This window comes from Dysidea avara, chromosome 1, assembly GCF_963678975.1.
Source record: "Dysidea avara chromosome 1, odDysAvar1.4, whole genome shotgun sequence".
Classification (NCBI taxonomy): Eukaryota; Metazoa; Porifera; class Demospongiae; order Dictyoceratida; family Dysideidae; genus Dysidea; species Dysidea avara.
Window position 1 is genome coordinate 32,564,881 of NC_089272.1, and position 124,643 is coordinate 32,689,523.

The window sequence follows — 124,643 nt, forward strand, 5'->3', positions numbered from 1 at the left end:
CGAAAACCTCAAAAATTTCCCCCATCAAAACAGTTTAGCAATGCGGTATATAGACATCTAAGAGTCCATAATTTTTTTATGCATCACATCAAAATTATCGCACTTGCAATTGTGTGAGAGAGTCATGAATATAATTATGTAAGTGATGATGCAAGATGTAAACAAATTTAAGTAAGTGGCTGCTATATAGACCTATTACTCTGGCATGAACTAAATACACCATGCATGGTTGTGTAAAAAAACTCTGAAATACCAGAATAGACATTGTTGAAAAAATTAGTTGGCAATTGCATATCAATTTTTTTCTGCTGATTGATATAAATTAGATGTTAATTGGGAAATCAGCCTTAATGTCACATTTTACAAGTCAAATATACTTACGAAGTTACGATTAAAATAAGGCATTCTAAACTTGCTTTCAATCACTTTTACAATGATTAGAATCACTAGTCAGCTACAATACCTTGAATTACAATAAATTCTATGAAATATTTTATCTGGCACATAAGTGCTTTAGTGGTAACACATAATGTCACATTACGAATCGTTTTTCAAAATCCGGTCGCATAAAGAATACCAGTCCCAGCAAAATTATAAATCAATGTAATGTTTCCACAAAGAAAGCAAAACACACTGCATGATGACAGGAAAAGGCCAGTCAGTGAAATCACTGTTGTGTGTGCAGAGCCACTGGCTACAAGGCATAATATTACACTGTATTATACAGTGGAACCTCAGTTATCCGGATTCTCGGTTAACCGAACCACGGAAATGACTGCTCTATTAGAGTAGTGACTGTTCTATTAGAGTAGTTGAAAATACAGATATTTTCAAAAAATTATCTTCATGCTATTTTAAGGTTATTTATACACAGTTTCAGAGATACAGACTTTTCAGACTTATGGCCGGACCACCTCTGGTCCCAAGGGGTTCGGATAACTGAGGTTCGACTGTACTGTGTAAAGATCAACTGATCATGAATGAGTGGATTTATCAACTATTGTAATTATGCTTTAAAATATATATATATCACTGTGAAAAAAGAGGGATATAAGATGGTATTTCCAGTGGGCAGTGGCTTATTGAATACAAAAAAGCTTGGTATAACCTGTATTATACTAACAATCTCTTGTAAGACTTCAGTTAATGTGTTAAATATACTGAAACCATATATGTGATGGTATAGTGTGGACATTATATTAGATATAAGCTATTTAAGGTAATGTGGTAAATAAACTGAAACCATATATGCAATAGTATAGTATGGATTATACTAAAGTATAAAATTAGTATAATACAGGATTTATATTAAGGCTTATTTGTATTCAATAAGCCACTGGAAATACCATCTTATATCCCACTTTTTGCACAGTGTATATTATTAATGCTTTACAGCACAAGTGCTGAAGGTTTGTAGGACACCTGGTCCTACAACCTGCTCAAAGACATTAGCTAAGTTTGAAAAGTTTCAGAAAGGAGAAAAAATCCATGACTGGACCAAAGTTACCAAGTAGCCTCGAACCAGCAGCCATCTGATTTATGCTCAAATGCTTACAGGAGTCTACCAGGCAGTCAGAATGTTTTTTTCTTGTTATTTTCATGTAATTATATCCATTAACATAAAAAATATATATTAAATTTCAGTAGTGCTGCTGCAGTTAAAGGAACCAGACACGTGCACCATAATGTTTACTGTTTAGTTACATTTATAACTACTATAATTATAATATGGTACGTATGTGTGGTGACTAAGATAATTAAAGATTTGTTAATCAAGATACTTGGATATTTCTGCAGTCACTCTATATGTAATCAAAATGTGATTCATGAACAGGTCCTTATGTGCTGCATTACAGCATATTTGGTGACAGTTAATTACCAGATGTTTGCTATAATATAGCCCATAACCATAACAAATTATCAGTTGCTGCTGCTGACTTTACATCCTGACATTTAATAGCTATACCTTTCAGTCTCATCATAGTTCAAAAACCATATGCCACAATGACATAATACAATTGGTGACAGGAGAGGGCCAGCTGACATAAGGAAATTTGTAAAGTTTGAGAGACATCAGTGAAAAGGAAGAAGCTAACCTATGTTCTGCGAAGATCAATGAAATGCATGGATTCATCATAAGTGCAGTGGACTAATGTCAGCAGTATTTGATGTCAGTAATGAGAATTTGTTACAGCCACTGTAATATAAATTTTACTTTTATAAACACTTTCCCACCGTTTGCTAATTATTTTACTAGATTTTAGATTTACTTTTGTATAATGTTAATGCATTGATTGGGTATATAAGCTTTGCCCTTACCTGTATTTAATCATAATCATAAATATATAGAGTAGCTCATATAACTCAGAATTCCTTAAGCCTAATCATTTAGCCCAGTAGTCATACAGCTGCTTACTCAGCTGCATATAATCACCACTGATGGTTCTAAACGTTTTGAATACAAAAATTATTTTACACAAAAAAGCAAATTATGGTACTGCAACTTTTGGTTTAACAATGCTATGCAATGTCAAAAGTAATGTAGTATGCAGAACTAAAAATGTATGCATGTGTGACAGCATCATTGTACAGTATGACATCACATACAGTAAATGCACGCAATGACTACTATTTGGAATTTATACATCGATTGAAATTGTTGTGAGAGATTTGTCATCTTTTCAGGTCTAGACTTATACAAACATTAAAAATGCTATAATTGTGCAACTGTTCAAATTTGTATCTCCAGGCTAATTTCTCTGTGAAATAGAAAGGCTGCATGAGTGTGATTACAAACATGTAATCCAGTAGCTACAGTATCTACATAAATGCATGTATAATAAAGTTCAAAATTACTTTCCTATATGCTTTTGTTCTTTCTACCATATTATCTTATGTCAAGGTACAGCATATGCAGGATTTTGAGTCATTTTCACTTTTCTATCAACATTGATATCTTCATAACAGTTAACTCCACTACCAGCTCCTCCTCCTCCTCCTACAGGGTTAGTTGTCATAGTTTGATATGCTGGGTTGTCCTCCATCTTTATCGTACCAACTGTTGACACTGTATAGGCTGGATTGGTGTCCATTTGTACCTTATCAGATGATGGAGGTTGGACATTTTCATATGTTGGAGGAACAGTGTGCATTGCTACTGAATAACCTATCAGGGAAAATGCTATAAGTAATAGGCTCTTGCACAGAGTACCATTACTACAGATCCCAATTCAAAGTTTCTTGATACATACGTATATGTGACCAGGCCTGTGAAAATAGGGCATGTGGGCACATGATTTTTTCCTACTTTTTCAAACTTTCATCACTCATAACATTTTGTACCATTATGCTATGGCAATGCAATTTTGAGCATCTAATTGGCTTTATGATGCAAGTAACAAAATACAAATATTCTGTTCCAGCACTGGGATTGAGTGACATGGTGTAGTTGTGCCCACATGCCCTGTTTTCGCAGGCCCAGTCACATATACAGAGTTGTATTTTACTACATAATAATATAACATACAGTACACTGTGGTAGTTTCATTAAATGCTAATTAATAGTCAAACTTCAGATCACTGGGGTCTACATCCATAATTTAATAACCTAAAAGCTGTATGTTGTGGTGCTTTTGTTTCACTCAGATGCTGCTAGACAGGTCTAGTCTGAAGTCCTACAGAGTGAAATCTCTATAATGATGTTCGCTGGAGCTCAAAAATTGTGTCAAATTAGTAAAGATGATACATAACTGAGGTTACATAAAACAACAATTTAATTAGAGTGACAAACAGAGTCAGATTATATAAATATTCTGGATTATTGAGGTGTCAAATAGATAGGTCAGTAGTTGTTCTTTGACAGCTGCTTGTAATGCAGAAATATAGCTTTGAAAAATAGAAACAAGTCTATTACACCACTTTTTACTGCAGTTACATGCAAGCACTGTAGTATTACTGTAGGAAATAAACATGAAAAGGATTCATAATACACATATTTAGACATTCCCAAATTTAACCACGAAAGGTTATAAATTCCTTTAAGTAATGTCTCAACTAAGCTACCATGTCATATTACTAACTTGAAAGCAATTTAAGGTAATGGCTATATGTGACTGTCTCTGGGAAAACCGGTCTTATTGACCATTTAAAAGTATCGAGAAATGTCGGTTCTAAATATTCAGAGTGTTGTAGCTGGCCATTGGTGGTAGCTACGCATATCAAATTTTCGCACGTTTTACAACAATTTCTTACCTTCCTGACCATCCACTGAAGTAGTCAACAGCTAAGTTTCCCTTTTAGATAGTTTAAAACCAAGGTTTATTGTATCAGGCAAGCTACAAAATGGGTGGGAGGCGAGGGCTCTAGAAGGCGGGCAAGATGGTGTTCAAAAATAGAAAAGGAAAGTGTTGGGATGAACTAGGCCACTTTATGGGACATTCTGGGATCAGAGCTGGCTAAAATGAAAGGAAATTTAGTCATTGTCCAACACCACGGAACTGTACAGTCACACACAGCCATCTCCTGGCTGGCCAGGGCTCCATCAAGACCCCAGACCACTCATACAGCTTGCCACAGTGCTTTTAAAAAGCAGCCAGCAAAAACAGACCACTTTATTCTGGTCGACTGTGACAGTGAAATTTGATAGTGCATTCATTAAGCTTTGCGTTTGTGTGAAAAAATCAAACTTCCTGTCTTGGGCAATAAGAATGGTTTTCGCAGATCCAGTCACTAGAGCTGGGTGATATACCGGTATTGTTAGTAATCTTTGATATTTAAGTCATACTGATTTTGATACCACCTGTTTTTTTAATACCACAATACCATCTGGGCACTATGGCCTCCCTGTGGGCTTGTTTCATCCCATATTTAGAAGGTAACCAGACATGTGACAATGTTTGTAGGCGTGTGCTGATGTAGTCAGCTAACCAAACTATGTAAACAAGTTTGTTTGTGATAATTTGTACCTATGTTTGCTGAGCTACCATGGGTATTCGGTGCTTTTGTTGAGGTAAATGGCAGTTACTTTAATACCAATGGCTTTTACATTTATACCGCGATATTTAGTAATACCGTGATACTTTTTATGGAAGGTATACTGTTTACTATTTTTCAATACCGCTCAGCACTACTAGTCACATATTTATTTTAGTGGTGTAAAGCAGTAATTATACAATATCTAAAACTGTATGAAGTTTCAGAGTTGTAAAATGAACATGCACCTTGTATTTGTTGTGAAATATGCACTCTGGACAGACAATTAACTTAAACTATGATATCTTTGGTGTGTAATTTTATTCATAGGTTGTACTTATTTAGAGATTTAGTTTTTTAGCTATTTTTAGTACATGTAGGCCTAGAACTTTCTCTCTGTAGTACTGTATAAAGAGATGTGTGCTTGTAAAATTTAGTGCAGTTACTTGAATTATTTTTGTGTTGTTTAAACTTTTGAGCCATCCGCTAGCGGTACATGCTAACAGGTTATGGGCCCAGTCCTAGTTGAGTATTAGTTTGAAGTAGAGAGACATTTCCTGGTATTATTTGAACTGTTTTACCTATTTCATTATATGGCTGAGTCTAAGATTGCTACTGCTGTTGTTCCATTAAATGGCACCAACTATCCCACCTGGAAGATACAGTGTAAGATGGCTCTGATGAAAGAAGGCTTGTGGAAAATAGTAACTGGAGAAGAAGTTGCACCTACTGGCAATGCTGCAGAACAATCAAAATTTGCTGCAAGAAAAGATAGAGCTCTGGCTAATATTGTTTTGTCTGTGGATACTTCGCTCTTGTATCTCATAAGTGATCCAACTGATCCTGTTGTTGTTTGGGGAAAGTTAGCAGGACAATTTGAGAAGAAAACTTGGGCAACAAGACTTGACCTACGCCGCAAACTTCACTCCCTTCAATTGAAGGATGGAGAATCAGCACAGACACATATAAAAGTTATGACTGAACTGTTTGACTCACTTTCTGTTGCTGGAGAAACTGTATCAGAGGAGGATCGTGTTGTGTACCTCCTTGCAAGCCTGCCAGAGTCTCACAATGTTTTGGTAACTGCACTAGAAGCAAATGAAGGTGTGCCAAAGTTTGAAGTTGTTACAGAACGTATTCTGCACCAAGAGAGAAAGTCAAAGGATAAACCTCCAGCTACAGATGGTGCATTTGTGTCGCAGAAACATTTTAGAAAAAGACCAATGAGGTGTAACCATTGTGGGCGACTGAGGCACATCAGAAAGTATTGCCGTGACCTAAATAAAGTAGAGAAGGAGCGTCAGAAGGAGAAAGATGAAAAGAAAAAGACTCACAAAGCAGCTCCAGTATCTGTACATGCCAAAAGTCCAGACAGTGAAAGTTCTGGATTGATTGCAAGCCATGCATTGTCAGCATTAAGCCAAAATGAGAAATGTGCCTGGATTGTTGACTCAGGAGCTACATGTCACATGTGTCATGATGAAAAGAGTTTTACAGCCCTCTATCAAATAAAAGAACCTGTCCAATAGATGTGGTTTTGGGAGATGGACATTCTCTCATAGCTACTGGAAAAGGGAAAGTGGTTTTAGAAGTAACATTACCAAATGGTGAGTCAAAGTCTTGCACATTACATGATGTTCTCTATGTGCCAAAACTTGCATATAATTTAATCAGTGTGACCAAAGCCTCTCAGACAGGCAAAGTGGTAAAGTTTACAAAGTCAGCTTGCTATATACTAGACAGAAACCACAAGATTGTTGCCAAGGCTGCCAAAGTAGGAAGTCTTTACCAACTTGACCACAAACCTAACCATGAAAGAGTTAATGTTGCTAAACAACCTGAAACAAAAGAAGATTTATGGCACAAACGTTATGGTCACCTTGGTGTGAGTAGCCTTCAAAAGTTAGCAAACAAAAATCTTGTTGATGGCTTTGATTTTAATTTGTCTCAAGACCTTACCTTTTGTGAAGCCTGTCCTCAAGGCAAACAGCACTGAAACAAGTTTACCCCCAGTAGCAGAAGGGCAGATCAGTTATTAGAGCTTGTTCACAGTGATGTGTGTGGGAAAATGAATGAGAAATCACTAGGTGGTGCAGAATATTTTCTGACATTTATTGCTAATAAGACATGATATGTGTGGGTATCAAGACACACGGTAGTGTGTCGTGTGGCCCAAGAAGCCGAAGCGTAACACCCGTGAGTATATTGACAGGAAGAAAGAAAACACAATTTTCGCACCTCCGTAGCTCTGTGCTTCCTTGATGAAACAAGACGATTTTTGCTGTGGACATGCCCTCCAACTTCAGCACTCCACATTCCAAATTTGAGCGAAATCACTTTACGCGTTCCCGAGATATGCGACTTCAAAAATTGGCCCAGTTTCTTCATTTTTTTCTTCTTATTTTTATTCCTCTTGTCGCACACTTACAAAAACTGCTATAAAACGCGAACGTCATATCCGATTTCCTTGAAATTTGGCACACAGAATGGGGGTATAAAGGCGCATCTCGGTACCACCTTTGGCTGGAATACGATAGACAGGCAAAGAGTTATGAGCGATTATTCACGAAAAATAACACCAGTATGTTGTCACGCCTACAGGGTAAACCGCGTATGGGAAGAAGCTGAAAATCGGTGGGTGAATAGGTTAACTATTGAACCTCAAACCTTTTGTGGTTTGAAAGAAATTGAGCTAAAAACCAGGAAGATACAACGAAAAAACCAACAGTGTGTAACAATTATGCAATCGAGATTAGCTAATAAAAAAACGACTGCTTGCCACGCCTACCAGATAAACCGCTTGGGTTAATGCTTTGAAAATCATTGTACAGATGGAGTAATCATCTTAGAAAGGTTCATCAATGATGTAGAAGTATCAGACTTAAAGCCACGGAGTTATAACATGAAATCCAACTTGGTGCAACAAGTGCGAGATCGAGATACTCTAATAGAGCAGTCATCCTAATAGAGCAGTCACCCTAATAGAGCAGTCACCCTAATAGAGCAGTCACCCTGAAGAGAATTCAAGGGATCAGCTAGAAACAAGAAACCTGCATAGAGATCATCTACACACAAGTCACCCTGTAGAGAGATCAGCTAGAAGAAATTACCTTGTATGGAGTTCATGCAACTATGGAAAGAGATAGTTCAGCTAGAAGAAGTCACTTTGTAGAGTTCAGCTACAAAGAAACCACCATGTAGAGAGTTCAGCTACAAACAAATCTCCCTGTAGAGAGATCAGCTAGAAGAAGTTACCTTGTAGAGAGTTCAGCTACAAAGAAACCATCATGTAGAGAGTTCAGCTGCAAGCAAATCACCTATAGAGAGTTCAGCTACAAACAAACCTCCCTGTAGAGAGATCAGCTAGAAGAAGTTACCTTGTAGAGAGTTCAGCTTCAAACAAATCACCCTGTAGAAAAATCAGCTATAGCTAGAAGAAGTCACCTTGTAGGGAGTTCATGCAACTATGGAAAGAGATTGTTCAGCTAGAAGAAATCACCTTGTAGAGTTCAGCTACAAAGAAACCACCATGTAGAGAGTTCAGCTACAAACAAATCACCCTGTAGAGAGTTCAATAGAGGAAGTTACCTTGCAGAGAGTTCAGCTACAAAGAAACCATCATGTAGAGAGTTCAGCTGCAAACAAATCACCTGTAGAGAGTTCAGCTACAAGCAAATCTCCCTGTAGAGAGATCAGCTAGAAGAAGTCACCTGGTAGAGACTTCAGTTACAAAGAAACCACCATGTAGAGAGCTCAGCTACAAACTAGTGACCTTGTAGAGACATCAGCTAGAAGAAGTCACCTTGTAGAGAGTTCAGTTACAAAGAAACCACCATGTAGAGAGCTCAGCTACAAACTAGTGACCTTGTAGAGACATCAGCTAGAAGAAGTTACCTTGTAGAGAGTTCAGATACAAAGAAACCATTCTTTAAAGAGCTCAGCTGCAAACAAATCACCTGTACAGAATTCAGCTACAAACAAATCACCCTGTAGAAAGATCAGCTAGAAGAAGTTACCTTGTAGAGAGTTCAGTTACAAAGAAACCACCATGTAGAGAATTCTGCTACAAACTAGTGACCCTGTAAAGACATCAGCTAGAAGAAGTTACCTTGTAGAGAGTTCAGCTACAAAGAAACCATTCTGTAAATAGCTCAGCTGCAAACAATCACCTATACAGAATTCAGCTACAACAAATCACCCTGTAGAGAGATCAGCTAGAAGAAGTTAACTTGTAGAGAGTTCAGCTACAAAGAAATCATCGTTTAGAGAGTTCAGCTTCAAACAAATCACCTGTAGAGAGTTCAGTTACAAACAAATCTCCCTGTAGAGAGATCAGCTAGAAGAAGTTACTTTGTAGAGAGTTCAGCTACAAACAAATCTCCCTGTAGAGAGATCAGCTAGAAGAAGTTACTTTGTAGAGAGTTCAGTTACAAACAAATCTCCCTGTAGAGAGATCAGCTAGAAGAAGTTACCTTGTAGAGAGTTCAGCTACAAACAAATCACCTATAGAAAGGTCAGCTAGAAGAAGTCACCTTGTAGAAAGTTCAGTTACAAAGAAACCACCATGTAGAGAGTTCAGCTACAAACTAGTGATCTTGTAGAGACATCAGCTAGAAAAGTTACCTTGTAGAGAGTTCAGCTACAAAGGAACCATTCTGTAAAGAGCTCAGCTGCAAACAAATCACCTGTACAGAATTCAGCTACAAACAAATCACCCTGTAGAAAGATCAGCTAGAAGAAGTTACCTTGTAGAGAGTTCAGTTACAAAGAAACCACCATGTAGAGAATTCAGTTACAAACTAGTGACCCTGTAAAGACATCAGCTAGAAGAAGTTACCTTGTAGAGAGTTCAGCTACAAAGAAACCATTCTGTAAATAGCTCAGCTGCAAACAATCACCTATACAGAATTCAGCTACAACAAATCACCCTGTAGAGAGATCAGCTAGAAGAAGTTAACTTGTAGAGAGTTCAGCTACAAAGAAATCATCGTTTAGAGAGTTCAGCTTCAAACAAATCACCTGTAGAGAGTTCAGCTACAAACAAATCTCCCTGTAGAGAGATCAGCTAGAAGAAGTTACTTTGTAGAGAGTTCAGCTACAAACAAATCTCCCTGTAGAGAGATCAGCTAGAAGAAGTTACCTTGTAGAGAGTTCAGCTACAAACAAATCACCCTATAGAAAGGTCAGCTAGAAGAAGTCACCTTGTAGAAAGTTCAGTTACAAAGAAACCACCATGTAGAGAGTTCAGCTACAACCTAGTGATCTTGTAGAGACATCAGCTAGAAAAGTTACCTTGTAGAGAGTTCAGCTACAAAGGAACCATTCTGTAAAGAGCTCAGCTGCAAACAAATCACCTGTACAGAATTCAGCTACAAACAAATCACCCCGTAGAGAGATCAGCTAGAAGAAATTACCTTGTAGATAGTTCACCTACAAAAATATCTCCCTGTAGAGAGATCAGCTAGAAGAAGTTACCTTGTAGATGGTTCAGCTACAAACAAATCTCCCTGTAGAGAGATCAGCTAGAAGAAATTACCTTGTAGATAGTTCAGCTACAAACAAATCACCCTGTAGAAAGATCAGTTAGAAGAAGTTACCTTGTAGAGAGTTCAGCTACAAAGAAACCATTTTGTAAAGAGCTCAGCTGCAAGCAAATCACCTGTACAGAATTCAGCTACGAACAAATCACCCTGTAGAGAGATCAGCTAGAAGAAGTTACCTTGTAGATAGTTCAGCTACAAACAAATCACCCTGTAGAAAGATCAGTTAGATGAAGTTACCTAGCTTGTAGAGAGTTCAGCTACAAAGAAACCATTTTGTAAAGAGCTCAGCTGCAAACAAATCACCTGTACAGAATTCAGCTACAAACAAATCACCCTGTAGAGAGATCAGCTAGAAGAAGTTACCTTGTAGATAGTTCAGCTACAAACAAATCTCTCTGTAGAGAGATCAGCTAGAAGAAATTACCTTGTAGAGATTTCAGCTACAAAGAAACCACCATGTAGAGAGTTCAGCTGCAAAGAAATTACCCTGTAGAAAATTCTGCCATAAACAAATTGCCCTGTAGAAAGATCAGTTAGAAGAAGTTACCTTTTAGAGAGTTCAGCTACAAAGAAACCATTCTGTAAAGAGCTCAGCTGCAAACAAATCACCTGTACAGAATTCAGCTACAAACACATCACCCTGTAGAGAGATCAGCTAGAAGAAGTTACCTTGTAGATCGTTCAGCTACAAACAATTCACCCTGTAGAGAGAGCATCTAGAAGAAGTCACCTTGTAGAGTGTTCAGTTACAAAGAAACTACCATGGAGATTTCTGTAATCAATATATGTATTATATATATAATTTGTACAGTTACTGATAAAATATTTAAAGTACATCTACTTCATCTTTTCTTCCTCCTGTGGTAAAGAAAAAAAACTTAGGTTAAAAAGTCCCAAAGCTGGCCATAGGCCGGCTTTGGGGTATACAAATACAAAAAGAAATGAAATCTAATCCAAAACAGCCAAGCTGTAAAAAAAGTGTGCAGCCCTCAGAAAGGCTATGGCGAAAAAGATGTGAAATCCAAGGTGGCGGCCAAGAAATGGCTGTGATGGTAGGTTAATGGTAAAAATTTAATAACGACAATTCAGGTGAATTTTTTGTGCCGCTTGGTCTTGGCACAAAATTCACCTGAATTGTTATTATTAAAATTTTTACCATTAACTTACCATCACAGCCATTTCTTGGCTGCCACCTTGGATTTCACATCTTTTATCGTCATAGCCTTTCTGAAGGCCGCACACTTTTTTTACAGCTTGGCTGTTTTGTTGGATTAGACATTGTCTACAGCGAAAAGACCAGGTCTTTGAGAAATTTTGTGAATGGCAAGTAATGGTAGAGAGATCCACTGGTCAAAAGCTGAAAGCTATATGCACAGACAATGGAGAAGAATTTACCTCCACTGAGTTTGAAGCACACCTACGAGCAGAAGGAGTAAAACATGAGCTTACGATACCGAAAAACCCAGAACAAATTGGTGTGGCTGAACGTATGAACAGAACCCTTGTTGAGACTGTTAGGTCAATGCTGTCTTGTGCCAACTTACCACACAAATTCTGGGGTGAAGCTCTCTCAACTGCAGCTTATCTGCGTAACCAAAGCCCTACCAAAGCAGTAAAAGGGATGACCCCATATGAGGCCTGGACTGGGGAAAAACCCAAAGTTGATCACTTGAGAATTTTGGGTGCCAAGCTTTGTACATGTTCCTAAAGATGAGAGAAAGAAACTAGATTCAAAATCTAGGAAGTGTGTTCTGAAGGGTTATGGCACTACTACTAAAGGTTACAGGTTGTATGATCCACTTAAGGAAAAGGTATAGTGTTTAGTCGAGATGTTATTTTCAATGAACAGAAATGTGGACTGGTGTTGAAGATTCAATTCAACATGAGCCTAAGAAATATGTGTGTCTAGAGTACTCAGACGAGCCAACAGATACTTCATCTGAACCTCCACTGCTGAGATGTTCTGAGCGTGAAAGAAAACAGACTGAATTCTACGGACAACAATGCAATGTGACAGATTTCAAGGAGCCCAAATCAGTTAGTGAGGCACAAACAAACCAGAAGTGGCTTGATGCCATGGAAAATGAAATTGGCTTTCTTCATGACAACAATGTATGGGAACTTGTAGAATTACCAGAAGATCGAAAGGCAGTGGGAAGCAAATGGGTGTTTAAAGTGAAGACAAATGCTGATGGGTCTATTGAGAGATGCAAGGCTCGTCTAGTTGCTCAGGGGTATTCTCAACAAGAAGGGCTTGACTATGATGAAACTTTTAGCCCAGTAGTAAGATCTGAATCTGTTCGCTCTGTAATTGCTCTTGCCGCCATGAATAATTTGAGATTGCACCAGATGGATATCACCACTGCATTCCTCCATGGTGACCTACAAGAGGAAGTATATATGAAGCAACCTGAGGGTTTTGTGGCACAAGGTCTGGACTACAAAGCTGTAAACCTGCTGCTACTCTAGTGGCCACAGGAACAAAGCTGTTGAAAGCTACTGAAGATTCATAACTGTTTGACACCACTTTGTATCAATCTGCTGTGGGCATGTTGCTGTATCTTTCAGGATGGACCAGACCAGACATCACATTTGCTGTCAGTAATGTTGCCAGATTCTGCTCCAAGCCAACCAAAGAACATTGGGTGGCAGTTAAGCTTATTCTGAGGTATCTGAAGGGCACAATCACTTAGGGACTAATATATTCAAATAATGATAAAAATGACGATACAATAATTAGATACTCGGATGCTGATTGGGCTGGTGATACAAATGATCGAAAATCTACCTCAGGCTACCTGTTTATGGTGAGTGGAGCACCAGTAAGCTGGAAGAGCAAGAAGCAAACTCGTGTTGCTCTGTCTACAGCTGAAGCTGAGTATGTTGCACTAGCTTATGCAACACAGGAAGTCACTTGGCTAAGAGAACTATTCAAAGATCTCCACAATGAACAAACTAAGCTAACTGTTACCAGGAACTCATGAAGACAATCAAGCAGCCATACGAATAGCAGAGTCACCACAATACCACAGTAAGACCAAGCACATTGATATCAAGTATCACTATGTTCATGAAAAAGTAGTAGACAGCACTATCAAACTGAGCTATTGTCCAACAAATGAGATGTTAGCTGATATGATGACTAAAGGACTGTCTATAGACAAGTTAAAATACTTAAGGAAAATGACTGGAGTTATTGAAATGTCTGCCTGTGAGTGAGAAGGAGTGTTGAGAAATATGCACTCTGGACAGACAATTAACTTAAACTATGATATCTTTGGTGTATAATTTTATTCATAGGTTGCACTTATTTAGAGTTTTAGTTTTTTAGCTATTTTTAGTAGGTCTAGAACTTTCTCTCTGTACTACTATATAAACAGATGTGTGCTTGTAAAATTTAGTGCAGTTATTTGAATTATTTTTGTGTTGTTTAAACTTTTGAGCCATCTGCTAGTGCTACATGCTAACAGTATTGCATACACCTCGTATGTACTGCAAGCTGGTGGACAAATACGTACGCCTAATACATACTTTGCAAAGTGTTATTTTCAAGAGCTGTTTGATAAGTTAAGAGACAGTAAAATATGATATAATGGGGTGGGACGGTGGTTTCCATAACATACGTTTGTGGATAACTTTTATTACATGCCAGCTGCCTGGTAACTTGTTCTTACACAGCCAAACACTAAACCTTTGTACATAAATTATCATGTAGTCTGAGAAGTAGTAAAACACGTTATTATATATGTCTGGATATTTTATTATTGTTGAAAATCACAGGTGGCAGGCTATGCAAATGTTACATTAACTCCGAGGCAGCCTCCCCAGTTCCTTATACATGCAAAATAAGGCTAGCACAAAATACTCAAATACTGTAATGATTTGGTTAGTAAAATTAGCACTCCAGTATTTGTTTAAATCTCTACATTCATGTCTGCTAGTGTATAATGTGATGCTTTTATCATCTAGAAAAGACACCAACCATGAAGGCATTAGAATGAAATTTTGCACTTTGCTTGTCAGGTAAATTAATTTTATATAATAGGTACTTTAATCAGGAACCATGATAATATCATGGTGGGTTCATAATAGGGATCACCCATGTTGCAAAAATCATAATAGAATGCATACCAAAGAAAACCACCTATTTGAAAAGAGTTCTTCAACTCAAAATGATCTTTTGGCCATTCTTTGTAAGGACAATATTCAGAATCAGTCAACTAGTGAATATCAACTGAAAAGAAAATGGCACTTTTAGACAAAAATGATGTTGCAGTGAAACCTTTGTATTAAGGCCACCTTACACACAAAGGATACTTTGGGATCATTACCAACTGTTCAGATTATGCATGTATCATCATTTTCAAGTGTCCTGAGTACAGGTTCCAATATATTCATATTATTATTATTATTATATTACTAGGACCGCGTCACATACAACCAAGTACATACACTAACGCGACAACCACCTAGTGATGTGTACAAAACATAAAGGAGAGAGCTATACATTATAACAGTATTACATGCAGCAATACATTATTAGCAACATCACCGAAGATAAAAGTTATTCAGTTATGCAGCCACTATGCAGCACAGTATCAACATCAACTAGAGTCCATTGGCCGATTTATCAATGGTGTGGCAATGGCAGTGATGGGTACACACTATAATAATATGCATAAACAATATAGATGTGCAATACTGTAGGAGTATGCAAGCCAGGTGAACCAGATAAAGGAAGACAGCCAAGCCAGCCAGAGCCTAGTAAGCTAGGTAAAGGCAAAATGTACAAGAATACAAGAAAACATTTAAAACATGCCACGCTCTTTACAATACATTAGTACAAACGGACAACCAAACCAACCAGAGCCTAGCAAGCCAGAAAAAATATAAAATGCAAGACATATGTACATTACAATACAAACAAACATACCTGTCCTTGTGCAGCTGGCATGTCAAACCTATACAGGTGTCCTGCAGCCATCAATACACGAAGCGCATCCACTGGCAGCTGGCATGGCGACTTGAGACTTAAGTGTGCCAGCTGGCAACACTTTCAAACACAATTGAACAGTAGTTCGCTCGCCATTTGAATCTGCTCGATTGGTAGTGGGTATATCACGTGCTGTTTTGATCGGCATTAAATAGAATTGTCGTACCGTTTCTATCACCTCCACGGAAATATTCACCCATTATACGATTATCTGTTCATACAACATGGATTCTATTCCTGGTGAGTGCGAAGCCATAGGCCTTGTAGTTTTCTCAAACATTATTTATTTATTTATTCATTCATTATTAAAAACGTAATTTTAATCGCATTTCGTATTATTCTTAGTACTTGGTTGTATAATTATTTCATTTCACAGATGTACAACCAAAGCAATCCACTATTTTTGCAATATAAAATCAATGTAGCCATTCTCACAGACTATTATATTAATAAACTAGTATGGCAACTAGCCTCACTTTAATAAACAAATTTCTAAGATCTTGTTGCCATTATTGCCAGAAGTTCCATATAGCCATATTACAATAAACTTACAGTAGTGTGTGCTACTGTAGTTCATGTACAGGGTGTGACTATGTTACAGTACTGTTATTGGATCTACCGTAGATTAAGGCTATAGAGCACTCTTCGTCCTCATTTAGTGTCTCTGGCGAGTCCTATTCTTGTAAGTAATTATTAAGGGAAGCCATCCAAGCATAATAGTTAAGGTGTCCAGCTTGTAGAACACACAGATAAATGATAACATTAATATTTCATTGCTTTGAATTTTGATTTCTGTGTCTAAATCATTTCCTTTTCACAACAAAATCTATTATAAACTTTGGTGAAATGTTTATTACACAGCATTAGAATTAAAACTATATGTGGGTGCCACATAATCTGTCCACATTGTGTACAGAATCCTGCAGGGTCTTGTTTGCCTGGGCCATGCTGTACATGGGTGGCTCCAAGAATTATGGTGACTGGTTTCCAAACTTCCTGCTGTAAACATACTTATAGCATGCTAAATCTAAAGGGGCCTGGAGGTATAAGTATGTCAAGTACTTATTGACTTCCTGTACTGAAACAATATCAGGGGTGATGGTACTATTAAAGAGCTGGAGCAATGTAAGATTTGAAGTATACAGCATGCTATTCTGGGGATCTAGGGGAATGTCCACAGTAAAGATTTTAGATTATAAACACTATGAGATAGGGTTTTACACTAATTTTAATCTGTTTTGACTGCTCTATTGGAGCATCTCAATTTGAACATTTGCCTGAATATACTTGACCAGTTTCTGGAAACCTCAAAACCCCTGTAATGTTGCCCCTGAATGTAGCCACTGCCTCCTTGAACAATAATAAACACAGAATCTGACTTGTGTGTACACACCAAACTTAGGTTTAGCTAATGAGTATGATGAGTACTCAATTGTTAACACTAAAGAGGGTTCATTATCCATCATTCGTCCCTACTATTATATTAAACACCAGTTAATGTCTAAAGTTAATCTCGCAAATTTTAAACTCTAAAATATTTGTAATCAAATTTTAAGATGTCAAGATGATAAGATTCGCTAGTGAACCAAGTTAAGAAAAAATTTCCTGCTAAAAACCTCCCCTCAACATCACATACTGTAGCTATAAATATGCACCATTTTTGAAAGGTAGTGGCAATTCATTCAGTTCTGGACATCCGACTTATACAGGCTATTCATCAGGCACTCACCCATCATAACTCTAGTACATGCATCAAGCATACTAGTGGTATGAAGGTAAGTCTTTGGTGAGTTTGAGGTGAGTAGTTGTTGGAGCGAGCAAAGCGAGCATTCCAGAAAATCCGGGCCAGTCTATCTATTTTATTTATTAAGGCTTTACAGCACAAGTGCTGAAGGTCTCTTGGCTCATCACCAAAATCTTACCTTCATATAGACAGTGAAATACATCTTCAATATGATTAGCAGGCAAACTTAAGGTCAAGTTCAGATTTGGTTTCTTCTTCTTACTATATACAGGTTACTTATTGAATAACATTTATAAGATAGAAAAGTAAGAGATGTGGGTAGCTAGCAGTAGTAACACAGTTGGTACATGTAACACACTGGCCTTTCACACTGCATGGTTGTCAGGTTCGAGCCTCACATTTATTTTATTTTAATTATTTTTGCCAATTCGTTTTTTTATTACACATGGAACTACACAGATAGCCCCGTCCTTTTTGAAAACCACACTGTATAATTGCCATGGACAAGACATGTATTCTTAAATCAGCTATCAATTCAAACACAGTACCATGTGATAATAGTGGAATATTTATGCAGAGAGACATCTCATTTCAGGGGTGTAAAAGTACAAATGGCACAATGAGTTAAACACCTATACAGACCTTTTGGTAGTAATTATTATGTGACACGCTAAGTCAAAGCCTAACTTGTTGGCATGTTTTGAATTTCTTTTATGCTTTCTTTTTTGTCTAGACAGCTAGAGAAACAATTTCAGTAGTAGTTACATACAGCATTACATGGCAGAAACAGCAAAACAATCAATTTGTAAAGCAACTATACTGATAGTACATGCAAGCACTTATTCAATTCAGGTGTACAACTGCTAGCAGAGTTGGGACTTGCCTCATTGCCAGGTTTTGCACTAAATATCCCTGCAACGTTTTGCATAATAAATAGACTAATGATAACGATCAACTTATGCCATCATACAGTAATACAAATGATATTAACACACTATGTTTTCAATAAAAATGTGGAATTTACATGCACATTAGAAGAATACACTGCACATTAATTGTTACTGCAATTCATATAAAAGAAATGTAGGTAATGCAGAAAAGTCAAAATACTATAATAGAGCAGTCACTTACTCTAATGTAACAGTCAGGAAATACTAATATACTCTAATAAAACAGTCAGCCTTTAATAAGCATAATCTTGGGTTTAAAAGCATAATATTGAGCGCAATGAGCTTAACCTTTAAGTATTGCTCAAAAGCAAAATAGGATATTCTTAAAGCATAATTGGCTCAAACCTACTAATTGTGCTTGGTCAATTCATCAAGTGTATTGTGTGTCAGTATAACATTAAGGTTTGTACTATGTCCACCCATGAGTATATACAAGCAAGAAGGAAATTGCGCTTAGAAATAAACAAATAAAAAACAACAACAACACATAACTCATGTGTCATTAATAATGGTACAGAAATGATCTAATCAAAAACAGCCGAGCTGTAAACAAAGGAGTGACAAAATTCACCTGAATTGTTGTTATTAAAATTTTTACCATTAACCTACCATCACAGCCATTTCTTGGCCGCCACCTTGGATTTCACATCTTTTTTCACCATAGCCTTTTCAAGGGCCGCACTCCTTTTTTTACAGCTTGGCTGTTTTTGATTAGATTTCACTTCTTTTTGTATTTGTATACCCCAAAGCCGGTCCATGGCCAGCTTTGAGTCTTTTTAACCTATATTTTTTTCTTTACCACAGGAAAAAGAAAAAGATGCAGCAGATTTTATAAATACTTTAACTCATTCTGATTTTATCAGTAAATGTACAAATTATATATATGTGACCGGATCTTGGAAAACCTACCTTTTGGGCACAAGCTAACTTTTTGGGAAAACTCAAACGAAAATTTCAACAATACTTTTAAATTAATTTTTTTTGCACATTTGGATAAAGCAACTATTAAACCTTCTTGCTGTGACGTTTCACACCCATACCTTCTTTCTCCTAGGAGATATGGATGATTATATCAGACCATGTAGTAATTTCACATGCGAGGGACAACAAGTAACTTACAAATTGGGTGATTTGTTCAAGTGCTGGAATGGCTAAAACTTAATGATACATTGCATTTAATTGCAGAAAAGTACCAAGAATATATTTCATTAAACTATCAGAAATGTCTTTTAAAGTATTTTAGATGGTAAGAATGGAATTATTGGTAAACAAAGTGATTTGTCACCATTTGTCACCCTTAATCACCCACAGGACTCAATACATTACCATAAAAGTTAGTTTGTAATGTACAGGACAGAAAATCGGCCATATCTCAGGAATGCTTAAAGATATTAAGCTGAAATTTTAACACAAGATAGATGAGCACCCAGTACCTCATTTAGGCTATAAAACAGAAAATTGACCCATGTGCCAAAAAGTTAGGTTTTCCAAGATCAGGTCACATATAATGCATATGTTTATTACATGCCAATTAATCCCCACAGGATAATTTGCAGCTGATCTCTCTACTGGGTGACTTGAAATGTAGCTGAACTCTCTACAGGGTGATCTGCTTGTACATAGATGAACTCTTTACAGGATTCTCTCTACAGGGTTACTTGACTCTAGCTGAACTCTCTGCAGGGTTATCTGTTTGTAGTTGAATTCTCTACAGGGTGATTTGTTTGCAGCTGAACTCTCTACAAGGTAACTTCTAGCTGATCTGTCTACGGGGTGACTTATTTCTAGCTGGTCTCTCTACAGGGCGATTTGTTTGTAGCTGAATTCTCTACAGAGTGATGTGTTTGCAGCTGAACTCTCTACATGGTGGTTGCTTTGTAGCTGAACTCTCTAAAAGGTGACTTCTTCTAGCTGAACTCTCTACAGGATGATCTTTTCATAGCTGAACTCTCTACAGGATGATTTGTTTGCAGCTGAACTCTCTACATGATGATTTCTTTGTAGCTGAATTCTCTACAGGGTGATTTGTTTGTAGCTGAAATCCCTACAAGGTAACTTCTTCTAGCTGATCTTTCTACAGGGCGATTTGTTTGTAGCTGAGTTCTCTACAGGGTGTTTGTTTGCAGCTGAATTCTCTACATGGTGGTTTCTTTATAGCTGAACTCTCTACAAGGTGACTTCTTCTAGCTAATCTCTCTACAGGGTGATTTGTTTGTAGCTGAACTCTCTACAAGGTGATACTTCTAGGTGATCTCTCTACAGGATGACTTGTTTCTAACTGAAATCTCAACAGGGTGATCTGTTCATAGCTGAACTTTCTACTGGGTGATTTGTTTGCAGCTGAACTCTCTACATGGTGGTTTCTTTGTAGCTGAACTCTCTACAAGGTAATTTCTTCTAGCTGAACTCTCAACAGGGTGATCTGTTCATAGCTGAACTTTTTACTGGGTGATTTGTTTGCAGCTGAACTCTCTACATGGTGGTTTCTTTGTAGCTGAACTCTCTACAAGGTAATTTCTTCTAGCTGAACTCTCAACAGGGTGATCTGTTCATAGCTGAACTTTCTACTGGGTGATTTGTTTGCAGCTGAACTGTCTACATGGTGGTTTCTTTGTAGCTGAACTCTCTACATGGTGGTTTCTTTGTAGCTGAACTCTCTACAAGGTAATTTCTTCTAGCTGAACTCTCTACAGGGTGACTTGTTTCTAGCTGATCTCTCTATAGGGTGATCTGTTCATAGCTGAACTTTCTACAGGGTGATTTGTTTGCAGCTGAACTCTCTACATGGGAGTTTCATTGTAGCTGAACTCTCTACAATGTGACTTCTTCTAGCTGAACTCTCTACAGGGTGACTTGTTTCTAGCTGATCTCTCTACAGAGGGTGACTTGTTTCTAGCTGAACTCTCTACAGGTGATTTATTTGCAGCTGAACTGTCTATATGGTGGTTTCTTTGTAGCTGAACTCTCTACAAGGTAACTTCTTCTAGCTGATCTTTCTACAGGGTGATTTGTTTGTAGCTGAATTCTCTACAGGGTGATTTATTTGCAGCCGAACTCTCTACAAGGTGACTTCTTCTAGCTGAACTCTCTACAGAGTGATTGATTTTTTTTGCAGCTGAACTCTCTACATGGTGGTTGCTTTGTAGCTAAACTCTCTAAAAGGTGACTTCTTCTAGTTGAACTCTCTACATAGTGATCTTTTCATAGCTGAACTCTCTACAGGATGATTTGTTTGCAGCTGAACTCTCTACATGATGATTTCTTTGTAGCTGAACTCCCTACAAGGTAACTTCTTCTAGCTGATCTATCTACAGGGCGATTTGTTTGTAGCTGAGTTCTCTACAGGGTGTTTGTTTGTAGCTGAACTCTCTACATGGTAGTTTCTTTGTAGCTGAACTCTCTACAATGTGACTTCTTCTACCTGAACTCTCTACAGGGTGACTTGTTTCTAGCTGATCTCTCTACAGGGTGACTTGTTTCTAGCTGAACTCTCTACAGGTGATTTGTTTGCAGCTGAACTCTCTACAAGGTAACTTCTTCTAGCTGATCTTTCTACAGGGTGATTTGTTTGTAGCTGAATTCTCTACAGGGTGATTTATTTGCAGCTGAACTCTCTACAAGGTGACTTCTTCTAGCTGAACTCTCTACAGAGTGATTGATTTTTTTGCAGCTGAACTCTCTACACGGTGGTTTCTTTGTAACTGAACTCTCTACAGGGTGATTTGTTTGTAGCTGAACTCTTTACAGGGTGATCTGTTCGTAGCTGAACTCCCTACAAGGTAACTTCTTCTAGCTGATCTTTCTACAGGGCGATATGTTTGTAGCTGAGTTCTCTACAGGGTGATTTGTTTGCAGCTGAACTCTCTACATGGTAGTTTCTTTGTAGCTGAACTCTCTACAATGTGACTTCTTCTACCTGAACTCTCTACAGGGTGACTTGTTTCTAGCTGATCTCTCTACAGGGCGACTTATTTCTAGCTGAACTCTCTACAGGGGATTTGTTTGCAGCTGAACTCTCTACATGGTGGTTTCTTTATAGCTGAACTCTCTACAAGGTGACTTCTTCTAGCTGATTTCTCTGCAGGGTGATTTGTTTGTAGCTGAACTTTCTACAAGGTGATACTTCTAGCTGATCTCTCTACAGGATGACTTGTTTCTAACTGAACTCTCAACAGGGTGATCTGTTCATAGCTGAACTTTCTACTGGGTGATTTGTATGCAGCTTAACTCTCTACATGGTGGTTTCTTTGTAGCTGAACTCTCTACAAGGTAACTTCTTCTAGCTGATCTTTTTACAGGGCATGTTTGTTTGTAGCTGAGTTCTCTACAGGGTGATTTGTTTGCAGCTGAACTCTCTACATGATGGTTTCTTTGTAGCTGAGCTCTCTACAAGGTGACTTCTTCTAGCTGATACAAGGTGACTTGTCTCTAGATGAACTCTCTACAGGGTGACTTACATGTAGCTGAATTGTCTATCAGATTAACTGTTTGTAGCTGAATTCCGTACAGAATATCCTGCAATGTAATATAATTCTGTAATTCTATAATTCAGTGCTAATAATAAATATTTTAGGTTTAAGGAAGAAAATCCATCCCTCCTGGAGGAAGACTGAGTGTGGCCCCAACTAGACATTGGGTGACCTGCAGTTCGAATCCTGAGTTTGGAGGGATTTTTTTCCTTACTTTGGCCCCTTTTCTGTTACGCCTTATTCAGTCAGTAAGTTAAGTCACTAGGTCTAAGTCCTTGTAGGATAGGTAATCCTAAGGCTGCAGCACATGTTGCTGTCAGACCTTCAGTGCTGGTCACTGTAAAGTGTTAATAATAATAAAATAATAATAATGGAGTAAGTTATAAACGTAGCAGAATGCTCTATTAGGGTGACTGTTCTTTTAGAGTATCTCGATCTCGTATTTGCTACATGTTGTTGCCTTTCGAATCATAACTCAGTGGTTTGTAATCCGATTCTTCTGTACTACTGCAAGGACTTTCTATGATGATCATTCCAGCTACACACTGATTTTCAGCTCATTGCTCTAAGCGGTTTGCCTGGTAGATGTGAAAACTTATAGTTTTTTTATTCATAAAAATCGATCGCGTAATTTTGACACAGGTTGAGTTTTGTGTCATATCTCCATGGTCTTTATCTCAATTCCTTTCAAACCACAAAAAGGCACTCCTACGATGGTTAGTCCATCTACATATAAATTTTCAACTCATTCCTCCAAGGGGTTTACCCTGTAGGTGTGACAGACCTTCGACCTTATTTTACGCACATAATCGGTCATAACTCCGTGTATGCTCATCGGATTCCTACCAAAGTTGGTACTGAGATCCGCTTTAATAAGCCCTTCAAGTATGCCAAATTTCATCCCTATCCGAGTACGCATTCGTGTTTTATGTAAATATTTTAATAACGACAATTCAGGTGAATTTGGTGCCGCTTAGTCTTGGCACAAAATTCACCTGAATTGTCATTATTAAAATTTTTACCATTAACCTACCATCACAGCCATTTCTTGGCCGCCACCTTGGATTTCACATCTTTTTTCACCATAGCCTGTCTTGAGGGCCGCACTTTTTTTACAGCTTGGCTGTTTTGGATTAGATTTCACTTCTTTTTGTATTTGTATGCCCCCAGGCTTTTTTTAACCTATCATATTTTCTTTACCACAGGAAGAAGAAAAGATGAAGCAGGGTGATTTCTTTGTAGCTGACCTCTCTACAAGGTTATCCTTCTAGCTGATCTCTCTACCGGATGACTTGTTTGTAGCTGAACTCTCTACAGGATGGTTTGTTTGTAGCTGAATTTTCTATAGGGCGATTTGTTTGCAGCTGAACTCTCTACATGGTAGTTTCTTTGTAGCTGAACTATCTACAATGTAACTTCTTCTAGCTGAACTCTCTACAGGGTGACTTGTTTCTAGCTGATCTCTCTACAGGGAGATTTGTATGTAGCTGATCTCTTTACAGGGTGATTTATTTGTAGCTGAACTCTCTACAAGGTAACTTCTTCTAGCTGATCTTTCTACAGGGTGATTTGTTTGTAGCTGAATTCTCTACAGGGTGACTTGTTTCTAGCTGAGCTCTGTACAGGGTGACTTGTTCCTAGCTGAACTCTCTACAGGTGATTTGTTTGCAGCTGAACTCTCTTACATGGTGGTGCTGAACTCTCTACAAGGTGACTTCTTCTAAATCTCCCTACAAGATGACTTGTTTCTAACTGAACTCTCTACAGTGTGATCTGTTCATAGCGGAACTTTGTACTGGGTGATTTGTTTGCAGCTGAACTCTTTGCATGATTGTTTCTTTGTAACTGAACTCTCTACAAGGTAACTTCTTCTAGCTGATCTCTCTACAGGGCAATTTGTTTGAGCTGAACTCTCTACATGATGGTTTCATTGTAGCTGAACTCTCTATTAGGTACCTTCTTCTGGCTGATCTGACTACAGGGTGACTTGTTTGTAGTTGAATTCCCTACAGAATAACTTGCAATGTAATATAATTGAGTAAATTTTAAATGCAGCTGAATGCTTTATTAGGGTGACTGTTCTATTAGAGTATCTCGATTTCGTATTTGCTACACGTAGTTGCCTTTCGAATCATAACTCAGTGGTTTGTAATCCGATTCTTCTGTACTACTGCAAGGACTTTCTATGATGATTATTCCAGCTACATACTAATTTTCAGCTCATTGCTCTAAGCGGTTTGCCTGATAGACACGAAAACTAATAGTATTTTTATTCATAAAAATCGATTGCATAATTTTGACACTGGTTGGGTTTTGTGTCATATCTCCGTGGTCTTTATCCCAATTCCTTTCAAACCACAAAAAGGCACTCCTACGATGGTTGCTCCATCTACATAGCAATTTTCAGCTGATTCATCAAAGGGGTTTACCCTGTAGGCGTGACAGACCTTCGACCTTATTTTACGCAAATAATCGGTCATAACTCCGTGAATGTTCATCGGATTCCTACCAAAGTTGGTACAGAGATCCGCCTTAATGAGCCCTTTACGTGTGCTAAATTTCAGCCTGATCCGAGCACGAATACGTGTTTTATGGCGAATTGTGCAAAGTGTGCAAAATGAAGTAGAAGAAAAAAACGAAGAAATTAAAATGAAATTTTGTTCGCTCGTATCTCGGAAATGGCTGGAGCGATTTTCTTCAAATTTTGTGTGTAGACTCCCCTTGCTGGCCGGCACCTCCCTAACAAATTTGGTTCCAATCGGATAAGGGATCACAGAGCTACATAGGTGTGAAAAGTGCGTTTTCTTTCTTCCTGTTAATATACTCACGGGTGGCACGCCGGCTTCTTGGGCCGCACGACACACTACCGTGTGTCTTGATACTAAGATATTTTACTCACCATGAACTATTGTAAATATAAAAATTTTGAGGTACATACTTTTTGTGGATTAATAAATTTCAGGTTATATTTCATGAATTACTGATAAACGTGCTTGTTATATAGCATAGCTAATCTTGATTTTCAATGATAAAATGTTTGTGGACAACTAAACAACCGTGAAAATAACATCCTTTGAAAATTTGTACATATACATGCAGTATTGGTATAGAGTACAGGGTTGAAACAAAACCATTAAGCGTTGCAATTCTTTTTGTAGCACACATTTGTTTCCCTAAATGTACAGTATTTCAACATGTTATATTAAAAAATACAATTATGCAAACAAGACACGTTTTTGCTCAGCAGGTCACACATACTGTATATAGCACAAACAGTTAACTCATCCTACTTTTCTTATTATCCTTTCTGCAGCAGCAACAGTAGATTACTATAATAATCACCACTACTACTACAATAGCTCCACATATTCCTCCAACTATTACTCCTATAATAATTCCAGTGTTGTCATCACTTGATCCTCCTGTAATACAATGACACACACACATATAATTCACAAACTACAATAGTCTCAAGTCTGTAGCATTGTGCAAGTGCCATTTGAACAAGGTAAAGTGTATATTTCATGTTGCAGAAAAATGAACAGCCAAACAATACAGTATCAAAAGTCAACAACAAAGCATAAATCACATAAACAATTATCAACTATCTTTCTTTAAAACTCAAAATTGGCTGTTATGTCTACAAATCATATGTGACCGGATCTGCGAAAACCCGACATAATGGCTCATTTTTCAAATTCTTTATTATTGAATATCTATAATCTACTTAGCCAAGTGTATGCTCGGGCCACGTTTCAGCCTCACATGGCAACAAGTTTTGGAGTTACAGCCGTACAAAGTAGCAACAATAGAAAGATTGATTTGTACAGCAAGTATTGGGAAAATAAATTACATACCCTTACAAAAATGGCTGTAACTTACAAATACAATGCAGTACAAAGTTGAAACTTGCACTGCTGTGTTCGCCATAAATAGGGGTGTCCATTACTGGGTAAGTTGTTTCTTCTATTACCATTCTTCACTGCATACAGAGACGAAATCGGTGAAGAAAAATTGTTCGCGTACGATCATTTTGACATGACATAAACAAACGCTTCTAACTTACGTATCCATTAGTCTACTGCAATGAAACAAAGATTTTTGAACTCCTCTTGAGTAGGCGAATAAGATGATATCCAGGTTTTTGTCATCATAGGACCCTTCCTTCACAAAGAACAAAGCGTTTAAAAAATTTACGAATTTTTTTTTTCGATTACACAAATATTTTACCCATTACAAATCAATGGCTTATACTGAAAATTTAGGCTTGCGCCATTATGTCGAGTTTTCGCAGATCCGGTCACATATGAACATATGTAAGTACGTATAAGGGAAATAATAGATTTAAAGTTCAATTAGAAAAATACAAGGAACCAAGTCCAAGGTAGGTCACCTTCACCTACAATGCCACAGTACTAGTGAACATTTAATCCTTAATTCAGTCTGATGAAGTAGGGATTAAATGTTCACTGGTGCGTATATCAACAGACCTCCTTTGTTTCCTTACCTTTTTTTATGATCCCTAATCAAACTTTAAATGCTCATTTTTTCCTGATAGTTATTTGTTTACTTTTTTGTAACATTAATATGACTACACATACCGCACCAAAAGAAAGGACTGTGCCAGAGTTAGTGTCTAAGGCTGCATGTGTGTCCGCAATTATCAATTACTGGGTTGAAAGTGAAGTGGCTAATTACACTTTGCTTTCAGCTACTGTAGGCTCAGCCTGTTACACAGTGCTACAACCCAAGAACAGTAGGAGAAGTGCCTCTGCAATTAATCCAATCACCAAGGAAAACACACAGGTGATTCCTATTTACAAACATAGGGAAACCATGCACTGCACTACCACGAATCGACACCTTGGACTGTCAGCAAAATGGGACACAAAGGAGGACAAAGATAAGTCCATGATACGTGCATTGTATGTACTGTGTATGCCAAATGGGATGTCTCGGGATGAAGTGACATAGAACAGTGAAAATTCAAGTCAGTAGCCTTATCTGTTATCAAGTTATGCTTGTTTGAAGGAATCAGGCAGACAGTAAGTCAGTAGAAAGTTCCAGTGAATAACAAAATTAAAATTTTGTAACAATCTATTGGAAGCATTTAGGTTCATACTAACGGCACTTTTGGACTTGATTATACTGCCAAAGCTTTAGGATGGTATTGTGAAGCTGGTTTTTGGGTGATGTTTTTGGCTAGAAAAACCCAAATCTCCATGATCCTAATGTACATCTGTACACGGCCATGTATACTGTACATGAATACATGAATATCTGTAATTAGAGGTGCACAAATTTGGAAATTTTCCAATATACCGATAACCAATATATTGGCTACAAAATTTACCAATTGCGATACTGATGCCGATATCTGAAAATAAAAGGTTTCCAGTATGGACACTACAATAAGCATTTAAAAATGTGCCAGAATTCTTAAAAGGTGGTCACTAAACCTACATATGTAAAATGAAAAAGAATTGTGAAAAAGGTAGTGATACAAAGGTGTGTAAAGTGTGACCAACTGAGGATTTGAACCCTGGCCATCATACCAACTTCACACTCACACTTTAACCATTAGTCAACTATACGATACTATACTTTGGACAATTATAGTGTTATGCGTAATATCTACTGCTCACATAGTATGCTAAAATGTCAACTCTTCACCAATACTGATATCGCTATATTGGTACCAATATATACTAATACCAATATCAATATTGGTGCACGTCTATCAAACGGTACAGTCGTACCATTTAAGTAGGGATCCTGGTGAAATTTTCGCGTGCTGCCAAAAATTCCGCCTTAAAAAAGCATCCAAGAGATATCTTACAAAACAAAAATTACCTTTACAGAATAATACTAGTCCATATAATGCATAAAACAGCATTAAATTAAACAAAACACTTACAGATGGCTGGATATAGAATTTTAAAAAATTGCCAAAACTTGAATTTTAGACTGCCTGACTGCCTGACTGACCAGAGTCGCAAGCCTAGAGGCCAAACGAAGCAGTGCACGGCCACCATTTTACGCCACAATAGCAAACTCACCAGTGGGATGTGCCTTTGGAGTTCCAACGAGTGTGTGCCCTCTGCGCTTTGTCTTTTCTTTTATCTTGAATCAGGCTGCTTGTCTTCTTCTTCATCCAACGAAACCATATCAAGGTGTTAACTTTCCATATCAACACTTTCTCTAAGCAGCATAATAGACGCCACAAGATTATTTAAGGCGCTTAGACTACACGCTACTGTACGGAGGTACAGGTACTAGATGGTTTACACTACTTTCACAATGCTTCATACCCGTACTAGATAGCTTTCATGATAGGTCACAAGATCACGCCCATTCTTTACTCTACACACTATCAATCTATCAATTGAGACACACCCCTTTAACACTAGCTGTATTTCCGTGACTACACACCTTCAAGTTGGAAGGCTGACTCGAGATACTCTAATAATCAATCAAAACCATGATGACCACACCCCTTTTGGCAAGCGCACATCTTTGCAGGATGACTTGAGATACTCTAATACAGCAGTCACCCTAATAGAAGAGTCACATGTTTATAGCTAGCTGTATGTCTTAACAAGAAAACTAAACAAACTAGTACATCAAAAATTATAAATTTAAAAATGAAGTAGGGATCAAGCAATAAAAAGTAGTGAAACGAGATGAATGATGGTAGCTATTACTGCATAGCTTGGTGGGAAATCCCTACTTTGGCATTATATAGCAATTATTTTGTGGTTAATGCTAAAGTAGGGATTTCCCACCGAGCTATGCTGTAATAGCTATCATCATTCATCTCTTGTTCCACTACTTTTTATCACTTGGATCCCTACTTCATTTTTAAATTTATAATTCTTAATTTACTATCTGTAATCTAATCTATACACATTTATAAAAGTTAGTTAATATGAAATACACCTTTTTGTGAAAAACAGATCAGAATCCTAAGATGTGTACCCTAAGTCAGTGTTAGCAATTAAGATACACACATATACACACAAACACTTACGTACCAGATAACCACACTTACATACCAGTAGCAGGTGTTATTGTGGGTGTCACTGCCATTCTTACAGTTGGTGCTGCCATAGTGTAAAAAAGAAGCATTTGTATTTGAAAACTTCATTGCATAACTGAATACATGTGAACACATTGCTGTTTATCATGACTTAATGTCGGTCATTTAATAGAGAACCCCAAACAATCAGCCTTTTGTTCCAAGCTGATATTGTTCACTTGTTAACTGCCGTCCAATGATGGTGGTTGTTTTGGTAGTTGTGCAGGGTTCCATGGTTCTCCTATACAATTTTTCAATAGGACCATTGATATAATCAGCCACAAATTGTGGCTCCCAATTGCATGAGGCTTGGGGGCAAAATACCTGGGGGTTCCCAACTTTGAAGCCACAGAGATTTCTAAGGCCATCCTTACAATCCTAATGAAACCCTGCACTATCACACCCCAAGTTAGTCTTGAGATGGAAAAGCTACTCTTGGAATTTGGGAACACTGGACTTGAGTCTACCACACAAGACTCCCTTCAATAACTGAGTCTACCATACAAGACTCCCTTTTAATGTCTGTGCATTTCCTCCCCTGCTAGAATAATCCCATACCATAGTGTTAATTCCCTCTTCTTAATCCTTTATTTAGCAACAGTGGTTGTTTATGTACTAATTCTGATATAGTTTCCTAGTCCTAAGGGTGGGCTATGGAGGGGGAGGGGACTTTTTGTTATACCTGCTTACACATTTGAAGTGACCCATACACGCGGTATTATCCTGCGCATGCATTCGTAGTGTTTTCCAATTAATACCTACTGTTCCATACTACATCTAACATTGTGATGCAGGTGTGCTACGTACCTATCTAACGCTGGCTAGCTGCAATGTGTTGTTACACCGCCGATACAAACACAAATTATCTCCCTCCATTAACTTTGTTTAACAAGTTAAACTTCATTTAATGTCGGTCGTTTAATAGAGAACCCCAAACAATCAGCCTTTTGTTCCAAGCTGATATTGTTCACTTGTCAACTGCCGTCCAATGATGGTGGTTGTTTTGGTAGTTGTGCAGGGTTCCATGGTTCTCCTATACTATTTTTCAATAGGACCATTGATATGATCAGCCACAAATTGTGGCTCCCAATTGCATGAGGCTTGGGGGCAAAATACCTGGGGGTTCCCAACTTTGAAGCCACAGAGATTTCTAAGGCCATATATAGAAAGGCTATATAGCCTTTCCCTCCAAGCCGCACATACATAGGAACCCCACACTGCACCACTAGCCAGAACACTGATCCCTGTATTGATAACAAGGCAGAGATGGGATGTAACCTATAAGAATAAATGATTGTGCAAGATGATGTGATAGAGGATTCAAGAACCTGAGTCCCAGGTAGTAAATGTCCATTCCCCACTAGGCCACCAAGAGTAGGCAATGAAGTATCGATCCTTATTAAGGAGGTGTCATGAACTAGTTAGGCCACAAACAGTAAACAATAGATGGGAGTGTTGCAACTATTCATTTACTGTACATATTGGGGGATAAATAGGATTGATGACGGAGTTAATGAACTGAAGATAGGAAGTCCATGTAATCGTGTGCAATGTGTTGTAAGCACTACACAATGGTGGCCAATATATATTATGTTTAATGCAAGAGTAAATATAACTTGCTGCATGTTTTTTATTTTATTTTTTTATATTGTTACATTTTTTTGTGACTAAAATACTAATATGCACCCTCTTAACCATACCACTTGTTAACCATACCACTTGAAGGCTATGATAATGAAAGTTCATCCAGCCAGCTGAGGCCAAATTCAGCACTGCCAACTAACTGACAGTGTGCACTACTAACCACCAAAAGTGCCATAACAGAGTTCCAGCCTATGGAGCACTAACAATCCCAATGGTGGACAGTCTTTACTGCACATACTAGGGCCGAGCGGTATTATCATTTTAACGATATATCGCAATATTTGAAAGTATTGATATCAAAATATTTTGCAACCAACCATCGTGATACCATGTCTGCACACCACTGTTACTAAAATCCATTTGTTATGCAGTACTAGGTCCAGAATCCTTGTAAGTCATAACCCGCAAAGAGGTGTGAATACCATAACACAACCTCAAAAATGCTTTACAACAACTGCTACCGTAAGCAAGGATGATAGTGATGTTTGGATGCCGAGCAACACCCTACGTAGCACCAGCTATGATTGACCCACCCGCAAGTATCATGAACTATTCGGCATCATGAACAGTGGCCCCAGCATCGATCGCGACGCCAAAAAATGGCAGTATCGCTCAGCCCTAGCACATACTGCATGTGCCTGCATCCCTGTCAATAATCCCAAAAACAAAGACAGGTATAGTTCATTCCTTAAATATGTCGTGTGTCTTTGCATCAATGTGGTACACCCATTAGGACAATATAGTAGCAATGTACACTGACTGCTGAGAAAATATCGGTAGAGGTATAAACCCAGCAATTAGTAACATTATTTAGAGGTATAGTAAGCAGCCAGCTAAAGAGAATATATATGCAGTGGTGACTGTCAACTGAGTTTGTCTGAATAATAATGGAAACTTAAACAACTACACAGTACTCAATAACAATCACTGTGTGCAGCAGTGTTATAAACTATTCCTGTTGGTATTGCATAGTGTTAAACAATAGTGTATAATGTGTCAATTGTTGACCAAATATACTTTACATACTCAATTGCCACCAGAACATTGGGTGTACACACACCAGCTAGGGTGCTTGTCAGTGACACAGATTGGTGATGGTGACAATTATTGAGCATGTATCTGTACTTAAAACATTGTATGTATGTGCATTGTTTGGAGAACATGTTGGACAATTCCTGCCAGTGTCGGATTGCGGGTATCAACATAATAGTGTTAGGTATTTAATATGTAGGTAGATATGAAGTGACCTTTATGCATTAATTATGGTAATCACACTTTGCATGTGCATGCATCCCCTCTGGGTACGCAATGTATGTGTCACACGCGCACAAAGTGTAACCAGTGTTTGAAAGAGAATGCTCACTGACACCAATGGCCAAGTGGGACTTTGGGTGATTGCCTTCATTTCTGAGACATAATAATAGTTGTAGCTGTGCCTCTAGAATTTTTATAGTAATCCTACAAGGCAGCTCCTTATTTTACCTAGGTGGTACTAACAATGATAACCACAAAGGTGAGAGGTTTCTTCAAGTGTGTATGTGTTTGGGACACAGAGTGAAAGAAGGGTGGGTAACATAGCACTAATTTATAATCCGTGTCCCTGGCAGTGTTAGCTGACCAAGTACGAATAGTATGCAATAAGATGATAGTGGATAATGTCATACAGCAGTTATACGTACCCAGTGTTAAGCGATACCTGAAATACTGTAATATTGAGTGATAACTACAGATACTGTTATATATATATATATTTTTTTTTTTTTTTGGCTCACCTGGGCCTTCTAAGTACTACTAGTACTTTACACTGTCGTTATGTCCTTGCAATAATGCCGGTGTTGTATCATGTAGTGCTGGGTGGTATCGCATTTTTGCTCCCTGTATCCAGTATTGAGAAAATAATACCCTGATATCCTGGTAGTCGACTAATGCACCTTTTAAATCAAGCTGGTAATGTTTATTCGTGTTTAAAACAGTCAGCAATTAATCTGTAGCTGAAAGTTACCACAAATGAAAGTTATTTGTATCTAACAGGTTATAAATGTATTTTGCTAATTGCTATAGTAGGCTAGTGCTACATTGTAATCAGTTCACTTTTTGGCAGGGCTTGTGGTCATCAACACATAATTAATTAAATGCAAAAGACCTGATGTCTGGCTTCCCTCATAGCATAATACACATTTGACCAGTTCAGTGATAATATCGTAGTATCCTGGTATGTATCATCCAGCACTAGTGCAATGTACTGTTTTGTGCATAATTGTTGTCCAGTCTTATGGCCTCTATACTGGATATGAGTTATTCAAATACAGTTGACCTACAAACTGGGGAACCATCAAACTGAAAACGGACAAACCAAGTAATATAATAAACCACTCGTTACATGTTAAACTGAGAAACTGTAAATACTGTAGCTAGTAAGGAGAAACTTCAGATGAAGATAGCAGACCCACAGACTGTTGTACACACAGTATCTTTTGAGTCTGCTCGTCATTTATATTAAATCTGGCTCAAGGAATAGACCCATAGATAGCTGAATACATACTACTGTAACAAGCCACCCTTCCAGAACCATATACACTACACTGCTTACGATACTTTATGGGTACAATAACTTATGGATACAATAATTATATTACAATGAAAACCTGAAGGACTTCACCATTGTTGGACCACTGACACTGCTCCACCGGTGGTATTAACGTTTGCCATGCAATCTAAAGACCAAAGCATACGAGCTAGCCAAAAATCACTTTAATACATTCATACAAACTATTTCAACTGACTTCTCTAATAGAACATTCGATTACTGTAACAGAACCTGCGTATAGCTGAACAGTTTGGGTGGAAGGCTGTATTATTCCCACACCGATGGTACAAATGCACATACCAACCCTGTTTTCTGCACCATTGTTTATGTTTGGTATGACACTGTACACATAGAAAATTGTAATTATACGGTGGATCGTATACAATGTAACCAGGTGGAGAAGGAGGGGAGGGATATATATATATTTTTTTTTTTGAGGAAGGAGAGGAGTAGGGGTAGGCTGCTTCATGACAAAAGGAATTAAAATGAGGCCCCTGGAACACACACTGCTTGCTTAATATTCTTTACTAACCCTTGTTAATATATATATATATATATATAAATATACATTATTTACTCTGTGAACCAACTCACTGGCGCCTGTACTACACAAAAATAAAAGGAAGCTCATGCCAGTGCCAGACTGGAACAGCATTGTGCCACACACTATTTAATGCTATGAAGACACACACGGGGTGCCACAAAGATGCATGGTGGACCATCACAATGTACATCCCAGGGGTCCCCAAGACCAAGGTAGTGGTAACGTGTCAATGGGCCCTTTGGTCACCTAAGGTCGAGTACCATTGTATTACTCACAGTATCTTTAGAGTCTACTGGTTGATATCATTTATATCGAACTCAGCTCAAGTTATACCCCCATAGATAGCTGAATACATACCACTGTAGCAAGCCACACTTCATAATATACGCTACACTGTTATACAAGAAGTACTATAATGGTATTACAATGAAACCTAGTACCCTCCCATTATTAGACCATTAACCACACTCCGCCAGAGGCATTAACATTTTCCAGCACACACTGACCCCATTGTCTGTACCTTAATACAAATGACTATAGTTTATATGTATTATGATACTGTACATATAGAAAATATGTAGTGATTCAGTGGTGGATCGTATACAATCAATGTAGCCGGTTGGAAGTATGGGAATTTTTTTTAATTTAATTTTTTTTTTTTGGTGGAAGGGGAGAAGAACTGATCTGAAAATTAAAATGAGGGGCCTTGTCAATGTCAGCCAACTACTGGAGTACCCACCACTTCCTTAATATTCTTTACTAACCAACATTTTTGTCCTTCAGTGAATCAACTCACCGTCATCTGTACTACATAGAAATAAAAAATAGGGCCATGTCAGTGCCGGCCAACTACTGGAGCACTTAATATTCTTTACTATCCAACATTTCCCCTCAGTGAACCAACTCACTGGCACCTGTACTACACACAAATAAAAGAGAGCAATTCCAGTGCCAGCTAACTACTAGAACACATAACACTTGCTTAATATTCGTTGCTAACCAACATTTTTGCCCCTCAGTGAGCCAAATCACTGGCACCTGTACTACACACTATTTAATGCTATGAAGGCACACACAGGATGCTACAAAGGTGCACGTGACCATCACAATGCAAACCCCAGGGGGCCCCAGAGGCCAAGGAGCGTTAACTCACCAATAGACCCTTTGGGTACCTACGTAAAGTAAAGTGGTAATTACCTACAGCACAAATGATTCCTGGGTATACCCATTAACACACCTGCTGGTCTGCTAGACTTATGCTGTCAAAACATATATAGCTTGATCATTTGTACTGCACATAGTAAATTCCGGCAGTTTATTTTATGATGGTGTTCAGTATTATACCACCACAATACAGTGGACACTATGTCGATTGCTAGCAAGTGTTATATTGCTAAAGATACCCATGTTCCCTAATTCCAGCTGCCATACTGGGTGGGAAACAATTACTTCCAATATCAGTGTGACTGCTCTATTAAAAATCAGTGCTTGTCATGCAATATTAACTTTGCTCACCCAGCCCAATCATGATTTGTGTATTAACCACAAAAGGCACATCCAGCTTAGTACCCTGTACCTTAACTAAATGACAGCGTAATTTTTGCATCTGGCCACGCCCCCCACTCGATCCGGTTCGGCGACGAACTCGTAGACTAAATCGTTTATGGTAATTATTGTCGAAGATTAATTTATTTAACGCCTAGTACATGAGTCAAGACAAATAAATCTACCCTCTGCATGCCTACATTGAGTATCCCCAAATGCGCGGAGGTTTTGTGGCTTTTACAACTGAGAAGAATAACACATTGGCTTGCTGGCATACATACAAGTCGCTCACAGCAAATCATGGAAAGAACTCACCAGGCAAACATTAAGGCAATTGGTTAATCCACCGTCTGAATAATGAATTACTTCATCGCCCACCGGCCCCGTGTCTCGCTACTCAGGCTCATTCCCACTACGCCGGTAGTGGCACAACTTCCGAACCGGACTCTCCAGTGCGCTCGTGACTTGCCCACATCACTGGTTCTTTTCTTCTCTTTCAGCATCCTCAATGAGATTGACTTTTTGTTCCACCTACTTACACATTTGAAGTGACCCATACACGTGGTATTTTCCTGAGCATGCGTTCGTAGAGTTTCCAATTAATACCTACTGTTCCATACTACATCCAGCATTGTGATGTAGGTGTGCTACGTACCTATCTAACGCTGGCTAGCTGCAATGTGTTGCTACACCGCCAATACAAACACAAATTATCTCCCTCCATTAACTTTGTTTAACAAGTTAAACTTCATAAAAAATAGCACTGTTACCATTAATTTCCAATCAAGAACAATGCCTGGGCATCTAATAGAGTGTATTAATAGTATCTTTATGGATTGCCACCTTAAGCTTTGGATGCATGTGTGTTAATTTCAAGGTAAGCTAAAAATCGGCTATAATTTGTAGGTGCATACTAAAAAGTGGCCAGTATTAGCTCAGCAAGCATGCATGGTTGTGTAACTTACTGTATAATTGAAATATTACACTTAAAAGTGAAATTCTATTACTTACTCCTGTCCAATCAAATAATTATATCATCAACATTATCAAGAATTTATAATTTTTAATGTACCACTTTCACACCTCAGATCAAAAGAAAGCCAGTGCACACATATCACATATTGCACTGGCTCAAAATGTTAACGAGATATATACACACTGCCTTAACAAGCATATATTTTGTTAAGGTAGTGCATATATCTCGTTAACTTGAGACATTGCACACCTAATAGGAGTGCACACTATATCCAGAAATCATCAGATTGCTTTGATGTTATACTGTCATCTCTCTTCTCTTACATAGGGAATCAAACAAATAAGCCTTTTCCATAATGATGACACATCGGTTTGCTATTTGGGGTATTCTTATATTTTCGAGTATTGCATCCTATGACGACAAGTTTTTCATGAACCATTTAGTTGTTAATAAAGGGTAATATTGAAGCGAAGTTACCAGGTACGTTTACAACGTATATACAGGATTGTTATTTCTACTCAACCTTCAAAACTACCCAAAATTTTCAAAACCCACATAAACGATTTTATTCCGCTGTGTTATACCCATACCTGTTAGTTTTAGCTCAATATCTTCTCCCTAGATCACACCAACGATTGATCTTCATTTGTCGCCCAATATCACCTGTACTTGAAAACAATAGAGTATCCCAAATAGAGGTCGCCATTTTTAAACCAGGCGCGCGCCCACAGCCGGCTGAAGCCGGCTATGGGCACGCGCCTGGTTTACTGAAATTGTTTTCGTAAAAAACATGTGTGTGTACCTATCTACCTATCTGCCTATCTATGTTTGTCCATACGCACCCACGTGAGCAAAATTGTTAAATAATGGCAACCACAGCTTTTGCGTAAGGAGTAAAAGCGAAATGAAGTCTGTATTAAACTTCTGCACAAGTCAACTTTGCTCTGAGGTGGTTTCTTTTCGACAGACTGAAATACGGGTGTGGCGACTTTCCTCAGACTTTATAAACTACTTTCTCTTTGAGGTTTTCAGGCATTTAACAACTGAAAAACAATGGTGCAGGCCTCGTACACTACCAGGAATAGCCTATCGCTTCGAGTTGAAAGGGGGCGTATCCCTTACGTACACGAACGAAAATGAAGAGCAGCTTTGAGGCTTTGTCAAGAGAATTTGTGGGAAAAACACAATAGTCAAACTATGAAACAGTTTAGAAGATACTTCTGTGTGTAATATGTTGGTAAAAGCGGTTTGTTTAACAAGCGCTTCCTTAGCAATGCATAGCAACGTAATTGAACGAATTATGGAAATTTCGTGAATTACGAAATATGAGAATTAGCTAATAATATTATTGCACAACACAAAATTACTCTATTGTAAAATAGTAATACATAGTTGGTTAATTCACAGTAGCATATACTATCTATGGTTAATCCCAGATGAGTTAGCTAGCTGCATGGCGCCTGGTTTTAGAAGTAGCACAACATCAACTTACTGTATTTCTTCTGACATCATTATGGAAAAGGCTTATTGTGGGATTGAATTTTGCATACAACCTGTGATTGTGGGATTCAATTTTAATACATCAACAGTAGTTTGCCTTTTACTTTTGTAAATGTAGTAATTAAAGTAACATGATTAATACTAGTCTCTTAAAATTACTATATTAGCAAAAGTAAAATCAAAAAACTACTGTTTGATGTATTAAAATTGAACTCACAACCACAGTTTGTTTGGCAAAATTCAATCCCACAATCACAGCTTATTTGGTTCCCAGAAGGGTATAGTAACTACAGATTTTGTGAATTGGGTGAGTCTGCATGCTAAAGTAGAACACATTAGCTGTACCACGAGCACTTGTACTTTGCCTGTATATAAGCATTCGCATTCAGGCCTGCGGCCATAGTGCTTGTGCGTATATATCAGGCAAAGCACTCTTGCCCGTGGTATAGCTATTACATATATGACCTTATCTGCCCCATGTGATGTGTAAAAGTTGTCTGGGAGTCAGTATAGTACTTTTAAAATGTAATGGTGTCTGGGAAAAACTGGTCGTAGTGCCTATGACCACTTAGTGGTCTGCTTTTGATGGCTGCTTTTCCCAAGCATAGTGGTGATTTGAACAAGCAGCTTGGAGCCCTAATGGAGCTTTAGCCAGCCTGGGGTTGGCTGTATGTATGTGGTGGTACAGCACTGTGGTGTTGAATAAAGACCTGTGCCGTAAATGTATATTCATTTAGGCCAATTTTGAAACTTGAATGGCTTATAATTTTGCCTAATTCATCTCTAAGCCTTCCTCTCAAATTTTGTTTTTTAAACAGCCCTTTGGCCTCCTCCAGCTCCCACCTCTCACCCCTTTTGGAGCTTGCCTGATACAGTCAACCTCAGTTTAAATTTGGTAAACATACAGTAGCTTCATCCATTGGCAAGCTACAACACACTGAATATTTAAAACTGGCATTTCTCGATATTTTTAAATAGGCGATTCCCAGACTGGGTCACAAAGGTATCCACCAAACATATCAAACAAAAAATCAGTACAGCTATAGTGATAAATAACTCTCTTACCAGTTGTAGTTGTTATAACTACCGGACAAGCTGAGGCAAGAATAGTTTCTGTATGAAATCTGGGCCCATCTAATGTTCGGTCAATCATTACATCATTTGTGATTATCCCGCCAGCTATGATTGAGTATGTCTCCTCACATACTAGACCAGTAACTGTCACTGTAGCCATATGATTCATAATAATGGCTGAAGCTGAGGAAGTGATAATGTACATTTAGTAACAGTACACTGTAGGTCATACATGTACCAGACATGAGGTGAAATACATATGTATCTAATACTAAAATATATGAACGGCACACTTCTGAGGGAACTTTACTGTAAAAGTTACATCACCCCAAGCCCAGTATGTACACTGTGGGTAGGATAGAGACCTAGGACAAATTTTAACATGAGTATGGAAGACTGAACATGTTTTCATTAAAGAACTGAAGAGAAATGGTCGAAGTTCACACTTTACCATTGCTTCCTGAGACTGATGCTAGTGAAGATAACCATGTCGACAAGGAAACTGACCAGTTACTGCCATTGCATGTGTCATGGCATCACAGCAGTATGAAGTATAAAACAGGTGTATGAATTATAAAACAGTTTAAAGACACAGCATGAGCAATTACAATGGCAACGAGTTGTCAAAAATTGTTTATGGTGTACCAGGCACAGTTTTGCATACGAAACGCACCCACAATACAGATAATGCAAAATAGCCATTCTGCCAGGAAGCTTACCCATCTATGTGGGTATTTGGTAAAGTCCAATTGCAGTTTATTTGAAGACAAAATATGTTTGAAATACTTGGGAAAACAGATGAGTGCTAAACGAGGTATGTTCTGGTACCAATGCTTGTAGAAGTTGCCAATTTTGGCAACTCTTGGGAGTAGTCACCTTAAAGTTTCCACCAATGGAAATTTCTGACACACAAGTAAAATGTCTAATTATTATCACCAATGCATGCAATATCAAGCATAGCAACTTTCAGTTTTAAAAATGCTCTACAGAGATACCAATTTGGTTAGTTTGAGCAATCCTTTTTATAGTAGCTCATAAACTGTTTGCTTGTGATTTAATACACCATAGTTGCCAAACCTGGAAGAATATGTTTGCCAATCTAGGTTCTGTCAACCAGATAAAGTTTCAAATTTGGCAAATATTGTTTTGCATAAGTTACCGAAATGACAACTTTAGCCCTAAGAATCAAGAGAAAGATGGTGGATAAGAACCTTACAAACCTAAAGTCCTCAATTCTAACTAATTCTAAATTTGACATACTGTAGATTAAACTATTGCCTAATTCTAGCCCTATTTTTAACTCTAATTCCTGTACCCAATCCCTAATCCGTAGACCCTGATTCCCTAGTCCAATCTCCTAATAGGATACCAAATCCCACAAGCAAAACATTTATAACAAGGGTTTGAGTGATATTACCAAAATTGGCAATAATGAAATTGAAATAAAATCACAGGTAATAAATTTTTTGCTAAAATTGGCACTTCCTCAAAACTGGTAATATAATGATTTTGCCAAAACTGTATAAAGCTGGGTTTTCTGGAAATAGCCAATTGTGTGTTTGAACATACCCGAAACAGATATTTTCTAGACTTTAACATTAAACTGTACCTCTCATAATCGAAATGCTTTAGGCATGTATATAAAATGAATGGAGTAGCAAAACTCATGTTACCTTAGGTGACTTTAGGCTATTATATTAGCCTGCAATATGTTTAGGAGAGCATAACAAATCAATGACCGAAAGTGAGAATTGCAATTTCTGAGATATTTCTGCTGGCAGGATTTAAAAATTTTAAGAGCCACAAGCAAGTCTTTTAGTGAATTTAAAGGCCTCATTATCTTCCAAAGATCAAATCATTTATGCATATGTACATTTAAATATACGAGATATGTACAAGATTTAGGGAATCAAAAATACGCTGTATAGACCTTGTGCATGCCAAGGCATGGTCTGGAAAAAACTGGGAAATAGTTGCTACAGCATCAAGTTTTACGATAAAAGTATCAAACGTTCTATTGCAAAACCTTTCCTAGGCAAAATAACTCACCATGCAGCAAATATGTTATCAAGACACACAGTAGTGTGTCGTGCAGCCAAAAACGCCGGCGACTACACCATGAGTATATTTACAGGAAGAAAGAAAACAAGCTTATTCATGCATGCATAGCTCCATAGCCCCTACTCCAAAGCACACCATTTTTGCATTATAGCTGTCCCCCAGGTAGGGTACACAACACAGCAAATTTGATTAAATATGCAACAGCCATTTGCGAGATATGAGCATTCAAAGTTTCATTTAAATTTCTTCGTTTTTTCCTTATCCCGTATGGAGGCTATGGGGGCTTCGATTTCTTTTCGCACACTTTGCAAAACTTGCTATAAAATGCAAACGTGTAACTCAACTGCCTCGATCTTTGGTACAAATGAAGAGCGTGTAATGGTGGATTCACATACTAAGTTTGTTGTGAATCTGAGGAATTTTCAAGGAGTTACGAGTGTTTATTCATGTAAAAAAGATTAAACTTCTGTCACGGCTACAGGGTAAACCGAGTTACATACAACTTTAAAATTGTTGGTGTGTAGATGGGCTGATCATTGTAGCAGTGTCTTTTGATAGTTTGAATAGCAATAGTGTTACAGTGACAAGGTTATAAAGCAAAAACCAAGCAAGTGTAAAATTGCGAGATCAAAATACTCTAATAGAGCAGTCAGCGCATGGTAAAAAAGGTGTGCAAAAAATGTCAAAAAAAACTTACCAGAATTCAAACCAGGGACCTCCATACCTAACACCTGCATCTTTAACCACTGAACCACTGCTACCTTGGCTGATCACCTCACTTAATTTCTACTTTATAAATGAAATTTCTAGTTGAAATCTGCTTATAATCAAATGTTTTGTAATTTCATATATCTACCAATAGAAGTACTAGATTGTTCTAGAACATTCTATGCCTGTTCTATTAGAAGTCCTCAAAAAAAATCTGCACTCTATTAGAGTATTGCAATAATATTATCAAATATTGAATTAAATCATGCAATGAAATACGTTTATAAGTCTGTCTTCAATAATCATCATTGTATTTACATAGAAAAGAAGATGAGGGAGTAAAAACAAACCTCAAAGTCAGCCATAGGCTGGTTTTGGGGCCTTGTAACTGAAAATACAAAAAGAAGTGAAATCCACACAAAAACAGCCAAGCTGTGAAAAAATGGTGCAGCCTTAAAAATCATGCGTAAAAAAGTTGTGAAATCAAAGGCGGCAGTCAAGAAATGGCTGAAATGATGTTAGTGCTAATAAATTTTAACAATTGCTATGTGAAAAAAATGGTGCAGCCTTAAAAAGCCTGGGTGAAAAAGTTGTGAAATCGAGGGTGGCGGCTAAGAAATGGCTGCAATGATGTTAATGCTAATAAATTTTAACAATGCACAGTTTAACAGCTTGGCTGTTTTTGTGTGGATTTATACTTTTACCTAGTAACTTACTTTATACCAGTGCTACTCTATCTTTTAGCATGATTCCTTCATATCAACATTAAAAAAAATTTGTAGACATAGAATGTGTACATTTTTTGCCCTTAAAATATGGCAGATACGTTATTTTGATGATGTAATAAAGTGCCACATCTTAGCACACACATGGTCTATACACATACATACTTAAGTAGCACAAACAGTAGTTGTGTTTGGAATTAATATTTAAACATATAAAGCTCATATGTATGTATCCATGCTGTGTAACATATACATATGGTAGAAAAACTGTTGTATATAAGTATAACTTGACTTTAGATCACACACACTATACATGCCACATATACACGTATTGTACTTCAACACTTGTTAGTGATTGTAGACACATGTACATACTGCAAGTACTGCATATACCTGTATACCTTGTAAATACAATGTATAAACATTACCTGAAACAGTACTGTCATCATTACGAGCAATCACTTCACAATAATCAGCTGTACTACTAGGGCTAATATCACATTCAATTTCTACACTATATGTCTCTGCTGGAGTATCTCCTTCAAGCACCGTTGATGTGGTCGCTTCTACTACAGGGGATACTGTGGAAAAAATAGACATTCAGTGTGCATGTGTACAGTACATGTGTGATTCTGTGTAATGGAAGCATTTGATTTTCCTTAAATTCCCCTTAAATGATTTTTACCCCTATTAGGAAAGTCACATGTGTTAAGAGTCATCATTCGCCCTTTAAGACAATTATGAATGAGATATACATTATACCTTAATTCAAAGTCATTTGCATTATTAAGATGGATACAAAATTACACGTACATAGCATGCTCCAATCTGAAGGTCCTAAACATGTACATACAATACATATACAGTGTAGAGGTGATATAATTGCATTTATGCCAAAAATATTCTGTCATGGTAAACCAGCATGAATTACTAATCTGCATGGTAATAAGGGGTCATTAATTTCTAACATCACCGTTACACAACCCATGATACAAATACTCAAAGGGTCATTGTACATATTTCTCTTTGTACACAGGTTCTAATAGTTCTTGTACATCAACAAATTAAAAAGCGGAAGTTTTGTACAACAACAATAACAAGTGAAATCACATGCACAAGATTTCAACCTATCAAATTCATCCATTTTTTAACTTTAAAGCTCCTATAGCTTAAAACTACACATTCATTGAAAGTGTGTTCACTGGGCTAGTGGAGCTTAAATTAAATGAGCACTGTAACTACAGAAGCTTACTTACTGTATTACGAAGTGATGAACAATAGTGACTTGCATTTCTGTGTTTCAAAATTCTTGCCATCTGTTTAATTTTGATTGTGGTCTACGTGAGTCATATGTGATGTGATAGAAATTTATGGAAGTTTTTGAAGCGAATGGAACTTGTTGCAAGTTGATAGGAGCAACCACCATCGAGTTATATAAAGGTAGAGTGTATGTAAAGGGTTTGTGTGTTTCCTTATCAAAAAGTTATTTATATTGCCTCACCATTTAGCATTAGGGTAAAACCTTAGGTATCATCAAGGGTAAACCCTAGATGTCATTGTTACATCATTGAGTACAATGACATAAATTGTGTAGCCATAGGATGCATGCTTTGACAGTTAAAATGTTTGTGTAAGACATGCATACATTATTAAGTTCAAATCCAGTTTTTTAGACAATGTGGGTTAAGAATAAGTTACAAGTTTTCTCATAGTACACAAGCTCCAAGCTACATAGACTACAGTATGCATGTTTGTGACTTACTAATAGTATCTTGAACTCCCAGACTAGTTCCTCCTGATCCAAAGTCATTGTAAGCTGTTACACTAACAATAACAGAACCATCCACTGCCAGTAGTGTAAACACATGGGGACTAGACATAACAGTATCACTACCAGCTGTTATGTTTATTCCAGAATATGAAACCAGATAAAGTATAGGTAGTGGTACTGCATTAGGACCATAGGCTAGATCCTGGGAAATGAAACAAGTGTATACAGCCGTTTTTAATTATAAACAGAAGTGTAGATTATGTATGCACATACAGACATGATTAGTAAACAAATGAAATAAATTCTGCACATAACAAGTGTAAGAAATTAGGAATTTTAAGAAAAAATAATTATAATACCTCAATAAAAAGTATTAAAACAAGCTATTAGTACGTAACATTACTGTAAAACAATAATAAGTGACTATCCCTACTGTACTGCAGAGATTTTACAAATGCTGAGTAGGGACATTTGTTCTTACTGTCATACTATTTTGATAAAGCTTGCTAAAGTGCTTTTTGTTGGGTATAAATATTGTCTCTACTCTAGTTTAAAATTCCTGATACTGACATCTTATACACTTGTATACCACAATCATGCAACAAATAAATGGTTAGTATTGGTCTCAGCAAAAAATGGGTTAAGTAGAATTCTAGGAAAACAGGTGCGGAAAGAAAGAACAGGAATGACCAATGGAAAATGCCTGATTAAGGTCAGCATGCCAATGTAAAGACTGGATTTTACAGCACAATGCTTCTTTGCAGCATTGTTGTATCGTTTCACTAAAACAAATGAAACACTCTAATAGAGTAGTCAAGAATGTTTTGTTAACTATCCCACAAGGGACCCGTATGCATTTGAATATACGTAGCTAGGTATACTAACTAGCTAGCTACAGTAAGCCATCAGCACTGAAAACTAGCTATTCTCTTAAATATTTTGAAAGATTCCACCACTGCAGTACATGAAGAGGTTTCTATAGATATTATAATCTAATCAAAAACAGCCAAGCTGTAAAAAAAGGAGTGCGGCCCTTGAAAAGGCTATGGTGAAAAAAGATGTGAAATCCAAGGTGGTGGCCAAGAAATGGCTGTGATGGTAGGTTAATGGTAAAAATTTTAATAACAACAATTCAGGTGAATTTGGTGCCGCTTGGTCAATTGGCACAAAATTCACCTGAATTGTCGTTATTAAAATTTTTACCATTAACCTACCATCACAGCCATTTCTTGGCCGCCACCTTGGATTTCACATCTTTTTTCACCATAGCCTTTTCAAGGGCCGCACTCCTTTTTTCACAGCTTGGCTGTTTTTGATTAGATTTCACTTCTTTTTGTATTTGTATACCCCAAAGCCGGCCTATGGCCAGCTTTGGGGCTTTTTAACCTATATATTTTCCACAGGAAAAAGAAAAAGATGAAGCAGATTTTATAAATACTTTAACTCATTCTGATTTTATCAGTAAATGTACAAATTATGTATATAATGCATATATCAAGAGTTAATTATATTATGAACTCTTGCATATATTTATTACATGTCAATTAATCCCCACAGGATAATTTGCAGCTGATCTCTCTACTGGGTGACTTGAAATGTAACTGAACTTTCTACAGGGTGATCTGCTTGTACGTAGATGAACTCTTTACAGGATTCTCTCTACAGGGTGACTTGACTCTAGCTGAACTCTCTGTAGGGTTATCTGTTTGTAGTTGAATTCTCTACAGGGTGATTTGTTTGCAGCTGAACTCTCTACAAGGTAACTTCTTCTAGCTGATCTGTCTACAGGGTAGCTGGTCTCTCTACAGGGAGATTTGTTTGTAGCTGAATTCTCTACAGGGTGATTTGTTTGCAGCTGAACTCTCTACATGGTGGTTGCTTTGTAGCTGAACTCTCTAAAAGGTGACTTCTTATAGCTGAACTCTCTACAGGGTGATCTTTTCATAGCTGAACTCTATAGACTTCTTCCATGTATAACAGAATCGCCGGAATTTTCGGAAATTGGTCACGTTGGTAAGCAACGCAATGGAGGGAACCGCAGATCTGGAAGTTGAAGAAGCATTGTTACGTGGTAAAAACCTATAAAGGGATGAAGTTATGAACTTAAGAGAATGTTTAAACAGAATGAAAGTAAAGGATATAAAGTCTCTAGCGAAAAACTTGTCTGTATGCGTTTCTGCAGCCACTAGGAAGACGGAGCTTATTGACAGACTCATGGCGATGGCACAGATTGGTGCTATCCAGAAGCAGCATTCCGGTGAAGAAGAAGTGTTCAGTATCTCGTACTTGACTCCCGAAGTCAAGGAGGTCCTTCGAAGTCTTCCATCGTTCTCTAATGTTACTGATTGGAGCAAGAAGTTGGATGGTGTGCTAGTAGATTATACTTTTATGAACCTCTTCGTGTATTTGGTTCATGAACGAGATAAATCATTTGATATGCAGTAGTTGAACACGTTTAAGAGTCTGTAAGCATTTAAATTTTTCTACGATGGATTTGTCAAGAATGTTTGGGTTTATGAATGCCCTTCTACAAATCAATTGGATTTAAGAGTTTTATATTTCCGTGCATTTGTATATCACTCTTTATCATGTGAGGATCCATTGGAAGTGTTTGTGTCATTAAATGGAGACACTGGAGATACATATGCTGCTCAGTGTTCATGTGTATCTGGGTAAGTAGCTATATACAATGTATTGTGTCTCATGCTATTGCTTCTGTTATTTAATTAGGCTAGGACAGGCATGTAATCACATTGCAGCATTACTGTTCTACATACACTATCATGCAAGTGAGCAGAAATTACCAGAAGAAGTGTCTAAGACTTCCATGCCAATGAAGTGGCATCAACCTCCCAAGAAAACTGTATCTCCAGCTCTAGCTAGTGGGATGAAGTTTGTGAAGCCATGCTATGGTGACAATATCCAGTCATGTAGTCAGTCTGTGCAGCATAGTTCCTTTGATCCTCGTCGTTCATATCATCGGCAGTTAGAGCCCACATCTGTGGACAAACTCTTGACCCATATAGAACGAACTGTTCCCAATACTGGGTTGCAACAATTCTGGAGAGATAATCCTAAATTTAATAATGCAATGATGGTACATGCTGACGAGTTATCCTTACTAAGAAATCATGTTATTTTTTCACATGATATGGTTGCCAGAATTGTTCCCAGTAAGTTTTTTGTGCCTACCATTTCAGAAGGTTATAAGTATTTGCAAGAGATATCTTTGTCATTTGAAACAGTGCAAAAGATTGAGATTGCCACTCGTGACCAATCAGAATGTGACCTTTGGCATTCATTACATAATGGAAGACTTACCAGTTCAAAGTTTAGTGAAATTCTCCACCGCAGGCCATCTACTGATCCGAGACGACTAGTAAGGGACATTATGGGGTATGGTGGGCATATGCAACATGTACCACCTCAGATTCGGTGGGGTAAGGAGAACGAGAATAAGGCTCGTCAGTTGTATATTGAAAATAGGCTAGCTGTTGGAGAGGTCATGGAAGTTACTCCAAGTGGGCTACACTTGATGGTTGAGAAGCCGTTTCTGGGTGCGTCATCTGATGGCAAAGTCCATTGTTCTTCTGTTGACAATTGTTGCTTTGGGTGTATTGAAATCAAATGTCCCTACAGCATTGATAAGTCTGTAACAATTGAACTATCTCCAGATGAAATTGAAGAAAAGTTTGGTCAGAAATTTTTCATGAAGAGGGGGAAAGATGGAAGCCTTCATTTACCATCTGATCACTTGTACTATGCTCAAGTTCAGGGTGAAATGGCCATTATTGGAGTGGAATGGTGTGACTTTATAGTCTACAGTAATGACAGTGTGATTGTTGATCGGATTATAGCTGATGCAGATTATTGGAACATCTTTCAGAAAGGCTGGAGCAGTTTTATGTTACTCATGTAATACCTGAAATACTTTCTGGAAAGATCTTAATGGAAGAGTTTGAGCTATCTACATGAACATACACTATTTTGTCTCGGTGTAAATTATGTCCTACATGTTTATAGTTGTGAATGTACTTACAAAATTCCTTCTTAAACTTCATGTATTTCATGTAACATACAACTATTGCACTAATGGAATATCAAAATTAGTAAGATACATACACAGGTAGTTAATATCACTAACTAAGCCATGCATTACATTAGGGAATTTGCCATTCAGAATTTCAAACTTTCGTCCCCTGCCAATAATCCTTTCAATATGGATGCGGAACTCGGCAATTCTCCGTGTTTTCTCTACATCTATTGCTGGCATCTGCTTCTTCTTTGACTCTAGCTTAGGAGGAATATTCACTAGAATTCCTTTTGTAGCAGCAGCTTCTTGTATATTAAAGCCTTTATCAGCCATAATCATGTCACCTCGATCTAACAAATCTAGGAGACCACATCTCATAGTCAATTCCTGGTCTGAAATTCATCCTCCCCACGCTTCCAACACAAAGCTGACTAAGCCTGATGGTGTACATCCTACTAAAAATTTCCATGTATTTCTGCTTTTGTATTGAGAAAAGGTTATGGATGAATTCATTAGGCTTGATGGCCTTTGACATTCCATTTCATAACAGTCAATAATAATCCTGGTGTTAGGAAAATGCTTTCTGAATGATGGTGGCATCCACTGTAAAACTTGTTGCCTTGATGGAAATGGAAATAATAACCTTAACTCCTTTGACAAAAAAATTACCCATGCAGCAAACATGCAACTATAAGTTGATTCACTTATTCCAAATCTAATGCAAACATCAATGGCTTCTAGGCCACGTCTTAAGCGAATAAGGACTGCAAACAGTTTATCATAGATGGCCAAGCACAAGAATCCTTTATTACGGTGCAACTCATCATCATCTTTTATAGCTGTAGTATAAGTGCCATTCCAAGGTATCATCTTCTGAGCTTTCGGCTGTAGGTAGTCGGCAAATACCATAAAAGAATCATAAGTTGGAAGCCCTGTGTAGTATCTTGTCAATTTGTCATTTCCTTTTAAAAGAGTCTCAACATTGAATTCAGGTCTACTTAACAAAGCTGATCTTAAGGCAGCAACTTCATTTTGTAAATTGGCAATAACAGAGCTATCAACATAATCCGTCTGACACTCTAAAAACACATAAAAGATGCTATACACAATTTTGACAATATATAGCTAGCTATACTTACCAATTTCGCTGAGAACTCCTGAACTGCGAGATTCATTCATACGCTCCCTTCGCTGCCATTCTATTTCAGTTAGAACCAATTCTGATGTTACTGGAGCATTAGCTCTGCCTGTGCAGTACGAATGGTCATGCGTGATAGCTCGAATCGTCCGCTTTCGAGCGTCTTCTTCTAGCCTACACTTCTTTTCCAACGTTACTTGGATTACATGTCAACGTTTCCCCCGGTTGTAACGAGCCAAGTCCTTATCCTCTCCCTCGTCCTCGCTCTCATCTGACTTCTCGCACTTTATTGAGGGCACATAATCGGGATTTAAGGGGTCGTCTGATTTCTCCCCTGAAATAAAATGGTCCGAACAAACTCTGTGGCCTGGTCCAGGTTTCCAAGGAGAACCGTCCTCGTTTATTCGACCGATGAATGCCAGCCACTCTCTTCGCCTATCGGTATCTGCTGGAATTCTGTAAATGCTACGTTGAGCATTCTTGGTTTGACGACTGTGACAACCAAAAGCCGCACAAGTGGTTGGCATCTTGCCTACCAACGTAACCGTTTCCGCAATATGTCGAATAACTCCGTCACACGTAGAAGAAGTCTATACAGGATGATTTGTTTGCAGCTGAACTCTCTACATGATGATTTCTTTGTAGCTGAACTCTCTACAGGGTGATACTTCTAGGTGATCTCTCTACAGGATGACTTGTTTCTAACTGAACTCTCAACAGGGTGGTCTGTTCATAGCTGAACTTTCTACTGGGTGATTTGTTTGCAGCTGAACTCTCTACATGGTGGTTTCTTTGTAGCTGAACTCTCTACAAGGTAACTTCTTCTAGCTGCATTGATCTCTCTACAGGATGACTTGTTTGTAGCTGAACTCTCTACAAGGTAATACTTTTAGGTGATCTCTCTACAGGATGACTTGAACTCTCAACAGGGTGATCTGTTCATAGCTGAACTTTCTACTGGGTGATTTGTTTGCAGCTGAACTCTCTACATGGTGGTTTCTTTGTAGCTGAATTCTCTACAAGGTAACTTCTTCTAGCTGAATTCTCTACAGGGTGACTTGTTTCTAACTGAACTCACTACATGGTGGTTTCTTTGTAGCTGAACTCTCTACAAGGTAACTTCTTCTAGCTGATATTTTTACAGGGCATATTTGTTTGTAGCTGAGTTCTCTACAGGGTGATTTGTTTGCAGCTGAACTCTCTACATGGTGGTTTCTTTGTAGCTGAACTCTCTACAAGGTAACTTCTTCTAGCTGATATTTTTACAGGGCATATTTGTTTGTAGCTGAGTTCTCTACAGGGTGATTTGTTTGCAGCTGAACTCTCTACATGGGAGTTTCATTGTAGCTGAACTCTCTACAATGTGACTTCTTCTAGCTGAACTCTCTACAGGGTGACTTGTTTCTAGCTGAACTCTCTACAGGTGATTTGTTTGCAGCTGAACTCTCTACATGGTGGTTTCTTTGTAGCTGAACTCTCTACAAGGTAACTTCTTCTAGCTGATCTTTCTACAGGGTGATTTGTTTGTAGCTGGATTCTCTACAGGGTGATTTATTTGCAGCTTAACTCTCTACAAGGTGGCTTCTTCTAGCTGAACTCTCTACAGAGTGATTGATTTTTTTTTGCAGCTGAACTCTCTACATGGTGGTTGCTTTCTAGCTGAACTCTCTAAAGGGTGACATCTTCTAGCTGAACTCTCTACGGGGTGATCTTTTCATAACTGAACTCTCTACAGGATGATTTGTTTGCAGCTGAACTCTCTACATGATGATTTCTTTGTAGCTGAACTCTCTACAGGGTGATTTGTTTGTAGCTGAACTCCCTACAAGGTAACTTCTTCTAGCTAATCTTTCTACAGGCGATTTGTTTGTAGCTGAGTTCTCTACAGGGTGTTTGTTTGCAGCTGAACTCTCTACATGGTAGTTTCTTTATAGCTGAACTCTCTACAATGTGACTTCTTCTAGCTGAACTCTCTACAGGGTGACTTGTTTCTAGCTGAACTCTCTACAGGGTGATTTGTTTGTAGCTGAACTCTCCACATGATGGTTTCTTTGTAGCTGAACTCTCTACAAGGTGACCTCTTCTAGCTGATCTCTCTACAGGGTGATTTGTTTGTAGCTGAACTCTCTACAGGTGATTTGTTTGCAGCTGAACTCTCTACATGGTGGTTTCTTTGTAGCTGAACTCTATACAAGGTAACTTCTTCTAGCTGATCTTTCTACAGGGTGATTTGTTTGTAGCTGAACTTCCTACAAGGTAACTTCTTCTAGCTAATCTTTCTACAGGCGATTTGTTTGTAGCTGAGTTCTCTACAGGGTGTTTGTTTGCAGCTGAACTTTCTACATGGTAGTTTCTTTGTAGCTGAACTCTCTACAATGTGACTTCTTCTAGCTGAACTCTCTACAGGGTGACTTGTTTCTAGCTGATCTCTCTACAGGGTGACTTGTTTCTAGCTGAACTCTCTACAAGTGATTTGTTTGCAGTTGAACTCTCTACATGGTGGTTTCTTTGTAGCTGAACTCTATACAAGGTAACTTCTTCTAGCTGATCTTTCTACAGGGTGATTTGTTTGTAGCTGAATTCTCTACAAGGTGATTTATTTGCAGCTGAACTCTCTACAAGGTGACTTCTTCAAGGTGACTTCTTCTAGCTGAACTCTCTACAGAGTGATTGATTTTTTGCAGCTGAACTCTCTACATGGTGGTTTCTTTGTAACTGAACTCTCTACAGGGTGATTTTTTTGTAGCTGAACTCTCTACAGGGTGATCAGTTCGTAGCTGAACTCCCTACAAGGTAACTTCTTCTAGCTGATCTTTCTACAGGGCATATTTGTTTGTAGCTGAGTTCTCTACAATGTGACTTCTTCTAGCTGAACTCTCTACAGGGTGACTTTTTTCTAGCTGATCTCTCTACAGGATGACTTGTTTCTCTACAAGTGATTTGTTTGCAGCTGAACTCTCTACATGGTAGTTTCTTTGTAGCTGAACTCTCTACAATGTGACTTCTTCTAGCTGAACTCTCTACAGGGTGACTTTTTTCTAGCTGATCTCTCTACAGGATGACTTGTTTCTCTACAAGTGATTTGTTTGCAGCTGAACTCTCTACATGGTGGTTTCTTTGTAGCTGAATTCTCTACAAGATAACTTCTTCTGGCTGATCTTTCTACAGGGTGATTTGTTTGTAGCTGAATTCTCTACAAGGTGATTTATTTGCAGCTGAACTCTCTACAAGGTGACTTCTTCTAGCTGAACTCTCTACAGAGTGATTGATTTTTTGCAGCTGAACTCTCTACATGGTGGTTTCTTTGTAACTGAACTCTCTACAGGGTGATTTGTTTGTAGCTGAACTCTCTACAGGGTGATCAGTTCGTAGCTGAACTCCCTACAAGGTAACTTCTTCTAGCTGATCTTTCTACAGGGCATATTTGTTTGTAGCTGAGTTCTCTACAGGGTGATTTGTTTGCAGCTGAACTCTCTACATGGTAGTTTCTTTGTAGCTGAACTCTCTACAATGTGACTTCTTCTAGCTGAACTCTCTACAGGGTGACTTTTTTCTAGCTGATCTCTCTACAGGATGACTTGTTTCTTTACAAGTGATTTGTTTGCAGCTGAACTCTCTACATGGTGGTTTCTTTGTAGCTGAATTCTCTACAAGATAACTTCTTCTGGCTGATCTTTCTACAGGGTGATTTGTTTGTAGCTGAATTCTCTACAAGGTGATTTATTTGTAGCTGAACTCTCTACAAGGTGACTTCTTCTAGCTGAACTCTCTACAGAGTGATTGATTTTTTTCACCTGAACTCTCTACATGGTGGTTTCTTTGTATCTGAACTCTCTACAGGGTGATCTGTTCATAGCTGAACCCCCTACAAGGTAACTTCTTCTAGCTGGTCTTTCTACAGGGCATATTTGTTTGTAGCTGAGTTCTCTACAGGGTGATTTGTTTGCAGCTGAACTCTCTACATGGTAGTTTCTTTGTAGCTGAACTCTCTACAATGTGACTTCTTCTAGTTGATCTCTCTACAAGATGACTTGTTTCTAACTGAACTCTCTACAAGGTAACTTCTTCTAGCTGATCTCTCTACAGGGCAATTTGTTTGAGCTGAACTCTCTACATGATGGTTTCTTTGTAGCTGAACTCTCTATTAGGTACCTTCTTCTGGCTGATCTGACTACAGGGTGACTTGTTTGTAGCTGAATTCCCTACAGAATAACTTGCAATGTAATATAATTGAGTAAATTATAAATGCAGTAGAATACTTTATTAGGGTGACTGTTCTATTAGAGTATCTCGATCTCGCATTTGTTACACGTAGTTGTCTTTCGAATCATAACTCAGTGGTTTGTAATCCGATTCTTCTGTACTACTGCAAGGACTTTCTATGATGATTATTCCAGCTACATACTGATTTTCAGCTCATTGCTCTAAGCGGTTTACCTGGTAGACACGAAAACTAATAGTTTTTTATTCATAAAAATCGATTGTGTAATTTTGACACAGGTCGGGTTTTGTGTCATATCTCCATGGTCTTTATCCCGATTCCTTTCAAACCACAAAAAGGCACTCCTACGATGGTTGCTCCATCTACATATCAATTTTCAACTGATTCCTCAAAGGAGTTTACCCTGTAGGCGTGACAGACCTTCGACCTTATTTTACGCAAGTAATCGGTCATAACTCCGTGAATATTCATCGCATTCCTACCAAAGTTGGTACAGAGATCCGCCTTAATGAGCCCTTTAAGTGTACCAAATTTCAGCCCGATCCAAGCACGCATTCGTGTTTTATGGTGGATTTTGCGAAGTGTGCAAAATAAAGAAGAAGTAGAAGAAGAAAAAAACGAAGAAATTAAAACGAAATTTTGTTCGCTCGTATCTTGGAAATGGCTGGAGCGATTTTCTTCAAATTTGGTGTGTAGACACCCCTAGCTGGCCGACACATCTGTAGCAAATTTGGTTCCAATCGGATAAGGGATCACAGAGCTACATAAGTGTGAAAATTGCGTTTTCTTTCTTCCTGTTAATATACTCACGGTGTGGCGCGCCGGCTTCTTGGGCCGCACGCCACTAAACTGACAGTGTCTGCATATAAAGTGGGAAGTTGTACTGTCTCAGGATAAAACAAGGGCGTAGGTAGGGGGTTCAGATGGTTTGTACAAACCCCCCTTTCAGAGGCAGAATTCTTAAAAATTAAAAATCACACCAAATCTTACAGCCCAGGAGCTGTCCGGTAACTAATTGTCCACTGGTGCTCCTCTTGAGGATCACATCACATTAATACTGAACCATTGCAAACCATATCTATTGCATCATGTGATCAATTGCACACGTAATGCATGGTTGAAATGGCATGAGTGAAATGGCAAAGGACTGGTTGGTTGAAACATATTACAAGGCAGCAGCTGCTAAACTTAAGTGGTCGTGTTATACCTGTGTCTGGTTATTGAATATTGTTGATACATATTTACCTGATGAATGGTTTGTTTATTTGTTACATGTTGTGGGCACATGATGTCTCGAACATATTTGAGTGCAAGCCAAGTCTGAAGTTATTGACCATCAACAGAAGGACCAGCCGAGAATAATGTATAGCAGGAAAGAAGTATTACTAACTAAGGGACTTGTAGTGTGGAGGGCTTCCGTGTGCTAGGAAACTGAAGTTGGCAGTTGCTGACTGTACATGAAGATTAGTCAGTTTTACAATAGGTTTATAGTTTCTATAAGCTGCATAAACAGCAGTGTGTAGGTTTTAGCTACAGTAGTTAGATGCACAAACAGCATGTTTTAATGTTACTGCCTAAGGGCACATTTTTATATATGCATCATTTTCGTTTAAACATGGTCTAGGAGAGGCACCCAGGCCTTCCCCTTAAGACATTCCACTTTAAATCTGAACCCCTTTCAAAAAAATCCTGGCTACGACCCTGTAAAAGTCATATGTATGTGAGATAGTATGTGTCAAGCTGAGGTGGCTTCAATAAGGAGACTAAGGACAATATAAACAGTCATGGGGAGAGCTGCTTCAGCCTGGCAAGCAACTGTTGCATATATCCCATCTTGTCTGGAAGCAGCAGAAACAGTTTACAAGGTTTGTAATAGGCACTATCAATTAACTAGAAACTGGAATGCTTTGAGAACCTCTTCATGTTAATGTTTTGGTTTAAGGAGTAACTAACTTTCAGTGTTGATGAGTTAGCTAGTCTGTATACCTAATCCATTCCAGCTATATAGTCCATCAATTCACAGGCTTTTGATACAGGTTCCTGATGAGATAGTTAACCAACATTCTTGACTGCTCTGTTTGAGTGTTTTAATGCAGGTGATTGCTCTAACAGATTGTTTCGATTGTTTCGATTGTTTTAGTGGAAGGATACAGTAGTTTCAAACAATGCTGCATAGAAACAGTGTGCTGTAAAACCAAGCCTGTATATTGACATGATGACCTTTTCTGTTGCTTGTTCTCATTCCCATTTTCCATTCTCATCCTGTTCCCGTTTTTCTAGAATTCTACTTACCCCAAAAACTGTGTCTAGAAAATGCAAGCAGTCATTGACTAACAAGTGTTTAATGGCACATACAGTAGCTACAAATCACTAAACTACATGAGTTTGCCACATCCTAGTTGACAGTACTTCAAGCATAAGTTTTTGTGCATACTATTCTTTAAGCAGCCCATTTCCTGGTGGCAGGGGATATCAATGGAAACACGTGTACTCTAATTTGTTGGTGCAAAAATGTTTTGTAATATGTACACCTGTTACTGGAAGCCATACCATGCTTGACATTGTAAAGGAAATTGTGCATGTATGCATGTATTGGATGCTTATCGATAAGTCAAATATTTCTTCTCACGTAACTGAATTGGAAACATTTCTGTGAGACAGGTAGGGTTGTACAGTAGCTGTAGCCAGTTTTCTACTATGGATGACTGAATATATCAGTTGGGCAAGCAGGCAGGCAGGCAGGCAGGCAGTAGAAAATTCCATTAAACAATCTTTTACAAAATTTTGCATCAACTTATGTAAGTGCAATCCTCATTGAAATTTCCAACAATTGTGTACGCTATACACTGTTACAGTGTAGATTATACAGGGGTACAGCGTACTTACAGTTTTATTCCATATAAGTATTCTATTTTAAAGAAACATATGCATACAGTCAACTTGTCGTGTTCGTAATACTGTATGTAAACCATGACTATGAGGTCACACTTACATATGTACACCCTGAAGTCAAAGAAAGTTTACAGCTGATAAACCCCAAGTTGAAGGTGAAGAGCTAATCAAAAGTAAAAATCCGAAGACTGAGGAGGAGGTGCATATAAGTGCAATACATCAACGTAGACATTGTTCATATAATACAGAATGCCTTGAAATTTACACTCACTACGCAAAACACATCAACTAACTTAACAAATGAACTTAAATGTAATTCATCATAGTTTGGCATAATAGAGTTAATTGTTTGTAGGCTTCTAGTGATTGAATTTGATAGTAATGGACAATCAATTATGGGAATTATTAAACATACTTCCATATTTAGGACTTGTCTGTTCATATCAACAAATGTAGGAGCATTGTTACCGATAATTGAAGTCGTGAGGCATGTCTATAAAATGAATCCAGTGGGTGAACCCATCCTGGCTGGGGTGAATGGTCATCCAGCATGGCACAAGCCATTAGCCTGCACTGGCTAATCATACTGGTACCCGCTGTGGGCTGTTTGCCTTCAAATAGTGTAACACACATCAAAGGTGAGTACATTCATTTAATACTTGCATAACTAACCGCAATATGTATATGTGGTGGTTGTCTTTATATACTCACCGGTTCAGGTAGTGTGAGGTCTTAATGTACACCCAGTGGCCCATTCAAAGTTTCATTTGATTATGGTATATGTACAGATGGTATATAGTGTATGTACATATTCCAGTATATACACAAAGTTACTCACATTCCAGGTCACAGTACATTCATTGTCCAGGTCCACAGGAGCACACATGACACTGACATTTTGGACTTGGTTGGGTGCTGTAACAGAATATAACATGAGAAAATTTAAGTTGACGTGTCATTTCAAAACTCACATGCCCAGTTAATAATATCCCTAGATCAAGACACACGATAGTGTGTCGTGCGGCCCAAGAAGCCGGCGCGCCACACCGTGAGTATATTGACAGGAAGAAAGAAAATGTCATATTCACACTTTTGTATCTCGGTGATACCTCATCCGATTGGAACCAATTTTGCTGCAGAGTTGCCCGCCAGCTAGGGGAGTCTACATTCCAAATGTGAAGGAAATCACTCAAGCCATTTCCGAGATACGAGTGGCCAAAATTTCGTTTTTTTTCTTCTTCGTCTTTTCACACACTTGCAAAAATTGCTATAAAACGCAAACGCGTACTCCGATCGCCTTGAAATTTGGCACACAGAAGGGGAGTACAAAGGCGAATCCTAGCATCAAATTTGGTGCAAATCCGGTGAATGATTCAGGAGTTATGACCGATTAGTCGCGTAAAACAAGATGGATTTGTTGTCACGCCTACAGGGTAAACTGCTTCATGGAATGAGTTGAAAATTGCTATGTAGATGGAGTAACCATCGTAGGAGTGCCTTTTCGTGGTTTGAAAGGAATCGAGATAAAGACCACGGAGATATGACACAAAACCCAACCTGTGTCACAATTACGCAATCGATTTTTAGGAATAAAAAAATATTAGTTTTCACGCCTACTAGGCAAACCGCTTAGAGCAATGAGCTGAAAATCGGTGTATAGCTGGAATAATCTTCATTGAAAGTCCTTGCAGTAGTATAGAAGAATTGGATTACAAACCACTGAGTTATGATTCGAAAGCCAACTCCGTGTAGCAAATGCGAGATCGAGATACTCTAATAGAACAGTCACCCTAATAGAGCATTCAGCTAATTTATTTACTCCATTATAGAATTCTATTACCATATTCTGTAGGGAGTTCAGCTGCAAACAGTTAATCTTATAGACAGTTCAGCAAGAAGCAAGTCACCCTATAGACAGTTCAGCTACAAATATATCGCTGTAGTGATTCATAACATTGCAAGTCACACTGAAGAGAGTTCAGCTATAAACAAGTCATGCACCCTGTAGAGAGTTCGGCTATACTCTCTAGAGAATTCAGCTACAAACAAGTCACTGTGAAGAGAGTTCAGCTACAAAGAAACTATCCTGTAAAGAGTTCATCTATACAAACAAGTTACCCTATATAGATCACCTGCAAAAAAGTAACCCTTAAGAGAGTTCAGCTACAGACAAGTCACTTTATAGTTTATACAGTGTTCAGCTACAAGTAAGTCACTCTGTAGAGAATTCAGCTACAAATAAGTCACTCTGTAGAGAATTCAGCTACCACCAAGTCACTCTGTAAAGAAATTTGCTACAAACAAGTCACCGTGTAGAGAGTTCAGCAACCAAAATACTACTCTGTAAAGAGTTCAGCTATACAAACAAGTTACTCTGTAGAGAGATCAGCTAGAAACAAGAGAGAGTTCAGCTAGAAGAAGTCACCCTGTAGAGAACTCAGCTCCAAAGAAACCCTGTAGAGAGATCAACTACAAACAAATCATCCTGCAGAGCATTCAGCTATAAACAAATCACCCTGTAGAAAGTTCAGGTACAAACAAATCACCCTATATAAAGTTCAGCTACAAAAAAAAATCACTCTGTAGAGATTTCAGCTACAAAGAAGTTATGCTACAGTGAGATCAGTTTGAAACAAGAGGTTTCAGCTACAAACAAATTAGCCTGTAGAGAGTTCAACTATGAACAGATCATCCTGTAGATAGTTCAGCTAGATACAAGTCACCCTATAGAGAGATCAGCTAGAGGAAGTCACCTTGTAGAGAGATCAGCTAGAAAAAGTTGCCTTGTAGAAAGTTCAGTAACAAAGAAACCATCCTGTAGAGAGTTCAGCTGCAAACAAATCACCCTGTAGAGAATTCAACTACAACAAATCACCCTGTAGAGAAGAAGTTACCTTGTAGAGGGATCAGCTAGAAACAAGTCACCTTGTAGAGAGTTCAGGTACAAAGAAACCACCATGTAGACAGTTCAGCTGCAAACATATCGCCTGTAGAGAGTTCACACAGCTAGAAACAAATCACCCTGTAGAGAGATCAGCTAGAAGAGGTCACCTTGTAGAGGGTTCAGCTACAAAGAAACCATCATGTAGAGAGTTCAGCTGTAAACAAATCACCCTGTAGAGAGTTCAGCTACAAAAAGATCACCCTGTAGAGAGATCAGCTAGAAGAGGTCACCTTGTAGAGAGTTCAGCTACAAAGAAACCATCATGTAGAGAGTTCAGCTGCAAACAAATCACCCTGTAGAGCGTTCAGCTACAAAAAGATCACCCTGTAGAGAGATCAGCTAAAAGAGGTTACCTTGTAGAGAATCCAGCTACAAAGAAACCATCATGTAGAGAATTCAGCTGCAAACAAATCACCTTGTAGAGAGTTCAGCTACAAAGAAACCATCATGTAGAGAGTTCAGCTACAAAGAAACCATCATGTAGAGAGTTCAGCTACAAAGAAACCACCATGTAGAGAGATTAGCTGCAAACAAATCACCTATAGAGAGTTCAGCTAGAAACAAATCACCCTGTAGAGAGATCAGCTAGAAGAAGTCACCTTGTAGAGAGTTCAGCTACAAAGAAACCATCGTGTAGAGAGTTTAGCTACAACGAAACCACCATGTAGAGAGTTTAGCTGCAAACAAATAACCTGTAGAGAGTTCAGCTAGAAACAAATCACCCTATAGAGAGATCAGCTAGAAGAGGTCACCTTGTAGAGAGTTCAGCTACAAAGAAACCATCATGTAGAGAGTTCAGCTGCAATCAAATCACCCTGTAGAGAGTTCAGCTACAAAAAGATCACCCTGTAGAGAGTTCAGCTAGAAGAAGTCGCTTTGTAGAGAGTTCAGCTAGAAAGAAACCATCATGTAGAGAGATCAGCTAGAAGAGGTCACCTTGTAGAGAGTTCAGCTATAAAGAAACCGCCATGTAGAGAGTTCAGTCTCAAACAAATCACCGTGTAGAGAATTCAACTACAAACAAATTGCCCTGTAGAGGGATCAGCTAGAAGAAGTTACCTTGTAGAGAGTTAAGCTACAAAGAAACCGCCATGTAGAGAGTTCAGCCTCAAACAAATCACCATGTAGAGAATTCAACTACAAACAAATCGCCCTGTAGAAGGATCAGCTAGAAGAGGTCACCTTGTAGAGAGTTCAGCTACAAAGAAACCATCATGTAGAGAGTTCAGTTACAAAGAAATCACCTTGTAGAGAGTTCAGCTAGAAGAAGTCACCTTGTAAAGAGTTCAGCTACAAAGAAACCACTATGTAGAGAGTTTAACTGCAACAAATCACCAGTAGAGAGTTCAGCTAGAAACACATCACCCTGGAGAGAGATCAGCTAGAAGAGGTCATCTTGTAGTGAGTTCAGCTACAAAGAAACCACCACATAAAGAGGTCAGCTGCAAATAAATCACTTGTTGAGAGTTCAACTACAAACAAATCCCCCTATAGAGGGATCAGCTAGAAGAAGTCACCTTGTAGAGAGTTCAGCTACAAAGAAACCATCATATAGAGAGTTCAGCTACAAAGAAATCACCCTGTAGAGAGTTTCAGCTACAGAAAGACCACCCTGTAGAGAGTTCAGCTAGAAGAAGTCACCTTGTAAAGAGTTCAGCTAAAAAGAAACCATCATATAGAGAGTTCAGCTACAAAGAAAGCACCCTGTAGAAAGATCAGCTAGAAGAAGTCACCTTGTGGAGTGTTCAGTTACAAAGAAACCATCATATAGAGAGTTCAGCTGCAAACAAATCACCCTGTAGAGAGTTCAGCTACAAAAAGATCACCCTGTAGAGAGTTCAGCTAGAAGAAGTCACCTTGTAGAGAGTTCAACTACAAAGAAACCATCATGTAGACTCTGAGAGTTAAGCTGCAAACAAATCACTCTGTAGAGAGTTCAGCTAGAAGAAGTCACCTTGTAGAGAGTTCAGCTACAAAGAAACCATTGTGTAGAGAGTTCAGCTACAAAGAAACCACCATGTAGAGAGTTTAGCTGCAAACAAATCACCTGTAGAGAGTTCATCTAGAAACAAATCACCCTGTAGAGATATCAGCTAGAAGAGGTCACCTATAGATAGTTCAGCTACATTTCAAGTCACCCAGTAGAGAGATCAGCTGCAAAATAATATCCTGTGGGGAATAATGGGCATGTAATAAATATATGTATATAATTTGTATAATTACTAATAAAATCGAAAACAATTGAAGTATTAAAAATCTTCTTTAAGTTCTTTTCTTCTTCCTGTGGTAAAGAAAAAACCCCCAAAGCCAGCCATTGGCCGGCTTTGCAGTATACAAATACAAAAAGAAGTGATATCTAATCAAAAACAGTTAAGCTGTAAAAAAAGGTGCGGCCCCCAAAAAGGCCATGGTGAAAAAAGATGTGAAATCCAAGGTGGCGGCCAAGAAATGGCTGTGATGGTATGTTAATGGTAAAAATTTTAATAACGACAATTCAGATGAATTTTGTGCCACTTAGTCTTGGCACCAAATTCACCTGAATTGTCGTTATTAAAATTTTTACCATTAACCTACCATCACAACCATTTCTTGGCCGCCACCTTGGATTTCACATCTTTTTTCACCATGGCCTTTTTGGGGGCCGCACCTTTTTTTACAGCTTGGCTGTTTTTGATTAGATACAATATAACCAAGAATTTAATCAACAACCTATAAATTACATGTGGCATAATAATGTTTAATTAGCTAAATCTGGCTTCATTATTTACAGTGTTCATCAATCATTTGTAATCAAACAATTACCATTATTTAATTTAGTATTAAAGCACAAATAAAACATTGTCTATGATGAAGATTCACTAGAGCATTACTTTAGTTCTTTACATACACTGTAATGTACGTAGATAAAAAAACACACATATTAAAAGGAAATTGCAAATCTGGCAACTATACAAAAAGGTAAGTGTTAACAAGTCGGCAGTATAGACTGCTTATTTCAACCTGAAACTTATCTCACAGAAAATGGAAGTAAAGTTACAATGCGGGCATACAAGCTTTGTACAGCCTTCATTTACTGGCTGGCCTTTTAACATAACAACTTCTCATTTTCATGAGTGCAGACAAGAAATACATCTGTGTAGGCACTTATACACACAAACACCAGACTAATATATAGTAATGTTGGATTTCTAAAGTGTGGTTGCAATCGGCTTTACAAAATTCTTCCTAAAACCATTATAAATGCCTTTGTATGCTATGTACTGAACCAGAAATAACAAATCACTTTCAATTTAATGAAGGGGTTTCCTTAATTACTCATGAATGTGAAACTAAAGAATAAAGCTTCCGGGAAATCTTTAAAGAAAATATCTTGTATGTACAGAGTTACCTTTATTTGCATGTAAATGGTATGGAATATGCAAATCAGTAAAATTGTTACAGTTCATATCTTGCGGTAAAATTTAATACTCACAAATTACTGGATTGCACTGAGTATACTCACCAGCAAGTATTCTCATCACAGGATCTGATGACCCAACAGTATTATTAGCGGTTATTGATATAGTATAGTTAACAGTGATGATGGGTAAAGTGTAGCTGATATCAAGTGTGGTAACATCACTACAAGTAACATGTGTCACTGGACACACTGTGTTATCACTACAACTTGTAATGATAGTATAGTTCAGTATGGGATCAAAGTTAGCAAATGGTACACCCCAGTTGAGTGTGAAGTCAAACTGTGTAGGTTGTGCTGGGAACTGTGGTGTGGCACTGATAGAAGACATATCCAACATCACACCAGGAACCATATTAGGAACATCTGTGAAGAATGCAAAGATGAACAAAGGTCATACAATATTATATTAATGTAAGTAATATTTTTAAGTGTTCTATCAACAAACAGTTTGACACATTTTATGTACACTAGTGTTTCTGGGATCTGAGAACTGCTGTAGTTTTGAAGCTTTGCACTTTAGTTTCTATATTTCTCAGGATAGTTACACAGTACTGGCTATCAGCTGGTCCAAGCTGGAAAACACCAAATATGACACACAGAGGACCGATGTCCCCTAAAGCACATGATGGCAGACCTTAACAGTGAAAAGAAAAGCCTATACCTCAACAAAAACAAGCTTCAATATAATGTATGCAACATTTGTTTGTTAACATGGAACCTAAACTGTAATAGCAAATGGACTCAGATTGCAGGAGAAAAGCAACTCAATCACCCTCTCATCATAAACACGCCACTACATAGCACCACACAGAAAGGCGAATTGAACCTTGTAAAGGAGGTGGACATCCCAATGTTAAACGTACATTGCCTATTCTTCAACATTAACAGAATTAACAACTACATACAGTATTATTCAGAGTTACCTTTACCCAGATTTGGAATTCCAATTAACCAAATGTCTAAATAGTCATTCTGCTAGGTTTACATATTATGCACAGCTCAAAGATCCCACACTAATAATAATAATAGCTACCTAAAAGAATACAGTGAAACCTCATTAATAGGGCCACCTTCCGGACCCACAATAAGTGGCCCTATTAACGAGGTGGCCCTATTACTGAAAACCTCGGCCTTATAAGGTAGTGGCCCTATTAACAAGGTAATTAAGTTTAATAAGCTTGCAAACAATTGGTGACTCTGATGATTGATGAAGCTTTATACCTTCACTGCGAGCCCGACAACCCTAAGGATTCGCTCGTAGTAGCCATCGTGACTGGAGAAGACGTGATTATTGGCCATGTTCCTGAGTTGTTTAATAGACAGTTATTCTACTTTCTTCAAAGGGATGGCCATTACGGCTACTGTGAAGTCACCGGTGAGAGAATAAATCGTGGAATTGGTGTAGGATTGGAAATTCCATGCAAATACCATCTTCGCGGCATGAACATTTATGTGAAGAAACTTTCGTCAATAATAAATAACCTTATTGTTAAAGTGTATAAACTGTGTGTACAATGACATGACATACTAGCTAATCAAGTCGTAGCTACTGAGCCTAGTACAGCTTACCAGTTTCAGAGTCAATGGCTCATGTGATCCTGGTTGCTTTATCGAGGGCCTGTTGTACACCAGTTAAACAGTTTGGTCCTGTCATATGTGGCCGCTGGCCTTATTATTGAGGTGGCCGTATTAACGGAAAGTGAATCAATGAAAAGTATTGGAAAATTTATTGGGACTTTCTACACCTGGTCGTTATAACAAGGTGGTCTCATTAATGAGGTGGCCGCTAGGTGAGGTTTCACTGTACTAATCTTCTACAAAATGGTGGTGATCACAAGAGGGCTAGGCTAATGAGATGTTGTGTTCAAGACTGACACCACCATCAAACAGTTTTAAAATGCATAAATCAGACCCTATAAGAGCATACAGTGTATACTCCACAAACTTTGCTTGTGGTCACTGTTTGGAGAAACTCATCTAAGATGCAAGCAAGAATTTTACTCCTAATAACTGTGCTTTATTGTATTTAGGTAGGCTAAAGTACTGTGTCACCATATGCACACACTTGCACTGGAGAGCTGAGGATACCTGACAGTTCAGTGATTTGGTACACCAGACAACATGTTGGTGTGAATACATTAAAATTGATTATTCCTGACCTTAGTAAGCAGTCTCAGTTACATAAAATTTCATTGCATCACTAAAGCTATTAATTACTGAAACACGGAGTGGCCATTACACTTCCATTTCAGTTATGTTCAATTATGTATTATAGCATTACAAACATAGAACAGTATGGGAAGCACCTCTGCAATCAATCCAGTCATCCAAAATACAAGTGAGCAGTGCTCCAACTATGAAGTACTGAAACACAAAGTGGCTATTTCACTTCAGTTTCGTCTTTGTTCCATGTAGCTTACCTTTATACAGTATCACAACAAAGAACAGTAAAAGAAGTGCTTTGTAATTGGTCCAGACACACTACAGAAAATAAAATACTAACTACACAGTAGTGTAGGACATAAATGAGGACAAAGATAGGATCATAATACAACCTGCATCGTAGCTGCTGTGGTTGGAAAAAGGGCACATCTTAGGCAAAAGTGACATATTGAACAGTGAAGAACTCAAACCTGCAGCCTTATCAATTGTGGAGATGTGCACGGCTAACAGCAACAACAGTTAGTTAGTCAACAATCAATTAGTAGAAAATTCAATTTAATAAAAAAAATTAAAATTTCGTAGGAACTTGTTGGAAAGGTTTGGACTTGCTACAAAGACATTTATGGGCTTGGTTGTGTCTAACCAATACTGCCAAGCTGTCATGAAGAAAAAGTGAGGCTGGTTTTTGGGTGATCTATTTGAGCAACGAAGCACAACCTCCATGATCCCTACCAAACAGTACTACCAAACTGTAAGATACTAATATTGCAGGCAACCTTCCTTGTTTCATTACTTCTTCTACATGTATGATCTTTACCCATATATTTCATTTCCTTGCACTATTACTAGCATTACGCTTACAGCACATGTACAGTATAGACTGAAACCTCTCTATAATTTGACACCTCTGTAATACAGAATACGTCTATAACCTGGCATTGTTTTGTATACCAAAGAGACTTTTTTACTACTTCAATATCCAATAATTTTCTTATCCCAATGAGCATCAGATTATAGAGGTTTCACTGTATTGAGAAATACTGTATGTACAGTACCTGCCAAATATACTATTCCAGTATCAATAATAGGATTAGGATCAATAACTACTCCACATCCATAAAGTGTATCATTAGCAGATTCAGTAACAATTAACATTTCTCCATCAGCCATTAATCCATCTGGTAGTTCACCACTGGATTTACGAGTTGCAGTATCATTAACGAGCCACACTCTCCCAATTGTGATGTTACAAGTGAAAGTCACATTACCACCAGGATATAGTACTGCAATGTCAGGTGTAAAGGAGATTATTATGTCTATGTAAATAAAATTGTGTTGAGTAATGCAGTACAGTATATACAGTATCTACAGTAGGTATAATTTCATGCAGTCCAGTTTTGAAAAAAAATGGAGATTTTATCTGCTGAATAGATATTGCAACCTCAGAAATAGTTTTCCAAAGTTGGAATTAGCTACTTTGGCATGCATAGAACAGTACATTCAAGAGTTCATAGTACAGTAGTTGTAGGGGCCTGCTTCACTGTACTGTTGCAGATTTTATTCTTTAGGATTTCCTATTTCAATGGCAAAATTGACATAAGTAACCATCTAACAGCCTGAAACATCTAGCAATTGTAGCCACTTCTAGCTACAAGTTTTTATATGTACATAACCTAAAATTTGTACTGTATATGTACTTTGATTGTGGGTGTGCAATAAAGCACAGAAAAGCAAAACTTGAGCTCATAATGTTGCTTTCTACGTAAGTGTATTAAAGTAGTTACTTTACTAGCATAAACTAAAGAGTGAGTATTAATTTTTTTCAATGCTAATTGCTAAATCACATTATGTGCTTTTGGGAAAATCACAGACATCTGATGATTTCTGGGAATTCCTGGAATGCATTAATGACAAATGGAGATAGTATATCAAACATATACATATTCCATCCTAGGTTATTTAAAATTTCGATATAAATTATTTCCAATTACATACTTATAGTCTAGTGTTAGTGATTCTGAGTGTTTTCAAGGTAATGACTTTAAACATATATACATGATTACAGCTCCTATACAATTACATAGTTTCATTGAGATGTGCCATTTTATCACAGTTTATTAAAAATTATCTTCCACAGTTATTGCGGTATTGAATATTACAAGCATAGTCTCAAAACTATTAATGTACCACTTTCATACTTCACCTCAAAGGGAAACAAAGGTGTACGTGCAATGCTATACATTAACAAGATGTTTTCAAAAACATATTCCCCCTGGGAGGGAGTAAAGGAGAAATACACATGTCAAGCAATTTAATATTGATATTGATAAGAGCAGTGTCTGTCGATACTTGCGTATCCAATCCTTTTTATCAAGAATCAATAGTTTGATACTTTCTGAGATCACATAAAAATTTATTCATATTACTGTAAGTTATTTACCTGCCAAAAACATGCATGTGTAGTGTCAACACATGATGAATGGCAGACTACAAATTGATAGTGTAAGAAGGGATTCTGAATGAGGAAGGACAATGAGATGATAATGACTGAAATCATCACAGGACCATAGTAGTACCTCGAGTAGCACAGATAGACCCACCACGAAAAGCCATAAAAGTTTTGCTTGGTGTGATTAAGAATTCAGACGATAGAAGTAAAATGATGTTACAGTGTATGTGAGAATTGAAGATATTAAAAATTGATTGTGGAAATCAATTTATTCAGGTAAACACACCCAGTAGGAAAATACTGTTGAGCTGCAAATATGAAGTAAATTAACATAATATTCTAAAGGTTTTGGTACAGGTTAATTATGTGTCCCTTACAAAAGACATGTGGACATCGACGACCACAAAAATATTAACCATGACAACAAATTTCATTTACTTTTTGAAGATACAGTAGAAAACGTGATTCTTGCAGCAGTGAAGTTCAGTGTGGAACACACTGTAGAACATATTTCTGATAGACTTCAAACGGTCACTGTTGAGTGGAGAATAATGAACAAGGTGGAAACAATGTAACAGATAATGCAGTAAACATGGTGGCAGCTATAAGAATTACTGGGTGAACACATATTCACAGCTTTGCCAACAGATTGTACAGTATCAAGGGCATCAGGGTAGGTGCAACCAGTGAGGTCAGAGCCTCACCACTTTTTGGCTCAGTGAAATAAAAAAAATTAAACTTGATGAAGCCAAACTAAACATAGTTAATATGTAATACTTGGCATTAATTTAATAGCAATAATGGACAGAAAAAACACTAATCTAACTTGTCTTTCACTCAAAACAGCTTCATGTCCACTTCGTCCATACTAAGCACCTCTAAAAATAATTACTGTTACACTTGCTTTGGCTTTGTTTCTCTTTGTAGCTGCTTTGGAAACACTTATTAATAGACTCAAATAATAAGGTTAGGAGTTAAACAGTATTATGGAGGTGCTTTTTGGTCAGTCTCCATTGAACACTTGCACACAGTACTAAAACCAAAGAGTGCCTCCAAATGGCATCTAATGTAAAATTTTAAAAATTTCCTGGGGGCATGCCCCCAGACTGAGCCTTACCACTTTTACTATTATCCTGACGCTCCTGAGTATTCAGCTTTGCTTTTGGTTAAATGTAAAGATTATTGTATCACTATAATGTTAATGGTGCAGAAAAAAGAGAAATTCAAAGTAAAATTGGTTTGAACAAAAACAAGATAATCCAAGAGGCTGAAAACAAGGTAGAATTCAACATTTTGTATGCCTGAAAGTGTGAAGGAGCAACATCAGGCAATAACAACTACACTTCACCTTTTGAATTGAATTGCCATGTGTATTACAACTGTTGAAATACAACAACTGAAGAATGCTGTCACTGTACTGCAGCCCTTTGAAACTGCAACTAGAGAAACATCTCCTGAGAAAAAATTTTCAGTCATGTACTTATTTTGTTAGCTATGTTCATTTTATCACCCGCTGTGATAATCTTATACCATTGGCTAAGAAGTTGCAGGCAGGTTTTGTACAATGCAATTTAATTGCCACTCTGAATGATCCAAGTTTAAAGAAAATTAGTTTCAGAGACTGGACAGCTACTCAACAAGGCTTGCAGCAGCTTATGGAGGAGATGTCGTGAAAGTGGAGTCTGAAACAGCTACTACAGCTTCTTCTGTTGAACATGTCAGTACCAGTAACAAAATAATACAACTTATGAGAATCATCGGATTTAAGAATCTCAAACTATTTGGGGAGTTACTCTCCAAGGAAGGTGTTATTATGTAGAGGAGACCATCTTTCCGAAGCATGATGATCCTTTGAAATGATGGAGAGATCAAGAGAAGCACTACACACTCAGTATTAGCACTGAAGTACAGTACTTGTCAATACCAGGCACTTCTGTGTTCTCAGAATGCCTCTTTTCAAAAGCAAAGGAGTTTGTAACAGTAATTTCAAATCACATCGACATGTTTGTTTCTGAAAAAAATACTGATAATAATGTTTTATCAGTCTGGACATTTAACATGCCAAGAGGTTGAAACACTTATCATTCCTATCTTGTCTACAACATTAAATACTGTAGCTTCAACCTTTATTTCAGAGGATTCCAAGATGATGACAGATACCGTACATTGAAAATCAGACTAGTTATGCTTTGCAGCTATTTAAATTTGTCGTTAAAATTTGTATTGTATATTACAGTAGCTTATAAAGCATGTCAAATTTCAGAGCAATATACTGTATTCTACTGTACAACTGTCCTTACAAAATATGATGTACCTCAATAAGATTTCCCAATTGTTTAGTCTCTAGAACATGCGATACCATTGTAAAATTTTTCTTCAAGCTTCTAAAAATTAGTAAGAGGTTATAAGCACCCTCCCTGGAAAAGGTTTTGTTCTGGAAATTGAAAAGTAACAAGTTGTGGACCTTTGATTGACATTCTAATGTGTATTCAAAGTGCATTTCTTTGTCATGCTTAACAATTTCACCACTTATTAGTAGGCCTGCACTGATTATTCCATGACAATTACAGGAGTATTATGTAAGTGGTATAGTAGGCACAATTTTTAGACATAAAACATCTGCAACTCTGCATGTACATAAAGCAAACAGATTGCAATACTCGAGAAGCACAAATGGAACACTTAATAGTTGTAGCATCTTCTTATGTCAGAGTCAGCGTTGAAACGGGTCAGGTCATCCGGGTCAGACCAGCTTTAAAATTGTCTGGGTCTGACCTGGATTAGATCACGTCTGAAGCAAATTGTTTAGTTGGATGGTACAGAAGTGTATAAACGTGTCATAGTCAAGTCCTGATGCAACTCAGCTTCTTTCATGAGCTATGCCCACTTATGAGAATCGTCGGATTTAAGAATATCAAACTATTAGGGTAGCTACTCTCCAAGGAAGGTGTTATTATGTTACGATTGTCTGTAACCATACGTGCAGCCACGCCCATTTATCGGTGATATTAAAGTCTGCAGGTATGCACAAAACCATGCTCATAGCTGCCTGTTAGCTTATGTGGACTCATGCCCACTAATCGATTGCTATTGTACCAGATAGGTCAAGGCCAGTTTCGTTCGTGAGCCACACCCACTTTATATCAGGAATGTGTTATACTTTTTTAAAATTATGGTGTGTTAGGTATGCGGAAAGCCACCCCTACTTGCAGGAAATGTATCTTGCTTTTTGCAAACTTAAATGGATTCATGCTCACTAACTACCATCTTTAAGTATAAACACCCTTGTGCTTAACGTGCTTGTTGGCACTCAAAATGTAGCAGTTGGTGCACGCCTCACTTTAAATTAATCTGGGTCAAATCTGGGTCAAATCTGGGTCTAATCCGGATTTCTATCCAGGTCAGCGGGTCAGCGGGTCAACAGTAGTGACCCAGTTTCAACGCTGGTCAGAGTGACCGACATACTCCAGTAAATGGGAAAATGTTAGAGTATCACTCAAAAGAACAAAATAGGCTCAGGCCTACCCATTAGGCTACTCCAAATAGACCTAGATAATGCAAGAATGGATCATACTAACTACATGAATCAATACTGGGAGTACACGAGATCAAGATATCCTATTAGAGCAGTCATCTACAGTAACTACTCAAATTAAACATTCAGTGGAAAAACATAAAGTTGATTCTATAAATCAGTTTATTACTCTGTTTCCATAAGCGTACAGTATAATCAAGTGTATGAGTCTAATGCCTTTATCTACTGATGTACCCACTTGTACAGATTACCATAATATTATAAGAGTGTCCTATTCAAGTACATACTGTATGAGCCACTGAAAATGCTCTCAGATTCAATCTCAAAGCATTCATTTTTCTAAATTTTCCTGTTGGACACCCCCGACCCCCTAATATTGGTATGCTTTGTGTACTACAGTGAACCCTCGGTTGTCTGAATCCCTTTGTTCTCAGGCAATGATAAAAGTGTTCAGATAAGTGAACTGTTCAGATAACTGAAGCACATACATTTATACAGTAACAGAGCTTTGTTGAATTGCTCTAATAGAACATACACCTATTTCTTAAAATACTCTAATAGAACAGTCATTTCTAATTTTGGATAAACAATGGTATGGGTCAGATAACTGAGGGTCTACTATATTAATGATTTTTAAACTGACAGCCATCCTACACGACCTCCCCCTCCCCCACTTACAGTAGTGTTCATGCAGCTTTTCTACTTAACCAATCATAGGCAGTGGAAGTGGGGGGGGGGGGAGTAGGGGAGCCATGGCCCCCCACTTGGACAATCCTTGAAGAAAAGATTGAGACACTTTAAAAGAGCAGTCAGTTACTCTAATAAAACAGTCACCTTTACATTTCCTTTAAAAACTGTAAGTAGCTAGCTTCTTAAGTCTGAAGTAGTAGCTAAAAGTATAGTAAGTACGTAAATAGGCTCTCTGAACTTCTAAACTATGAAAATCCAGACCCCAAGAACAACATAACTTTCGTATGCTTCAAATTACATCAACCTAATGTATTTCGCGGACTGGACTCACGCACTGGACTCATGCACTGAGCTAGAAACAGCTTTTAAGCAATAATCCAGACATTATCCATTTCTTGCAACACTGGAGACCCCACTATCAAGCTACAACTGCTAATACTGCTCTTCTTTACAAGTCAACAAACTAGCACATGCACTAATTAATTAGAATACACTTACTATACGCAGTGATAAAGCGTCATAGAGGCTATTGTTGTAGTATAGATGTTTTCTTTCATTGTTTTGGCACTAGTGCTAGGGTTGTAGAGATGAGCCAATAACAATTCTTAGCAGGGTAGCTGTAGATGGCTCCGCCCAGCGAACTAGGTGATGGGACTATGCAAATAAACTGGCTCATCATTACAGCCCTAACACTAGTGCTAAGTAATGGAGCAACAAAGGAAAACATCTAAGCTACAACAATGGCCTCTATCACGCTTTATCACTGCTAGTACTTGTGTATCGTAAGTGTATTCTAATTAATTTCAGCATGCACTAGTTTGTTGACTTGTAAGGAAGAGCAGTATCAGCAGTTGTAGCTCAATATTGGTGTCTCCATTGTTGCAAGAGATGGATAATGTCTGAATTATTGTTTAAAAACTGTTTCCAGCTCAGTGCGTGAGTCCAGTCCGTGAAATACATTAGGCCAATTACATCGGAACTAAAATTTCAGTGTCAGAGTTGGCCCCCTCACCCTTTGGCCTGCTCCACTGCCTCTGTATCCAATGATACATCGTGTATCACTATCAGACCAACATATCAAATAGAGATTTCCATGTGACAATTTCAAATATTAATTTAATACGGGTTTGATATGTAACCCTAAAATGGTTTAACATGTTGATTTGTTTAACTCTTTTGTTTTCCCATATTATACATTTTACACTATTTGTTATTATGGTAAAGGTAAAGAGGCAAAAACTTCTAAAATCTGATCTAAATAATTACACTATACTGATAACAATCATTAGGATTTCCTCTCAAAATATGGCAGTGCCTCTTCATTGTTTCTGCCAATTTTCACAGAATGACTATTTTTAGCAACAAATGTAAATATCCAAACAGTGGTTATATCACCAAAATCCCCATTCATGTCTATATTCTTCTGAGCACCCACCAAATAACACATATCAAAACATATGTATGGGATTTGTCAAATCAAGCATTTTCAGGTGGTCAACACTAAAAGTTTTCAAACACTGGGTTAAACCTTTAAAAATTAAGAATTATGTATTAAATAGATCTAATATCTGTTTAATATCTTTTTTGAAACCTCAACTTGGTAAAACAGGCTGATCATAAAATCTCATCATTCCTTGTCATTTGTTGTCCAATACAAAATACATGTATTTTACACTACACACAAAACACTAATTTACAACCTTTAACTCACAAAATTTCTACAGCACACCATACAATAAAAGAAGGCCCTTGAATTTCTCTATCCAATTCCGACCGTACAAATGGGAAAATGTCGCCATAGCAACAGTTATTTACTGCTGATGATGACATAATACGCGCTCCATACATTAACCTGTTGGAAAATTTAATTGCCTCGCCGGGAAAATCCCAATTTACAAGTTGTTATCCTCAACCAAATTCGCTAAATTTGGTATCATTCTATGCAGCGAAGGATGCTTAATAAGACTCCGACCGTACAAATTGTTAAACAGGTTAGTTTATAGAAATATGTTTAAAAACACGTGTTTTTACAAGCATTCTGAACACGTAAATTTCGTGGTACAAGGCTCCTTTTTAGCTTCCTTTGTTACTACACAAAGACCTTACACATGAATCGAATCGCCTTTCATCAAGGAATCTGATAAACCAAACTTCGTGTCTGTCAACCAAAGTACGCGGAAGTTATGGCGCCTTGTTTAGAGGACGATTTTATACGAAACGGGCGTAACCCATTCGGAAATCCGGAATATCTTACACAAGTTTTGATATGAAGTGTTTACTCTCTATTAATGGTTCAGTACTAGGACAAGCATACATCTTTGCGTTTGAATCATCCATAGAATCATCCATAGAGGATATTAAGCCTCACAACTTACTTGTGCTTCCTTGTATCATAGCACTTATTAATAAACAGTTGGGCACTTAAAGGGCTTCGCAGAGTGCTACTAAATGTTTCACATGGATGTGTGGTTTTCCAATGTAACTAATATTGGATAGGATTTTTGGTAACAAGACCACTTTTTATTTTTATGCTTGTAATGCTAATATCATAATTATGCTAAAACACAGTTATTATCCTAGTGTGTGAAAATCGTTTCAAACAATGTAAAGTGGCACTTCTGAAGTCTATTGTGAATGAAAACCCTGTGGTATACAACATTAATCATAATTATGATTCAATCTAGTGGGCAGTAACTGTAGAATTGACTGGCACAGATGATTTAACCGTCATCTCCTTAATCAGTGCTGTAACTTAGGCCTTTTGTAATAGAGAGCTGGCCTGACCTCCGGCGGCCACACAAAAAAAAACTTGTGGCCAGGCCGGACTTGTATTGAAGTGTTTTTCTAGATCACTAGGTGCATGACTGTAGCTACATGTTTACTACTGTGGCCAGTTTTCGCCCAACATTAAACCTATTTATATGTCACTACCGTACCTTGTGAAGCGCTAAGTTTGGTGCTTAATAAACAGATTAAAACGATCAGCCATGCGGGTCCGCGTAGTTTAGCGTAGACTCCGGAAAGTTCCATCTCACTGTATTATGACGAGTATCTTTCACAAATCATCCTTCCAATCATTAAGACACCCCCACTTGGATTGGAAACTCCCTTACGCGCCTATCAATATAAATTCCATATAATTACTTTTGTCACTCAACATTGTTGGATCTTCGCAAGCGAGTTAGCTATCAGGCGGTAATATACCTAGGCTTATTTGAGGTAGTTAACGGGCGGTAGTAGGCCTACCTGCGTCACATGTTTACGTAAGTCACTGTCGGTACCGAGTGAAAGCACTATGCTAGATCAGTCTGCACACCGGATGGGTTGGGGATGATTATCCAATCGAGGGTGATATACAGTACCAGGGAAGTTTGATAAAGCTATTTATTATTTATTTATTTATTGATTAGCAAACACCCAACAGGGTTTTTACGCTAATGTACAAGGTACGTACACATAAGTGCCTAGTTTGAATTACAATAACATAAGTGCCTATAATTTAAGTTACAATAATGATTAGTACTAAGTTACAATAAGTGTTAAGTTACAATAGGTGCTAGGTTACAACTAGTACTAAATTACAGTAAGTGGTAAGTTACAATAAGTGCTAGAATTACAATGAGTACTAAATTACAGTGAGTGCTAAGTTACAATAAATACAATAAGTGCTAAGGTACAGTTATAAAGTAGGAGTAGTTGATTGTTTAAATGTTTCAAGATCAATGGTAGATAGATTTGGGATACATAGATCATTCCAATGGGGAATAGTTCTGGGTAGGAATGAATAGAGATACGTGTTTACTGAAGATTGCATATGATTAAATTTCTGATCATGATGGGCTCTGGTAGCAGTTTGATTTAATGATGGCAGGCAGCGATTTGGGACCAATAATAAATGATTAACTATCTTGTACAATAGGATGAGGCGTGCTTGCTTTCTGCGTTCTTGTAAAGGTGGCCAATTTAGTTCATTTAACATGTCTGTGATACTGTCACGGTGGTGTCTGTTCCAAGACTTATTTAAGACGAAACGAGCAGCTCGATGTTGAATCATTTCAAGTTTAGAAATGTCATTTTGGTGGTGTGGGTCCCAGATGGCACAACAATATTCGATAGATGGTAGCAGAAATTGTTTGTAGACATATTCTTTGAAGTGTTTATGACAGGAATGTAAATTTTGCTTTAGGAAACCAAGTAATCGATTTGCTTTGTTGCATATGTAGTCAATGTGATCGTGCCATGAAAGTTTATTGTTCAAGTAAACTCCAAGATATTTAATCTTTTCTACTGATTTCAAGGGCACTCCATTCATTTGATATGTAAATGTTTTGGTGGTATGGTGTGTGGTAACTTGTAAGATGTTGCATTTAGATACATTAAAGTCCATCTGCCATTCATTTGCCCATTTTATAAGAGTAGTTAAGTCATCCTGCAGAATCTTCTGATCACTTGGTGAGTGTATAGGCCTATAAATTAAAATGTCATCTGCAAACAGTCGCAACTCACTATGCATGTTTGTACTTATGTCGTTGATATATATTAGGAAAAGGGCAGGTCCAAGAACTGAGCCTTGGGGGACACCAGATGTTATGTCACAAGATATGGAATAACGGCCTTCTATTACTACTTGCTGTGTTCTGTTGTGTAGAAATGATTCAAACCATTCCAGCAAACTTCCTCTCACTACATAATACTCTAGAAGTCGAGCATGTGCAACCTTGTCAAAGGCCTTGGAGAAGTCTAGTACTGCCAAATCTACCTGTAGTTTATTGTTTATTGCTTTGGCTATATCATTGACAGTCACAAGCAGTTGTGATTCACAGGAGTGATGTTCTCTGAAGCCGAATTGATTTTCTGCTAAGATGTTGGTTGACTCTAGATGTTTCATTAATTGGCTGACAATGATGTGCTCCATGGTTTTGCAGATTACTGAAGTTAGTGATATTGGATGGTAGTTTTTGGGATCTGATTTGTCTCCTTTTTTATAAACTGGTGTGACATATGCATGCTTCCATTGAGTTGGTAATCTACTGTAGCTGAGAGACTGTTGGAAGATGTGGGTAAGCATAGGTGATATCTCTGCTGCTGTGGCTCTTAGGGCATAAGGGTGTAACTTGTCAGGACCTGGAGATTTGTTTGAATTACCTTCATTTAGTATATTGTAAACTCCTTGTGTGGTAATCTCAAAATGTGGCATAGATGGATACGGAGAATTGGACTTAGAAGGAAAGTTATCAAATTGTTCTGTGGTAAATGTAGATTTAAAATGTTCATTTAAGATATTTGCTTTATCTATTGACTCTGTTATAGCTTCACCTCCAGGACCTTTTAAGGTAGTAATTCCTGTAGTATCTTGTTGTTTAGCTTTAATATATCTCCAGAACAATTTGTTATCATTTGAGGATGAAATAATGTTAGTAATATAAGCCCTGTGCTTATGTTTTAACATTTGACGTACTTTACGTTGTAAATTTTTGTATTCTGACCAATTTGAGTCTCGCTTGTGAAGTTTAGCCCTCTTATATACTCGTTTCTTTTTTCTTATTAGGCGTGCGAGTTCGGCTGTCATCCAGGGGAGACAAGTATTTTTACGTAGTGTTTTAAAAGGGACATGATCATCTATAATGCTCTGGAAGTTTTCTTGAAAAGGGGACCAGTTTTCATCGACAGTTCTGACTGAGGTGCTGTTTAAATTAAAATATTCATGTGACAGATCAGATAGTCTACTTTGTATTATGTCCCAATTTGCTTTTTTGTAAAGAGGTACTCTGTGTGGCTCTTGCTTTTGTTGATAAAATGAGACAGATAGACTGACCAATATGGCATCGTGGTCGCTAAACCCAGGTATGGAGTTACAAGTGGAGATGATATTAGGGTGAGATGTAAAACACAGGTCTAGGATGTTTATGCCACGGGTTGGAAAGTTGACAATCTGGTTGAGATGAAAGTCTTGTAAAAATGTTAGAAGTTTTTCTCGGAGTAATCTAGATGTGTATGACTCTGCTGATAAGAAACCATGTTCCCAGTCTATTCCAGGACAATTGAAATCACCTCCAATAATAATCTTGGTGTGAGGATGTTTCTCCTTGATTTCACTAAAATTTTGCACTAAATCATCAAATGTGACCAGATTTTACAGAACCGAACCAAATTGCACATCAGGCAAAATCAAACTAACACCACCAGTGGATAGCTACACTATCGTACTACAAGTTTTGACCCTCAGCACTACTCAAACTACACGAGGCTGGTTTTAATAGATGTCTTTTCTGGATGGTGTGGAGTGCCCAAATGGCGGTTTCATGCCTTGTGAAGGACCTGGCTTGGCAAGAATCAGTGGTTTACTGGTGGACAGCCTTATAATGTTGGCCAGACGTGTTCTCTGTAGATTTTGCTACATATCAGCCACTAAGGAGCCAGCACAGCCCTGTAATCTCGTGTCTGGACTCCAATCGTGGCCTGCCTCCATTTTGAGGCCTATCTTTTACCCTCCTCACCACCCCCCAGCCTCCACCCCTTTGTGAGCACTCGTGATACTACTTCGCTCGTCCAACTGCTCAGAGTTTCTATCTTATTTGGCGGGAAACTGTACAAGCAGCTACAAGTACTGGAAGTGGCTTGAAAGGTAACAGATTGATGCATCTTTTGTGTAAATTTCATACGCGTGCTTGCTATCCTTGGAGAGTTATGCTGGCTTCAATTCTTTAAAACCTTTTATCTCGAAACTTCTAATGTACGATTTGGATCGTTTTTCCAAAATCCAGTCACAAATACTGTTGGTGGAGAGTTTGGTGGACAGTAAAACGATCCAATTATAAGGTCATCGTAGTTTTTAATATGCACTTTGATCCAAACAATTTCCAAAGGCGACTCTAAAGTTATTTCTGAAGTTGAAAAAGTGTCTCTGATCAAGATAAATACACCACCACCATGCCTATTTCTATCCTTTCTGTATATATTGTAAGAATTTGGAAATATTTCACTATTTAGTGTGGTGTTTTCAAGATGAGATTCTGATCCAAGCAGTATGTCAATATTATGTGTTGATAGGAAGGCTTCCAGTTCTGCCTGCTTATTGTAAACACTACAAACGTTTGCAATCACTAGAGATATTTCATTACGATTTGAATGTTCTTGATTTGTTGCATTACAGTTGTAGTTAAGGTTAGTAGGTGCAGGATAATGATTTGGATTTGCTAGTCATGAGGTTGTTCCATTTTGATCCATTTCAGTTTCAACAGAAATGGATGATGCTGAGCTATTTTCAGTAGTGTTGACCTGTGGTCCATATCTTACAAAGTTTTGGTCAATGACTTTTCCATGAAGTAGTTTGCCCACAAAGATTTCATTTTTTCGGATAGTAATATATTTGCGATTTGTGCCTTGTTGTATAAGTCTCCAGCGTTCCTGTAAAAGCATGGATTCGATCTTTCTCTCATCCTTAGACATATCAGCTTTGATGATGACAGGTTTTTTAACTAGGTTTCTGTTTGATAAAATAGTACTAACATCAATCCTGCGAAGAAACTTCACTAAAATGGGTCTTGGTCGAGTTTGGCTTGGGTCAAATTTCCCCAGTCGATATAGATCTTTAATTGATGCATTCTGGATTGAAGAATCCACAGCATTTAGTACAGGAAGTAAGTTGAGTAGGTCATTTTTAGTTCTATCAGGCTTAGCGGTTTTAGGGGGAGATTCATTGATACCATACACAACAATATTCATGCTTCTGTCATCTACAGTTCTCTTTACTGGTATGTTAGTAGTGGCATCTGCTTCCTGAACAGATGTAGGAGTATATTTTGTGACAGAAGACTTTAATGATGTTATGGTTTCTGTCAGTGAAATGATGGCAGAGTTGAGATCCTTTATTATATTTGCGAGTTTGGATATTTCATTGTTCTGACTTACCATCATACAGTACGAACATAAGTATTGTGTGTTTGGCTCACCCAATTTCTCGAAAGCGGGACGAGTCAATCCAGCACATTTTCTGTGTAACCAGCCCTGACAATTTCCTTCACAAAACACAGCATTGTCACCCACACAGTGTTCGCCAGCTTCCAAAATCGGCTCTTCGCAGATTAGACAATCAGCTTCGCTGTTTTTTCCACCTTTAGTCTTCCTTTTGTGTGGAGATGTCCCTTGAAGCTTCCTTTTAGCCCTTCGGCCCATATTCGCCACGACGGTCTACGATAAGGAGTGTCTTAGCGTCTAAAAGGAGCCTCAAAGATGAAAAGTCTCAGAGGAGTTAACAACAACCATTCCCACAATCGTAAATTTCACGTGCTATATCGTAACCTTTAGCAGGGAAGGGACTCAGCCTGTCAGCAGGGGCGTAGCCAGACTTTTGGTGATACCAGGGCCTAGCTGTAAGCTGAATACCAAAAAGTAAAGTGGAATGTTCGTGGGGGAAGGCCTGGGTGCTTCCCCCTAGACCGCGTCTAAACGAAAATCATGCATACACAAAAAAATGTACCCTAAGGCAGTAACATTAAAAGGTGTTGTTTGTGCATCTAACTACTGTAGCTAAAACCTACACACTGCTGTTTATGCAGCTTATAGAAACTACAAACCTATTGTAGCTAATACCAGCGGCGGAGGAAGTAGTTGATATGAGGGGGGGGGCTGGGCTGACCCAGACTTATTTCTACAGTTTGGTAAGGTGAGACCAAAAAAAAAAAAAAAAAAAAAAAAAGGTCGCAACCACCTGACAAGAGCTTTCCACCTCACCAGCTACCATTTCTAGCTGATAAACTACATAAAAATCCTTTCATAGCTCGCTACACACTGACTACTTTATTAGAGTGACTGCTCTATTAGAGTATCTCGATCTTTATCACGGTTTTCAGCCCCACTCAAAGAAAGATCATTTCGGTGAGATATCACTCTGAGGGGGGCTTTAGCCCCCTAGCCCCCCCCCCCCTTTCCGCCGCCTATGGCTAATACTAACTTAAAAAATCTTCACTTCCAGACAGCCAACTTCCTTCTGGGTATATTATTCTCGGTCGGTCCTCCTGTTGATGGTCAGTAACTTCAGACTTGGCTTGTACTTCAGACTTGGCTTGTATTCGAGACATCACGTGCCAGCAACATGTGACAAATAAACAAACCGTTCATCAGATCAAGACACACGATAGTGAGTCGTGCGGCCCAAGAAGCCGGCGCGCCACACCGTGAGTATATTGACAGGAAGAAAGAAAACGTCATTTTCACACTTTTGTATCTCGGTGATAGCTTATCCGATTGAAACCAAATTTGCTGCAGAGTTTCCCGCCAGCTAGGGAAGTCTACATTTCAAATGTGAAGGAAATCACTCAAGCCATTTCCGAGATATGAGCGGCCAAAGTTTGGTTTTTTTTCTTCGTTTTTTTTTCTTCTTCTTCGTCTTTTCGCACACTTGCAAAAATTGCTATAAAACCCAAACGCGTGCTCCGATCGCCTTGAAATTTGGCACACAGAAAGGGAGTCCAAAGGCGCATCCTAGCATCAAATTTGGTGCAAATCCGATGAATGGTTCAGGCGTTATGACCGATTATTCGCGTAAAACAAGATCGATTTGTTGTCACGCCTACAGGGTAAATCACTTCATGGAATGAGCTGAAAATTGCTATGTAGATGGAGTAACCATCGTAGGAGTGCCTTTTGGTGGTTTGAAAGGAATCGAGATTAAGACCACGGAGATATGACACAAAACCCAACCTGTGTCACAATTACGCGATCGATTTTTAGTAATAAAAAAGTATTACTTTTTACGCCTACTAGGCAAACCGCTAAGAGCAATGAGCTGAAAATCGGTGTATAGCTGGAATAATCTTCATAGAAAGTCCTTGCAGTAGTATAGAAGAATTGGATTACAAACCACTGAGTTATGATTCGAATACTAACTCTGTGTAGCAAATGCGAGATCGAGATACTCTAATAGAACAGTCACCCTAATAGAGCATTCAGCTAATTTATTTACTCCATTATAGAATTCTATTACATCACAAGTTATTCTGTAGGGACTTCAGCTGCAAACAGTTAATCTTATAGACAGTTCAGCAAGAAGCAAGTCACCCTGTGGAGAATTAAGCTACAATTATATCACTGTAGAGATTCAGAACATTACAAGTCACACTGAAGAGAGTTCAGCTATGAACAAGTCATGCACCCTGTAGAGAGTTCACCTACAATTAAATCACTCTCTAGAGAATTCAGCTACACACAAATCGCTGTGCAGAGAGTTCAGCTACAAACAAATTATCCTGTAGAGAGATCAGCTACAAACAAAACACTTTGCAGAGAGTTCAGCTACAAACAAATCAATCTTTAGAGTGATCAGCAACAAACAAATCAACTTGTAGAGAGTTCAGCTATAAACAAGTCATGCACCCTGTAGAGAGTTCACCTACAATTAAATCACTCTCTAGAGAATTCAGCTACACACAAATCACTGTGCAGAGAGTTCAGCTACAAACAAATTATCCTGTAGAGAGATCAGCTACAAACAAAACACCTTGCAGAGAGTTCAGCTACAAACAAATCAATCTTTAGAGTGATCAGCAACAAACAAATCAACTAGTAGAGAGATCAGCTAGAAACAAATCAACCTGCAGAGACATCAGCTACAAACAAATCAGCTTGTAGAGAGATCAGTTACACACAAATCAACCTGCAGAGAGATCAGCTACAAACATATCACCTTATAGACAGTTCAGCTACAAACAAATTACCCTGCAGAGAGATTGACTACAAACAAATCAACTTGCAGAGAGATCAGCTACACAGAGATCAACTTGTAGAGAGATCAGCTAGAAACAAATCACCCTGTAGAGAGTTCAGCTAAAACAAATCAACCTGCAGAGAGATCAGCTACAAACATATCACCTTATAGACAGTTCAGCTACAAACAAATTACCCTGTAGAGAGATCGACTACAAACAAATCAACTTGCAGAGAGATCAGCTACACATAAATCAACTTGTAGAGAGATCAGCTACAAACAAATCACCCTGTAGAGAGTTCAGCTACAAAAAAAATCAATGTGCAGAGAGATCAACTACAAACAAATCACCCTGTAGAGAGATCATCTAGGAACTAGACACAATGTAAGGAGTTCAGCTACAGGCAATACACCCTGTTGAGATTTCAGCTACAAACAAATCAACCTGTAGAGCGATCAGCTAGAAACAGATCACCCTGAAGAGAGGTCAGCTACAAAAAATCACCCTGTAGAGAGATCAGCTAGAAACAAATCACCCTGTAGAGACTTCAGCTACAAATAAATCAACCTGCAGAGAGATCAGCTACAAACAAATCACCCTGTAGAGAGATCAGCTAGAGACTAGACACAATGTAAGGAGTTCAGCTACAAGCAAATCACCCTGTAGAGATTTCAGCTGCAAACAAATCACCCTATAGAGAGATCAGCTAGAAACTAGACACCATGTAAAGAGTTCAGCTATAGAAGAGGTCACCTTATAGAGAGTTCAGCTACAAAGAAACCATCATGTAGAGAGTTCAGCTGCAAACAAATTACTCTGTATAGAGTTCAGCTAGAAAAAGTCACCTTGTAGAGAGTTCAGCTACAAAGAAACTGCCATGTAGAGAGTTCAGCCTCAAACAAATTACCGTGTAGAGAATTCAACAACAAACAAATCGCCCTGTAGAGGGATCAGCTAGAAGAAGTTACCTTGTAGAGAGTTCAGCTACAAAGAAACCATCAGGTGGAGAGTTCAGCTACAAAGAAATCATCCTGTAGAGAGTTCAGCTAGAAGAAGTCACCTTGTAGAGAGTTCAGCTACAAAGAAACCATCATATAGAGAGTTCAGCTACAAAGAAACCACCATGGATGCAGAGAGTTTAGCTGCAAACAAATCATCGGTAGAGAGTTCAGCTAGAAGAAGTCACTTTGTAGAGAGTTCAGCTACAAATAAACCATCATGTAGAGAGTTTAGCTGCAAACAAATCACCTGTAGAGAGTTCAGCTAGAAACAAATCACCCTGTAGAGAGATCAGCTAGAAGAGGTCACCTTGTAGAGAGTTCAGCTACAAAGAAACCATCATGTGGAGAGTTCAGCTACAAACAAATCACCCTGTAGAGAGTTCAGCTAGAAGAAGTCACCTTGTAGAGAGTTCAGCTACAAAGAAACCATCATGTAGAGAGTTCAGCTAAAAAGAAACCACCATGGATGTAGAAAGTTTAGCTGCAAACAAATCACCTGTAGAGAGTTCAGCTAGAAACAAATCATCCTGTAGAGAAATTAGCTAGAAGAATTTATCTTGTAGAGAGTTCAGCTACAAAGAAACCATCCTGTATATAGTTCAGCTATATTTTAAGTCACCCAGTAGAGAGATCAGCTGCTAAAAAAATATCCTGTGGGGAATAATGGGCATGTAATAAATATATGTATATAATTTGTATAATTACTAATAAAATCAAAAAATAATTGAAGTATTAAAAATCTTCTATAAGTTCTTTTCTTCTTCCTGTGGTAAATAGAAAAACATATGGGTTAAAAAAGCCCAGAAGCCAGCCATAGGCTGGCTTTGCAGTATACAAATACAAAAAGAAGTGATATCTAATCAAAAACAGCCAAGCTGTAAAAAAAGGTGCGGCCCCCAAAAAGGCCATGGTGAAAAAAGATGTGAAATCCAAGGTGGCGGCCAAGAATGGCTGTGATGGTAGGTTAATGGTAAAAATTTTAATAACGACAATTCAGGTGAATTTTGTGCCACTTGGTCTTGGCATCAAATTCACCTGAATTGTCGCTATTAAAATTTTTACCATTAACCTACCATCACAGCCATTCTTGGCCGCCACCTTGGATTTCACATCTTTTTTCACCATGGCCTTTTTGGGGGCCGCACCTTTTTTTACAGCTTGGCTGTTTTTGATTAGATAAATATACATCGACTATTTACAGTTTGTGCTCACCTGACACATATATAACACCACAAGTTTATCGCAGCTGCTGCCTTGTAATATGTCAGCCTCAACCACTCAACACTCTTTCGCCATTTCCACCATGCAACACATGCGCTACTGATCATGTGATGCAAAAGATCTCGATGATTTACATTAGTTTAGCATTAATTCAATGCGACCCTCAAGAGTAGTACAGAGGAGCGCTAGTCTGCAAGTAGTTGCCGGAGAGCTCCAGGGCTGTAAGACTTGTTGTGATTTTTTGTTGTAAAATATTCTGCTTCTGAAAGGGGGTTCATCCGAACTCCTCCCCTTTCCCTTCCTGGCTGCGCCCTTTGATCTCCCCTCCACCAACTACACCTACTTATTTATAACTGCATACGTAGCTTGCCGCTACACTGCTTCTCTGAATACTGAAACTGATACATCATAATCTCGATTAGTCTGGCGCGGCCACCCCTTCGCAAACAGGAAGGGTCTGGAGACTCAAACATTGTGTACTTGTGAGAATGGAATGTAATTAGTGGGAGAGACGTGGTTTTCCGTAATTAGATTGCATCATTATCGTTAGTCATTACGATATTCATATCCAGTGGAACACTCACCGCTTATAACTTAGGCCATACCTATTTGATCTTAGGTTGCGCGGGAAAAATTATTTTAAATTTGGGTAGCTAGGTAGGTCGGTTTGAAAATGAAAATGATAAAACTTTTAAACACAAGCATACAAAATGCAAATAATGAATGTGGCTATAATAGTACATACACGGTTAAAAATCTAGGTTTCATACTCTTCTAGTAGCATCAGATATCTCCAAAAGAGCTTTCCCATCATATTCTACAATTTTAGAACATTGGAAGATCTTCAATGGTTAGGGACCAGTCTATTTTGCTTTTTTTTCACCTATTTTTCTTTCCAGCAATTCTTTTATTTTTCACCTATTATGCTCCATATTTTGCTCAAGAATTATAAATTTTGCTCAGCACTGATCTTTGTTAATTGAATATTTCCAATTGCAAAGCTACAGTTTCGCCTTAAAGTGACTGTTCTATTAGAGTATCACGATCAGCAATTACAACATGTAAAGCAAGGAGCTAGCTAATATTGCTTAACATGTGTGACTGTTTTATTAGAGTATCTCGATTGTCACTTGTTGTTCCTGTAACAATTAGCTATGCATTGTCGATATTTTAGCGCGTCTGACTGTTCTATTAGAGTATCTCGATCTTTTGTGCAATTTTTATGTCCACTTCACAAAAATTGCACCTATAATGCCAGCATTTTGCTCATTGCTTTTACCCACCCATTTAGCCAAAAATTTTGCTGGCGAAATCGACGGGTCCCTATCAATGGTCCCTTTTGGACTATACTGTATCACGAAGGTGCTGATGATGTGTTGTCTTTAATTAAGTACACGTGATCCACACACGTGATTTTCACAATTATTTCATTTGAAGAAAAATGTAGTCGTCCGGCCCTGTCATGCTACAACCGGTCCCCCCAAAATCGGTCCCCTCGGACCAGTTGCAGCAACCATACTTGGTCCCCCCGGCAGGGCCGCCCACAGGGGGGGGGGGGGGCAACTGAGGCATTTTGCCCCGGGCCCCAGCCTGAAAGGGGCCCCAGGAGGCCCCACGAAGGGCCCCCTGAATACCTGTTTAAAAGATCGATATACTCTAATAGAGCAGTCAGATCTAAATACTCTAATAGAGCAGTCACAGTATTCTTCAGAGGAGCAGTGTAGCAAGCTTATAGATAAGGAGATATGGTTGGTGATGGGTAGTTATTGTCTTTGCCAGCAGGTTGTGACCTTTTTTTTTTTTTTTTCTTTTCTTTTTTTTTTTTTTTTTTTTTGGTCTTATGATTATGATTAGATACTGGAAAGACAGCACTCAGTGCTGGTTACATCCAGGAGGGGGGGGGACCCTCAAAACAAAAAGGGGGTTAATTACAACAAATCTAGTCCAAAAATACAATTATTAAACTGTTCTAGTGACTCTGTATCGATGATGTGATTAGGGAGGTTATTCCATTGCTTGATAGTTCTTGGAAAGTAACTCTGTTGGTAAGCAAGTGTTCTAGTTGGAGGAATTATATATCTGTATTGGTGATGCAATCTAGTTGGATATGAAGTAGGCTTGAAATACTCAGGGAGCTGGATAGATGGCAAAGCGTGATGTAATACTCTATATAGTAAGTTCAAACGATCAATACATCTTCTGCTCTGTAGGCTCTTCCAATGCAGTTGATCCAACAGGTAAGTGACACTACTCATTGGATTGTAATCCGATGCTACCCATCTTGCAGCACGACGTTGTACCTTCTCTAAAGTATTAATTAAGTATAGCTGGTGAGGGTCCCAGACACAACTAGCATATTCCAGCAGAGGACGTATTGATGTTAAATAGGCTGTTATCTTAACTTCTTTGGAGCATTTACTTATATTACGTTTAAGAAAGTTGAGACTTTTAGTTGCTTTGCCGCAAAGATGATCGATGTGGTGGGACCAAGACATTGATTGGTGGAATATGACCCCTAGATATGGATGCTGACTCTTCAGTTCCAGAGCTTTATTGTCAATGCTGTAGGTGGTGAGCATGGGAGTTTTGCTTCTTGAACAACGTAGAAAAACACACTTTTCAACATTTAGTTTCATTTGCCAAGTTTTAGCCCAGTGGAAGACTTTATTTAGATCTTGTTGTAGGATGCTATTGTCTTCTTCTGAATCAATAATTCTGTAAATAATACAGTCATCGGCAAAGAGGTCTTCACCTTACAACTTGGGTCAAGGGCCCCACTTTAACTCTTTGCCCTGGGCCCCTTAATTTCTCTGGGCGGCCCTGCCCCCCGGACTACTTGCAGCACTGCAACTTGTCCCCCCCGGACAACTTACACCGCCACAGTTTGTCCCCCTCTGCCATAAGTGGTCCCCCACTGGCTTTATCATAGACTCGATCATAGATCTTTGAGAAGGCGTATAGGGCTAGGCACAAAGTGCCCCACTGTGCCGACCTAGTTTCCCGTTCCACTGTGGCCTTCGAGGTAGCCTTATAATTATAGTATGCGTACGTGTTATAAAAGATCGAGATACTCTAATAGAGCGGTCAGTCAATACTCTAATAGAACAGTCACTTGACATCTACAGTTTCATTGCCTGCTAAGGATATATTGCTAATGAAATGCATGCGATGCCATTCTTTAGGTCTATAATAATCTGCTAGCATGATTGTCACTTTAATGTCCCTATATACAACTCTTGATCAATGTAGTCCACAAAAAAAAGCAGTATGATCTAAACCATTCAAGATTATTTTGTCCTGAAAAAAAGCTTTAGCTTCTGGGGATACAGATCCCTACTCCATATACTGGTGCATCCCCTTTGATAAACCCTGCTGGGATCAGCTGCTGTAAACATTAGGGGTAAAAACATTATAGGTAGCTATAGCACATGCGTGCATGCAGTGGAACCTCTCTTAACAAACTCCCTGAATTAAGGACACAATAGAAAAACCTCCATAATAAGGACAAATTCTTTGGTCCCAACTGGTCTAGGAAATACATTTTATACCTTTAAAAGGAAAACCTCTATATTACAGCAAAAAGTGGTAAAAAATTCTGGGTCCCACAATATCTGTAATATAGAGAGGTCCCACTGTACAATTAAACCTGCAACTTAATGCTGACAAGATAAATTACATATAAATGACATAATAACAAAACTTTAGCTGATACTATTATTACTATTATTAGTAACTAACTATTATAGTGTTCACAGTATTGAAGACTGGCACTATCTACTGGCACAGTAAGAGGCTACTGGAAGTTTATTGGCTGTGATGCCTGAGCATATAATAATGTACCCACATCCACGCATTACAGCTACAGTGCTATCTAAATGATGATGAAAAGTATAATGGCTTAATACACATCACATAAACGAAATTATAAGAGGTTCTTGGAAGGTAATCTTATGTTGTTGACATGAAGCATGATTAAATTAGGAGCCAGATTTTCATGCAAGTACAGTAACACCACTGGTCTCATGTACAACACTATTATGCAGTCCTCAATAAGCTGATATTGTAGTCATGCATTAAGTCACTAGGAAGGTCAGTGCCATCTGAAGCAATAGCTATGTAGCAGTTGTTAACTGGAACTGCAATTTCACCATCTATAATTAAAGTACTTGAGCTCTTTACAGCTATTGACCATATCCTGCACTGTCAAGGAGTATAATGCACAAGAAGTGAATGTCATAATATCAACCAATAGAGATACCAGATATCATTTTCAAGGATAATTGTTTGTAATGATCATGTGATCAATAACTAACTTACTCACACTTAATTAATAATATTATTTTATATTGCATGTATACTCTTTTAGAGTCCTGCAGTGCAACTTTGAGTGTCCAGTACAATCTTCGCGATGAATTGTGTGCCAGTGCTTTAGTGAAGTGTTGTTGTGAACATGGTGAAACCTTTCTTATATAACCATGTGACAACCATGACCCTGTGTAAAATGGTGAAATAGTAACTTAAACAGTTGCATGGACATCAAGTGGAGCTTTCAGATTTGGCAATTATTACTTGATTGGTAATCATCCTAACCTACCATATATAGCACTAGCCAACAGTGCGGGTGGTCTGGTAATAACACTGATGCTTTCACACATTTATGGGTAAAACAGTGGATATTATAGTCTTTTTGAGAATCCACTAGATGCAAATTTTTCCATGCTGGTATGATATGAATCTCAAGGATTCAAGAAATGGAAAGTGTGAAACTACACAGCACTGACTCATTATCACAATAGTTTGAAATAAAATAAAATTCCACCTTTTCATCCCAAAAATTTCTTGTACAACTCATTCAGCTTGTTTTGTTTTTATCTTCAGTGACTTCTACTGACTCCACACACACACACACACACACACACACACACACACACACACACACACACACACACACACACACACACACACACAGATACAAAGTCTGCTGACAACTGCTAAGTAACATTACTGAGTATACAGCATTTGCTGTAATTGTTCCTGATTTTCTACATAAGTATAAGTCCTAAAATGTTAATCCTTGCCGTTTGTCACAATCAGTTGCTCCAAGTTACTGAAAAGCACATCAAGTTAAATTAAACTGGATAACAGATTTTAAAATGGAGAATCTACATAACTGAACAAATGATCTCTTATTTTCAACTAGCCAAGTTATGTTTATACGTGCATACTGCTTATATTAGGCTCATTGCCAGAAAGACAGCCTTTTTGCATTAGCTTTGGTTATTCTCTGCTATAGGTTTGAGTTAATTATGCTTTAAAAAAAGCCTATTATGATGTTGAGCTGTGCTCAAAAGTCCAGCCAATTATGCTCAAAATTCAAAATTTAAACATTGTTTGTGAACATTGAGAGGTGGTCAAGTTTGAATAGCCACCACATCGATTTTTGAAACTTAGGTAAAAATGCTGCAGTGTTTAGCGAAGTAAATAAGGTATAAGTTATGGCTGGTATAGAACAATAAAACCATTGTGTGCGGTGACTCAATTAAACTATTCCTTGTCACACTTTAGTTTACTAACTTATTGGCCCGTAAGAACCACTTAATGTCACCATACTGCAGTAGTTGTAGTATCATTAAAGGAGAATTTCAAGTTTACATGCTAAGACTAGAATAGAACCCTTCAGCTATAGCCTGCCTGTATAATATGCCATTTTTGACGAAAGTGACATTTTAGTGGAGATTGTAAATTGAACATTGCAAGTTACACTGAAGTGATGGAGGTTCCCAGAAGCTTTGTAGCCTCTTCTGGAGATGCATCTTAGTGTTATTCTGTCACATACTTCTGGAAACTGCATGTGGATGACTACATGACACTAAGACATGTTATAGTGGTGACTGGTTTATTTGACTGACTGCTCTATTAGAGTATGTTTTGTTAGTATACGTCATCTTTCCATTCCTCTGATAACTTTAACTTCCGATCATCTTTAACTGAAAGGCATACTTTTCACACAGCTGTACAGGTTTTTAAAATTCTCAACAAGATTTCCCCTCCTTATTTACATGGGATTTTTTCATATGCTGTGGATGTTACTAGTCGCTCTGGTAGAAATTTATACCGTTTATTTGTTCCAAGTGTTAGAACTAATTATGGAAAACAGTCTTTGGCGTGCAGGGGTACGGCCATATGGAACAGATTACCTAAAGCACTATACAGTGCTAAAACCGTTTAAAACATTATTTTGTACAATCAGAATGTAATTCTGTTTTGTTGTGTATGTATGTACTTATATTGTATTGTATTTTTTTTGTTGTGCTCTCAGAGCATAGCTGAAAAACAGCCTTCTTTGGCTGACGCTATTTTCCCTGATTAAATATCATTTAAATTATTAGTACTGATTGATTTTTGGAAGGGGGAATCGAAAGGGGCACCAGTGCCCACAACGCGCCGTTACACGACTCATAAGAACCACGTGCAAATGCAAAACGATGCAATGTTCAGAATTATATGTTTAAGAATAGGTCATGCATTGCTCAAATTTCGCTTCACTGCTGCAGGACTCGTATTTCGTGAGGGCAGTGCGTTTTGATCAAGACGTTGAGCTAGTACTGACTGGGAAGCTGATAGTGGAGATTTCATTGGGGGGGACCAGTTGCAGAAGGGCGGACCATCTGCAGTAACTTTACATGGTCCACCGGACTACTTGAAGCACGGTAGTTGGTCCGGCCGGACCACTTGCGGCGGGGAACCACCTGCAGCGTGACAGCCCGCGCAACATAAGATCAAATAGGTATGGTCTTACAAGGCTACTTAACGTACTCTTTATACTTTTTAAAATATGCCATCCTTATTTCTTCACGATAATGCACCTATCAATGTTAAGCCCCGCTACCCCCCCTCAGGCCCGGGCTTACTAAGGGATTAGTGGAGGATTTTCGTCGATTTGATCAGAAATTTTTTGACCGTTCGAAATTTTAGGCGTTTGCTTTAGCTTGCGAGCTATGAAAATTAATCTGTTTCCTAAAGTTTATTCCAGCGATACTACATGGAGATCTGACCACTAGTTGTTCCCCAGTGGGTGGAGAATGATTTTTCAAAAAGTCAAATCCCCACCATTTCCCCCACTAAGCCCGTGAGGGGGGAGGTGGGGATAACATTGATAGGTGCATAAGTCGTTCTAACTGGATAAGACTCGAGGAAAACAAAACAGAAGCCATAGTTTTCCGCCTATCAAGTTAGGATATCCACGTCACTAAATGAGCAGGCAAGCGATTTGATTGGACGCACCAGTTTTCGGTAAGTTCGCACAAGTACACAATGCTACAGTCCCCAGACCCTTCCTGTTTGCGAAGGGGCGGCCGCGCCAGGCTAAATCTCTATCTGACTGCTCTATCAAGACACACGGTAGTGTGTCGTGCGGCCCAAGAAGCCGGCGCGCCACACCGTGAGTATATTGACAGGAAGAACGAAAACGTCATTTTCACACTTTGTATCTCGGTGATCACTTATCTGATTGGAACCAAATTTGCTACACAGTTGCCCGCCAGCCAAGGGAGTCTACATTCCAAATTTGAAGGAAATCGCTCCAGCCATTTCCGAGATACGAGCTGCCAAAGTTTCGTTTTTTTTTCTTCTTCTTCTTCGTCTTTTCGCACACTTGCTAAAATTGCTATAACAAGCAAACGCGTACTCCGATCGCCTTGAAATTTCGCACACAGAAAGGGAGTCCAAAGGCGAATCCTAGCACCAAATTTGGTACACATCCGATGAATGGTTCAGGAGTTATTACCGATTATTCGCGTAAAATAAGATCGATTTGTTGTCACGCCTACAGGGTAAACCGCTTCATGGAATGAGTTGAAAATTGCTATGTAAATGGAGTAACCATCGTAGGAGTGCCTTTTGGTAGTTTGAAAGAAATCGAGATAAAGACCACGGAGATATGACACAAAACCCAACCTGTGTCACAATTACGCGACCGATTTTTATGAATAAAAAAGTATAAGTTTTCACGCCTACTAGGCAAACCGCTTTAAGCAATGAGCTGAAAATCGGTGTATAGCTGGAATAATCTTCATAGAAAGTCCTTGCAGTAGTACAGAAGAATCGGATTTCAAACCACTGAGTTATGATTTGAAAGCCAACTCCGTGTAGCAAATGCGAGATCGAGATACTCTAATAGAACAGTCACCCTAATAGAGCATTCGGCTAATTTATTTACTCCATTATAGAATTTTATTACATCACAAGTTATTCTGTAGGGAGTTCAGCTGCAAACAGTTAATCTTATAGACAGTTCAGCAAGAAGACAGTCACCATGTGGAGAGTTAAGCAAATATATCACTATAGAGATTCAGAACATTACAAGTCACACTGAAGAAAGTTCAGCTATAAACAAGTCATGCACTATGTAGAGAATTCAGCTACAATTAAGTCACTCTCTAGAGAATTCAGTTACACAGAATTCAGCTACAATTAAGTCACTCTCTAGAGAATTCAGTTACACAGAATTCAGCTACACACAAGTCACTGTGGAGAGAGTTCAGCTACAAACAAATTACCCTTTAGAGTGATCAGCTACAAACAAAACACTTTGCAGGGTGTTCAGCTGCAACAAATCAACCTTTAGAGCGATCAGCAATGAACAAATCAACACAAATCTACCTGTAGAGAGATCAGTTAGAAACAAATCACCCTGAAGAGAGTTCAGCTACAAAAAATCACCCTGTAGAGACATCAACTAGAAACTAGACACAATGTAAGGAGTTCAGCTACAAGCAATCACCCTGTAGAGAGTTCAGCTAAAACAAATCAACCTGCAGAGAGATCAGCTACAAACAAATCACCTTATAGAGAGTTCAGCTACAAACAGATTACCTGTAGAGAGATCGGCTACAAACAAATCAACCTGCAGAGAGATCAGCTACACACAAATCAACTTGTAGAGAGATCAGCTACAAACAAATCACCCTGTAGAGAGATCAGCTAGAAACTACACACAATGTAAGGAGTTCAGCTACAAACAAAATCACCCTGTAGAGAGATCAGCTACAAACTAGACACAAAGTAAGGAGTTCAGCTACAAGTAAATTACCCTGTAGAGAGTTCATCTACAAACAAATCAACCTGTAGAGCAATCAGCTAGAAACAAATCACCCTGAAGAGAGGTCAGCTACAAAAAATCACCCTTTAGAGAGATCAGCTAGAAACAAATCACCCTGAAGAGAGGTCAGCTACAAAAAAATCACCCTGTAGAGAGATCAGCTACAAACAAAACATCCTGTAGAGAGTTCAGCAACAAAGAAACCACCATGTAGAGAGTTCAGCTACAAACAAATTACCCTGTAGAGAGATCGGCTACAAACAAATCAGCCTGTAGAGAGTTCAGCTAAAACAAATCAACCTGCAGAGAGATCAACTACAAACAAATCACCTTATAGAGAGTTCAGCTACAAACAAATTACCCTATAGAGAGATCGGCTACAAACAAATCAACCTGCAGAGAGATCAGCTACACACAAATCAACTTGTAGAGAGATCAACTACAAACAAATCACCCTGTAGAGAGATCAGCTAGACACTACACACAATGTAAGGAGTTCAGCTACAAATAAATCACCCTGTAGAGAGTTATGCTAAAACAAATCAACCTGCAGAGAGATCAGCTACAAACAAATCACCTTTTAGACAGTTCAGCTACAAATAAATTACCTTGTAGAGAGATCGGCTACAAACAAATCAACCTGCAGAGAGATCAGCTACACACAATTCAACTTGTAGAGAGATCAGCTACACACAATTCAACCTGTAGAGCGATCAGCTAGAAACAAATCACCCTGAAGAGAGGTCAGCTACAAGAGAGGTCAGTTACAAACAAAACACTTTGAAGAGAATTCAGCTACAAACAAATCAGCTTGTAGAGAGATCAGTTACACACAAATCAACCTGTAGAGAGATAAGCTAGAAACAAATCACCCTGTAAAGAGTAGCTACAAGCAAAACACCCTGTAGAGAGTTCAGCAACAAAGAAACCACCATGTAGAGAGTTCAGCTGCAAACAAATCACCTTATAGAGAGTTCTGCTACAATCAAATCACCCTGTAGAGAGATCAGCTAGAAACTAGACACAATGTAAGGAGTTCAGCTACAAGTAAATCACCCTTTAGTGAGTTCAGCTACAAACAAATCAACCTGCAGTGAGATCACCTACAAAAAAGCACCTTGTACAGAGTTCAGCTACTAACAAATTACCCAGTAGAGAGATCGGCTACAAACAAATCAACCAGTAGAAAGATCAGCTACACACAAATCAACTTGTAGAGAGATCAGTTACAAACAAATCACCCTGTAGAGAGATCAGCTAGAAACTAGACACAATGTAAGGAGTTCAGCTACAAGTAAATCACCCTTTAGTGAGTTCAGCTACAAACAAATCAACCTGCAGTGAGATCACCTACAAAAAAGCACCTTGTACAGAGTTCAGCTACAAACAAATTACCCAGTAGAGAGATCGGCTACAAACAAATCAACCAGTAGAAAGATCAGCTACACACAAATCAACTTGTAGAGAGATCAGTTACAAACAAATCACCCTGTAGAGAGATCAGCTAGAAACTAGACACAATGTAAGGAGTTCAGCTACAAGTAAATCACCCTGTAGAGAGTTCAACTAAAACAAATCAACCTGCAGAGAGATCAGCTACAAATAAATCACTTTACAGACAGTTCAGCTACAAATAAATTACCTTGTAGAGAGATCGGCTGCAAATTAATCAACCTGCAGAGAGATCAGCTACACACAAATCAACTTGTAGAGAGATCAGTTACAAGCAAATCACCCTGTAGAGAGATCAGCTAGAAACTAGATACAATGCAAGGAGTTCAGCTACAAGCAAAATCACCCTTTAGTGAGTTCAGCTACAAACAAATCAACCTGCAGTGAGATCACCCACAAAAACGCACTTGTACAGAGTTCAGTTACAAACAAATCACCCTGTAGAGAGATCAGGTAGAAGAATTCACCTTGTAGAGAGTTTAGCAAAAAAAGAAACCACCATGTAGAGAGTTCAGCTGCAAACAAATCACCCAGTAGAAAGATCAGCTAGAAGAAGTTACCTTGTAGAGAGTTCAGTTACAAAGAAACCATCATATAGAGAGTTCAGCTATAAAGAAATTACCCCGTAGAGAGTTCAGATAGAAGAAGTCACCTTGTAAAGAGTTCAGCTACAAAGAAACCATCATGTACAGAGTTCAGCTACAAAGAAACCACCTGTACAGAATTCAACTACAAACAAATTACCCTGTATAGAGATCAGCTAGAAGAAGTTACCTTGTAGATAGTTCAGCTACAACAATTCACCCTGTAGAAAGATCAGCTAGAAGAAGTCACCTTGTAGAGAGTTCAGCTACAAAGAAACCATCATGTAGAGAGTTCAGCTGCAAACAAATCACTCTGTAGAGAGTTCAGCTACAAAGAAACCGCCATGTAGAGAGTTCAGCCTCATACATACCACCTTGTAGAGAATTCAACTACAATAAATCACGCTGTAGAGAAGAAGTTACCTTGTAGAGAGTTCAGCTACAAAGAAACCATCATGTAGGGAGTTCAGCTACAAAGAAACCACCATGTAGAGAGTTTAGCTGCAAACAAATCACCTGTAGAGAGTTCAGCTAGAAACAAATCACCCCGTAGAGAGATCAGCTGGACGAAGTCACCTTGTAGAGAGTTCAGCTACAAAGAAACCATCATGTAGAGAGTTCAGCTGCAAACAGATCACCCTGCAGAGAGTTCAGCTACAAAAAATCACCCTGTAGAGAGTTCAGCTAGACGAAGTCACCTTATAGAGAGTTCAGCTACAAAGAAACCATCATGTAGAGAGTTCGGCTACAAAGACACCACCATGTAGAGAGTTTAGCTGCAAACAAATCACCTGTAGAAAGTTCAGCTAGAAACAAATCACCCTGTAGAGAGACCAGCTAGAAGAGGTTACCTTGTAGAGAGTTCAGCTACAAAGAAACCATCCTGTATATAGTTCAGCTACATTTCAAGTCACCCAGTAGAGAGATCAGCTGCAAAAAAATATCCTGTGGGGAATAATGGGCATGTAATAAATATATGTATATAATTTGTATAATTACTAATAAAATCAAAAATAATTGAAGTACTAAAATTATTCTTGAAGTTCTTTTCTTCTTCCTGTAGTAAAGAAAAAACACATGGGTTAAAAAAGCCCCAAAGCCAGCCATAGGCCGGCTTTGCAGTATGCAAATACAAAAAGAAGTGATATCTAATCAAAAACAGCCAAGCTCTAAAAAATGGTGCGGCCCCCAAAAAGGCCATGGTGAAAAAAGATGTGAAATCCAAGGTGGCAGCCAAGAAATGGCTGTGATGGTAGGTTAATGGTTACAATTTAATAACGACAATTCAGGTGAATTTTGTGCCGCTTGGTCTTGGCACCAAATTCACCTGAATTGTTGTTATTAAAATGTAACCATTAACCTACCATCACAGCCATTTCTTGGCCGCCACCTTGGATTTCACATCTTTTTTCACCATGGCCTTTTTGGGGGCCGCACCTTTTTTTACAGCTTGGCTGTTTTTGATTAGATTATAGTATCTCGAATTATTGATGCTTACACCCTTGCAGCCTGTCAGCAGATGAAATTGACTGCGAGGAGACTTTTTAAAGGTATAGTCTTTAACTGTCAATCGGTGTGTATGCTGATTGGTTCATGACAAAGATTTGTGGTAAGACATTATTGATCATTTCTCGATTAACTACACACTGTTTTAGACAATTTATCATGTGATCTTTTATTATTATTTTATAGTTACTACTTTTGGCTGTAGGCACAAGCCTACAGACCTTTAGTACACTATGTGTATTGTCAATTCTTGTATCTGTGTGTGTACATAAGCTCATGCTTGTATGTGTGTACTATAAAGCATTAATAAATAAATAATTATGTTTCTCACTTAATGGCAGTGTTTTGAAGTACAAGTTTCATCCAATAGCTTACAGGGGTGTAGCCAGCCAATATTTGATGGTTGCATGGGTAGGGACCCGCCGATTATGCTCATAATTTTACCTATTATGCTATGCTGCACTGCTCAAAAATTTACCTATTATGCTTAAATTTATGCTCAATACTTACCCATTATGCTCAAATTATGCCCAATTATTTATGCCTCAGTTCTCATGCTCTGCTAATAATTTCCAATTTATGGATAAATAATAAGTGGCTGAAGCACAAACTTACTTATCAAAATGCATATCACAGAAAAGATTGATATACTCTAATAGAACAGTCAGTTATGTGATTGTTCTATTAGAGTTACTGACTGTTCTATTAGAGTATATCGATCTTTCTGTGATAACTATTTTTATAAGCAAGAATTCATACTATTACACAAATATTCTACCTATTATGCTAGCATTATGCTCAATGCTTTCAGACACCTATTATGTTCATAATTATGCCAGCATCATCGGCGGGTCCCTATGCATGGGTATATTTAAACATCAATTTAACTATATATACACACACACACAAGAAACATATGTGCACGCTCACTTTCATGCGAGACATTATCAAAGAAATATAAAAAGTGTATGCACACAAGGCCTACGGCTACCTATGCTATAGCAAAAACAAATGCTGTTTGCATGTATGCAAACATTTACTAGCTATTATTCCATTCTATTAAACCTGTAGGACAGACATCCACTGATGATCGTCGTAGCCAAGCATCACGTGACATCAAACTGCTGAACCTGCAATAACCAACAATTAACCAGTTCATCATAAAAAAAATTATATTTACTACAATCAACTTGCAGTATAGCTTACAGACCAACCGCCGCAGTGATATGTAATGTTTTTTTTCAAGTAGACGCCACACAGCCCCAAATGAAGGGCGGGGGCACTAATTTATGAACTATAGTGAGTCCTATCGCAAATATCAACATGCCAAGAAAGCTTTGTCCCAGACTTAGCTGTAGCAGCCCATGTATACTCTGGTGTAAACCACAACTCGGTTAATCAGTACAAATTGCGCATGTGACACTTTATAAAATATTAATTAACCCGGCAAGTATCCCTATTTTCCAAGGGAAGTGCTAGAAATCTTTTGTTCCAGATGGCCAGTGCCTCAATTTCTGCTTCACAGAGAATATTTTATGGTAGGAACTCTAAAGAATGGACAATCAACCCGGACTGTTTTTAATCTGTATATAATTTAAGCTGTAACTTTAGTTTTGTACCTAAATTTATAATTTTTTTTTCCTTGCCATGCCCACTGCTGTCCACTGTTGGTCAGACATGTGGTCGCATGTTGTCCGAGGACACATATATAATTTGTTTGTAATCATGCATGTTTTCTCATCAATTATTAATGATGGTTCTCTCTCTATGTAATGTACAGGACTCGACAAGCAAGTGTAAACGTACATAAAGGTGTAGTGTGTGTGCAAATATTATTAACAGTTAATTAGATCTTTAAAGTTTCGTAATGTTGTACAATTAATTATAGTATCTGGTAATTTATTCCACAGTTTAATTGCATCAGGATAGAAGGAATAACTAAATGAATTAACTCTGGTAAATGGCAGCCTGAATCTATTTGAATGTCCTCGGGTGGGTAAACTGTTCTTAATAAGTGAGTTCCCTGTTTCAATTTCAACAAGGTTATTAACAATTTGTAGATCATTATCAGTCTTAGGTTTTCCCTTCTAACTTGAAGTGTTGTCCAGTGCATCCTATTTAACATGTTAGTGACACTAGAGTGCATTGAGTAATTATTAGAGGTGTGCGATGACAAAGTTAGACATATCTCGATATTTATTTTAAATTTATCTCGATTATCTAACATATCTCGATAATCGAAAAACATTATTCGTTGTAGTTTACTGTCAATATTTAACCAGTAAAGTGAGCAACTTGCAATTTAAAGAGTACAAAAAAGTGAAAAACGTTAGTTTTAACAATGTTTCCAAGTGGTAGGAGAGTTGAAGCCCCCAGGAGGTATCTACATTATCAGATATTCTTTGGTATACAAGTAATTTACGGACATTTACTATTATCTAGATAAATAAACTTATCATCCTTATCTCGATAAGTCTTACGATATCTCGATAATCGGATATATCTAGATAATCGCACACCTCTAGTAATCATTACATACAAATCTTGCTGTTTTCCTTTGTAATCTTTCTAGTTTATCAGTATTAGTCATAGCATAGGGTGACCAAACTACACAAGCATACTCTAATATGGGTTGCACTAAAGAAAGATAACATCTTTCCCTTACATTATTTTGCTGGACACTGTCTTAAATTACACTGTGAAAAAAGAGGGATATAAGATGGTATTTCCAGTGGCTTATTGAATACAAAAAAGCTTGATATAACCTGTAGTATACTAACAGTCTCAAGTAAGGCTTTAGTTAGTGTGTTAAACATACTGAAACCATATATGTGATGGTATAGTGTGGGCATTATATTAGATATAAGCTATTTCAGGTATTGTGGTAAATAAACTGAAACCATATATGTAATAGTATAGTATGCATTATACTAAAGTATAACATGAGTATAATACAGGGCTTATATTAAGGCTTATTTGTATTCAATAAGCCACTGGAAATACCATAATTATATCCCACCTTTTTCACAGTGTTACGCTGCAGAAATGCCCGGATGTTATTTGCTTTGTTGCATACAAAATTAACGTGGAAGTTCCAAGAAAGTATTTCGTCAATATGAACTCCCAAATATTTTGCTTGCAAAACTTGCTGAATCTTATTATTGTTTATGAGATATTGTGTAGCAAAAAGTGAAGATTTATTAGTTACAAGGGCGTAGGCAGGGGGGGGGGGTTCGGATGGTTCGGACGAACATTTGTTCGCCCCATTCTAGAATATGCCAGTACAGTGTGGTCCCCATACCATGAACATAACATCTATAAATTAGAAATGGTACAGAGAAGAGCAGCAAGGTTTGTGAAGAATAACTATAATAGAACAGCTAGTGTGACAGAAATGTTGAACAGTTTACAATGGCACACATTGGAGAAGCGAAGAAATAATTTGAGAGCCTCACTAATATATAAAATAATTAATGACATGGTAGATATTAATGTGCACCAACAGTTTAGACCAAGCAACACCACAACTAGAGGTCACCCATCAAAGATTTCTGCAGTTGCCAACAAGGGTAGATGCTTATATGAACTCCTTCTTTCCTTTTACAATAAAATTATGGAACCAACTAGATGATCATATTATCCAAGCTCCATCTCTTGATTTATTTAACAATTATATAAATTTGTAAATAAGTAGCTAACTACATATGTACGAATATACTCGTGATTGAGTTTGTACATTAACAAATATATATATATATAACCCCCCTTTCAGAGGCAGAATTTTTTAAAATTAAAAATCACACCAAATCTTACAGCCCTGGATCTCTCAGGTAGCTACTTGCCCACTGGCGCTCAACTGTACTACTCCTGAGGGTCACATCACATTACTGCTGAGCCATTGAAAAGCATGTCTATCGAATCACGTGATCAATTGCGCACGTGATGCATGGTTGAAATGGCGCGAGTAAAATGTCGAATGACTGTTCAATGGTCGGTTGAGACATATTACAAGGCAGCAGCTGCTAAATTTGAGTGGTCATGTTATACATGTGTCAGGTTAGCACAAACTGTAAATTGTTGATGTATATTATTTTACTTGATGAATGGTTTGTTTATTTGTTACATGTTGTGGGCATGTGATGTCTCAAATATATTGGAGTACAAGCCAAGTCTGAAGTTGCTGACCATCAACAGGAGGACCAGCCGAGAATAATGTATCTGGAAAGAAGTATTGCCAACTAAGGGACTCGAGTGTGGAGGGTTTCAGTGTGCAGGAAATTGAAGTTGGCTGTCAGTATGCTGTCTGGAAGTGAAGTGTAGTTAGTTTTACAATAGGTTTATAGTTTCTGTAAGCTGCATAAACGGCAGTGTGTAGGTTTTAGCTAGTTAGATGCACAAACAGCACCTTTTAATGTTACTGCCTAAAGGCACATTTTGTGTATGCATCATTTTTGTCCAAACATGGTCTAGGGGAAGCACCCAGGCCTTCCCCTCAAGACATTCCACTTTTAATCCGAACCCTCTTCAAAATAATCCTGGTTATGCCCCTGAGTTATTCTTAAGTATTCACATTTTACGGGATTAAATTTCATCATCCAGCATTCAGCCCATTGCTGTAGCATGTTGATATCCTCTTGTAGGATTTTACTGTCCTCTGGAGAATGAATCTCTCTGTACAAAAGAGCATCATCTGTGTACAACTTTAAAGTGGACTTAATTTTATCAGGTATGTCATTCACACAACAAATAAATAATAAAGGACCCAATACTGAACCTTGGGAGACTCCTGGGCTGTGCTGCTTAGCTGACCATTTACTGTAACCTGCTGAGATTTGTTCATAAGGAAGGACTCGATCCATCGCAGTAATTGGCCATTAATACCATATGAACTTAGTTTGTGAACCAATCTAGTGTGTGGTACAGTGTCAAATCCCTTAGCAAGATCCAAGATTATTACATCAACCTGAGTCTCTTATTTAGGGCTTCTACCAAGTCGCAAAAAGTTGAGTCTCACATGACCTTGTTAGTATAGTAGCGTACCGTAGAGCAATACAACGACAACGTATTCACATTATTCTTATAGACGCACTACATACACGTGAGCGATATTAGACTACAAAACCCACAATACATAGTAAATGTTACATACTAAGTCATGTCTTCAGGACATCCTCCGGGGGGGCATGTAGAGGGTCAATCCATGCTCTAATTTTGTGTTGTCCTCTCTTGGCTTCCTCACAAGTTATAATGGCTGTAGTTGTTACAGACATCCTTGGTTCATGGCTCCTCCTTCCAGCTTTAGTAGTGGTCTCCAGAATGTCAAACTGCTTACAAAGATCAGCATCCTCCAACACAAGATGGATAGTGTTTGTTTTGGGAATCTGTTCAAGCTGGAATAGGCTTTCTGGAGAAGAGCTGGATAGTGTAGGATTGTAGCCACCTACTGGTAGATTGTAAGGGCTTGGGCTAAGAACTTCTGTCGGCAATTGGGAGGACAGTAAGCTTCACTAGATCCCTCACTTAGCATGCAACTGCAATTCCGGTTATCTTCATTACTATTTACAGCACTGGTGGTAATCAAGGTTGTTGGAAACCTTGATACTGGTAGCTGTTTAACGTCATTCTTCATACAAGTTGCCACAGAGTAGACATCACAGGCTATTGCAGGTGTCTCATTCTTGGAAAAACTTCTGAGTTGCAAAATGGAGTGTCAATTGGGCTGCTATCTCTAGCATTCTCTGTAGTGCAGGAAAGGATTGAAATATGAAGGCTAGTTGTAGAAGTTGGTTGGGGTAGAGGAAGTGGGCCTGAGAGCAAGTACCCCAATCTGGAATGAACAGCTGTTGGTCCATCACCGCGGACTACATGGTCCTGAATGAACTGCCAATAGTAGTCCGCCCCTATGAGAACTGATATGGAAAAATTCTCATCACTAGTCACTGCATGAGCCAGTGTTAGTCCTTGTAAGTAAGAGAACTGATTGAGATGAGTTCTGATAGAGTTTCGAACTGGTTCAGCTAGCTTGGGTACAATCAGGACAGAAATAGGGATCTGTCTTCCATTCAATGTATGAATGGAGATTGTTGTGACAGCAAACCTTGTTGGCGTAGAAATTTGCTCACCAAAGGAGGACACTGTGATGAGTTCGTGTCAGATTGGTTGCAGTTGTAGAGTGTCGGCCAGCTGTTGGGTAATGAATGAACGTTGGGCCCCTTCATCGAATAGGATATGGCCCTCAACAGTTGTTGAGTTAACCGATACATCCGCAATGGCAGTTTTGAGGAGGCAGACACTAGTGTAAAATGCAGACAATGGTGCAGGGGTCATGGTGGTAAATGAACTAGTGGCAGTAGAATTTGTAGATGTCATGATTGAATTTGTGGAAGATAAAGTAAATTCTGTAGGAGTTGGTACAGGTTCAGGTTGTGACTGATTAGGTGGAGGTACCTCTACATTGGTGGTGAAGGCGTGACAGAGGCTAGTACGATGTTTCTTATGACACTCATGGCAACTGAACTTAGAGGTGCATTGAGATACTTTATGCCGTGCCAGAAAGTTGAAGCACAAACCAGCACTCTTCACAATGTCAAGTCTTTCTTGGGGGAATGTAACTGAGGAACATGAACTGGTTTTGTGCATACCCTTACAGAATACGCACACTGGATATCTCTTTGGCATATCATGGGTCTGTGGTGTCTTGTAGGTGTCTGTATAGAAGGATGCTGTGGTTGGAGTAGCATAGCCTCGAGTGTCGGAGTGGTTGTGTCCAGTAGGTAGACCAGCCTCAAGGATGTGTACTTCTTTTTAACACTCTAGTTAATAATTCGTCAATTGTCCACTTGGTATTGTAGTGATCACGGACCATATTTATCTTAACACTAGGAGGTAGTTTTCTCAGAACAGAAGTGGTTAAAAGGGCTCCATATGATTGGGATGACTCACCTAATGCTGATAGTGCTCTGATGTGGCTTTGCAAAGTGTCATAAAATGTCTGTAAGCTCTCTAAATTGTTAGATGGTGGCAGCACATTCAGCAATGCATCCATATGAGCCTCTACCAACTTGTGACTCTGACCAAACCTTTCCTTCAACAATTCCACTGAATGTGAGTAGTTGTTATTAGATAGTGGGAAGCCACTAATAACACGTGATGCATCTCCCTTTAGCTGGGCACGAAGGTAATTGAATTTCTGTATGCCTGTGAGGCACGGGTTAGAGTCTACTGCTGCAGAGAAAGAATTCCTAAAGGTCTGCCATTGTAAGGGATTCCCATCAAAGGTTGGCAGTGGCAGCTTGGGAAGCCTAGTATAGGTCTGATGCATACCTCTTGTCTGTTCATTTACATCTGATGTGTGACTACTCACTTGTGCTGCTGAAGATGTGTCGGAGTGAAATGTCTTCTTGACTACTTCAGTCTCTGGAAGGGTAGCTGCTGTCACTTCAGGTTCTGTAGTTGTTGTCAATTCTATCGAAATTAAACGTGGTGCATCATTCACTGAGGATGGGGGGGTGGGAGGTCGTGTTGTTGGCGATTGACTGGCTTTCCTAATGAATTCAGTTAGGACAGCTATTTGTTGTTCTAGAGTGGTCTGGTAGGTATCTGCATCACATATCTCTAATTCAAGCTCATCTTCCTTCTGAATCATCTCTGCAATAGTGCTGTCAAGTTTGGTTATCAGTTCATGTTTCACTCTGAGCTGTTCGACTGTAGTGGCTACTAATATTCTCCGCGATTCCGGCGTGGATTCAACGCTCACTCTCTCCAATTCGGCGGTAAGTGCTTCGTCTACTTTAGCCAATAATTTCGTTATGCTGCCCTTGAGGCCACGTCGCTTAACACGAAGTCGCTGAATCTCTTCCATTTGATTTAGTGTCAATAAACTGCTTAGTCCGGTCGGTTTCGGTCACAGCACCAATGTTAGTATAGTAGCGTACCGTAGAGCAATTTTAACGACAACGTATTCACATTATTCTTATAGACGCACTACATACTCGTGAGCAATATTAGATTACAAAACCCACAATACATAGTAAATGTTACATACTAAGTCATGTCTTCAGGACAGACCTGTACTGTCTAAACCCATGTTGTTCATTACATAATATGTTGTGTTTGTTAAGGCATAGGGCACAGGAAATCGCAAACAAGAATACGTTGCGTTCAATCGATCGTGAACGCTCGTGTTGTTTAAGCAAACGCGCTCTTACACTCACTCTTACAGGTTTCGTTCGCTTAATAGAACAACTTTGTCTTTCGCTCGTTGTAAGACAAATTTTATACGCGCTTACTCGTTCATCCATGTACAATTCCTCGTATCATTGATGTATAACGCGTATTCTCGGTCGTCCCACCATAATATCCGACAGTGATGCCCGTACGTAGCTTGATATCCGCTTTTGTAATTATTGCCGCACGGCGTATTTAATTATTCTGAGCAATAAACGCACGGCGTAATTAATTATTCTGAGCAATAAACGCACGGCGTAATTAATTATTCTGAGCAATAAATTTTTTTTCTTCAACCATTAAAAAAAGCACACACACACACACACAAGTTCAAATCCGTTTCTCCATCAAGCCACACGTCCAATCCATTTTAATAGCAGTATCCAACAAAATTCTGCAGCAAGTGTTTGTAGGCCTAGGGTTGACACAAGTCCTGGCACAGCCACGTCACCTCTACACTCTCAATCCACACAGTCTTAAGACTTTTCTCAGTTGCCCTGTTGCCTAAACTACCCTTGTCATTCACAGTAGTTCTGTCTCGAGTCTTCTATTCTATAACGAACAGTAAATAAGCACACAAACAATACAGTCTACTAACATTATGAAGAAATGTCTCGTCATATAAACTACTGGTGTTGTCCACGGTAGTCTTGACGTCTTAGTCTTCTCTCCTGTAAACAATAGTAAATAAACACGCAAACAAATAGAGTCTACTTACGTTATTGAAGAAGTGTCTCATCATATAAACTACTGGTGTTGTCCACAGTAGTCTTGACATCTTAGTCTTCTCTTCTGTAAACAATAGTAAATAAACACACAAATAGTCTATATACTTACCGGTACATTATTTGAAGATTTCCATTGTACCAGCACAGTTGTCTTGTTGTCTAAGTTGAGAGCAGCCTTTTCTCCAACTTCCCTCAGCCATCTTGCTGTCTAAAGTATCCTTGTTGCTGACAGTAGTCTTGATACCTCAGCCTTATCTCCTATAACCAATAGTAAATAAACACACAAACAAATATTATAATCTACTTACATTATTTGAAGAAGTGTCTCGTCGTATAAACTACTGGTGTTGTCCACGGCAGTCTTGACGTCTTAGTCTTTTCTTCTGTAAACAAATAGTAAATAAACGCACAAACAAATATAGTCTACTTACATTATTTGAAGAAGTGTCTCATTGTATAAACTACTGGTGTTGTCCACAGTAGTCTTGACATCTTAGTCTTCTCTTCTGTAAACAATAGTAAACAAACACACAAACCAAATATAGTCTATTTACTTACATTATTTGAAGATTTCCACTGTATCAGCACAGTTGTTTTGTTGTCTAAGTTGACAGCCGCCTTTTCTCCAACTTCTCTCAGCCGTCTTGCTGTCTAAAGTACCCTTGTCGCTGACAGTAGTCTTGATATCTCAGTCTTATCTCCTGTAAACAATAGTAAATAAACACACAAACAAATATAGTCTACTTACATTATTTGACGATGCATCTCGTCGTAAACTACTGGTGTTGTCCACAATAGTCTTGATGCCTCAGTCTTGTCTTCTGTAAACAATAGTAAATAAACACACAAACAAATATTATAGTCTACTTACATTATTTGAAGAAGTGTTTCGTCGTATAAACTACTGGTGTTGTCCACAGCAGTCTTGAAATTTTAAGTCTTCCCTTCTGTAAACAATAGTAAATAAACACACAAACCAAATATAGTCTACTTACATTATTTGAAGATTTCCACTGTACCAGCACAGTTGTCTTGTTGTCTAAGTTGATAGCAGCCTTTTCTCCAATTTCCCTCAGCCGTCTTGCTGTCTAAAGTACCCTTGTTGCTGACAGGATTCTTCATATCTCAGCCTTATCTCCTGTAAACAATAGTAAATAAACACACAAACAAATATAGTCTACTTACATTATTTGACGATGCATCTCGTCATAAACCACTGGTGTTGTCTACAATAGTCTTGATGTCTCAGTCTCATCTTCTGTAAACAATAGTAAATAAACACACAAACCAAATTATATTATAGTCTACTTACATTATTTGAAGATTTCCACTGTATCAGCACAGTTGCCTTGTTGTCTAAGTCGACAGCAGCCTTTTCTCCAACTTCTCTAGTCTGTCTCTGACTTCTCTCAGCCATCTTGCTGTCTTAAGTACCCTTGCTGACAGTAGTCTTGATATCTCAGTCTTATCTCCTATAAACAACAGCAAATATAAACACACAAACAAACATAGTCTACTTACATTATTTGAAGAAGTGTTTCGTTGTATAAACTACTGGTGTTGTCCACGGCAGTCTTGAAATTTAAGTCTTCTCTTCTGTAAACAATAGTAAATAAACACACAAACAAATATAGTCTACTTACATTATTTGAAGATACATCTCATTGTAAACTACTGGTGTTGTCCACAATAGTCTTGATGTCTCAGTCTTGTCTTCTGTAAACAATAGTAAATAAACACACAAACCAAATATAGTCTACATACTTACATTATTTGAAGATTCCCACTGTACCAGCACAGTTGTCTTGTTGTCTAAGTTGATAGCAGCCTTTTCTCCAACTTCTCTAGTTTGTCTCCAACTTCCCTCAGCCATGTTGCTGTCTAAAGTACCCTTGTTGCTGAAAGTCGTCTTGACATCTCAGTCTTATCTTCTGTAAACAATAGTAAATAAACACATACTAACAAGAGTTTACTTACATCTGAAGATGTGCACTGTATCAGCACAGTTTTCTTGTCATCCAAACTACTGGTGTTGACAGCAGTCCCCTCCAACTTCTCTAGCATTGTCTCAGATTTCTATTCCAAAAACAAATGTATATAAGTACATTAACAAATACAGTCCACTTACTTTAATAATGATGTACACACAAGTCCTGCCTTAGTGTTATCTTCTAAAGAAAAGCAGACAAAAATATTAAACAAAGCTGTATTAAACTTATACAGCATCAAAGATTTCACACAGCAATATTCATATTGCCATTGTTCTGACTAGAACCCACCAAGGCTTACTGCTTTCAACCAGCAACGTGGCGATCAGTCTTAATCACGTGAGGTAGCAATTCTAATAAGTGCGCGATATTCTATTCAAATTCACGACCCAGGCACATAAATCCGAATATTTGATCAGATGATGATGGGATCATAGATGTGACCAAATTACCTGGCTCAGTCAAGTTCTTCAGAACGATTGAAGCTAGTAGTCCAAGGTACGTTGTAGTGAGTATAGCGAGGTTCATGTTAAATAATGTGGTACAGGGTGCGAATTGGCTCAGATCGATGGATGGCAATGGTTTACTCAGCCATACGGCCTTCTAGGAAGATGAAACTCACTGTGGAGTTTTCCTATAGGCTGATCAATCAGAAATCTTATGCACCTATCAACCCACCTATACCCCAGGTCGGGCAGAGGTTGGGATTTGCAAATGTTAGATGACAAATTCCCCACCCCTGGGGACAACTTCGAATTACAAATCCCCTACTAATTCGTATTATTTATCCCAGGAATCACTAATGCACCTATTAAAGTTTTGCCCCACCTACCCCCATGCGGGCAAATGAGAGGCATAACAAGGGGATTGGACAAAAATTTCAGCCCCAGGGGTGGAGGCTTTGATCTATACACTTGTAATAAAAGATTGAGAAATCTGATGGATGGTGGCCACATAGGAGGGGGATTAGACCTCCAAATTTGCCCCAGGGTGGGGGGATTAGACTTAGAACTTTGTCAAATCCCCTCCTGTGTCCCCTCCTTGCCCGCATGGGGGTAGGTGGGGCAAAACTTTGATAAGTGCATAACGACATGGCCAATGGCTATTTGTGTTGCAAATGCCCCTATCCTGGGGACGAGGTTGGGTGACAAATCCCCACCCGCTGCTGCCCAACTTGGAGTAGGTGGGGCGTGACATTGATAGGTACATTAGTTTTATTGCGTGCGTTAAGTTTAAGTGAGTTTTGTGTCATTTTGTAATCTTTTTTTCAGACCTGTGTGTATGTAGAATACTTTTAAAACTTTTCAAAAACATGATGTCAGACGGAAGGCATTCACTAGTGCTTACTTTGAATTACACTGTTGCTTTAAGTTAGCAATTTTCAGCTACACAACAATTTTTTTAATGGATTTGTCACCAGCTTAAAACTATCAACCACTTCAAAGTCAGCCAAAACAAAGACATAATTGAAACCACAACTCCACCTTAGATATTTTGCATCATTGTGACACCTCCACTTTAGTTGTTTACCATTTCTAGTTGCTAGCATTGGTACATAAACAGTTTATTTATTTAATTTATTTAATAATGCTTTACAGCACAAGTGCTGAAGGTCTATAGGACACCTGCCTGCTCAAAGACTTTAGCTACTTAAGGTGTGTTTGAAAAGTTGGAGAAAGGAGAAAAAATCCATGACTGGACCTAGGTGGCCTCGAACCTGCAGCCATCCATTTACGCTCGAACGCTGAGTTGTCAAACTAATTTCAGCCACTGATCCTGACACAGGTGAGTATTGTATCATGGAGTACAAGTGCTTCATTGATCTTGTAGATAAGGACAAGTTGCTTGTTCTTGGTACATTGTTGGACAATGCTAGGCAGGGCCTTTGCTCCAATTCTGAGGTAGGTGCCATGCAGTGTATCATGCTAGTAATGTTACATGTTTCTGTTGCAGTCAACTCATCATGAGTTTATAGCCATATTGGCACTCTTGGTAAAAACTTATCCATATATCATTTAAATTTGCTGACATGCACCAACTATTGAATGTGGACCCAAAGCAGGAACATCAGGTAATAAGGGATGGCATTTCTTTTGCTTTTAGTTGTGGTGTCTTCTCTATAGCTTCATCGTTGAACACAAGCTCTCCACCACTTGCCAAACTGTGCTTTTCTGGGACGTTCAGTCAGTCCACTATACTGAACTTCTTGTTGCCGATAGGATCTCTTTGCCTCCATGGAGAGAGAACAGAAACTGATATTAGGGGCTATCAATGTCTTCACTGCTATTGCTGCACACCTGAAATGAACCAAATGCTATTTTCTACTGAAGAGCTACCTACAGCTAATCCCAAAGAGGAAACACATTGAAAAGAACTTGATCAAGTACGAATACTGTTTATACTGTATCTATCCATCCATAGTGTAATGATTTATTTGTAGGGCAGCAGTTGGAATTCTTAGTGGATTTCACTTTGATTTGAAATCACAAGCAGAAGCTAGTCACTGACAATGGAGGTGAAGGTGTACCAGAGTTGGCCAAGATGGATGTGGCAGAAGAAGACTTGAAAACACAAGAGGAAGGTGAGCAGTTTTACAAGAAATACGACATAGACATCATCATTTCTGATTTAGAAAAGGCCAATTCACTTATAATCCACACAAAAACAGCTAAACTGTGAAAAAATGGTGCGGCCTTAAAAAGCCTGGGTGAAAAAGTTGTGAAATCAAAGGTGGCGGCCAAGAAATGGCTGCAATGATGTTAATGCTAATAAATTTTAACAATGCACACAGCCATTATTAAAATTTTTAGCATTAACATCATTGCAGCCATTTCTTGGCCGCCACCTTTGATTTCACAACTTTTTCACCCAGGCTTTTTAAGGCCGCACCATTTTTTCACAGCTTGGCTGTTTTTGTGTGGATTTCACTCCTTTTTGTACTTTACAAGGCCCCAAAACCAGCCTATGGCTGACTTTGAGGTTTGTCTTTACTCACATTTTTTCTTTTCTATGTAGATACAATGATGATTATTGAAGATAGACTTATAAATGTATTTCATTGCATGATTTAATTCAATATTTGATAATATTATTGTAATACTCTAATAGAGCGCACATTTTTTGAGGAGTTCTAATAGAACATACATAGAATGTTCTAGAACAGTCTAGAACTTCTATTGGTAGATTTATGAAATTACAAACGTTTGACTATAAGCAGATTTCAACTAGAAATTTCATTTATAAAGCAGAAATTAAGTGAGGTGATCAGTCAAGGTAGCAGTGGTTCAGTGGTTAAGGATACAGGTGTTAGGTATGGAGGTCCCTGGTTCGAACTCTGGTAAGTTTTTTTCCGACATTTTTTGCACACCTTTTTTACTCCGTGGTGACTGCTCTATTAGAGTATCTCGTTCCTCGATTTTACACTTGCTTAGATTTTGCTTTATAATTTTGTCGCTGTAACTCTATTGCTATTCAAACTATCAAAAGGCACTGCTACGATGATCAGCCTATCTACACACCAATTTTCAAGTTATTTCTATGCTTGGTTTACCCTGTAGCCGTGACAGAAGTTTGATCTGTTTTTACGTGAATAAACGTCCATAACTCCTTGAATACTACTCAGACTTACAACAAACTTGGTATGTGAATCCACCGTTACACGTTCTTAATTTGTGCCAAAGATCGAGGCAATCAAGTTACACGTTTGCATTTTATAGCAATTTTTGCAAAGTGTGCCCCCCCCCCCCCCCCCCCCCCCCCGTACGGCATAAGAAGAAAAAAACGAAGAAATTAAAACGAAATTTTGGACGCCCATATCTCGCAAATGGCAGTTGCGAATTTAATCTAATTTGCTGTGTGGCGTACCCTACCTGGGGGACAGCTATAATGCAAAAATAGTGTGCTTTGGAGAAGGGGCCATGGAGCTATGCATGCGTGAAAAAGCTGTTTTCTTTCTTCCTGTAAATATACTCACGGTGTGGTCGCCGGCTTTCTTGGCCGCACGACACACTACCGTGTGTCTTGATTCACACCTCTGTTACCAAAGCTATTTTACCAGAGTTGCAGTCTTGTCTGACGAAGCGGGTATGATAATATAAAGGTCATACAGTAGTGACCATCATGTAATGGATCCACAGTCGAATCAAAGTGGTTACGGACTCAGTCCCCACAAACATGACAAAGACACACTTCAAGTACATATCACTCTAGCCATAACTCAACTATTACTATAACTACCAGAGGACACGCTTAATTCTAACCTTTCTGGGTGAGTAGTTGTGTTAATGATATTGCAATTGTTCCCATCCTTACTGTCTCTATGCTGTTTAGCTTACTACTGAAGGTTTGTCACACAGTAAGAAGCTACCAAATGAGATGTTTGAGAGGTGGCCAGAAATACATTTATAAAGATGGTATCACTTTTGGTCCCAAATATGTCCACTTCATATTAAAAGAGATGAAGGAGGTGCTAACAAAAGGATACAAGGTATGACTACATTTTAGGATTTCTTGAGAGTTTTTTCTTGGACCAGGTGCAGGTGCTTAGTTACAGTATCCATGTTTTATTGAATAGAGTTAAGGACCAATTGACTGCTGGAAATTTAGATGTCACCATTAGCGAGGTAACAATGGTGGTATAAGTGTTGGTTTGGTGTGGCGGCAGAAGAGAGAAGAGAAGGAGAAATTACATCATCAAAACTTCCTGAATCACGTGCCAGCTAGAGTATTAAGAATTACAAAATGTTAGCCGTGTTACTCTGTAATTTTTAACCGTGTGTGTGTGTTCATGATTGATTGATCGGTAGACAAGTTTGGAATTCACAAATATTAAAAACTCTTGTTTATATTCATTAGATCTTATGGACTTCGCTGAAAAGAGGAAAAGTTGATAGCAAAGACAATGAGTATCTTAAAATGATGGATCTTTATGTTGAGCTGTTAACAAATCTTCAAACACAACTGTAAGTGTATTGTTGATGTGCTGAGAAACTATGCTAGAGCTGGGGATTCTTTTGCCAGTGGTTCAAACCAAAAGCTATTAACATCAGCGTTCAAGGTTTGCACCATTGTGTTTCAGTAAGTAGTGTAGTATGTGTTATGCTGACGTAGGTGCAGTACTTGTAAGGGACTGCATCAGTCAACAGATTAGTGAAGCACAGCTTAAGGTGTGTGCATGAGTGTGAAAGAAGTGTTTTATGTTGCATCTTCTTAGCTATTGTTCATGTCCATTGAAGAAGACGTATACGACTATCAACACCAAACAACAGCCTTTCCACTGCTAGGGGTGTGTCTCCATAGTTCATGTTAATGTGCGATGTAACCTGTGATGTGTTAGGCTTTCTTGGAACAGTCTGGTTTAATTGATAACTGCACCACTTTATTCATTACATATGAATTTGAGTGGTTAATTTTTTTTCAGGAAGGTTGGTCATCATCACTGTTACCTAAGTGACATGCTGTGTGCTACCTATGCTGTGCTACAGTTTCTCCCAGACTATAAACTGAAGAAGCTTTAGTCTTACTTTGATTTGTTCATATAGGTACGTAAAATACTTCTTTATATTTACATACTTATATTTTGTGACTAGCTTTGAGGTGCAGGGTGGCAGAGAGCCGGTATTGGAAACGTCTGTAATATTTGCTAAACTCCCAAAGGTAAAAAATTGTGGTCTGTTTACTAAGCTCATATTTGCTTTCACCAGACAACTCACTGCAAAATGGCAACATACTTTTTCATCCCAGTGGCCAGTCGTCTTGTTAATGATGACTCACCAATAGGTAGGTCTATGGTGGCTGAAGTAATGAAAGATTTAATCACTAATGTGAGGAAGTATGTAGTACTATGAAACTTTAATGAGACTACATGTTGTGATAGTAGCAATGCTAAGATGTGTGTCACCTCATTAAAATTGGTCCCTTCATTGTTGGACATTTCACTACATGTTGTCGTACTAACAAGGTGGTTGTTATTGCCCTATATTAATCGATCCCCACAATATAACCAATTTTGGACTTAGTGTCTATATAATCACTGCCTAGTTATAGCTGGGGCTACTTACGTACACCTGTATGTGAAATATAGTCTGGGTAGTTCTTGTTCTGAGATGTGAAAGTGTTACATGATAGACTACCGAAGCCCACAAATCAATATAGCATGTATGCAGCATGCCTTCCACCATGCTACTGTTATTCTGCAGCAGTTCTTTCTGACCACCCTGCCACAGGAATGATCCTAGTCAGTGTATCAACATTGTTATTTGCTATTGATATATTGACAGGCATGTAGAAGATTGGTAACAGGACTAATTATTGTATGACTTGGAGCACACATTATTGTGTATTTAGTTTAGGTTTAGTATGATCCTATATTCCAAGTAGAAAGCTAGAGGTTCAATTAATCTGTATTGTTTATAAGTTTGTAATGGCGTGTTGTGTCTTTCAGATTGGGCTCATGACCTACCCTGGAAGTCATATGTGTCTGATTGTGGCTGCTGGATTCTCCAGGTTATTCACTCTGCATCCTTGCCAACGTGGATTGTGGGTTGACTTTCTGTGAGGCCAATCACATTGTTACTGGTACATACAGTATGAAACAGTCTTCTGAGCGGCAGGTTTATGGATATTATGGAGATGATGATGACATTGTACGCGTTCTGCAAAGGCTGTGATGTCATTCATTAAGTTTGGTCATGGTGAGTTCTTTCCAATTGTAGAGCAATTTTCTATTTCTCTTACTTGTAGCATATTCAGATACATGAAGAGTTCGCTATGTAGCCTGGACGTTGTGATGTGAAAAAACTATTATGATTGATGACTATTATGATTGACGAATGGTTAATCAAATTATTTATGTGTGTTAAGTGCTGTTCATGTTTTTATATTTATTCTTACTTTTATGATGTCAGTGATGTCACACAAATCTGATGTATAACTTGAAGCTATGATAGGTACTTGCATAAGCTTGAATTATAAATTAAGTGTTGTGACAGTACGTCATATGCAATCCACCTGTGTACAGCAGCATGTTTTTGTGCCACCATTATCTCTCCAATGTACATTGCTAATGTTGCTATGAGTTACCACCACTGATCTCAAAAATAATATTATTACCATGCACTTATAGAGAACATTAATTTCCTCCTACATGGGTTCATTGGCAAGCGTGGTCTGCTCAGTTACCATGGTAACCATTTGCTTTCTTTACAGCTTCCACTTAAAATTTATATCTACATTTTATTGATGAAAACAATTGGCAATTATAAAGCTTACATATACACTACTTGACAAGCCAGTTACCACATTGGCAATCATATATAGTCTGGTCAGTTTCTATGGTAACTGCATTGCCTTCTCTTCATAAACATAGCTAGCAAAGTGTACATCATGTCCTCTTATATAAGATGGATGACCTTGATCAGATCATGCATGCATGACATACATAAAGGAGCCTTTTGTGATTCTGTTTGCCTTTAAGGTTGACAGCCCCACCCTCCTCCCTGCTTTAATTTCTACCCAGCTTGAGCGCTGAGAGCTTCGGGGGTCATGATAAGAAGATGGCCCTTTTGATCTAAAAATAGGTAATTAAGTTTTTGGCCCCTTTTTTATGCCTCCTCCCGTTTAGCCCAATGCTACCATCAAGCTGAATTGGATAAGAAGAGAATGCAAGTATGTACTTTTGTAAGTACTCTCTCTACTTTCTCTCCATTCATGTTCCCTGCTTTAATTTGGCAAGCTAGGGAGTGTATAAACAGTGGAATAGACTACTGGAATGGTGGAATGATTTTTGTTAAAGTTCTTTGCATCCAACTCCTCACTACTAATCTCTGGCAGAATAATTGCCATGCACATTATTGCATTTTAGAGCATTATAATTGCCTAGCTACCTCATTGGCACGCGTAATATCATCATGATCAGTTTCCATTGTAACCACATTGTTTTATCCCAAAAGTTATCTAAGTGTACATCATTACAGTGTAGACCTCCATTAATAAGATACTAATATCATACAATTAAAAGGATGACGTCCAGATCATGGATACACACCTTACATAAAAGGAGCATGTTGTGATGCTCTTTGCCTTTGATATGGTTGGCAAAACTTCTTAACTTGCTTTCAAGTTGTGTTTGTGGGAAAGCCAATGACTGTTGAGCATGCCTTTAACCAATCTATTGAGCAGGTGGTTTCCTTAATGTAGCTAATGAATTGTTGGGTGATATCACTAGTACTGCTGCCTTGTTGCCAGGCATGTCATAATGTATCCACTGAACCACCATTACAGCGGCAATACAGCTAGGCATGAGGCTATTATGCTCCAAAAATCGAGCATTATGCTTTTGAGCAGTGCTCAAAAAATCACCTATTATGCTTTTGAGAATTGCCCATTATTCCCAAAATTATGCCACCATAATTGGCTAAAAATGCCAGTTTATTGCTGTATTAGACCATTTTCATTGATGTTTAAGCTTCCAATAGTCTTGAACTCTTTAGCTGGTTGCTGTATTAGAGTATTTCATTTCAATGTGACTGCTTTATTAGAGTAAATAATAATAATATTCAGTGACTGCTCTATTAGAGTATCGCGATCTTTTTTAACGGAATTGTGCAATCTGCAGATTTTCCTACTGTTAAAGCTTTATAATCACCTCAAAATGCTAGCATAATTCCTGATTCCCACACATGCCTATTATGCCCGAAATTATGCCGGCATAATCGCCGCATCCCTAAATACAGCCTTTGTTGGGATCATTTCCACTATATCTGCTAATGTGTTGAAGATAGTGCCTAGCTTGATGAGTCTTTGGAAACGAGATAAGAATAATTTTATGGCATTTTTGACGTAAAAGTATTTTACCCTTGGACTACTTCTTATGTTTCCTCCCTTTTGGCCCAATGTTATTATATTTATTATATTGTTGAGCTGAACTGGATAATAAGAGAATGTACAGTATACGATGAACCAGTAGCTATAGAGAGTCTGTTTTCATACTCTGGGTCCTGCTGCAATGCAACCATTGTTTATAAAAGGCTTGCAACACTAGCGGTCAGGACATCACACAGTCCTTATAGAAAAAATTAGTCATGAGTGATGTATATAAGAAGATCAAGATCAAGATCAAGCCATCAACGATGCAATGGGCCACTGACTTGGCCTGTTCCCATAGTTTGGAACTGGAGTTATTTAATTGTAATTCATGATAGTGTGTATGTATATATTATGTAGCTGTTACAATTCTTTGCGTGTCCATTAAAAGAATATACCATGTATAGTTTAACAGGTATGCATTTGCCATAATCAATTTGTACATGCTGTTTTAACCTAAGATCAAACTGTATTTCTGTTGTGTGTAAAAGGAATGGTATATACATAGAATTGTTGACACTTTTTAAAAGGACATGCATAATTATAGCTAGGTTGCAAGCATATAGTTATGGTATGCATCGGGACCTCATTAACAAGGCCACCTCAAATGGTAGGTTACATATATGTGTACTAGCTAAGTGCCAAACAAAACTATAGGGGGTGTGTGCTATTCCACTTCAAATGCATGAATTGCACATTAATAAGCAGTCACTTAGATGTGCTAATCCTGCGGATCATGATTTACATATATTATACGTAGTTACAAGAACCAATATTGATGTCCTGACTTATGCCTGAATCAGTATTATTTTTAGAAGTGGTTGAAATATCATAGTATCTTAACAGCACTGCATGAGCTGGTCCTCTTTCAGGCATTAGACTCCTGGCGGCTCTAGATCAAGTGGCTAGCTGGCCATATAGCCTCCCCTAAACAGTCAACACTTCCAACATAGCTACTCTGCGCGCGAATCAGTGTAGGCTACTGTCATGTTGTGTGTGTGTACACAATAATAGCAGTAATGACAAATGACATTCAATCCGGCAGTTTGCAAGGAAGGCTGGCAATTAACTAGCCACCGCTAGGCATGCGCCGATTATGCTGGCATAATTTTAGGCATAATAGGCATGCCAAAGCATCGAGCATAATGCCGGCATAATGGGCCAGCTTTGAGCATAATGGGCCAGCTTTGAGCATAATGCGAGCATAATAGGGAAAATTTTCAACAGTTTATACTAGAAAACGTTACAGCATACCTTTGGGTTTAGTAAAGTCCAAAAACGCTATGTCTCTGACTCTCTGCTTGTTGTCTTGCATTGTTTCCCTGTTGTAGCTAAAGCTCCATCAAAAATAATTATCTGGAATTAAGCGCGGTGCTAATTTTCGTACTAATAGAGGACTTGCACGCGTGAAGCAACTGTTGCTAGGCAGACATGTTTCGGGACAACTTTCTATGGCGCATATAGACACATTCCAAAATTACGTCAGTGTCATAGCAACAGTCTTCCGCCATTTTGAGTGGGGCCACTGACAATAATCATGATTGCGCTACGTTGAAATACGATGATGAAAACAGCTCGAAAAAAGTGGTATTATTGAACAACAGGCTATGGAAGCCTTCAAGGTTGCAAATTAATGTTTCTGGTTAGCCGCAAATGGTTATCAGGGTTGAACAGGTGCGAAGCGTTGACAACAGTAATTGCCTTGTTTGCCAGTACAAGGAGGCGTCTGGATGGCCAGCCGCTATTGCTGTCACTTTCACTAACACAGCAGTAATGACTACTAGACAAAAACGCTATCCTTGTACTGGCAAACAAGGCAATTACTGTTGTCAACGCTTCGCACCTGTTCAACCCTGATAACCACTTGCGTCTAGCCAGAAACATTAATTTGCAACCTTGAAGGTTTCCATAGCCTGTTGTTCAATAATACCACTTTTTTCGAGCTGTTTTCATCATCGTATTTCAACGTAGCGTAATCATGATTATTGTCAGTGGCCCCATTCAAAATGGCGGAAGGCTGTTGCTATGACAGTGACGTAATTTTGGAATGTGTCTATTGGGTCAGAATGAAGGTAACGAGATTTATTCACTAAGCGCTGGGTATAGCGGCACTGGGAAGCGGGGCTGGTTTCGAAATAGAAGATCTTATCATTGGCTTCGTGAAATAGGTGGCTAATTAAATTTCGATACATTACTCACCAATTCTAACTTCGTCGCCTTTTTTAACGAGCTGTGTGGTATTTACAACACAACTCAACACTGATTCGCTTCATTACAGCCTGTACCAAATCCTGAGAAAGCGCTTTTCAGCCAAAACACTGTCCCGAAACATGGCCGACAGCTACGGTTGCTTAGCAATTACGATGATTTACGTCACGCTGCAAGTCCTCTATTTGAGTGCTAATTGTGAAGTTCAGTACTGTTGACTGCTCTTAAATGGATGTAGTTAGAGAAATAGATTTATCCTCTGACTCTGATGTCAGCGAATCAAGTGACGTTGAGATACATGACAGCAGTAGCGACGTTTGCGGTGAATTGGCATCGAGTAGCAGCTGTACTTTGCTACAAACACACCAGAGGGAAGAGACTGAGAACGCAAGTGAAAGCGATATAAGTACCACACAGAAGAAAGCCCAGTCACTCTTGGATGTGCTGAAGTGCCCACAGCCATCTACTTTGGCGAGGAAAGGAGTGATTACCACAAACAATCCTCCAGCTGGTAAACGTTCTTGTAAGAGCACAAACCAACGTAAAGCTGCAGCTAGCATTAAGCCAAAACAGCGGATTGATGAATTCAAAGGCGAACACCTGTGTGTATCTAGTGGGAAACTATTTTGCAATGCTTGCAGGGAGGAAGTTAATCTGAAAAAGAGCAGTTTAAAGAATCATATTCGATCTGTCAAACATAAGAATGGTAAGGATGCATTAAACACCAAGAATAAAAGAGAAAAAACCATTGCTGAAGCAATACAGCAACATAACAGTGAAGTACACCCTAGAGGGGAAACACTGCCAATGGAACAACAAGTACACCGTGTTAAAGTGGTAGAATCTTTTCTCAGAGCTGCAGTTCCGTTGAGCAAACTACAGCACTTCAGAAAACTGCTTGAAGAAACTGGATATCGTCTTACTGACAGGCACCACATGTCGGATTTGATCCCAGTAGTTTTGAAGCAAGAGAAAAGTAGAATACAAGGTGAGATTTCTGAACAAGATGTTTCAGTAATATTTGATGGCACTAGTCGATTGGGTGAAGCTCTTGCTATGGTAGTGCATTTTGTTACTTGTGAGTGGAACATTGAACAGCGTCTTATCAAAGTGCAGCTGTTGTCGAAGAGCCTCAAAGGAGAAGAAATTGCTCGAGAGCTTATACACACTTTGTCTACACAGTACAGTATTGGTACTGATAACCTCTTAGCAGCCATGAGAGATCGAGCAGCATCTAACGGTGTTGCTATGAGAACAGTTAAGGTGCTGTATCCTAATCTAGGATGCTTTTCACACACAATTGACAGAGTGGGAGAAAATTTTCATACTCCAATACTTCATGAGTTTGGAATAGCTTGGGTGAGTATGTTTTCACACAGCCCTAAAACCAAACTGCTTTGGAAGGAACTAACAGGAAAGCAAATGATTTCCTACAGTCCTACAAGATGGTGGAGTCGGTGGGAAGTTTACTATCAGGTTATGGTACATTTTGGGGATGTGGAGCCATTTCTTAAGAATAATGAAGATCTTCCTTCTGCTACAAGAACCAAGCTGCTCTCGTTCTTCACTGATGACAAAAAGGACAAGCTTCAAGTTGAGTTAGCAGCTGTAATCGACTATGGTGAGGAGTTTGTTAAAACCACTTACAAGCTGGAAGGAGATGGTCCCTTGGTTTTTACATGCTATGAAATAATAGATGCTTTGCAAATCGCCATCAAAAGAATAGAAACCCGTGCTCCTAACACTGAGGCTGTGATCAACTCTGTATCAAAAGGGTCTCACACAGTTAAGGAAAGACTGAAACAGCATGCCAAAAACTGCATGCAGCCTGGTATTGCATACTTTAATAGACAGCTAAGTACCAGTTTGAAAATCCCACTGCAAGCTTTCAAGGCAGCACGTTTGTTTTCTCCCCATAAAGCTTATACTATGAAACCTGATGATAAAATGGTGGATTCATTACAAATATTTCCATTTCTTGTACATGTCATACCATCATTAAAAAGTGAAATGCCACAATACATAGCAAAAACTGCTGATGTCAGTGAAGATTTGAATCCGCTTGACTGGTGGAAACTGAATGCTGGTGCGCTGCCATATTGGTCATCTGCTGCTCGCAAAGTGCTTGTTTTGCAACCGTCTTCTGCAGCTACAGAAAGGGTTTTCTCACTTTTGAATGCTTCATTCAGTGACCAACAAGAAAACAGCCTACAAGATTACATAGAGACATCACTTATGCTTCAATATAATAACCGTTGACATTATAAATTATTATGCAAACCAAACATTAGAACAAAGTTGTTTCCTGTAGCTACCCATGTGTGTTTAAATAAAAATAAGACTTATGGAGCATAATTGGGTACAATGGAGCATAATTGGGGCATAATAGGGAAAATTTTTGGAGCATTGCTCAAAAGCATAATAGGCAATTTGAAAAGCATAATAGGCCTAAGCCTAGCCACCGCTCAGTTAAACAGACAAGGCTTTGCTGAATTGCTAAAGGTAAGCTGGCTTGACTCAGTCCTCCCAGCTCAGCAGATTTACTAGTAGCTTTCCCTCACTGAGTCACAAGGCTTTAGCTAATTGTAAACTGGCTTGACTCACTAGCTGCATACAATATGTACCATAGAAATAGATCCTTATGATGTGACTTCGTCGTGGTGCAAACGTTAGACGTTGTGTTTATCGCGGGAGGTCAGATCACGTACCGAGTTCGATTCCCAGCTGTGGCTATTTTAGTTGAATTTTTTTTCACCCTGCAGCTACCAACTTTTCATTTAAATAGCTCTTAAATTTGCTTGCTTTCCGAGCGTGTCGCTAGTGTCTAGTGTCGAGGCAAGCTGGCTGTGAAAGCAGTCAGTGTGGTGCTGGCAGGGTTCAAACCCTGGCTAGGAACGGGCCAGTCCCCTCCCCCAACTCCTCAAAAAGTACACAAGACAATGAACTAGTGGTGAAGTTTCACTATAATTCCTCTCATTATTGAAGGTCTTTGAAGCGGTGGAGGGATACTCCTGCACGCTCTTTTTAGTTAACTTTTTCACACTAGTGACTGAGTAGCTGAGTTTTTTTTTTTTTTTCTCAAGCTGATTAGAACAGACTCGAAGTATGAACTAGACTACTAGTTAACCGACTTCTCTTTCTTGCCATACCATGATGCAAAGTATTATTTATAGCTTAATGTTTTCAGTTAATAATCCCATAGCTGCAACGGCTATGTATAGTTCATTTTGTGACTATAGGCCACTCATACGTAACTTGTGCAATGGCAATGCAATCTTCAGGCAGCTAATGAATACTTTACTGAGATGATATAACCTGTAGCATGACAGGGTGTGGTTTGTTCCCACATACCCTGTTTTGTATTGTATTTTTTTGTATTGTATTAATGCTTTACAGTGACCAGCACTGAAGGTCTGCAGCAACTTGTGCTGCAGCCTTAGGATTACCTAACCTAATTTCAAGGACTTAGACTTAGTGACTTATAGCTGAAAAGGTGTAACAGAAAAGGGGCCAAAGTAAGGAATTTCACAGGCCCTGTCACCAACATGCACTTCTTCTTTAGAATTAGCTATAGACTCACAGAATTATAGACTGAGGACAAACACATCAACAAGCTCCCGCAAGCTCTTACTTCATTAATTAGTGCTGAAAGCTGCTGACATCTGCTTTGAGTTTCAACCTCGGCCAAATGCATATTTCTTCATTTTAATGGCCATCGTGTCGTGCCCACTACAGAGTTCTCAATGTCTAATGGTAATGACTATCAATATCTGTAGTATTAACTGTACGAAATTTCTAGGCAAGACAATTGGTATTTCTCCCACTGCTACTCGTAAGCTGGCCTCTGACAACATCAAACAGCAAATCTTATTGTATCTCCAGCGTATTGACAACTTCCTGACCCCTTGTAATTACATGTATTTGTTCATGTAATTGTCAATTATTATGACGTTTATCTCTCTCTTGAGCACAGGCAAAGCTACACTACACTGACACAATAACTATTACAACTGTAGTAAAATAACATTCAAGCCATTGAAATGTCGACCACACTGTAGCCTGGTGCTGAAAGAAGTGCTGACTATATGTATACTAAAAAAGTCTCCAAACCATGTCCAGTATTGTTTAATGTTTACGACCAGTCTATTGGTGGCTGAAGCAAAAATTTAATACCCTCACCAGACCAAAATAATTATATAATGTTTATACCAAACATGATGTAAATTCAACATCAATATAATTTATTGTGTATAATTAAATAGCTGAGCTTTAGCATATATTCAAGCAATGGTATTAATTCTGTTAATAAACTGACTGTCAACGTATAGTACATGACCTACAGATGAGTAAAATTCGATCAAGGTAAAAATTAATTAGTTGATCAATCAATCAATGTACAGAATAACTCAATCAGAGCAATCAAGGAAGTGGTGATGTTATCAACAAAATAATAATAAGGTCAGGCCGATGAGGAGTCACCATCACAACTGATGGAATGTACTGTAGCTGAAGTAACTCATTGATCATGAGCCACTGGATGCATGGTAAGTGAAGCAGGTCACAAGTTGGTTATATAGAATCATTACTAAAAAGCCACTGAACAGCCAATCAAATCATGGGTGGTGGTGAAATAATGTTATTGTACACTGTTC

General features: G+C 38.4%; 5 protein-coding genes and 3 long non-coding RNA genes across 23 annotated transcripts; 4 read left to right on the plus strand and 4 right to left on the minus strand.

Moving 5' to 3' along the window:
* Positions 1-2,625: 2,625 nt before the first annotated feature.
* On the minus strand, positions 2,626-75,511 carry LOC136249758 (uncharacterized). Of its 3 annotated transcripts, none has more exons than XM_066041885.1 (10): positions 75,346-75,511; positions 66,791-67,018; positions 63,615-63,935; positions 58,007-58,083; positions 44,875-45,085; positions 43,541-43,693; positions 39,610-39,801; positions 29,726-29,776; positions 25,961-26,092; positions 2,626-3,166 (listed from the first exon to the last, which is right to left on the minus strand). In XM_066041885.1, the coding sequence occupies exons 1-10, from the start codon at positions 75,437-75,439 to the stop codon at positions 2,898-2,900; spliced, it is 1,728 nt and encodes a 575-aa protein (XP_065897957.1). In that variant the 5' UTR covers positions 75,440-75,511; the 3' UTR covers positions 2,626-2,897. The 3 variants fall into 3 exon arrangements, with proteins under 3 accessions (XP_065897957.1, XP_065897949.1, XP_065897941.1); XM_066041877.1 differs by having other exon boundaries at positions 29,726-29,773; positions 66,791-67,051; XM_066041869.1 differs by having other exon boundaries at positions 66,791-67,051.
* LOC136241809 (uncharacterized) lies at positions 47,098-49,364 on the plus strand. Its single transcript, XM_066033136.1, has 3 exons — positions 47,098-47,248; positions 47,354-47,555; positions 47,614-49,364. Exons 1-3 carry the CDS (start codon positions 47,098-47,100, stop codon positions 48,800-48,802), a joined length of 1,542 nt encoding a protein of 513 aa, XP_065889208.1. The 3' UTR covers positions 48,803-49,364.
* A 1,437-nt stretch (positions 75,512-76,948) lies between the features above and the next one.
* Positions 76,949-80,584, minus strand: LOC136245199 (uncharacterized). Its single transcript, XM_066036721.1, has 3 exons — positions 79,915-80,584; positions 77,037-78,517; positions 76,949-76,978 (listed from the first exon to the last, which is right to left on the minus strand). The coding sequence occupies exons 1-3, from the start codon at positions 80,582-80,584 to the stop codon at positions 76,949-76,951; spliced, it is 2,181 nt and encodes a 726-aa protein (XP_065892793.1).
* Positions 80,585-104,763: 24,179 nt separating this feature from the next.
* On the minus strand, positions 104,764-105,840 carry LOC136245281 (uncharacterized). Its single transcript, XM_066036796.1, has one exon. It carries the CDS (start codon positions 105,838-105,840, stop codon positions 104,764-104,766), a length of 1,077 nt encoding a protein of 358 aa, XP_065892868.1.
* A 639-nt stretch (positions 105,841-106,479) lies between these two features.
* Positions 106,480-109,302, minus strand: LOC136262037 (uncharacterized). 11 transcript variants are annotated; one of them, XR_010704102.1, is made up of 17 exons: positions 109,213-109,301; positions 109,062-109,104; positions 108,911-109,009; positions 108,702-108,864; positions 108,577-108,649; positions 108,455-108,529; positions 108,246-108,405; positions 108,119-108,191; positions 107,929-108,071; positions 107,805-107,880; positions 107,682-107,754; positions 107,492-107,634; positions 107,365-107,439; positions 107,242-107,316; positions 107,049-107,191; positions 106,804-106,876; positions 106,480-106,757 (listed from the first exon to the last, which is right to left on the minus strand). XR_010704102.1 is itself a non-coding variant. In XM_066056213.1 (13 exons), exons 4-7 carry the CDS (start codon positions 108,804-108,806, stop codon positions 108,343-108,345), a joined length of 309 nt encoding a protein of 102 aa, XP_065912285.1. In that variant the 5' UTR covers positions 108,807-108,864; positions 108,911-109,009; positions 109,062-109,104; positions 109,213-109,302; the 3' UTR covers positions 106,928-106,997; positions 107,492-107,634; positions 107,682-107,754; positions 107,805-107,880; positions 107,929-108,071; positions 108,119-108,191; positions 108,246-108,342. The 11 variants fall into 11 exon arrangements, 9 of the variants coding, with proteins under 9 accessions (XP_065912285.1, XP_065912293.1, XP_065912241.1 ...); XR_010704103.1 differs by lacking the exon at positions 108,702-108,864; XM_066056213.1 differs by lacking the exons at positions 106,480-106,757; positions 106,804-106,876; positions 107,049-107,191; positions 107,242-107,316; positions 107,365-107,439 and adding an exon at positions 106,928-106,997 and having other exon boundaries at positions 108,246-108,393; positions 108,454-108,529; positions 108,698-108,864; positions 109,213-109,302.
* Positions 108,276-111,148, plus strand: LOC136262091 (uncharacterized). 2 transcript variants are annotated; one of them, XR_010704114.1, is made up of 6 exons: positions 108,276-109,419; positions 109,469-109,621; positions 110,520-110,706; positions 110,752-110,822; positions 110,875-110,992; positions 111,045-111,148. It is a non-coding gene; the product is annotated as an uncharacterized lncRNA (long non-coding RNA). The 2 variants fall into 2 exon arrangements; XR_010704118.1 differs by lacking the exon at positions 109,469-109,621 and having other exon boundaries at positions 109,280-109,419.
* A 1,796-nt stretch (positions 111,149-112,944) lies between these two features.
* Positions 112,945-113,545, plus strand: LOC136262107 (uncharacterized). Of its 2 annotated transcripts, none has more exons than XR_010704126.1 (4): positions 112,945-113,004; positions 113,058-113,188; positions 113,251-113,407; positions 113,454-113,545. It is a non-coding gene; the product is annotated as an uncharacterized lncRNA (long non-coding RNA). The 2 variants fall into 2 exon arrangements; XR_010704127.1 differs by having other exon boundaries at positions 113,495-113,545.
* A 12-nt stretch (positions 113,546-113,557) lies between these two features.
* On the plus strand, positions 113,558-115,840 carry LOC136262097 (uncharacterized). Of its 2 annotated transcripts, none has more exons than XR_010704122.1 (9): positions 113,558-113,663; positions 113,776-113,977; positions 114,031-114,086; positions 114,134-114,205; positions 114,341-114,461; positions 114,510-114,576; positions 114,624-114,751; positions 115,364-115,613; positions 115,663-115,840. It is a non-coding gene; the product is annotated as an uncharacterized lncRNA (long non-coding RNA). The 2 variants fall into 2 exon arrangements; XR_010704119.1 differs by having other exon boundaries at positions 114,624-114,743.
* Positions 115,841-124,643: the final 8,803 nt, after the last annotated feature.

Coding starts and splice junctions, on each gene's coding strand:
- LOC136241809 (XM_066033136.1), top strand. CDS start 47,098: ATGGCGATGGCACAGATTGGTGCTATCCAGAAGCAGCATTCCGGTGAA. Junction 47,249..47,353: donor TTGGAGCAAGAAGTTGGATG/GTGTGCTAGTAG, acceptor AGAGTCTGTAAG/CATTTAAATTTTTCTACGAT. Junction 47,556..47,613: donor CAGTGTTCATGTGTATCTGG/GTAAGTAGCTAT, acceptor TTATTTAATTAG/GCTAGGACAGGCATGTAATC.
- LOC136249758 (XM_066041869.1), bottom strand. CDS start 75,439: ATGGAACTTTCCGGAGTCTACGCTAAACTACGCGGACCCGCATGGCTG. Junction 67,052..75,345: donor CAAACTTAGCGCTTCACAAG/GTACGGTAGTGA, acceptor TTATTTACATAG/ACATAATAATCTCCTTTACA. Junction 39,802..43,540: donor TGATGACAGTACTGTTTCAG/GTAATGTTTATA, acceptor TCACTTCCTCAG/CTTCAGCCATTATTATGAAT.
- LOC136245199 (XM_066036721.1), bottom strand. CDS start 80,584: ATGGGCCGAAGGGCTAAAAGGAAGCTTCAAGGGACATCTCCACACAAA. Junction 78,518..79,914: donor TCTTCGCAGGATTGATGTTA/GTACTATTTTAT, acceptor TTGATGATTTAG/TGCAAAATTTTAGTGAAATC. Junction 76,979..77,036: donor TACACAACAGAACACAGCAA/GTAGTAATAGAA, acceptor GTGTCCCCCAAG/GCTCAGTTCTTGGACCTGCC.
- LOC136245281 (XM_066036796.1), bottom strand. CDS start 105,840: ATGGAAGAGATTCAGCGACTTCGTGTTAAGCGACGTGGCCTCAAGGGC.
- LOC136262037 (XM_066056213.1), bottom strand. CDS start 108,806: ATGGCTGAGGGAAGTTGGAGACAAACTAGAGAAGTTGGAGAAAAGGCT. Junction 108,650..108,697: donor GGAATCTTCAAATAATGTAA/GTATGTAGACTA, acceptor TATTGTTTACAG/AAGACAAGACTGAGACATCA. Junction 108,530..108,576: donor GAGATGTATCTTCAAATAAT/GTAAGTAGACTA, acceptor TATTGTTTACAG/AAGAGAAGACTTAAATTTCA.